At 39.2% G+C, this 107,165-nt stretch overlaps 4 protein-coding genes across 16 annotated transcripts in view; 1 reads left to right on the forward strand and 3 right to left on the reverse strand.

Moving 5' to 3' along the window:
- LOC137245054 (putative gamma-glutamylcyclotransferase CG2811) overlaps window positions 1-863 on the reverse strand; it is a 3,026-nt gene extending 2,163 nt beyond the window's left edge. For 2 of the 4 annotated variants that reach the window (XR_010951247.1, XM_067775071.1), the window contains exon 1: window positions 44-679. Coding sequence is in view for 3 of the 4 variants with exons in the window: in XM_067775071.1 (XP_067631172.1) it covers window positions 44-420 (377 nt within the window). In the remaining variant the exon portion in view is untranslated. Of the gene's footprint in view, window positions 1-43; window positions 680-735 lie in introns of those variants that run through there. The other 2 variants (XM_067775072.1, XM_067775073.1) reach the window with 2 other exon arrangements.
- A 13,624-nt stretch (window positions 864-14,487) lies between these two features.
- Window positions 14,488-46,035, reverse strand: Tina-1 (Troponin C-akin-1). The gene is made up of 3 exons (XM_067778025.1): window positions 45,706-46,035; window positions 15,137-15,447; window positions 14,488-15,056 (listed from the first exon to the last, which is right to left on the reverse strand). The coding sequence occupies exons 1-3, from the start codon at window positions 45,718-45,720 to the stop codon at window positions 14,888-14,890; spliced, it is 495 nt and encodes a 164-aa protein (XP_067634126.1). The 5' UTR covers window positions 45,721-46,035; the 3' UTR covers window positions 14,488-14,887.
- Window positions 46,036-63,879: 17,844 nt separating this feature from the next.
- Window positions 63,880-70,950, reverse strand: LOC137246094 (wnt inhibitory factor 1). Its single transcript, XM_067777188.1, has 3 exons — window positions 70,481-70,950; window positions 70,312-70,419; window positions 63,880-64,123 (listed from the first exon to the last, which is right to left on the reverse strand). The coding sequence occupies exons 1-3, from the start codon at window positions 70,948-70,950 to the stop codon at window positions 64,006-64,008; spliced, it is 696 nt and encodes a 231-aa protein (XP_067633289.1). The 3' UTR covers window positions 63,880-64,005.
- Window positions 70,951-76,821: 5,871 nt separating this feature from the next.
- LOC137245055 (LHFPL tetraspan subfamily member 2a protein) lies at window positions 76,822-105,741 on the forward strand. 10 transcript variants are annotated; one of them, XM_067775079.1, is made up of 6 exons: window positions 76,837-76,956; window positions 77,041-77,227; window positions 91,302-91,540; window positions 99,337-99,962; window positions 105,038-105,151; window positions 105,372-105,741. In XM_067775079.1, exons 4-6 carry the CDS (start codon window positions 99,467-99,469, stop codon window positions 105,512-105,514), a joined length of 753 nt encoding a protein of 250 aa, XP_067631180.1. In that variant the 5' UTR covers window positions 76,837-76,956; window positions 77,041-77,227; window positions 91,302-91,540; window positions 99,337-99,466; the 3' UTR covers window positions 105,515-105,741. The 10 variants fall into 10 exon arrangements, with proteins under 10 accessions (XP_067631177.1, XP_067631176.1, XP_067631175.1 ...); XM_067775076.1 differs by having other exon boundaries at window positions 76,822-77,256; window positions 91,290-91,540; XM_067775075.1 differs by having other exon boundaries at window positions 76,822-77,256.
- Window positions 105,742-107,165: the final 1,424 nt, after the last annotated feature.

The following is a 107,165-nucleotide window of genomic DNA, read 5'->3' on the forward strand; positions in this document are numbered from 1 at the left end:
TTAAATAAGTTAAACTAAGGGTCATACTCCTATTTTCGCTTACTCATTATCCTTATTTTTAACTTGTTGTATTTCGCGATCATAATAGTCGGGATAATCTTCGAGCACATCAAGATTGGCAAACATTTTATCATCCACCTCATACACTTCACCCCAAATGTTATGTCCAGAGCCGGGTTTGTTTAATAAAAATGGAATGTTATAACGCGTACCAATCACTAATGGAAACTTTTTTATTGTTTGAGCTTCACAGACAAATCGTGAGTGTCCATTTTCGTTGCGCGTGAGGCAGTGATGATTGGGTTCGCCTCGTTTTAGGGTACCGTAAACGAATACTTTCACAAGATTTCCAGGCAACTTTGTGGACATGACGTAGTTAATAGCAAACAAAACATAACTAAACCTAATAAAACTCTTCATTAAAATAATTGTTGCGATTTAAAAGTTTTTTTGATATATAGCAGCGGGTGATTAAGGCGGAATTTGCAGTGTCACCGGAGTTAATTAAAAGGCAACTAAATTTGGTTATCTCGCCATTAAATACTCGGTGCATTTATTGAAAAGACAATCTACATTTAAAAAGCGGCGGACACTAAAATCTCTTTAAACATTATCTTGAAAATTTAATGATCATTTCGAGAATTCCAAGGAAAAATAAATTTTCAAGAATTTGTATGGGCATTATTTGCTAAAAATGGCAGCACTGGCTGTTATAATAACACTCTTAACACTTACATATGTGCTCAAGCTAAAGTTTGACGACCAAAACAGGATCCATGTAATAAATACTGGTAATAGTCTAGTTGTTGTTGTTGTAGCAGTGCTTCGCCCCACCTAACAGCCGCGACCGGTCACAAATTGTCATCAATATCCTCTAACGGGAGTCCAAGGAAACTTGCTGTTTCAACAGGGGTGGACCATAAGGAAAGGGGTGTTAGAGGCGTTGGTTCAACATTACAATTAAAGAGATGGTTGGTGTCATGTGGGGACAAATTGCAAGCGGGGCATACATTTCGTCTGTCGGGGTTGATTCTGGATAGGTAAGAGTTTAACCTGTTACAGTATCCAGAACGAAGTTGAGCAAAAGTGACACGCGTTTCCCTGGGGAGTATGCGTTCCTCTTCCGCGAGTTTTGGATACTTTTCTTTGAGTACTGGATTCACCGGCAATTCCCGGCATAAAGGTCCGACACCTGTTTGTGGAGTTCACCAAGGACCTGCTTGTGTTTTTTCGCTTCATACGGCTCGGTTCTCAAGTGCCGTATTTCCTCAAAATGCTTACGGAGATGACTCCTTAAGCCCCTAGGCGGTGCTGGCTCATCAATCAGATGTCTGTTAGGATACTCAGGTTTCTGGGTATTCAACAGGAACTGTTTGGTCAACATCTCATTTCTCTCCCTGATGGGTTGTATTCTCGCCTCATTATGCAGATGGTGTTCTGGGGACATAAGAAGACATCCCGTGGCGATTCTGAGAGCAGTATTTTGGCAGGCCTGTAGCTTCTTCCAGTGAGTAATTTTTAGACTTGGCGACCATATGGGTGACGCGTAGCACGTAATCGGCTGGCTAATTGCTTTGTATGTAGTCATGAGCGTTTCTTTATCTTTTCCCCAAGTACTGCCAGCGAGGGATTTGAGGATTTTGTTACGGCTCTGATTTCTCGGAACAATTGCGGCTGCGTGCTCACCAAAATGTAGATCCTGATCAAACGTCACACCCAAGATTTTGGGGTGTAGGACAGTCGGTAGCGTAGTGCCATCGACGTGGATGTTCAAAATGGTCGACATTTGGGACGTCCATGTTGTAAATAAGGTCGCGGAAGATTTAGTCGGTGATAATGCCAGGTTTCGCGAGACGAAAAAACTGGAGAGATCAGGGAGGTAGCCGTTTATTCTATTGCATAGCTCATCGATCTGTGGGCCTGGGCCTGTGGCCATTATTGTGCAGTCATCGGCGTAGGAAACGATTGTGACTCCTTCCGGTGGTGAAGGTAGCTTAGATATGTAGAAATTAAACAAAAGTGGCGATAGGACACCACCCTGTGGCACCCCTTGTTTAATTCTTCTTGGTTTTGATGTTTCGTTTCTAAATTGCACCGATGTCTGCCGACCACCCAGATAATTTGCGGTCCACCTTTTAAGACATGGGGGAAGGGTAGACCCTTCCAGGTCTTGCAGTAACGAGCCATGGTTGACCGTATCAAAAGCTTTTGATAGGTCCAGCGCTACGAGTACTGTTCTATGGTGGAGGTTTTGATTTAAACCGCAATTTATCTGGGTGCTAAGGGGATTTAGCGCGGTGGTAGTGCTATGGAGTTTTCTGAAGCCATGCTGATGATAGGCTAGCTACAAATTTGCTTGGAAATAGGGGAGCAAAATGGCTTCAAGCGTCTTTGCTACTGGCGATAGGAGATATATCGGACGATACGACTCTCCTATGTTAGCTGGTTTCCCATGCTTTAGTAGCGGGACCACCTTTGGCATTTTCCATTTTTCGGGTATGACAAAGGTGGAAAGAGACAGGTTGAAGACATGCGCTAAATATTTAAAACCCTCTTTCCCCAGGCTTTTAAGCATCGGCATTGCTATGCCGTCTGGGCCCACTGCTTTGGATGGTTTAGCGTCCTCAACCTCTTTAGCGGTGATGGTGATTGGTGACGCGCTGAATTTGTGTTTATGTGCGTGTCTGTTGGCCCTCCATCTATCTTTGTCGACCGTAGAATGCATTATATATTGTCGGCAGAAAGCGCTCGCGCATTTTTTCGCATCCGACCGCACTTTATCGCCAAAGGCGATAGAAACTTTGTCTTTGTGCTTAGACGGATTCGATAGGGACTTTACGGTGGACCAAAGTTTACCCACACCGGTAGAGAGGTTACAACCTCTTAGGTGCTCCTCTCATTTCGCCCGCTTGTCTTCATCGACAAGCAATCTGATGCATTGGTTTATATCCCTTATTTTGGGATCGCCTGGATCAAGCTGTCTTATAAGGTCACGTTCTCTCGCTAAATTTGCGGCCTCCGCCGGGAAGTGGGGCCGAATTTCGGGAATTCTCCCGGCGGGAATGAAACGTGCCGAGGCGGATTCAATGACCTTGTGGAAGGAACGCCCCCCTTGGCGTGCTCAGTCGGGATAGGGATTTGTATTCGTCCCACTTTCCTTTTTTGAAGTTTTTGAAAGCGCATTTTTCTGTGACGATGAAGTCGGCGGTACGCTCGAGCAAAATAAGTATAGGTAGGTGGTCGGATGCCAATGTTACCATCGGCTGCCAGTTGACGCAGTTTACGGGGTTGCGCTCAGGATTGAGATATCTGGCGAACTGTGACAGCTTCCTGCCATACGTATGGGGGCGTCTCCGTTTATTGTGCAGAACGTCGTTTCTTCTATTTGATCCGCCAACATCTCACCCCTACTGTCCGCCCGCAAATTTGAATGACATAGATCGTGATGGGCATTGAAATCGCCTAAGATAATGCGATTGTTGCCAGTGAGTAAGGCGCTGATATTAGGGCGGTATCCACTGCGGCAGCAGGTGGCAGGAGGGATGTAGATGTTGATGATTTCTAGGTTTGCATCGCCTGACCGGACAGATAGGCCTTGACGTTCTAAGACATTGTCCCTGCGGTCGATGCCAGGATCAAATGTATAATATTGCACAGAGTGGTGTATGATAAACGCGAGGCCGCCTCCATTTCCGCTCTCGCAATTTTTTCTGTGGACATTATACCTAGAGCAGGTCTGCAATGCAGATCTCGCTGTGATTTTAGTCTCTTGAATCGCAGCAATGCGGATGTTATGCCGCTTCATGAAATCGACTATCCCCGTAATCTTTCCAGTTAGTCCATTACAGTTTAACCGCAGAATTCTGAAGTGCATAGGGGGGGACGTCGCCACTCTGGGGGTAAGTGACGGGTAACTACGCCTGGGTTGAGGAAGGCTAGGACGCAATTGCTGCCCTGGGACTGGGCGTCTTTGGGCAAGCACTGGGGTACCCGGATGATTTATGTTTGCGACCTGGCAACATAGCGCGATGAAACCCGTAGGGGGGTTGCCGTCGCGGAGACCAGAATATCTAGGAAAGTGGCACCACCCAAGGCAGGAGCTGCATTGGGCGGATGTCGCAAACATAAATATTCTATGCTGGCAAACGGTGCAAACGGAGGTAGGGACTAAGAGTCTGTTTCCCTAACCTACACGATTGCTGCCGGAAAACAATTTGTGGGAGGGCCGCAACAAATTAAATGGGGTTACACTGAAATGACAGTCCTTGGTCGGGAAAAATCACGAATCGCTCCGGTACATAGAGCGGACTGCCTTGGGAATCGCGTCTAGTAGAGGGGTCGTCTGCTAATACGCGTCCAAAAATATCGAGAAAAATGTCAAACGACGCGTCCTGACATCAATATTAACAATCCGGAATTGGAAAATAAAAATTTTAACTCGTTCAAAAGATATTGACGAAAAACCGAATAATGACCTGCGGGTCCCGCCGAAACCGGGGTGGTATCCATAGTATTTTTGGGCAGAACACCTTTCTGCGTTGGCGGCCTTCGGCCGCGCTTATAAAAAATTACCCTGGGTGGGTTCAACACCGGTTTGGAGAGCAAAACTATATCCGCGTAAAACACTATGTTACAATGGGTACTACAACATTTCAACAACCACATGAAAATCGGCAACTTCAACTGCAATTTTTACTGTCGAGATTATTCTTTTGACACCTCTTTCGATATTTTTGGACGCGTATTAGCAGTGTCATGCTGTCGTATATTAAAAAACCATCTTTATGAAAATATATTTGAAAAAATTTTCTCTCTTTTGATGCCACAAAATTTTAACTCGTTTCTATTTGTAGATTATGTAAAAATGGCTTTTGAATACGCAAAAAGTACCGGGGTACCGGGGTATCCATCTATGAACAGGACGGTTAATGATCATTTCGAAAATTCCAAGGAAAAAAAAAATTAAAAGGTTTTGTACTGGCATTATTTGCTAAAAGTGGCAGCACTGGCTAATATCATACACTCTTAACACTTATGTGCTCATGTGCTCATGTGCTCAAGCGAAAGTTTGACGACCAAATAATTTCGTACTCTTGAAAATATTAAGAGACCAGCTTAATTGCTGTCCCAAGATTTGACAACGCTGCCGCCTTTAGTAGCCAGAACTTTTGCAGCAGCCCTCAATTCCTACACCTATTTTTACTGACGAGGCCTAACTTATAACCATGTGATGCAAAAAGGGGATATTATTTCGCCCGTCCACGACTTTTTTCAAACTTGTCGAGACGCCTACCATATATTCATTGAGTACTGTAGCCTCCTTTGGAAATTAATAAGCGTTCTCCTTACCTTCTATCGCCTTATGACCGAGAACCCAATATAGATAGATGCACGGGAGTGTTATCGATGTTGATGGTCCTTTGGCGGATATGGATCTGGTACGTTCCGGTATTAAACAATACTAAGGTATAAACCCGAATATCTTGAGATGCAGGCCATCCCACCCCCTACTTCCATGGGCGTCGCCAGAGCATCCACTGCTAAATAAACAGGATTCGCCACGGGTAAGGGAGGTTGTTGACAATTGAGTTGAAGAAGCTATAAATTGCACACAGTTCGCTACACAGTTCCTTGAACCATTTCGGTATTTTAGTCGCCTCTTACGGCAGGCATATCTGCGCCAGGTATTTTCTAGGCCTAATAGGTCTAATACTTGTTTGTACCCACTGACTCTTCTGAATTAAGTTATGTGTGAGGTTATTGCCTTAATCTGGCTATCAGTTTAAATATTGGCGCGACTTCAGGATTTTGTGACCCCAGCATGTTAAGGAGATAAAATTATTCCACCGCTAGGCATGCCTGTCGTAAAAGGCGAGAAAAATCCACTGACGCTAATGTTAGAGGGTTCAAAAAAATGTTTGCCGAAAAAATTGGAGACGATTGGAAATAACGGTTTATTTAGAACAATAGCTGACCAATGCAAGAACCCAGCCCGTTGCCATTATAGTTCAGTCTGCACACGATAATATGCTGGAGTTTTGGATATGTAGGAATTTCGCAGAAGTGAGAATAAGGCATCATCCACGCTGTGGCATCCCTTCTTTAATTATCTTTCATTTGGACTTTTCATTTCTAAACTCTAAAGTCGCTTGTTTACCATTCACTTTGTTGGCGGTCTACCTCTTTAGATAAAGGGAACGATTTAAAATCTATGTCTTAAAGTGGGGTACCAAGGTTGACTTTATCAAAAGCCTTTGACAAGTAAAGAGCCACCAACACAGGCCGGTGTGGTGTGCTTCTATATAAATTTAAGGAAGCCTTCAACATGGCATTACAGTAAGGGCGTAGGGATATCGTTCGATACGCGTCTTCCTGCTTGGCTGGATTCTGAGGTTTTAGCAGCTGGTTCAGGGGTTTGTTTCAAATCTATAGGAATTGTTAAGTATGCCACACTGTTGTAACATCGACAGGGCAGTGTCACAGAGATTACTGATTTTGAGGGCTTCACTTTACGGATGGGTTTGTATACCTCTCGGACCAAGATTGTAATGGGGCAATGGAGTCAAAAGAAGAATGCTTTAGAAACGTCAGCCTAAAAAGCAAGTAATATCTTGTTATTGCGAGTTGGCCTATACCAGCAGAGAGGTTGGAGTTCTTGACATGCTCCTCCTATTTGGCTGGCTTGTGTTGGTCTACAAGACGTCTGATTTCCGAATTCAGCTTCATTATTTGGCGGTATCGCGGGTATAGTTATTGCACAACTGGGAAATTTGGCCGGATTTCCAGAATTCAGTTAGTATGAAGTGAGCCAAGGCCGAATCGATGTTCTTTCAAAACAAATGTTTCATCTGTCGAATATGCAGTAGACAAGGGCGGAGAACGGAAAATGAACGTTCCGCGTATTCTTTGAAGCCATTGTATCCTCTGTTTGATCTGCGAGGTGCTGTCATAACCTATCGACTGACAAATTGGAATGCAAGAGGTGCTGCGTTTGTGCGTTTTAGTCGCCAAGGATTATGCGATTTTCTCTTCTAAATAACGCACTTATGTCAAGGCGATATCCACTCGGACAACAGGTGAATAAGTTCTATAGATCTTTCGAAGGTCAAATAGATTGTATTGAAGCTAGACCTTGCGAAAATCTAGTGCTCGCAAAAAAAAAAACATCCATCAGGGGGTTTCTGTTAATGTCTGTTTCTGGCATCTACCATGACACGAAGTGGATTGGGCCGATGCCATAGGCGTAAATATTATGTGATTGTATGCCGTGTGAGGTGCTTGTGCCGGAAAACGAAAGAAGAGCCTGGCCAGGGCTGGTACTTCCGATACTGGCTACTATAAGTAGCCATAAGCAAGGTGCGTTGATTGGCGTGAGCAACAGTTGGTATTTTGTGTAGTCGTTTAGATCGGATCATGGAATTCGTGACTTCGATGGGGCACTTGAGCATGAACAACAAGACATACTGATAGGAATGCAACCGTTTTAAATACTTCTTTTTGTAGACCTATCAGTACCAGTATCTAAGCTACTAAGATGACGAGGAGCAGCAGGGCTGCAAGGAGCGTAGTCGGTGATGACAATTGAGCGATAAGGTACAAATTAAATAGACTTAGAAATAACAGCCCTTGATCGGGGTAAAAACTGTGAGTGACTCCGGTACATAGAACCGGCAGCCGTTGAATGTGATATACATGACTTATTGGCTGCCTAAAGGTGGTTTTATTATTCATTATTGAGACCTCGTCGAATGTGCATATCTTGCACCATAGAGGACTTTAACTAATCATGTGTGATAATAGGAGATAGCCTGGTTGATATTTTCATAATGCAACCTAGTACTACGAATCACCATATTCCCAGCGGAAAGTGAAAGCAGGCAGCATACTCGATAGGATAATGTTACGTATCGCTCAGACCTAGTTTTGCGACTGTGAAGCCCAAACCATATTCGTTGCTCACTCTGGCGTTAAAGTTCTTGGCCACAATTTTTATTTCAAGACCAGTACAAAATCCATACAACACCCATACTATACGACTCCACACCTATACTTTAGTCTCTTAATACCCATATTTTTAGAAGACATCTTTATGACGATATCTTTAGTATTTTAGTTCGAGTATCCGAACCATGACATCGCTTAGAGTTTTAGGAAGAAATCCATTGTGTTTGATTTCGCATCGTTGCTTTGAAATCACTAGGTATCTTTCACATTGTCGGTTTACCAATAATGTCTTTACTGAGCAATTTTTCCAAATAATCGAAAATCGTGGGTGGCATTTAACGAATATTTTGGTATAGTTTCCGCGTCGTATCGGGTTTTTATTGATATTACTGCAAAGAGGTTTCGGTTTCAATTTGAACCAAGGACCTTTGGTGTAGTACGCAGAGCACGCTACCACCAAACCACAATGACCGGGATTATGTTAGGGCCATTTCTAGATTGTTTCAGGAATCTGTCCAGTATCATTATGAGACTGTTTTCGAAAAATGTCGCTACTGCATCTGAATTATTGAGTTATTTTTTCGGAACTAGTTGTAGATAGCCTTCGGGATCATTTAGGAACTATTTAGGTGAGCTCAACGATACTTTACTTTTAGTATTTTCCTTATAGCGTTCCCGATATTTCAGGAACCATAATTGAATGGGTACCATATCTAAACATTACATTTGATGTCATGTTCCTGATACTCAATAGCTGTGTTTGTTTTATACGTATATACGTCTACGTTTGCGGGTAAAAAACGCTTATCCTTACTTAGATAATGTTTAGGAGGCTCATCTAGCGGCAGTGGTTAAATAACTAGCTACAGAACATGTTGTACCGAAAAGCGGAGACACACACCCCTGTCGGCCATAGTGTATAACCTATAGCAGAATCGGTTGCGGTGAATAGTGGACACACACCATTTGTAGAGGTAATACATAGAGGTAGTGTGGAAGTGAAACATAGCCACATATTTCAGGTGCATCTGAGTATTATGCGTATTGAAATTTAGGAGTACTAATTTTCTGCGCAGCAATTTCAGAAGTGTAAATAGATAAAGTTTAACGCTTAGCAGTCCATATAAAGTTTAAACGTATATGTACTAGAGGTTTACGCCGATCACTTTATCGGCGGCGGCGACGGCGTACGCCGGTGTTCTTACTTTAAAAAGCTTGATTTTTCTATTTAAAAAAAATAATATTTAGGAAAGGTTTTGTTTGTATGTATTTAAGGAAATCAACGTGTTGGCCATTTCAGAAAGATCCGGGGTTTTTCCTCAAGATCTCGCAGACCGTTCAAAAATTTTCAGGAGTAGCTCCTTGCGGAGGGATTGTCCCTCGTTCGCTTACTCCAGAGAGGCTTCGAACCTAACCCCGGTCTTTGGAATTGGTACTGCTACGTCTGCTGAAAAGAAATAGAGATACATAAAATAGTCACACTATTGTCTGTATATGGCGTTCAAAGCGTAGTTTCACCTAGAGTTCACTCCTAGTAATCGTCGCGAACACAATTTCTTTAAATCATTTGTGGCTCCTTGGCGGTCACGCACGAAGGCGACTTACGGTTGCTATTAATGGTCTATTAATACTCATGACTCTCGTTTCACAGGGCGCCCCCAGTTTTTTCGGCTGTTTTTAAGAGCTACAATTCCCGATGTGCGAACAGCAGCAATCCCGACAACCAGTAGCTACCTCGCCGTCTGAAACTCACACAATATACCAGCATAGAAGCTATAGGTCTGCGACTTCGAACTCATACCTCCGTCGACGTCACTTTCCTAGAAGCTCTAGGCGTAGCTACGAAAACTTTCCAACGGATGCTTTTGTAGAGCTATTCTTCCGAGCTAGAAGCACCTTGAAACGTTACGGAGTGACTATTCGGCTAAGGATGCTGCCCTCGTCTAAGTGGATGTCATTGCGGAATGGGTGAAAATCGTATAATCCTCGGCGCATCTACATAATTAAAATTTTACAAGGACCCTGGATAAAATTTTTAAAATGTAGACCAAAGTTTGCAGACGTTTGTGTTCACAACATTGATTTCAATAGTCTTCGTTAAATCAAAACGATATTTTAGAATGAAAGTCGACCGATTTTAAATTGAAATATGTTAACTGCTGTTTTCGGCGTAGCTTCAGTTTTCAGACTAGTTCGACTGTCCACTACGTTAGGGCAGTAGCACACACGGTCATTAGTTCGACGGTCTTGGGAAAGCTTTTACTTCACCACTTTGAGTGTTCTTGCGAAGGACAAAGCCTCACCTGGTAAATATATTTGTAAAAGGAGTCGTAACGTGTAGGTGATATTTAAACTTGGTTGATAGGCTATAATCAATGTGATTCACTCCAAGGGACTAGTTTTGGATAGGGCCGCCAACTTTAGGAAATGTCAAACCGGGAGAATTGGGTGTTGAAGGATGAAGTGTGAAATTCGAAATTTCAGACGCTTTGCATAGTTTCGAAAATAAACAACAGATGTTTGAATGTAAGCCCAATTGACCCTTCTCATACTTACATATGTATATCCTCAACTTAGGTATGAGGTAAGAATCTTTTCAAAGGGGTGCTTATGCCCCTAGAACCTACTAAAGGATTTTGCATCACTGATTTCGCTTATTCCTTCAGCCAATCGCAATATACAATTTTTTTTAAAATCGGCAATTTGGGTATTTTGCTTTTTTTTAACAACTTGAGGGCAATTTGAAAACATGTTGGCCGTGGGTCATTTTATTTGAATTCATTGTTCATTAAAAATTTTTTGAAAAAACAAAAAATATGCAAAGTGAGCATATAAATTTATTATATAACTTTTCTTTTAGTGTTTTGTTTTAATAACTTGGTACCTAGTTTCTTATAACTGAAAGTGATGCGCATCCGTCGATACCACTATCGACCATATCCGACCAATTTTCGACATGAACAATAAATGGCCTAAACAGTCTTAAACGAGAAAATATAGTAACGCGCCGGAGGCCGCCGCCGCCGCGCCGATATTTTTGACATTAGGTGGCGGCGACCGAAAAACGACCAAAATCGGAGGCGGCGGCGGCGTTTATCGGCGGCGTATATCTCTAATATGTACATATTACTTACTTAATTGGCGCTTAACCGTCTAAACGGTTATGGCCGTCCAACAAGGCGCGCCAGTCGCTCCTTCGCTCCGCCAACCGGCGCCAATTGGTCACACCAAGGGAGTTTAAATCGTTTTCCACCTGGTCCATCCAACGGAGTTGGGGCCGCCCTCTACCTCTGCTTCCATAGGCGGGTTCCGATAGAAACACTTTCTTGGCCGGAGCATCATCTTTCATTCGCGGTTTTAATTCGCTGGACTATGTTGATCTCTGCGTATAGCTCGTACAGCTCATCATTAAATCTTCTTCGGTACTCGCCATCGCCAACGCGTAGAGGTCCATAAATCTTTCGAGAAGAACTTTTCTCTCGAACACTCCCAAAGCCGCTTCATCTGCTGTTGTCATGGTCCATGCTTCTGCCCCATATAGCAGGACGGGTACGATAAGTGACTTGTAGAGTATGATTTTCGTTCGCCGAGAGAGGACTTTACTTTTCAATTGCCTACCTAGTCCAAAGTAGCATTTATTGGCAAGATTGATTCTTCGCTGGATTTCAGTGCTGATGTTGTTGCTAGTGTTGATGCTGGTTCCCAAATAAACGAAGTCTCTTACTATTTCGAAATTATGGCTGCCAACAGTAGCGTGGTTGCCAAGGCGCATATGCGCTGACTCTTTGCTCGATGACAGCAGGTACTTCGTTTTGTCCTCATTCACCATCAAACCCATCTTTACCGCTTCTTTTTCCAGCTTGGAGTAAGCAGAACTAACAGCGCGGGTGTTTAGGCCGATTATATCAATGTCATCAGCATATGCCAGTAATTGCACGCTTTTATAGTATATTGTTCCAGTGCGGTTAAGTTCTGCAGCTAGTATAATTTTCTCCAGCATCAAATTAAAGAAATCGCACGATAGGGGGTCACCCTGTCTGAAACCTCGTTTAGTTTCGAACGGCTCGGAGAGGTCTTTCCCAATTCTGACTGAGCTGATGGTGTTGCTCAACGTCATTTTGCACCGTATAAGTTTTGCGGGGAAACCAAATTCAGACATAGCGGCATATAGGCAGCTCCTTTTCGTGCTGTCGAAGGCGGCTTTAAAGTCGACGAAGAGGTGATGCGTGTCGATTCTCGTTTCACGGGTTTTTTCCAAGATTTGGCGCATTGTGAAAATCTGGTTGATGGTAGATTTACCAGGTCTGAAGCCGCACTGATAAGGTCCAATCAGCCGGTTCACGGTGGGCTTCAATCTTTCGCACAATACACTTGAAAGGACCTTATATGCGATATTAAGAAGGCTGATTCCACGATAGTTGGTGCATTTTGCAGTATCCCCCTTCTTGTGGACTGGGCAAAGAACACTTAGATTCCAACCGTCGGGCATGCTTTCGTCCGCCCATATTTTGCTAAGAAGCTGCTGCATGCGCCTTACCAACTCCTCGCCACCGTACTTGAATAACTCCGCAGGAAATCCATCAGCGCCCTCGGCCTTGTTGTTTTTCAAACTGGTTATTGCTATTCTAACTTCGTCATAGTCGTGCGGGGACATATATTCCATTATCATCGATTGCGGGATCGGGTTCTTCATCTCTGCGCGGTGAATTGCTGCCATCATTTAGGAGAGCAGAGAAAATTCCCTCCATAATCTAAGCACTCTCTGGACATCAGTTACAAGGTCGCCGTTTTCATTCCTGCAGGAGTTTGCCCCGGTCTTAAAACCTTCCGTCTGTCGCCGTATTTTTTGGCAGAAATTTCGGGCGTTTTTCCTAGTGGCTAGCAGCTCAAGCTCCTCGCACTCATGCCTTTCTGCTTCTGCTTTTTTCTCCCTGAAAAGGCGTCTCGCTTCCCTTTTCAACTCACGATAGCGTTCACACACTCCTCTTGTCGCGCTCGCTTTTAACGTAGCCCTGTAGGCAGCGTCTTTTCTTTCGGTTGCAACGCGGCATTCTTCATCATACCAGTTGTTTTTTCGTGGCCGCCGGTAACCAATTTTTTCCTCGGCGGCAGTACGAAGTGCTTTGGAGATATGCTCCCACTGCTCCTGTATTCCTTCAGGATGAGTTGTGCCCTCAGAGAGCAGGTGTGAGAGTCGAGTTGCGAAATCATTGGCAGTCTGTTGTGATTGAAGCTTTTCGACGTCTAGCTTTCCTTGTGTTTTTTGTTCCTTGTTTTTACCCGCGTTGAGGCGGGTGCGTATTTTGGCTGCAACGAGATAATGGTCCGAATCGATGTTAGGTCCTCGGATCGTGCGCACATCTAAAACACTGGAGGCATGCCGTCCGTCTATCACAACGTTATCGATCTGATTGCGAGTATTTCGATCAGGAGGCAGCCATGTAGCTTGATGTATCTTTTTATGCATGAACCTCGTGCTTGATATGACCATGTTTCGAGCACCGGCAAAGTCAATCAGCCTCAGTCCGTTAGGAGAAGTTTCATTGTGTAGGCTGAACTTTCCGACTGTAGGGCCAAAAACACCTTCTTTGCCCACCCTGGCGTTAAAGTCGCCAAGCACGACTTTTATATCATGACGGGGGCAGCGCTCGTATGTGCGTTCTAATTGTTCATAAAAAGTGTCTTTCACCTCATCGTCTTTCTCCTCTGTCGGCGCATGGGCGCATATGAATGATATATTAAAAATTTTTGCTTTTATTCGGATAGTGGCGAGACGCTCGTCCACAGGCGTGAACGCCAGCACTTGGCGACAAAGTCTCTCTCCCACCACGAATCCGACGCCGAAACTGCGCTTATTCGCATGGCCACTCCAATATATGTCACAATTTTTGATCTTCTTTCTTCCTTGCTTCGTCCAACGCATTTCTTGGATGGCGGTGATGTCAAATTTTGCTTTGACGAGGACATCAAACAGCCGGGCATCTGCACCAATCCCATTCAGGGAGCGGACGTTCCAGGTGCATGCCCTCAATTCATTGTCCTTCAAACGTTTGCCATGGTCGTCATCATGGTCGTATTTATCCGAGGCTTGTTGTTATATTTCATTGGAGTATGGTTTTACGTGGCGGGTCCCAAGCCCAGCGCACAACCCGCTCAGCGGGGCTGAAAATATTACTTGGCACGTTTATATAGCGAGCCGCTTGCTCCAAGACAGACGCCCGCTTGCAGCCGCACCTAGAGGTGTACAGACGCTGCCGATGAGATCTCCTCCGGCTAGCCCTTAAACCGATTATGTCAGAGTGGCCTAGCCAGGTTGTCGCCTTCTTACATTAGCTCACCGCTAAACGGGTGTTTAGCGGCTACCCAGAGGATACTTGGCCGCAAGCGACCGGCAGTAGTGAGCTGCTTGAACCGCATGCAAAAGAATCGCTCTGGTCATTCCCAGGTGAATGGCGGTCAGAAGCTTTCCCCACTTTCGTGGACTTCTACACACGGCCCACCCTCCAATGTGCATATATAGATGTAAAAAAAACGCAGCTAATATTTAAACAAAAAGTTTTCTTTTCATTAAAAATTTGCCTTAAATTATTTATTCGCAAAATACTTAAATTATTGTTGCATGATTACATATATGTTACATACATTATTTTACAACAATGAAAACATATTATTTGAAACAATATTATGAAAATCAGCAATCACCGTAAAAATAATTTCGCTTATAAATACTATAGTTTAGTAAGCGAATATTCATAAATTGCCCAAATAAATCTCTCTCTATCGATAAGAAGTTATTTGGCATACCAAACTCATTCCATACTTTTTCACATTATTTAAATGGAAATAACATAATTTGTGTCTAAACTCCTCTACTCCTAAGTATGTAGGTAATTAAGTAAAATTTACATTGTAAATGTACAATTATTGTTAGCGCGTACATAGATCACTGTGCTACAGAGTAGGCGAGATCTTCCTGAGGTGGATGCTTGTGTGTACGCAAATGGCGCATAACATAAGGATGGGTGGAACTATTCTCATAACTGGCGTAAAATGGGCGTGTTAGAAGATTTTCCGGGTACTCTTGCAACAAATATACCCAACAAGGAACGGTGCTGGGGATAAAAAAGAAAATAAATAAAAAAAAATTATAGTATATAAGTAAATTTATTGTAGAAAAATTTCTGCTACTTACCCTTCACCTACACCAATGTTCATATCTTGAACTTCCCGTTTAAACACATCTTGACAGTCCTCCAAGTTATCCAATGAGGAGAGCATTTTATAATCTACTTCATAAATTTCACCCAACACATAGTTGCCGAAGCCTGGTTTATTCAACAGAAATGGTATATTGTAACGTGTGGCTATCACCAGAGGTAGTTTTTCAACGGTTGTGGCGCGACACCAATACTTGGCGTAGCCATTACCCGGATTGGTGAGTATGGAATGACCAGGTTGACCGTATTTCAGGGTACCGCATACGAAGAGTTTTTGTAGTGCTTTCTGGGAAGAGAGAATAATTGTTTGATTAGTATAAGAATGTTAAAAAAACATAAATTTATAATCTTAATGTATAAAAAAACACGTGTCACACGTTTGAGGCCAATGGACTCCTATACTACTGAACCGATTTTGAATTTGTTTTGCACCCCGTGTGTAGTTTCATCTAACTTGAAACATAGGATAGGTTATATCTCAGTTTATAGTCGCAATATTAATTTATTGCAAATTTTTTTATTTGTTTATACGTTATAATAAAATGTTACGTATACGCACTGGCACTCACATTTTCAGGGGTGCGGATATACTTAAGTGTAATTGGTTGGCGTTTAATTAAACAACGTGCCTATCAATAAAAAATATTATAGCGAATGATATCAAGTATAGCACATCACCAGGCCCGCCGAGAGGGTGGGCGTTTCTGAGCGGGATTTTAGAGGTTCACGATTTAGAGGTACTATGACTTTTTTTTTTAATTCAGTAGAGTCTTTAGTTGTTCCATTTGCAAATTGTAAGCCGAATTTCAAAAGCAACGAAAATCTGCATTTTGTTTTAATATTATAGTGAAGTGTGAAAAATAAAAATCCATATATATAAAAAGAAAGGCTAAAATGTGTGTTAGTTGGTCGCCGGTGTTTGAAGAGATGCGTCGGTCGATTTTGTTCAAACTTTCACACAAGTGGCGTAAAGCTCACGCGGTGGTTACTACATAGGTTTGGTTGCGATCGAAATACAGGGTCTCGAGATATAGCCCGAAACGTGGACCCGAGTACCCCTAGAATGTGTTTATAGAATATGGATAACAAATGTAAGCTGTTGATGAGTGCTTTAGTAGAGAGTAATTTTCATACCCCTGGGCAGGCATGCTTAACCAACGAACAGATATCATTTCGTTACGATAAGTAACGCTAATAAACGAAACAAAGTCATTTCGTTTCGTTTATTAACGTTAAGAACGTTAAATTAACGAAATGATTTTGTTTCGTTTTCTGCCATATCAAAACGAAGTGAAATCGTTTATGTTGATTATTAATTTCAAACTATGCTGGCAAAGCTGATTGATGGCGGAGTCATTAAAGGTGAAAGCATTAGCCAAGCTGATTGCCACTTTTCTCATGAATTTTGACAGTACGAACATTTCTCAGAGTATTTTTGACATTACCACCAACAAATTACACAAACAAATTACATAGAGTTTGTGTGTATGTCCGCTCGCTGTTATCACCTTCCGGCTTCACCATGGCTATAGCATTGCCAGCACAATTCAAACATAAAGTATCACGTTTTTGTTAACGTTCTTAACGTTAACGAAAGCTTTTGGTTTCGGTTAAAAACGAGATACAATTTATCTTGATAATTTCTTTATCGATAATATTTCGAAGTGTTTCAACGGAAACGGTGGAAATTTTTTGATAAACGATTAGCTTAACGTTAAGGTGCATCCCTGCCCCTGGGTGACTAGGGTCTCGAGATAGAGGCCAAACGTGGGCCAGTGAATGCCTAGACAGTCTTTATACAATATGGATATCAAATGAAAGCTGTTGATGAGTGCTTTAGTACAGAGTAATATATTATCCAGACGGACTGGGACTGAGACTCGGAGTGGGACTGGGATTGGAATAAAATACATACCACCCTCTGGGACAGGCAATAAGGGATGCATAAAAATAAGAAGGAATTGATAGAAGAGAAAAGAGAGAAGGAGATTGAGAAAGAGATAGAATGAGACGAAGATGGAGATAGATGAAGCGAAAAAGACAGAGGGAGGAGTGAATAAAAGGATTAGATAAAGTGAAGAGGGGGGAGGGCAGATTCAGACGGAAAAAGCTTATTAAAATGAATGCAGATAGGCCAAATTTAGGGCAGGACAACGTCTGCGGGGTCTTCTAGTATAAAAATAAAATAAAACTAAAGTACCCGGCGGACTTTGTACTTGTCGATAGTGGGTCTGCCTACTCCTGGACAGCAAGGTGACGGCAATGACGGGCGGCAAACCTCCGTATGCGGTGCAACACCGGGGAGGACAAGTCAAGTTGACCTCCTCGAGTATGCAAGAGTTGTGCTGCGCAGCATGCAGGTTGCTGCGGCCAAACAGAAGAATGTGTCGATGGACATAAAGAACGGCATGGCACAACTTGAAGAGACACTGAGTCGCATGCGCTCTTTATTAGAGGGTAAAAGCGCAGAGTACACAGAACCGAAAGCGACTCGTGGGAACAAAAGAGCACGAACGAACTCTGGCTCGCAACAGGGGCCTCTGAGGCCAAGAAAAAGTGCGATGAGGGTTCTGCGAAGACAATCTCGGGCGAGGCCTGGACGACCGTAAGGAACCGGAAAGCCAAACCACGCCCTGAGAAAGGACAAAGACACCACCTGGGCAAGCCAAGAAGACAAAAAGAAAAGGCAATCCCAGAAACAGACGGGCCGCAACTTTCGTAGTTAGACCAGCCCAGGGAAAGAACTACGCTGAAGTCGTAGGAGCCATCCGGGGCGAATTTAAGTTTGCTCTGCTCAATCCACAAGAAAGGCTACCCCGCAAACCGCGATAATTTCCGCGGAATAAGCCTGCTTCGTATCGTTAATATATCGTACTGGTAAATTGACTATCGACCAGATCTTCACGATGCGCCAGATCCTGGAGAAGACTCACGATAATAGAATCGACACTCATTATCTTTTTGCCGACTTTAAAACAGCCTTTGACAGCGCGAAAATAATAATAATAATAATAATAATAATAATAGCCGTGTTTTTTAACACGCGCGTATACGTTTCGTTTGCGCGTGTTAAAAAACGCCTATCTTCGCTTAGATAATGCTTAGGAGACCCATCTAGCGGCTGTGGTAAAACAACTAGCTACAGCAACAGGGTGTACCGAAAAGCGGAGACGCAACGCTCTGATGGCCATAGGGTATAACATATAGCTGAATCAGTTGCGATGAATTGTGGACACACATATAATACATAGAATTAGTGTACAGGGTGAAACAAAGACACATATTTCAGTTACATCTGAGTATAATGCGTATTGAAATTTAGTAGGACAAAATTTATGCGCAGCAATTTCAGAGGTGTATTTATAGTTTGTCTCTTAGCAGTCAATATAAAGTTTAAGCGTAAACGGATATACGCGTGTTAAAAAACACGGCTAATAATAATAATAATAATAATAATAATAATAATGGTGGAGGCTGAGCTCAGGGCTCCACCGGGGTGACAAGGTGACGGATCGTGAACGGCCTCTAGTAGGTTAGCTGCGAATAACCAATAAGCAGTCCCCGACCAAGAGCGACCATAGAGGAGGGCGTGGCGCAAAAGGCCACACATGCCCAATGAATCTTGGTGGCAGGGCGAGTGGATGCCGCCCTAAAACTTCAATAAGCATCCTCAGGATCGAGCCCAGTAAGATCCTGACGGCGACAACTGGAAAATGTTGAGGAAAACATTGCTATGGGCTGGCGTGGACGGTATTCTACCATCTTAGTAGCCGAGGGTGACACCTCGTCGAAACGGCTGGTGGGCTAATATCGTCTTCGTCTCCGTCTCGTTAAAACCTTGGCAGGTCTCCAAGTACGTTCGAAGCCACGTCACCATTAAGTTGGTGGTGCAGCATCAGTTGAGATGACTCCTGACTTACGCCGGATTCTGGCTCTGAACACAGACTCTCATAAGGACCTGTGTCAACCCTCGCGTGGCCTCCCTGCACATGTAAAGATAACCACGGGAATCTAAAACGGCGACTGCACATCGGGCGGAGATAGCGGCTTGGAGCGGAGACCCAACCGAAAAGAAATGAACCAAATAATTGAAACGCGTAAAAGTAACGAGAGGTTAATGATAGCGGTGTAACCGCTTTTCAAAGGAGCAGCAAGGTGCTCCGATCGCCGGTGTTAAAAGCCGCTAGCAATGCGACAAAAGCACCAGCAGAGAAACAAGTTGGCGGGTCAGCAATGGCCAGGGATACCCCACGACGAACGCAAGGGGGGACAAAAGCCAGGGAAAACAGTAGGAAACTAGATGCCACCCCATCTACCCCTGGACAGCAAGGTGACGGCAATGACGGGCGGGAAACCTCCGTATGCGGTGCAACACCGGGGAGGACAAGTCAAGTTGACCTCCTCGAGTATGCAAGAGTTGTGCTGCGCAGCATGCAGGCTGCTGCGGCCAAACAGAAGAATGTGTCGATGGACATAAAGAACGGCATGGCACAACTTGAAGAGACACTGAGTCGCATGCGCTTTTTATTCGAGGGTAAAAGCGCAGAGTACACAGAACCGAAAGCGACTCGTGGGAACAAAAGAGCACGAACGAACTCTGGCTCGCAACCGGGGGCCTCGGAGGCCAAGAAAAAGTGCGATGAGGGTTCTGTGAAGACAATATCGGGCGAGGCCTGGACGACCGTAAGGAACCGGAAAGCTAAACCACGCCCTGAGAAAGGACAAAGGACATCACCTGGGCAAGCCAAGAAGACAAAAGAAAAGGCAAGCCCAGAAACAGACGGGACGCAACTTTCGTAGTTAGACCAGCCCAGGGAAAGAACTACGCTGAAGTCGTAGGAGCCATCCGGGGCGAGCTTCGGCCTGAAGATACAGGGACCGTCATACGCTCCGTCCGAAAAACCAAATCCGGGAGTGTACTTATCGAAACTGCACGTTGCGGCGATAAATCAGCGTTCATCCAAGCGATAGGAAGCGCTGTTGGAGAAGCGGGCGAAACCAAGCAGCTTACACGGCGAATGCGGATAGAGGTGCTGTGCATGGACTGTCAGGCAACCGCCGAAGAAGTTGCCCAGGCTGTTAGGAAAGCTGCTGGCGGGGAAATGACGGGGCAGGTCCGTGTGTCTATTTTCTCGGCAAACCAGCGTGAACAGAAGATGGCAGCCATTGAGGTGGACGAAGCTATAGGCGTCCTTTTACTAGCCAAGGGCAAGATCTGTATCGGCTGGCTGCAATGCAGGCTTAGACAGAGGGTAGACGTGCAGCGATGCTTCAGGTGTCTAGGCTACGGACACCAAAAAGCAGACTGCAAAGGCCCTGATAGAAGCAGTGCTTGCTGGAAGTGCGGACAGAGTGGCCACCAGGCCTCGACCTGCACGGAAACTCCAAAGTGCTTTTTATGCCTGTCAGAGAAGGTCGACCACCTTCCCGGGTCTGGAGCATGCAGCACCTCAGGGAGGCACTCGCTGCCGCAAAGGTCAAACAGGCGCGCAAGTGACCAGGTTCATCCAAGGCAACCTGAACCGAAGCAGGTTAGCCGATAGCCTGCTGGACCAATTGGTTCTTGAAAGCAGAGCCAGCTATGCCATCATCAGCGAACCTTATAGAGTCAGGAGTGACTGGCACGTAGACTCAACAGGTGCTGCTGCGATCTGGATCCTAGACGCTGGCGCCCACGTACGAAGCCGTGTTGTCGGAAACGGCTACGTACGCGTAACAGTGGTGCACACCACACTAGTGAGCTGCTACCTGTCCCCAAACGATCCAATTCAAGGGTTTAAAGATAAACTAGAACTACTCGAAGACGATTTGCGTGAGGAAACCGGTAACGTGGTCGTCGCTGGAGATTTCAATGCTAGGGCTGTTGAGTGGGGAATGCCCCAGACTAACTCCAGAGGAAGGCTAGTGCTAGAAATGGCTGCCCGACTCGGATTGGTCATTCTGAATACCGGCACGACCCCGACATATCGGCGACCAGGCTTTGGACACTCTATCCCTGATATTACATTAGTATCGGAAAACCTGCTGTCAAAGACGGCGGGATGGAGGGTGATGGAGGATCTCACGGGTAGTGACCATAACTACATCACCTTCCATCTTAATGACTCAGGGCAAAGTCGGACAGAGAGACCGCCCCGTATGAAAACAAAATGGGACGCCTCTAAGGTTGACGGTGCAAAGTTCTCCGCTGTTGTACAAGCGAGCGCACGACAGATAGTCGACAGTGCCGAAGCGGCGAACGCTACGGTAGAAGCCACCATGCGTTGCCTGAACAACGCATGCAAGACCTCAATGCCACGAAAAGGGCCTAGGAGAGGTAAAAAACAAGTGCACTGGTGGAGTAGCGAAATCGCCGAACTACGCAGGGTATGCCACAGAAAGCGAAGGCTGGCAACCCGCGCACGCAGCAGGCCTGACGCGCTAGAGCATGCGGAGGCATACAAAAGAGCAAAAAAGGTTCTCTGTGCCGCCATAAAGCAAAGCAAACTTGATAGCTGGAAAAAGCTTTGCAAAGAAGTTGATCGTGATCCTTGGGGACAAGGGTATAAAATAGTAATGGGGAAATTTCGCCCACCGAACCAAACGATGGATGAGGGAAAGATGCGAAGTATAGTAGATGCCCTGTTCCTCACTCGCACAAGAAGAGAGGGTGACAACGTCACCAACGAAGGCCACGACGGGCAGCCGTTTAGTGAAGGTGAGCTGAAAGCGGCCCTACACAGAATGAAGCCGGGTAAAGCGCCAGGACCGGATGGGATACCAGCTGAAGCAATAAGACTGGCTGCTAAGAGCAGTCCTGAGTTGCTGTTGCACATGTATGACAAATGCCTGGAAGCCAGGATCTTTCCTACAAGGTGGAAGACAGCGCACCTCGTGCTAATCCCAAAAGGCAAGGGAGACCCGAACTCCCCGTCGTCTTTTCGACCATTATGTATGCTCGACACGGCCGGGAAAATGATGGAAAGCCTCCTTAAACAACGGCTGATAGCAGCCATTGACGATGGAGGTGGTCTGTCCCATCGGCAGCATGGGTTCCGGAAAGGTCACTCCACAATAGATGCCATAGCCGAGGTTATAAATGCGGTAAGGAAAGCCGAAACCGCGTGCCACCAAGTTAGGCCGGTTGTCTTACTGGTCACGCTGGACGTGAAAAATGCCTTCAATTCCGTCAGGTGGGACGATATGCTCGATGCGCTGAAACACTCTTTCAAGGTACCTCCTTATCTACAAGCCATATTAGGGGACTACCTAAAAGATCGCTGGCTCACGTACGAAACAAAATAAGGTCAGAGAAAGGTGAGGATAACAGGCGGATCAGCCGAGGGATCGGTGTTAGGTCCCGACCTCTGGAATGCTTCGTATGACAGCCTCCTTCGTTTGCACATGCCAGAGAGTGCTTTTCTTGTCGCTTTCGCAGATGACGTGGTTGCCGTACGCCACACCTTTTTCGATTGCGATCACTTCGCACAGCAACGAAGAAGAGTGGAAGTAACACTAGGCGACCTATCCCCGGGCAGTGTCATCCATAAAATGACCTGCGGAAATGACAGATGGGGCATGGTCAGCAGATATGCAAGGAATATTCTCCTCGCTAAACGGCAAGATGGTTGCTTAGCCCAATAACGTGAGAGTAGCCAAAGAGCTCACGTAGCGCGCTTCCGTGCCCGAAGTTATGCTAAACGCGGTCCCAGGTGCGGAAAATGAGCGGGCCGTGGGAGGTTAAGTTTTAGTGGGTAGACCATGAAGAAAAAGAAAGGGAGTCCTACACTCGGAGAGGCTCGCTGCTACAAAGAGTAGCACCGAGGCTTAAAAACCCGGTTAGTGCATAAAGCATTTCCTTCTTCCACGTAACACAAAAAAAAAAAAAAAAAAAAAAATAATAATAATAATAATAATAATAATAATAATAGCTCCGTAAAGATTGGGAAACACCTCTCCGACTCATTCAACATCAAACGAGGCTTCAGACGAGTTGCCTTGTCGCGACTCACTTTCGTACGATTTCTTCAACATAATGGTGGAGAAGATATTTTTAGCAGCAGAAAAAAACCGTGATGGTACAATTTCTGGCGCATACTGATGATACTGATATTATAGGCCTTAAAAAACGCGTTGTGAGTTCTGCCTTCTCTGTGATAAAGAAGCAAAACAAATGGGTCTTGCGGTAAATGAGGACAAGACGATGTAGTTGCTGTCATCCAAGAAATAATCGGGACATTCGCACCTTGGCGACCACGTCACTGTTGACGGATATTAATTCGAGACTGTGAAGCATTTCTCTCTCGATGATCAATAATAAAGATTTACAAGTCGCCCATCACACTTGTCCTTATGTATTGCTCTGGGAGAGCTGGTATAGTATAGGGCTATATGAGGTATAGTGATGAGCTATATGAGCTTTACGCAGATATGATGATAATGCACCGAATGAAAACCCTTGACTAGCTCAAGAACTAGACCAAGAAAGTATTTTAGCCTGCACTGCAGTTTGGAAGCAGAGGAAGAAGAAGACCTCTACTAAGTTAGCAGAGGCAGGTGGAGGAAGACTTCACCTCCCTTCTTGCTCCCAATTGGCGTCAGTTATCGCGAATCAGGGACAACTGGAGTGACTTGTTACGAAACGGTCAAAATTGCTTAGGCGGTTAAGCGACAATTAACGAATGAACTTAAATCTAGACAAACAAATAATTCACCAAAAAATAAAAAAATTATATTGTTTTGATTTAATAATCTAAATATATACTTTTGGAGTTTTCATAAATATTAGTAGTTTCGTAAAAAATTGATTTGATATACATTTCAATTTCAACGGGATCGATAAATGTTTCACTCCATCGTCGAAACAATAATTTTCATTGGCAGGCAAGAAATAGCTTCAAGAGGACATCGTGACTCTGGTCCTATATCCCTCGAGACTCCTCCCCATAATGATGGTAACTTCAGATCTGTATTAAGATTTCGGATGAATTCAGGCGACCAAACATTGAAGCAACATTTACTTCAAACTGCCAAAACTTATCGAAATTTGCAGGCACATAATTCTTGAAAAGATTGTTGCAAAAATCAACGCAAGCGAATGCTGCACTATACTCGCAGATGGGACAACCGACATTAGTGGCGTGGAACAATACTCACTATGTTTCCGTTATACTGAAAAAATTGCAGATGGCATAATTTTGAGAGAAGATTTTCTATAGTTCATCCTGATAGAAGATTGCACTGGTAGAGGACTTGCTTCGTCATTGATAAGGAGAAGATAAATGGACTTGCCCTATTAAGTATCAATAGAAATATTGATATCACAGTGGAAGAAGTCATTGGCCGATTCGCTCAAAAACAGAGGAAAATCAATTTGTAATTTTGCTTTTTACTATTAATTATTACAACAAAAATTTCAATAAATGGATCAATGAATAAATACAAAACAATTTCCACCCAATAACATTATTCCATACAATAAGTACTAATCATCACTTAACAAAATTTGAATTTTAAATTGTGTGACCCTCCCACCTCCCCCAAATAATTATTTTTCTACGCCATTACTTTCAGCAGCAGCCGTTAGATAAATTTCTTTGAGTAGGCACTTCATTCAGCTTCAAATTGGCTGCACTTCACACCATTAAAGTTAAGCATGAAGGTGAGGTTTGAACTCTGAAAACTACGGACGGACGGACGGTCAGACGGACATGGCTAAATCAACTTAGCTCGTCCCTGATCATTATGGTATACTTATTGGTGGGTCTAACGGAAACATATATGTACATAAAAAATGATTTGGAGCCTTGAAAATGAAAAAATCGATTTTGACTAAAACAAGTCCCAAAAACCAAAAAAAATGTTGTGCCAACGTTTTTATCGCATAATTTTAAGTGGGATAGGAACTTTGAGACAAATTCGTTTTCATCGGCAACACTTTTGCACGTTTCTGAAGAAACCCTTAAAAAATGGCGAAAAAAATTTTAGCGGACAATTTTGAGTCGGACAGGGTATACATGAAAATTTTAAAATGAAAATTTTTTAAGTAGGTCATGAAAAAAACCTTAAAAATCAAAGAAAAAAGGTCAAAAAACTCAAATTTTGCAGGCTCGAAAATTATTTGTTTGGGTATGCTTAGTGGAACTTTTTTTTCCTGAGCCCAAAACCTATCGAAAAATCGATGGCGCGATATGGGTTAACTTTCGTCCATGCAAATCAACCCAGCTTACTGTGCATGCTCTTCGTTTACGCATTCTAATGACGCGCCTCCAATGTTTTGCGCATGTGCAACTCAAACAACAAAATCAAAACAAACTGTGCAGGTAAACCAGTTTATATAACAGTACAACATAAAGACATATCCTCATGTAAATACATATCGTCAGCTTAATGTGAAAATGTGCTCAGTCACTTGTTTTGAAAAAATTTATTTTAATGCAGTTTTAAAACTGAATTCAAAATACATCGATCACAAGAAAAAAATATTTTAATTTTTAATTTTTACGTGCTGTTTAATATGATGTGTAAATGTGCTAAGTCATCAACTGTTCACAAATAAAATAATTTAAAAAAAATGTTTAAGTTAAACCGTTTTATTGAAAACAATACTTACATGAAATAACACGAAAAGCTAGAAAATAATTAGGTAGGTCCTAGGTACTAGTTATAACTTAAAAATTTTTTTTTAATTATTTTATTTTCAAGTTTTTAGTCTTTATTTAATTGCCTATTATTTCTCATTCTATTTAGTTCATTTAGTGACTCATTATTACAAGGACTTTTTCCTGACAATTTGTTACAACCTAAGTCCTCAAAACATAATCCTTCCAAAGACCTTACTCGACTCTGCGCCACGTATGCTTGTCCCTCCTCCAACTCCAAAATAGTTTGATGTCACTTCTACTGGACTGTATGCAATATTTGTTCCAAATATGAGCCAAATCGGGCATCATAAGTCGCTTTTTATTCATGTATGTATTATGTGTTCCAAATATGGATCAAATCAAATCGGACCACAAATTCGAATTTAGCGAATATCTCGAACCATGCGCCACCTAGCGGCGATTTTTTTCACAGGTCGATTTCTATTCTTGCATGTATTATGTGTTCCAAATATGAGCAAAATCGGACCACAAATGCGTATTTTGCGAATATCTCGATCCTTGCGCCACCTAGCGGCGATTTTTTTCTTATTATTGCTTGTCATCGGGTTCTGAACTATATTCAAGTTTCAAGCTTGTAGCTTATCGGGAATTTACTTAAATTTCAATTACAAGATTCGTTCACAACGGCCGTGCGGCCTGCCTTTCAACTCAAGCTAATTAAACCGTTTAAAAATGTGCTAAGTCAACCAGTCAATAATATCAATCTAAATTACTAGTAATTTCTTTGTGCGCGCATTTTATTTATTTATTTAATTCATTCAGTCTAAAAGTACATGCTTTGTCGTTGTTGTTGTATTAACGATAAAGACACTTCCCGAAGGCTTTGGGGAGTGTTACCGATGTTGATGGTCCTTTGCGGGATATAGATCCGGTACGTTCCGGTAACAAAGCGCTATTAAGGTACTAGCCCGACCATCTCGGGAACGATTTATATGACCACATTAAACCTTCTAGACCATACCACGCTCCCCACCCCCTAGTTCCATCAGGAACTTGGGGTCGCCAGAGCCTCGACTGTCAATGAAACAGGATTCGCCACTGTTAGGTGAGGTTGACAATTGGGTTGGAGAAGCTTTATATTGCGCTGGCAACCCCTTGAAAGGGTTGCGAACACAACCCCTTGAAATTGGATTCGCCCAATTGATACATGCTTTTGGTGTTTGATAAATGCTTTGCGCTGACCACAATCTACTTCAATTCTTACATGTCGATAACTACATGCTTTCTTACAGACTAGTTAAAAATAGAAAACAATTCAAGCTTAAACTTATATAAGCTGGTATTAAAATTAATAACACTACTGAACCGATTTGCTAGATGTATATTCCTAGTTATAGGTTCATTCATAACATAATTCGTATTATGAGTTATTTCGATGAATAATTTATTATAACGAAGATCATGCAGTGGAATATATGGAATGAACAAATAAGATAAATCAGAGCAATTCGTGCTAAAGTCAAGCATGAGTGTGATAAAAGTTCTTCTGACATGCAAAGCCTAAAGAGCAAGCCATTTGTGCCTGCTGGTATATGATGGGAGGCCGTCTGGGCAGTGAAGCATACGTAAAGCAATTTTTGTAAAAATTGTTTGAACTTTCTCAATTTTCTAGGAGTTAGGTTAATAGAAAAGGTACCATATTATTGAGCAATATTCAAGACCACTGCTGACCAAGGATATATAATGTGCCTTCATGTCATAGGGTCCTTAAAGTCACTGGTGTTACGTCTACTGAACCCAACCATTGCCACAAATTTTGAAACAATGAAGTCAATGTGACTAGAAAAAGAAAGTTTGGAGTCAAAAATTACATCCAAGTCTTTACTCTCTTGACAACGATTAAGAGATTTAGCATTTAGTTTGTATATAAAGTATGTGGCAGTTGTATTTTTGGAATAAGACACAGCAGAGCATTTGTTTGAATTTAAAAATAAATTATTGTCTGCGCACCATTCGGCAAAGAGTCCAGATCAGAACCGTTAGAAATATTTTGACAAATAAATAGTATTTTTTGTGAAATATATAGTTTTAGTGTTATATTTCAATCATTAAAGGGGAGGGGTGATGGGGAAACATATTGAGTAAAAAGTGCTTTGTTTTGAGTGCGGAAATTGTGCTAAGTCATAAAATAGCTGCTGGGTTAGCATATATGTATTTTATTTATCTTTTTCAAAGCTTCTACACTCGAAAGTATTGCAACTAAGGTATTCTCATTCACAGTTTTGAAAAAAAGGTTATTTCAAAAATTATTCATTTTTTTCGTCTCCTGCAAAATTCGTAAAAAGTGACTTAGCACATTTTCACATTAAGCTAACGATATGTACTTATATGTAATACTACATGTATAATGAATGGAATTTATTTTCCTTTTTAAATTGCAACGAAATCTCGGAGCTGCAACAATGTTCATGTTAATCAAAATGTATGATTGTCATTTATTCAGCGCATAAACGATTATTGTGAAATAAAAAAGAAGCATACAAGAGCGGGACTGTGTTCGACCGCGCCGAAAGCCTTATACCTTTCATGAGTGTAATTGACTGATTGAATTTTTATTACGTATTTGATTTTCAATCTTTCAGAGAACATAAACCGTCATATCAGAAGAATCTGTTATTTCTAATCCTACGTAAAGCAGATCTCCTAAGTCGTATGGTATATAATATGCATAAGCATATACATATATATACGACCGATCCTGATAATTTTTTCATAAAATCGGCCGTTGTTAATGTATTTGTATCCTTACTTGACACTTCACATTTTTAGGCTGATGACATAGTGTGTGCTGTAAACAAGACTAGGCTTGAAAATTTGCATACACTGAAAAACTTTTGAAAATTTGCTATAAGAAATAATAGCTGTTTTTTTTTACATGTATATACATATGCACTTAAACTTTATATGGACTGCTAAGTGCATAATTTTATTTACGCTTGTGGAATTTTTGCGCATAAAATTAGGTCTAAGTAGTGTGTGTCTCTACTATTCTCTACCTTCAATTTTGGCATACACCATAAACGAAAAGGTTTGTGTTTCCAATATTTCTCCAAACACTACTACTATGTGTAATTGTCGATGAGCGTTTTTTTAGACGCAAATGTAGATGTATACACATTACAGCGGGTCAAATTATTTGGATGGATTTTTTTTATCAGGAGTATAGCAAAAATGTAATCTACAGATGAATCTAAGAAAAATTGCTGAAGACACCATAACTCTAAGTCCGATTTCGAGTCCCCGCCTTTTGCAAAATAAATATTTTGCCATATGAATATAGGGTTTGGCTAAAATATCTTCATAGCTTCTGATAGAATTAAGGGAAAAGATCATATTGGGCTTACTTTAAAGGTATTTTAGGTACATTTCAGAATCTGTATTAATATCTATAGTCCTTTTGAATTTTAGTAGAGATATCAGGCCTAAATTATGAGAAATTTGCCTAAAATGAACTTTTAACTACTATATTATCATTTTTAACAAATTTCTTATGGAACATTTTTTTTCTTTACAGCTAAAATAAGTTCATAGCATTTCCAACAACTTTCATTCAGACAGTTTTTCTTTTTTCGAATTCGTTTTAGTAGAATAAATTTTCAAAAAAAAACCTATATTTTCAAGTAATAAGCAAAAAAACACAACTTTTATAATTTTAATGTAATTTATTCAAAAGATTATATTTTTACCTAGAATTGAACATTTTAACGTATTTTTCAAAATTAAAGCAACTTTGTTATTATTTTTAAAAATCTTTTGTGCTCTCTATTCGTGGTTTTTCTTCACTAATTTCTGCTATAACAGCGGGGGACTCGAAATCGGACTTAGCGCTATGGTGTCTTCAGCAATTTTTCTTAGAATCATCTGTAGATTAAGTTTTTGCTATACTCCTGATAGAAAAGAAATTTGACCCGCTCTAATACACATGTAAAAAAACACGGATCTTATAGCAACGCTTCTTTCCACTCTGCTGTCAGCCCTAGCTTTAAAGAAAATTTCATTGCCTAAATACAAAAATTTCTAAAGAACGCCTTTTGCTTTTGTATGTTTGTTGCTTTTTTAATTTTGAACAGAAAAAATATAAACTGTTCAAATAGGAAAAGAAGGCAGATCATGCCAATTATAAATGGTCAAATTTCGAAAGAGGATAACTATTTTTTGAGGCTAAATTCGAAAAATTGAGTAATCACTTTTTGATTATAACTGATTCTCGTCAATCAAAAGAAAACGATTTTATAATACTCAGTTGAGCAGAGCTCACAGAGTATATTAACTTTGATTGGATAACGGTCGCTTGTACAGGTATAAAGGAATCGAGATAGATATAGACTTCCATATATCAAAATCATCAGGATCGAAAAAAAATTTGATTGAGCCATGTACGTCCGTCCGTCCGTCCGTTAACACGATAACTTGAGTAAATTTTGAGGTATCTTGATGAAATTTGGTATGTAGGTTCCTGAGCACACATCTCACATCGCTATTTAATATGAACAATATCGGACTATAACCACGCCCACTTTTTCGATATCGAAAATTTCGAAAAACGGAAAAAGTACGATAATACATTAAAGACGAATAAAGCGGTGAAACTTGGTATGTGAGTTGAACTTATGACGCAGAATAGAAAATTAGTAAAATTTTGGACAATGGGCGTGGCACCGCCCACTGTTAAAAGAAGGTAATTTAAAAATTTTGGAAGCTGTAATTTGGCAGTCGTTGAAGATATCATGATGAAATTTGGCAGGAACGTTACTCCTATTACTATATGTATGCTTAAAACAAATTAGCAAAATCGGAGAACGACCACGCCCACTTAAAAAAAAAAAAAATTTTTTAAAGTCAAATTTTAACAAAAAATTTAATATCTTTACAGTATATAAGTAAATTACATATGTCAACACTCAACTCCAGTAATGATGTGGTGCAACAAAATGCAAAAATAAAAGAAAATTTCAAAATGGGCCGGCTCCGCCCTTTTTCATTTAATTTGTCTAGGGTACTTTTAATGCCATATGTCGAACAAAAATTTACCAATCCTTGTGAAATTTGGTAGGGGCTTAGATTCTGGAACGATAACTTATTTCTGGGTCACCCTGGTCCACACATACACAACTACCACCACGCCCTTTAAAAATACTCATTAACACCTATTATTTGATACCCATATCGTACAACACATTCTAGTGTCACCCCTGGTCCACCTTTATAGCTATATCTCGAGAAGGCGTCCACCTATAGAACTAAGCCCCACGCCTTTTTAAAATACTCATTAACACCTTTCGTTTGATACCCATATTGTACAAACGCATTCTAGAGTCACCCGGGTCCACCTTTATGCCGATATCTCGAAAAGGCGACCACCTATACAACTACCACCACTCCCTTTTAAAACCTTCATTAATACCTTTAATTTGATACCCATATCGTACAACACATTCTAGTGTCACCCCTGGTCCACCTTTATAGCTATATCTCGAGAAGGCGTCCACCTATAGAACTAAGGCCCACTCCCTTTTAAAATACTCATTAATACCTTTCGTTTGATACCCATATTGTACAAACGCATTCTAGAGTCACCCGGGTCCACCTTTATGCCGATATCTCGAAAAGGCGACCACCTATACAACTACCACCACTCCCTTTTAAAACCTTCATTAATACCTTTAATTTGATACCCATATCGTACAACACATTCTAGAGTCACCCCTGGTCCACCTTTATGGCGATATCTCGAAAAGGTGTCCACCTATAGAACTAAGGCCCTCTCCCTTTTAACACCTTTCATTTGACACCCATATCGTACAAAAAAATTCTAGAGTCAACCCTGATCCACCTTTATGGCGATATCCCTAAATGGCGGCCACCTATAGAACTATGGCCCACTCCCTCTTAAAATACTCTACAATACCTTCCATTTGATACAAATGTCATACGAACACATTCCAGGGTTACCCTAGGTTCATTTTCCTACATGGTGATTTTCCCTTATTTTGTCTCCATAGCTCTCAACTGAGTATGTAATGTTCGGTTACATCCGAACTTAGCCTTCCTTACTTGTTCAATATCCAGCCACATGTAATTTATGTAAACAATTTTTGCTGCTGTTTTCTTGTTCACAGCTGTACATCGCCAACTTTGGAAGCCGTTAAACAGAAAGTTTTCTTTTTAATTTTTTCCCCCAAAATCAGCTGCTAAAGTTTCATCAGCAATGAAATTCCATTCACTTCTTGATCAACAACATAAAATGATGCATCGATAAGGTAGATAATGCCGGTTTTACTGATTTTGGAGCTAAGTATATACTCATCTGTATCTACATATACATATGTGAATACACATATACACGCAAAAAAATATATATGTTGCCAGAAAACCAGGACCAGTATTATGTCTTACGATCCGTGATCGAATACCATTTTTTAGATCACAATAGCTCCGAAATTGTGCATCGGATTAATGAAATATTTCAACTAGGAACATCGCGAACTCACTAGATCCTTAATGTAATATTAGCCGTATTTTTTTTACATCTATAGACGTTTACGCTTAAACTTTATATGGACTGCTAAGCGTCAAACTTTAAATGCACCTCTGAAATTGCTGCGTATAAAATTTATACTACTAAATTTGAAAACGCATTATACTCAGATGTAACTGAAATATGTATCTATGTTTCACCCTCTACACTAATTCTATGTATTCTATGCGTGTCCACTATTCATCGCAACTGATTCAGTTATATGTTATACATTATGGCCACCAGAGGTTTGTGTCTCCGATTTTAGGTACAGATCATTGAGAGACTTGAGAAGCAGATGCCGTGAAATTTTCGCACACGTGAAATGTAATAGGCAGATGTCGCCGCTGTTTTTCATTTAACTCATACGGCGAAAGGCTAAGCAGCGACATCTATTTTTAAAAAAGTAGGTATATTAAAGGCCGCGTTGCCAACCCAAAAAGAAGTAATTAACAAATTATATGGCTCACAAATTGAACCAGACTTCTATCTGGATTTATCTGGCTCAAATCGTTGTTGTTGCATTTACATGCAAAATTATTTATCTGGCTCAGGATTTTGCCACCGGATGATAGCTACTGTTCTGTAGCTATTTATTTAACCACTGCCTCTAGATGGGTCTGCTAAGCATTATCTAAGCGAGGATAAGCGTTTTTTTACGCGCAAACGTAAACATATATGCTTGTAAAAAAAAACACGGCTATTATTTGTGTAACAAGATGAACGGAAAGACTAGAACTGCTTCAAAGAAATGTTTGCTCCTATTTATTTCAGTTAAAAAAAAATGCATGACTGTGGAAACCCTGAAAGTTCTAGAAATGCTTTCAGTTATCAACACATTTTTAGGACTGGAGGATTCATTGTAGCAATGGTTGTTATTAACGAAATTTTTTCTTTGGCTCAACCATTCCCCTCTTACCTTTAAGGGAAAAGTGTTGATCTTTCTGCAGCAGCTTCAGCGCCTGATGATCTGGCTATTTTATTGAAAGAAATGAGGGAAAAGGCTAAGTCAAAGTTCAAAGAAATGTTTCTTGATGCTAAAGAAATATCTGAATCTATCGGAGGGAAGGTTGGAGTTCCTAGGATTGTAAGTCGTCAAAAAAACCGATAAAACTACGAAAACAGCCCAGTAGAAGAATATTTTCGCATATAAATATTCATCCCTTTCATCGATCGCTTCATATCTTCAGTGTCTTATTGATTCATCAAGCATAAAAACAAATTGTCCATTATTGAAAATGTCATTCCCGATAAATTGGTCAGAAAAGTAGGTGAAAGCGTTTCTGAAACTGTCGAAATAATAATAGATCAGTGACCAGCACTTGCTGAAACAGCGGTATCTACGGTGAAAATGAAGTCCTACTATGAAGACAACGTTAGGTTGGAGCAGAAGATCGCACAAAGACATTAATCGACGCATTGAATCCTTGTAATGAAGAACTTTTTCCACACGTTTTTAAGTTTTTGAAGATTGGAGCCACGTTAGCTGTAGCCATTGCCAGCAGTGAACGAAGTTTTTCAATTTTGAGGCGTTTGAAAAATTGGATAAGGAATTCAACCGGAGAGATAGGCTGAATGGGCTTGCCCTATTAAGTATCAATAGAAATATTGATATCAGAGTTGAAAAAGTCATTGACCGATTCGCTCAAAAATAGAGGCAAATCAATTTGCAATTTTGCTTTTTACTATTAATTATTACAACAACATTTTCAATAAATGGATCACTGAATAAATACAATACTATTTCATCCCAATAACTCCCCATAACATTATTCCATACAATAAGTACTTATCATCACTTAACAAAATTTTAATTTTAAATTTTGTGACCTTTTTAATTTTAAAATTTGTGACATTGTGTATTCAGAATTCATTCTTAATTCTCTTCGGGTGTTCACGCGCCTTGCATTTATTTATTTTTGATGTGGATATTTTCCAATATATTTACATGTATAGGTATGCATTTTAAAATCAATTTTAACAATTCCCTTTATATAACGCATTGAATATTCTAGTAAGTATACTTATCATTATAATGAGTGAAATTATTTTGCATTTGTACTTATATTTTTTTGCAATTTTACGATAGTAACCAGGATTCTACCCATATATGTGCATATGTATGTATGTATGTATATAGGTATGTATGTACAGTCGTGACACACGCTATTTGCGACAATTTTATGGCATGCAATAAATCTTAACGAAATGCATCCAATGCGTGTAACATGAGAAGAAAACAAGTAAAGGTGTCTAAGTTCGGGTGTAACCGAACATTATATACCCAGCGTGAGCTTCAATTGTACATTTCATTTCAGATAAATTACTTTTCTGCATAACACGTGGCACCGCCCGTTTAAAAAAAAAATGTTTCCCCATTTCCTCTTACAATAAAAATTGATAAGTAAAATATCATTGATTCAAATATATATGTAATAGGTACTCCTATATTGCTAATAGAAAATGCTCGCAATGTGTTTTGAATTCGAAATCAAAACAAGACAGCCTATACAATTTTTGTGATTGTAGCAGCATAAGTGTGACAAGAAAAATTTTAAATTTAGGTACATTCGATTATTGAATACAAAAACAAAAACATTTAAACAGCAATATATCGGCACTCTGATGTTGGGGAATGTACCTAGCCTTTTGTAGCAATATTGGAGTATTATATATACATATGTATTCAAAACTATTTTCTGCTCAGTTATAGCTTATTATTCTAGTCTACGACCCTTTTAAACCTTTTAAACCTTGTTTTATATCTAAGTTGCCGTGGTCTTTAACCGATCCCGTCCATTTTTACTAGAAATATTTTCTGCTATAAGGAAAATATGTGTACACGATTTCCCGAAACTCCAGAAACATAGAAAATTGCTTAGTAATAAAAGTGGCGGTGCCACGTCCATTTTTTAAAATGTTAAGTTTTTCCTATTTATTGTTATAAATCCACTTGCGAAATGAAATACCATTGATATAAAGCTCTTTTTTTACAAAGATATAGCTTATTTTATTCGTCCACGACCCTTTTAAAAATCTTTTATATAAAAGTGGGCGTGGTCCTTAACCCATTTCGTTAAATTTTCCTCAAAGCATTCCTTATAGTAAAGGCAACCTCTCTGCCGAATTTTGTTACGATAGATTTAACGATTTTTGATTTATGATTAACATTTGTAAAACTGATTTTATCACAGGTGCCACGCCCATTTAAAAAAAAATCCAAATTTTTATCAAGAGTCTCAATATCAGTCCACATTTGAAATTTCAACATTCTAGGTGTATTATTTACTAAATTATCACGTTTTTTGTGTTTTCCAAAATTGTATATATGTATATAAAAAGTGGGCGTGGTTATCATCCGATTTCGATCTATTCTGGGTCCAGATAAGCTAGTGTACCAAATTTGGTGAAGATATCCCAATATTTACTCAAGTTATCGTGCTAACGGACGGGCGGACATGGCTCAATATAATTTTTTTTCGATACTGATGATTTTGATATATGGAAGTCTATATCTATCTCGATTCCTTTATACATGTACAACCAACCATTATCCAATTAAAGTTAATATACTCTGTGTGCAAAGCACGCTGAGTATAAAAAAACACTTGCAAATTAGTTAAAGTGCACTCACGTGATTATAAACACTCTATATACAGCGGTATAAATACATCTGCATATGTACATGTACATACAAATTATGTATTCTATATAATATAAGCACTTGAATTGTCAATTTAAGTAAGAATCTTAAAACAAAAACTAAAAGCTAACTAATTTCACAACAAAGCTAAAAATAAAAAATACATACATATCGTTAGCTTAATGTGAAAATGTGCTAAGTCAACTTTTACGAATTTTACAGGAGACGAAAAAAAATGAATAACTTTTGAAATAACCTTCTTTTTTCAAAACTGTGAATGAGGATACGTTAATTGCAATGCTTTTGAGTGAAGAAGCTTCGAATAAGATAAATCAAAATCATGTCTGCTAACCCAGCAGCTATTTTATGACTTAGCACAATTTCCCCAGTCATGACAAATTTTTTTTCCTGACTTAGCACTTTTTACTCAATATGTTTTCCCATCACTCCTCACCTTTAATGATTGAAATAAAACACTAAAACTATATATTTCACAAAAAATACTATTTATTTGTCAAACTATTTCTAACGGTTCTGATCTGGACTCTTTTGCCAGATGGTGCGCAGACAATAATTTATATTTAATTCAAACAAATGCTGTGTTGTGTCTTATACCAAAAAAAAAACTGCCACATACTTTATCTACAAACTAAATACTAAATCTTTTAATCGTTGTCAAGGGAGTAAAGACTTGAGTGTAATTTTTAACTCCAAACTCTCTCTAGTACCATTGACTTCGTTGTTTCAAAATTTGTTGGAATGATTGGGTTCAGTAGACGTAACATCAGTGACTTTAAGGACCCTACGACGTTGAAGGCCCTTTATATATCCTTGGTCGGAAGTCGTCTTGAATATTACTCAATAATATGGAATCATTTCTATGAGTTCAAAAATTGTTTACGAAAATTGCTTTACGTGTGGTTCACTGGTCAGCCGGCCTCCCATCATATACCAGCAGGCACAAATTGCTTGGTCTTCAGGCTTTGCATGTCAGAAGAACTTTTATCACACTCATGCTTGACTTTAGCACGAATTGCTCTGATTTGTCTGATTTGTTCATTCCATATATTCCAATGCGTGATCTTCGGCATAATAGATTATTTATCTAAATACCTAATAAAACGAATTATGCTATGAATGAACCTATAACTAGGACTATACATACATCTAGCAAATCGATTCAATAGTGTTATTAATTTTAATAACAGCCTATATAAGTTTAAGCTTGTATTGTTTTCTATTTTTAACTAGTCTGTAAGAAAGCATGTAGTTATCGACATGTAAGAATTGAAGTAGATTGTGGTCAGCGCAAAGCATTTATCAAACACCAAAGGCATGTCTCAATTGGGCGAATCCAATTTCAAGGGGTTGTGTTCGCAACCCTTTCAAGGGGTTGCCAGCGCAATATAAAGCTTCTCTAACCCAATTGTCAACCTCGCCTACACGTGGCGAATTCTGTTTCATTGACAGCCAAGGCTCTGGCGACCCCAAGATCCTCATGGAACTAGGGGGTGGGGAGGGTGGTATGGTCTAGAAGGTTTAATGTGGTCATATAAATCGTTCCCGAGATAGTCGGACCAGTGCCTTAATAGTGCTTTGTTACCGCAACGTACCGATCTATATGCGGCAAAGGACCATCAACATCGGCCCAAAGCCTTGGGGGAGTGTCTTTATCATTAATACAACAGCAACAAAGCATGTAATTTTAGACTGTATGAATTAAATAAGTAAATAAAATGCACGCACAAAGAAATTAGTAGTAATTTAGATTGATATTATTGACTGGTTGACTTAGCACATTTTTTGTGAACAGTTGATGACTTATCACATTTACACATCATATCAAACAGCACGTAAAAATTAAAATATTTTTTTTTGTGATCGATGTATTTTGAATTCAGTTTTAAAACTGCATTAAAATACAATTTTTCAAAACAAGTGACTTAGCACATTTTCACATTAAGCTAACGATATGTAAAATATAGATTTCCAATACACAGTGTTGAATGCAAAAGAGTTTTACATTTAAAAAATTGAAGCTAAAAATATTTCCATTTCAAATGTCTTTTGCCTTTGTTAAATATTGAAATATCCCACAAAACATTTAAGATTCAATCACGTTACAGCTTCGATGTTGAGCTATTTAATATAGTTTTCAAATCTCAAGTATTGATTCTCAACTGTCCCTCAAATTCAGGGCCCGTATTGGGATATGTGTTACAACCCGTGATCGAAACTCATTTTTAAAATCACAATAGCTCTGAAATGGCGGTTTGGTTAAATGGCATATGCGAACTAGCGAAAAATAGTAGTCGTTGGTTCCATAACTTATTAAAATGTTTAGGAATAGTTTGACAGTTGCATAGTTATCGCTTGAATAAAAATTGTTTAGCGTCACTGGTAGTAACGCGTAATATGAGCCCAGAATCATAAAATTCTCAACGAAAAGTTGATAAAATATATGTAGTTCCAATATTTATTCAAATATCAATTTTAGATAAATTTTTTTTTTACATAAATCTACGTTTACATTCCACGATTTCTAGACAAATATACCTACAACACTCAGAGAACACACCACTTAAGTAACAAATTCGCTTTGTCTTTTGTTTTTGCGTATAGAAAACTTTTGTCAGTAAAATATGAAATTTTCTACGATTTCTGTGTTTTTTTTTTTGTGTCTGTATACATAAATTCTAGTCTTGGTTCTTTTACGTTTAATTCACATAATCTTATTTCGCTTTTCTTTATGAATCTTCTCAAAATTAAAGGTTGAAAAACTAATCGCTCATTTACTTCAATATTGTCATAACTCAAAAAACATGACTTTTAAGTTAATAACATATAAACGTACCCAATATCATGATCTATGTTGTATACAAAAATCTGTGTGATCCGTTAAAAATTTACCACGTGCTATAAAAATGAAAATATGCCTTTATATGCGCAACATATGGCAGTTAAAATCTTTGAATGGCTCTCCTGGAAAATTGTGTTTTTTGAGTTATGCCACTATTGAAGTAAATGAGCGAAATGGAAAATGGTGTTAAAATTCAATTAAGAAACAGTAAATTTTTCAAAGTAAGAGAAATTTTGATTGGACGTTTGTTGGGATATTGTACAGTACAGATATTTCATGTATTGGATTTTAGCTAACCGGTACGTACCACTAATTGCGCGTGTTTTCTGACTTAATTTCATCGTTCAGAAATAGATTGTATAAGGATTGTTTGATAGTAATATTTACATTTCCAACGTATTAAGATATAGGTAATTAATCTAACGTAACAATAAGCCTAATAGCGTGTGTATACCTGAAACAGCGAAGTCACGGCGTTTGACTGACTGTTACAGCAGCTTCGTCTTGTTCGTAATCATTACGAATACATAATAGTTATCAGACCTTATTAATAAACCATTAGCAACGAAAATATGAGCCAATGAACCTGTGATTGCACCAGCTGCTGCTACTTAGACGTCACGAGAATCACATATTCTTTGATTTATGTTGTCGCAGCTAATTTTTCTGTTGTGACGACAGCTGTGATTGCGATTATTGGTAAATGAGATTGTAAACACCTATTGAGATATAGCGCTTCTAACACTGGTAAATCAAAGCCACGGATGAAAATCGCTGCGATTGAGAAGTTTTTGTTACAAATCACATTCTCTCTCAAAACAATCGAGGCTATTGCTTAATGTGTATACACACATATGTATATCATTTAACGAAATTCGCAAAACCAATCTTTATCGTAATCTTTCTTTTATAAATATAATAACGATTTTCGTACAATATCTTATAACTTTAAACGAACAATTCTTGTTTGTTTGGCACAGAGATAATGTATCACGTTCTAAGAATTTCTACCTAGGTGTTGCCACTCAGAATGTTTCACAAGGTTGCCACCTGAGATATGCCGATATGGGTATCAAACGAAAAGTATTTCACTCCGCATTACAACAGGAACATTTTTGAGTAGGGTTGCCATTTAGGGTTGCCACCTATTCGAAATTAAAAAAAAATTGCATGAGATATGCCGATATGGGTATCAAACGAAAGGTATTCCACTCCGCATTACAACGGGGACATTTTTGAGTAGGGCTGCCATTTAGGGTTGCCACCTATTCGAAATTAAAAAAAAATTTCATCGGATAAGCCGTTATGGGTATCAAACGAAAGGTATTTCACTCCGCATTACAATAGGGATATTTTTGAGTTGGGTTGCCATTTGGGGTTGCCACCTATTCGAAATTTAAAAAAAATGCATAGGATATGCCGATATGGGTATCAAACGAAAAGTATTTCACTCCGCATTACAATAGGGACATTGTTGAGTAGGGTTGTCATTTAAGGTTGTCACCTAACGAAAAAAAATTGCGTGAGATATGCCGATATGGGTGTCAAACGAAGAGTGATATTTGTGAGTAGGGTTGCCATTAGGGTTGCCACATATTCGAAATTAAAAAAATGCATGACATATGCCGATATGGGTATCAAACGAAAGGTATTTCACACCGCATTACGATAGAAACATTTTTGAGTAGGGTTGCCATTTAAGGTTGCCACCTATTCGAAATTAAATCAAAAGAAACGTTGCCAGCACAACAAAACGTTGCCGAGCAAAGCTCGGTCGCCCAGGTACTGAAACATTATACAAAAAATATGAAATATTTTAACGCAAAATTAACAACTACTCCCGCATGAATTTGTATGTATATACGAACATAAATGCATGTTCAAATATCTAAAGCTTCCATTACTCAGCATAGACTTGGTTTGAATTGGCAACATAGCCTTGATTATACTCCACTTAGCACATACGATCTGCATTGTATTTGATTAAAAGAAAAACCTGAATAAACATATTTGCTCTCGAATAAATGTTCAAAGAAACATCAAAATAAAGTATAAAAGCAAAAATGGCATCCTAAAGTGCAGACGCCACTTAGAACTTACGCAGATAATCAAAAATCAACAGACTTTTAAGTCATGGGTAATCAGTTATACAATTCTCAAGTCAAGTCAAGTCTATGCTAAGTATGAGTAGCGGCCTCTTAAGGCTTGAGAAAGAGTTTATAACTTATTGCTTATTATATAACACTTTAGATAAGAAGATAAGAGCTATAAGTGATAAGAAGTACATACATATGAATATACTACAGATACTTCTGTATATATTAATTAACAAAACTGTGCACTCATTCTATCCAGGCGAATTATAATCATTTTAGTGGCGAAAAATGGACTACTTATTAAGGCTGACAACATCATACTTGGCAAGCGTGTTGCGATATTACTTTTCTTATATCTCCGAGATAAAGCCTATCTTATCCTCCAATGTGATGTATTGAGAAGGAGGAAAGCGTGCAACATCTGATGTGCTTCTGTCTGCCACTTAGTAGAAGAAGATTGGCTGCTCTCGGTCAATCCTTTTTAAAAGATCTTGTGGGAGTACGTAAGTTCGAAATAAGGGTGGTCGTTAAATTAATTGACTCCACGAAGTGGTTCTATCTGCGGTAGCTGGTACATTAAGGACAGTTACTGTTTAGGGCAGCACAATGGGCCCATTGGTTGCTTAAGTGTCGGACTTGGAATGCAACTTCTCGGCACAGTCCTTTTAACCTTATGGAAACTAAATTACTCTTCTAATTCGAGCAGTGCTACTTTTAAGGTTCCCTACAAATTGGTGGGATCAACATATTTTTGCCGACTCTGAACGACGTTTTTGTTGAGAAGCTTTACGTGTTTCCCAAGCCACTACCTAGAGGCGGCACCTGTTATAAAAACCATTTACTAAAGTATTTTCGGTATCTTTGCTGCCTGAGAACTAGTAGTGGTAGTGATAATTTGGCACATTAAAAGTAGATCAGAGTAGATTACGTCGGACTTTCTCTTCCTACGGAGCATACAGCCTCTGGTAAGTTGCTTGAACCTTTGTAAGGAACTTTTCATGGTAGAAACACAATCTGAGGGCTTTTCAACGAGCCAAGGAAGCACACTCTTTTATTTTTTCAGAAATTTTTGTTATTTTTGTTTATTTGCACATAAAATTGAACCTGGGAGCATCCATATGTTGAGAGTTCACAATTACCAACTACACTAATAGCGTTTTCTTTCTGGCAAAAGTGTTACGCTTTTTGCACGCCGTGCAAGGGTTGCAGATATATTTTGTTCTATTCTAAAAAGCAGGTAACGCCTTTAATGGGTATTTCGTTCTTTTGTGAAAATTGTTGCCTGCTCGCAACGCAAAAGCGTTACACTTTTACCCTGCATAAAATGGCGGTGTGGCAGTGCAACTCTGCTAAACTAGCTGATCGTGACAATTTATTTTCGTAACTTCACATATTTCTAGGCGAAGAAAATTGAAATGAAGGCAGCAATTGCTAATGAATTTTTATTATCATTGACAGCGCGTTTGTGAAAATCAGCTAATACACGGGGTAGCCATTTATGTTCTTTGCATGCATTATATAAATGTTCAAAATTTTTTGGGGTAGGAGTAACTCTATTAAGGCTTTACCATTTACTTAGGCAACAATTTATTTCAGGAAAGAAAACGCTATAAGTAAATGTGAATGTACTTCATAAAATAAAAATATACCGGTTTGAAACTATATCAAATGTGAAAAATTCTATTTTCATTAGGTAGAGGTCATCGCCTTGATCCCTGATGCGGAAATCATCAAATAACACGATTTAGGGGAATTTTTCCAACTCTGAACACTTTCGCTTTGGATTTGAATCTTTTTTTGGTACTTTTTAATATTTTTTTTTTTTTGGTCAGTCAGAAAAATCTGGCAGTAAACTAGTCTCTTTTCGGACCAATTTGCTGTTTCACTATTGTATTGGTACTCAGATAGGTATGTAGTAGAGGTTTACGCCGATCACCTTATCGGCGGCGGCGGCGTAGGCTCTATTATATACCGGCGGCGGCGGCGTGGGCGGCGCGCCGGCATACGCCGGTGTTCTTACTTTAAAAAGCTAAATTTTTCTATTTAAAAAAAATAATATTTAGGAAAGGTTTCGTTTGTATGTATTTAAGGAAATCAACGTGTTGGCCATTTCGGAAAGATCCGGGGTTTTTGGCTCAAGATCTCGCAGACAGTTCAAAAAATTTCAGGAGTACCTCCTTGCTGAGGGATTGTCCCTCGTTCGCTTACTCCAGAGAGGCTTCGAACCTAACCCCGGTCTTTGGAATTGGTACTGCTGCGTCTGCTGAAAAGAAATATAGATACATAAAATAGTCACACTTTTGTCTGTATATCTCGTGCAAAGCGTAGTTTCACCTAGGGTTAACTCCTAATAATCGTCGCGAACACAATTCCTTTAAATCATTTGTGGCACCTTGGCGGCCACGCACAAAAGCGACTTACGGTTGCTATTAATGGTGTTTTAATACTCATGACTCTCGTAGTACAGGGAGCCTCCAGTTGTTTCGGCTGTTTTTAAGAGCTATTCCCGATGTGCGAACAGTAGCAATCCCGACCACCAGTATCTACCACGCCTCCTGACCCTCACACCATATACCAGCACAGAAACTATAGGACTGCGACTTCGAACTCATACCTTCGTTGACGTCACTTTCCTAGAAGCTCTAGGTGTAGCTCCAAAGACTTTCCAACGGATGCTTTTGTCGCGCTATGCTGCCGAGCTACACCAGAGAAACACCTTGAAACGTTAGGGAGTGACTATTCAGCCAAAGATGCCGCCCTCGAAATCATAAGCAGTCTAAGTGGATGTCATTGCGTAATTGGTGAAAATCGTATAATCTTCGGCGCATCTACATAATTAAAATTTTAAAAGACCCTGAATAAAATTTTTAGAATGTAGACCAAAGTTTGCAGACGTTTGTGTTCACAACATTGATTTCAATAATCTTCGTTAAATCAAAACGATATTTTAGAATGAAAGTCGACCGATTTTAAGTTGAAAGATGTTAACTTCTGTTCTCCGGCCTTATGATATAAGAGCTCATTGTGGATGACCGCGTAGCTTCAGTTTTCAGACTAGTTCGACTGTCCACTACGTTAGGGTAGTAGAACACACGGTCCTTAGTTCGACTGTCTTGGGAAAGCTTTTCCTTCACCACTTTGCGTGTTCTTGCGAAGGACGAAGCCTCACCTGGTAAATATATGTGCCTACATATTCACATTCGTAAAACGAGCCGTAACGTGTAGGTGATATTAAAACTTGGTTGATAGGCTATAATCAATGTGATTCACTCCAAGGGACTAGTTTTGGATACGGCCGCCAACTTTTGGAAATGTCAACCAGGGAGACTTGGGTGTTGAAGCATGAAGTGTGAAAATCAAAATTAACATTTCAGACCCTATTGTATAGTTTCGCAAATAGACAACAGATGTTTGAATGTAAGCCCAAGTGATTTTTCAAACCCTTATACGTACATATATCCTCAACTTAAGTATGAGGTAAGAATAATTTCAAAGGGGTGTGTATGCCCCTAGAACTTACTAAAGGATTTTGCGTCACTGATTTCGCTTATTCTTTCAGCCAATCGCAATATACATTTTTTTTAATCGGCACCTTTTTTGGTTAATTTGCTTTCTTTAACAACTTGAGGACAATTTGAAAACATGTTCGCCTTGGGTCATTTTATTTGAATTCATTGTTCATTATTAATTTTTTGAAAAAAAAATATGCAAAGTGAGCTTATAAATTTATTAGATATATAACTTTTCTATTAGTGTTTTGTTTTAATAACTTGGTGAATTGGGTGATGCAAAGTCCGTGTTAAGCTGACATCGAAAGCGCCTGTTTTTTTTAAATAACTTTTGAACAGTTAGAAAGAGTTAAATTTCGCAATTAGTTTCTTATAACTGGCAGTGATGCGCATCCGTTGACACTACTTTCGACCATATCCGACCAATTTTCGACATGAACAATAAATGGCCTAAACAGCCTTAAACGAGTAGAAAATATAGACGCGCCGGACGCCGCCGCCGCGCCGATATTTTTGACATTCGGCGGCGGCGTTTATCGGCGGCGTATATCTCTAGTTTGTAAGCATAGATAAAATATTATCGTATGTTCTAAGTGCTCCTTTTTAAATCACATGGTTGTGGGTATGTAGGTACGTATGTACATGTATATACAACATACAAAGGTACTTGTCTAAGGAGGCTCGTCACTACGTCAGCACTTGAAAAAGTGTGATACAAATGGAAAAAAAATTGCGTGTGGTAACTCGTCTAAGGGCCGTTTTCTTAACTGCCCTGTAAAAATTGTTCACAAGAAATGTTTGGTAATTCTTTACGACAGCATGACATTGCTAATCAAAACACTTATGTTCACAATTTTTTTTGTGGGTACACCCACATTACAACAACCACATGAAAATCGAAAACTTCAACTGCAAATATCTCCGGACAGAGATGAAATTTTTCTTTTCCGCCTTCTGATTATTATTCTCGAGATTAATACGCGTCTCTTGACACCTCTCTCGATATTTTTTGACGCGTATTAGCAGTGTCATGCTGTCGTAAAGAATTACCAACTACTTATATTAATTTTTTTAGGGCTAAGTAGAAACCACATTTTCTTAACAGACAATCAACCATTTTGAAATTCTTTTAAAACAGACCCGTATCAATACACAAGCACATTGTATGTACATATGCATACACACAGGTCGATAAGTGTGAACACCCCTAATAAAAACACATTTTTCAGGAATCACATGTCATTTTAAACAAAAATATTTCATTCAATTTACTTACGCTGAAATTTTTCATTGTTAGTTGCTTAAGATCACGTAGAGCTCGATTTTATTGAATAAAAATTTTAAATTCAGCAAAAACTACTTGAAGTGGTTGGTCGCCTTGCGTCTGCGGTATGAAACCTTTAAATTTATGCACTTGGTGATAATTCCAACGTCAAATATTTAAAAATACCATCTGTGTCTTATTGTTGTATTGCACTAGTTTAAAATTTGTGTAGTTGTTGTTGCTCTTTATATATGAAAGAAGAAATTCCCTTTGATTTAATCCAAATACTTGCGACGAAAATCAAAAGTGTCGTAAGAGCTCCAGCGGTTATAACAAACAAAGTTGTGTATCGTTTGAGAGCGCAACTTCGACTGAATTTTTGAAAATTCATGTAGCGGCTTAAGGAGTCTTTTGCGAGCTGGGTTGGTAGATGATATATAGGTAGTGAGTGTTGTCGAAATAAATGGAAGGTGGTAAATGTTGATAACATATGTATATAAACAGATATACGTGTTTACGTATAATAGACCGATTAAAAAAAAATGGAGTCTCCACTTTTTGAAGGTAGTGGATAAAATGCAGATCAAAATAGACTCAGGTATTGGAGAAGGGTGTTTATTCGAGCTACTTATGAACACATATTCCTAACAACTCGAAAACTCAGCTTTTATCTTCCAATGGGCAATACTAGGAACAGAGGTCCTAATCCTCTGTGGGTTATTGGAGCTTAGAATAATACCGTGGTAGGTATGCCTGACGTATAATGTGACTAAAATCCAATTGCTTTTCCTGGATAGTGAGCTAGGCTTAGGCTGAAATATGTTATAAGAATATCGTCATTCGAAATTTAAACTCTTTGGATAGCTGTAAAATGACCCAGCAAATACAGGCGATAGACAAAGGAAAATATATGAAATCTTGGGAATAACAGATTAAACTACGAAGCACTGGCTTACAGGCCAACAGGCGAAACGCACACACGACTTTTCTGTGAGCATCCAGCTGTGCCAGTATCAAGCACACAACTCATGATGGGTTCGTTCTTCCTAAGCTCACATATACATTAAAATTCTTCTTAAATTACTTCAACAGATTCATTAATGAAGTTGATAATCCGATGATTTTGTGATAGTGTCTATATTATCCTCTTTAAATTGCTAACGAAAGTAAAGGCGATACCAGAATTACTTAATTTAAGGGTCCCTGTAAAACATTCCCAGATATATAAATTAAAAAAAAACTTTTGTGAGGGATAAACTTCTTTGGAATCATGCGTGAAATTTTCATTGAAATTTGATCTGACCCAAGGTGCCTCGATTGTACATTCCGCTGGTTGGGTGTAATTAAACTCTTTCCGAATTCCTATTCGAATACGAGTTGAGCATGGTTAGGTTAGGTTGAACTGGCGTGTCAAGAAAGACCTCACATAGCCTTAATGTGCCCATAATGTTACAAGAATTTGTTTGACGATCAAACAGAAGAACCCCAATCAGGTGCCAGGCCTTATGTTATAGAATAACTCCGTACTCTTAGCAAAAATGAGAAGTTTTCTAGGACTTGCCTTAATTGCTGCATTGAGATCTGTCAACTCTGCCGCCCCTAATAGCTGGAGCCTTAACCTGGCGAACGTAGGACATGAAGACAGAGCGTGCTCAACCATTTCTTCCTGCAGCTCGCACTTCCTACACCTGTTGTTACTGATGAGACCTAACTTATATGCATGTGACGCCTTAAGGCAGTGCCCAGTCAGTTTGCCCATCACGCGCCTTAAGTCTTCTCTCTTCAGAGATATGAGCCACTTTGTGAGGTTAATATCGTCGGATTTGCACATGACCTTAGAAATTTTGCAGCCCTGCGCTTTTGTCTACGCCTTTCGTGCTTCATGGATCATATGCGGCTCCTGTCTCCTTTTGATTTCTTCCAATCGGATAGTGTTACACCCCCTCCTTTGTGAACTCATCGGCCTTTTCGTTACCTTCTTTCTCAAGTTGGGCAATAATTAAAACTAAAGTTTTAAGTTTAGGAAATTACATCTTTCGAGTATAGTTTTAAATTATGACGTGAAAAGTTTTGAAAACGGAGAGACCTTTTTTTCTGGACGGTCTAATACAAAAACACACCTACAGGGGCATATATAGAAATGTTTGTATGAAAGTTGATCCAAAAATATGTTTATCGAAATGTTTTTAAGCTTCATAAGGGCAAGAGCGAACCTCATGTAGAACCGGCTCTGGTATGGCAGAATTGCACAAAAACCTCATTATTAACAACAACAAAATTGGAAACAAATTTATAAATAACAAATAAGGTAGTTTAAGTTCGGGTGTAACCGAACAATGTATACTTAGCGTGAGCTTCAATTGCACATTTCATTTCAAAAAAATTACTTTTCTACATAACACGTCGCACCGCCAAAAAAATGTCTCTCCATTTTCTCTTACAATAAAACATGATAAGTGAAATATCTTTGATTCAAAACTATCTTTTGCTAAGTTATAGCTTCTTATTCTCGTCTACGACCCTCTTAAACTTGTTTTATATCTAAGTTGCCGTGGTCTTTAACCGATCCCGTCCGGTTTTACTAGAAATATTTTCTGCTATAAGGAAAATATGTGTACCTACACAATTTCATTACGATATGTTAATTTTTCTTCGAGTTATGGCTCCCGAAACATAGAAAATTGCTTAGTCATAAAAGGGGCGTGCCACGACCATTTCTTAAAATTTTAAGTTTTTCCTATTTATTGTTATAAGTCCACTTGGGAAATGAAATACCATTGATATAAAGCTCTTTCTTGCAAAGAAAAAAGCGGGCGTGGTCCTTAACCAATTTCGTAAAATTTTCATCAAAGCATTTTTGATAGTAAAGGCAACCTCTCTGTCGAATTTTGTTACGATAGGTTTAACGATTTTTGATTTATGATTCATAATATTTGTAAAATTGATTTTGTCACAAGTGGGCGGTGCCACGCCCATTTAAAAATTTATTATTTTTTTTTTTCAAATTTTTATCAAGAGTCTCAATATCAGTCCACACGTTAAATTTCAACATTGTAGGTATATTATTTACTAAATAATCAGGTTTTTTGTGTTTTCCAAAATGTTATATATATTAAATATGGGCATGGTTATCATCCGATTTTGCTCATTTTCAATACCAATCTATTCTGGGTCCAGATAAGCTCGTGTACCAAATTTGGTGAATATATCTCGATATTTACTCAAGTTATCATGTTAACGGACAGACGGACGGACGGACGGACATGGCTCAAATCAAATTTTTTTCGATACTAATGATTTTGATATGTGGAAGTCTATATCTATCTCGATTCCTTTATACCTGTACAACCAACCATTACCCAATCAAAGTTATAATACCCTGTGTACAAGTACAGCTGGGTATAAAGCAAGAGCATCAGCAAATATACTATATATGTAAGCGCGAAAGTATAATGATAACAACAACAAATAAAAGTATGTTTCCTGATAACAACCAAGAGCAACGATTAGCCCAATAAAAATAAAAATTTAGCCGGCTAAATAGTCCATGAGGTGTTTGAATGTTTGGCTTATGATCTAAATGCACAACAGTCCTCAAACTTTTGGGTACCTTTACCCCAGTGTTTTACATAAGATTTTAAAGATCAACAAGATTGTTTCAAACCACCTCCTAGCAGTCGCAGCATTGACAGCGTAGCACTTGAAAACTGAACATACTCAATTTGTTAGAAAGTGAAACTAGAAGCCAATGCCATGCAAATCCTTAAAACATATAACCTCCTTGCCCAGCTGACCCGACCTTTCACAACCATTTATTTCATTAAGACCATGTAATAGCAGAAGTGATAGATGCAACCAAAAAGCCAAAAATTAATTTAAATAATCAGCCAGTCACGAGGAAGGATACTCTTAAGGCGCCAGCACGATCGTGGAAGGAACAGTAATATCTGCTCGTTATCTTGACAGCAGTAGACTAGTATTCAACGTACGAAATGATTCACGGCTTAAACTAAACCAGGTCATGTGCAACGTAAATGGATGTGTTGAAGACATGATCGAGTTTTCGGACTAAGTCCGCCCCCTCCGTCTGGCAACTCCCGGCCAGTGCGGCCAAGCGCAGGCAGTGCAGCTCAGCTGTGGCTTGCCAACCACCACCGCGCTCACTCTCAGTTTTTTAGTTTATCAATAACTACCAACCTTTACGCATCGTTCGTGCCCGCATCATTAGTGCAGTTTACTCGCCCACCGCCGTCGCGCAATCTTTAGCTTATTTTAAACAATAATTACATTAATTTGCATAACTTTGTTTACAGTTTAAAGTTTTGAATGGTGAATAAAACCCACATTTTAATTTAACTCCGTGCCCTTTTTTATAAACATAGGTAGTGCTGTGTTAGTATTTATACATGGTCCTTTCGCGGCCAAAGTGCACCAGCGACCAAAAATTAAAAGTTAAAGAAAAAAAATTTAATTAAAAGTTAAAACAAACAAACACAAATTTTAAATAGAAAAAATACCAAAAAACAAAGTGTTTAAGTACAAAACAATACATACACAGTGAAGGAGTGCAACAAAGAAAATTTTTTACAAAAATACGTGCATACATATGTGCGCAAAATAAATTATTAAGGTTAGGGTGGTGAGAAAAAGAAAACTTTTTTTTTCGTATTTTACAAAAAATAATTAATAGTAAAGGCAAAAGTGCAAAGAAAAAAGGTTACAAAAAAATTAAAATACATACAAATCCAACACAAAAGTGAACACAATATCTGGAAATAGAAAAGGGAAAGCCAAGAAAAACATAGGAGGGGTTGAAAAAGAAACAGTTTTGAAGAAAAAAAAAAAAGAAGCAAACAATAGGGTGGTGAACACAAAAAAATTATTTTAAAAAACAAAACACGATTAAATTTTTATTTACAAAAAAACTACGGAATAACTATTATACATTGAAATAACGTTCAAATTTACAAAAAAGCAAAGAATATTAAGAAAAAGAAAAGGTGTTGAGAAAGAAAAGTTGGGAAGAAGCGGAAACTCAACAAAAAAGAAAAGTTTGGAAAAAACAACAATTTAAGGAAAAAATTTTGAAATATTTGAAATTTGTAAAACAAAAAATATATATATACATATATAGAAATTTGAAGGAAAAAATAAAAGTGGTTAAACGATACAACAAAGACACAAACTCAAAGAATATACAACAACAACATTAACTACACAACATAAAGGAGGTACAATATTACAACACAACACATCAACCACGAGGAGCACATTACAACATTAAAACAACATCAGCATTACAACAAAGGCTAAAGGACAACACAGCATATCACAAGTCACACATAAAACCAACAAAAAATGTCAGAGTGAGTACACCGTTTACCCAATATATTCCCATATATATTCCCTCCGTCTAAAGTACGGACCCAAATTCTGTAAATCCCCAAATTTATATACCCCTCCGATCTAAAGATCCGGACCCTGGGTATATAACCCACATCAAAAAGCCTAAACGGTAAAATATTTCATTGGCTTACTCACTGTTACCAACAGGTACAGTCCCATCAAAAATCCCATATAAATTTTTCAACAAATAAATTTACATTGCCGTACCAACGGAAAATCCATTGCCCGGTTCTATATACCCGAAAAGTTCGTTGCGCTAAATATCGAGTTGATTATAAAAATATATACGTATATATGTAATATATGTATATACCCACTTAGTTCGGTAATATCATCCGAGCTACATATTTTTCCAGCGTGAAATTCACCGCTGCCCAATTTACTCTTATATACATATATTGCATAAAACATATTTTACAAAAAACCCATAGCAACAAACTTTGCCAAATTTTTGTCACTTTTCCTAAAGTTTATTTTACCGGTGCACCCAAAATTAATTTTGCATACAAACATACAATTACATTGCACATACAATTATATACCCACACGCACTTGTATATCTTTTTGCATAAGCCAAAAACCCACCCTCAACAAAGTAATTGCATGAGCATATGTAACAACATAATAGAAGGAATCAACAAAGAAGATCATCGGTTACATATTTTGCATACATTTACTTTGTCAATAGATCAAGTGCATTGGCACGGCAAACAAAAGGTTGTTGGTACACCACAGTTTGTCGGCAAATATATTTCACCCATATATATAAATACATACATACGTACTATATACCCATATTACTTGTGCTCAGACGCGCTGAGACAAGTACATATAATAAAGCAAAAAGCCGGTACACATTAGGCCGGTCTCAAAAAATAAAAAATAAAATCCCAGTGAACACAAATATTATAATATTTAAATTATTATATACCCACATTACTTGCACTCAGAAGCGCTGAGACAAGCCCGTATAACGAACCAAGCGTACATTAGGCTGGTTTCAAAAAAAAAAAAAACATTTTTTTTTTGCACTTTTGACAAAAATTTTTTTCGATTTTCACAGCTTAATAAAAGCTCCCATTTCTATTAAGAAACCAAACTAATTATAATGCCGAAATCGTCGGACGAAACCCAAAAATTGACCCCTGCAGATAAATGCCTGCAGAAATTCATATATGACGGTAACCAAGTAGAGGTTTACTGCTCAAGATGGTCACCCTCCCAAGCTACCGATTTATCAGAGTGTATGCTTAAGGTCAAATTAGAAGACCTTGATAAAATATGGGCAAAAGTGCTAGAGTCCCATCGAGAAGTAAGTTTCTCAGATAATTATACAGATGTTAGCGGCTCGGTTGAGCAAAAATTCGCTAAATGCTTGGAAACTTACCAAACATGCAAATCAGGAATTTTAGAAGCCTTACAGCTGTTTAATACTGCTAGCACCAACCAACAACAAATACCCGCCCACCCAATAAACAATTCAGACGCAAACGGTTTTTATTTAAAAGTACCACCATGCGACACCGAAGTATTTCATGGTGGATACGAAGACTGGCCATCCTTTAGAGATATGTTCACGGCAGTCTATAAAAACCACCCTAAATTATCACCCGCTCAAAAATTATACCATCTACGCCTGAAAACAAAAGGACAAGCTGGGCTTATTGTAAAACAATACCCACTGAGCAATAATAATTTCGAGCTTGCCTGGGAAGCGCTCAGATCTAGGTACGAGAACAAAAGGATACTCGTCGACAACCAACTGAAGACGCTGTTCAACCTACCCACAATATTCGCAGAAAGCGGAGAACAAATACAGAAGATGCAGACAACAATCAACAACTGCATGTCAACCCTTAACACCCAAGGAATCCCGACAACGGACTGGGACCCAATCCTCGTTTACCTCTGCTCATCCAAGCTGCCAAGTGAAAGCCTTTCACTATGGGAACAATCCCTCAGCTCCCGAAAAGAACTCCCACTTTGGGAGGATATGAATAAATTTTTTACCAGCAGATACGAGGTAGTAGAGAGAATAAGTACCTATCGACCAGGCAAGGCGAAACCCCAATTTTCGAGTTTTACACCACGAACGGTGAATCAAAACTCAACCCAATCCAACAATAATAGAACCCATGCATATCATACGGAGTTCAATAAAACGGCTTCGTGTAGACTATGCAACCAATACCACGCAGTCAAATCTTGCGTCAGGTTTAGGAATTTATCGGTATCAGACCGAATCAAATTTGTGAGAGGAAATAGTTACTGTGAAAACTGTTTATCAACGTCACACCCCAAGAACGAATGTAAAAGTAGTTTCACGTGCGTTTATTGCCAAAAACGTCATCATTCACTACTGCATTTGCAGCCCAAACCCCAACAATCACAACCAAACCCCAGAGCTCAAAATGCCCAAGCCGGCACCCCTAGGAGAACGGACGACGAGCGAGCCTCAACATCGAAAGCCGCCGCAAGAGCCACCTCCTCCCAACAGTCTCAAGACAAAAACCCGGTTTCTTCACTCTTCTCGAGTAATCATGGAACCACCCTACTACCCACAGCAATAGTATCAGTATACTTTGCTGGCGAATTTCATAAAATTCGTGCCCTAATAGACCAAGGTTCACAAAAAACCTTTGTATCATCCCGCATACAAAAGGTTCTTGGTCTACCCACAAAAGAGTCTCTCCACCAGATATCTGGAATGGGTGGAACGGTTGTGAAAAATGCCAATAAAGTCTGCCAGATAACATTCTGTTCAGCAGACTTAACCCAAATGATAGACGCACAAGCAATAATTTTGCCAAAACTAACGAAGTTCTTGCCCACAGTCAGAGTTTCAAGCATCGATCTCGAAGAACTGTCCCATTTACCGTTAGCCGATCCACAGTATTCGATACCATCGAAAATCGATGTGGTAATCGGCAGCGATATCACCCCGCAAATCCTCACCGAAGGGCTCCTACGAAATGTGAGTGGAACATTACTTGCCCAAAACACAATATTCGGATGGATATTAAGCGGCCCTGTAGCTGAAAAGGTATCAACCTTCAGCACTCATGTCACGGAATGCACCGATGACCCCATCAATCAACTTTTGAGACAATTTTGGGAACAGGAAGAAGTTCACCAAACCCAACAACGATCAGCAGATGATGAATACTGCGAAGCACTCTACCGGACAACCACAATTCGTGAGGAAGATGGACGCTACAGAGTAAAACTACCTTTCAAATCGGAATTTCCAGCCAATCTGGCACTCGGTCATTCACGACCCGCAGCACAACAGCAGTATATCAGCATCGAACGAACCCTCGAAAGAAAACCCGAATTAAGAGACAAATATTTTGAAGTCCTTAATGAATATTTAACCATGGATCACATGGAACCCGCCTCCCAACAAGAGATAATTAGAGATGGTAAATATCTATCATTTTATCTACCCCATCATGCTGTCATAAAACCCGACAGCAAAACCACAAAAGTGCGAGTCGTCTTCAACGCATCAAAAATGTCGCATTCTGGCAACTCGTTGAACGACGTGCTTCATACAGGCCCCATTCTACAAAATGACTTAATGCTCGTCATACTTAAATGGCGACTTTATAAGTTTGTTTTTAACGGCGATATTGAGAAAATGTATCGCCAAATACGCATCCATGAAGAAGATAAAGATTTTCATCGAATCGTTTTTCGAAAACACCCAACTCTGCCGATAGAAGATTTTCGACTAAAAACAGTTACCTTTGGTGTAAATTGCGCGCCATATTTGGCGATTCGGACCCTACACCAACTCGCCCACGACTGTCAAGACGAATATCCGCTCGCTAAAAATATTTTATTGAATGAAACTTATGTTGACGATATTTTGTCCGGCGGTCATAATATACAGTCCACTTTGAACTCTATGACTCAAGCTATCGAAGCCTTAAAATCGGCAGGGTTCCCTTTGAGGAAGATGTCGGCAAATCACCCTGAAATTTTAAAACCCGTTCCCGACCCTGATTTGCTAGACGTCGACTTCCTTAAATTCCATGATTCGAGTTCCACAAAAACCCTTGGAATTCAGTGGAACGCGCTAACCGACACCTTCACCTACACATATGATCCACCATCAGCAGAAAACACGACTACAAAAAGGCAGATTTTATCAGCAGTTGCAAAACTGTTTGACCCCGCAGGATGGCTTTCACCAATAATGATTCTTGCCAAAATGTTGCTGCAACAACTCTGGATGGAAGGAACGGATTGGGACGAAGACGTGAAGCCCGGAGCTCTCGAAAAATGGACCTCAATTTATGAAAATTTACCTCATATCAGAGACATTAAAATCCCTAGGTGGGTACAGTACTCCCCCGATAAACTAATCCAGCTGCATGGATTCTCAGATGCTTCAGAAAAAGCATTTTGTGCCTGTATATATTTACGAGTACAAACCCATGAAAATAGTTTTTCATCCCATTTGCTAGCTGCTAAAAGCAAAGTAGCACCCCTCCAAACCGTGAGTCTTCCACGGTTGGAACTCTGTGGAGCAGTTTTACTCTCCAAGTTAGTGAAACAGCTGCGAAGTGAGCTGAATCTACCCCAACACGAACTCATTCTCTGGTGCGATTCTGCCATCGTACTGGCCTGGTTAGAAAAACCACCCCATACCTGGAAAACGTATGTCGCCAACAGAACCTCTGAAATTCTTCAGAACGTTGACAACGCCACTTGGAGGCACGTTTCCAGTAAGGATAACCCAGCGGATTTGGGCACTCGAGGTTGCAAGCCTCAAGATTTAGTCCAATGTCCGCTATGGTGGGAAGGACCTAATTGGCTAATCAATCCATCAACTTCGTGGCCAAAGGATACACCTCACCACCCAACTCCACCCGAACAACGACATGTGGATGTATTCCACACCCTGCAGGAAGAAAATATAGACATACTCGACCGGTTTTCGTCGTTTTCTCGAGCGCTTAGAGTCGTGGCCTATATGTTGCGGTTTATCAAGAAAGCAAGGAAACTGAAAGTTCCAGCCACGCTCAACCTCACCCACGCCGAAGTGAATGATGCCAAAATAAAAATCATCATTCAAACTCAACGGAATCATTACGGAGACACGATAGAGCTGCTTCAAACGTCAGGACCCTTACCCAAAAAGAACACCCTTCTGACATTAAACCCCATGCTAGATGACTCAGGAATCATGCGAGTTTCTGGAAGATTAGCATATGCCACCTATAGCTTTAATGAGCGGCACCCAATTATCATACCCGAAAACTCTCGATTTTGTTCTCTTCTGTTAGACTTCCTCCATTCGCACCTGCTGCACGCCGACAAACAGCTGATGATCCGAATGGTACAGCAACAGTACTACATTCCACGTTTGAAGCAAAAGGTCAAAAAGCTCGTCTTCCACTGCAAAACCTGCACCATCTATAAACAGCAGATGAAAACGCAGATAATGGCAGCCTTGCCACCCGAGAGGTCAACGTATTCCCTACCCTTTCATACAACAGGAGTCGACTTTGCTGGACCATTTATGGTAAAAACTTCTCCCCTTCGCCGAGCTTCGTATGTCAAAGCTTACGTTTGTGTGTTCGTCTGTTTTTCCACAAAGGCTGTTCATTTAGAAGTGTGCTCTGATCTCACCACGAATGCCTTCAACGCAGCCTTTGCCCGATTTACTGGCCGCCGTGGCCTACCCCACCAGATATATTCTGACAACGGAAAGACGTTCGTCGGCGCACAACGCGGATTACAAAGAGAATTCACCACATTCCTCAAGGAAGTCGCTACAGACGTCGCCGAAAAGTATGCAACTCACGGATTCTCATGGAAATTCATCCCACCATACGCTCCCCACATGGGTGGTCTGTGGGAAGCGGCCGTGAAAAGCTTCAAGATACACTTTACGAAAGTAGCAGGAAACCAGAAGTTCTCCTTCGAAGAGCTTACTACCCTCTTAGTACGCATAGAGGCGGTCCTCAACTCCCGACCGCTCTCCCCTATGTCCGAAGATCCAATGGATCCCCTAGTCCTAACCCCAGGGCATTTCCTACGTGGCGCGCCGCTCTTGTCGTTACCGGAGCCAACTGCAGAGCATCTCACCTTGGTCAACAAATGGCAGAAACTGAAAGTGCTTCACCACCAATTCAGCACACGATGGAAGAACGAGTATCTCAAGGAGCTGCATAAGCGGTACAAATGGAAATGCCCTCAACGCAATATTCAAGTTGGAGATTTAGTCGTGGTAAAGGATGATTTACTACCCCCGAACGAATGGCGTTTGGGACGGGTAATCACTTTACACCCTGGATCGGATAACCATGTTCGAGTTGTGGAACTCAAAACACAAAACGGACTAATAACCCGAAATATTGCCAAACTGTGCGTGCTACCAACTGCCTAGTAATGCCAACCCTACCTCTGGTACCCTCTGTTTCATGACCCTAGCAATCTGAAAAAGATATATAAGCTACCCTCACCCATGCCTGCAAATACGAATATTTTTCTTTTCTTGTCTTTGCAGGACCCGCAGAACCACTGAGGGACCAAAGTGTCGCCTCTGTGGCCAACGACATGTGTTGAGACAGTGCCGGGCATTCTTAGCGATGAAACCCGAGGAGAGATACCAATGTGCAAAAACCCACCGGCACTGCCTCAACTGCCTCGCAATCTCACACTCCACCGGGGCGTGCGACTCCCCAAGCAGCTGCCGAAAATGCTCCCTCGGCCACCATACTTTGCTCCACCGGGCTCGACCGAACAACCATGCTGGAAGCCAGGACAACGACAGCCGACGAAGAGACAGGGCAACCCCACGAGCCCGCACGGAAAACCGCCAGAGCGCGGTACAAAACCGATCGGCTCGTCACAAAGACGACAAAATACGGGAATTAGTAGCCAAGGCACGGGCGGCCTTGGACAGGGTTGATGCCGCCCTTAACCCACCAACGCGTCGGGCGGGGGGGGGGGGGGGGGGGGGGGGGGGGGAGCATGTTGAAGACATGATCGAGTTTTCGGACTAAGTCCGCCCCCTCCGTCTGGCAACACCCGGCCAGTGCGGCCAAGCGCAGGCAGTGCAGCTCAGCTGTGGCTTGCCAACCACCACCGCGCTCACTCTCAGTTTTTTAGTTTATCAATAACTACCAACCTTTACGCATCGTTCGTGCCCGCATCATTAGTGCAGTTTACTCGCCCACCGCCGTCGCGCAATCTTTAGCTTATTTTAAACAATAATTACATTAATTTGCATAACTTTGTTTACAGTTTAAAGTTTTGAATGGTGAATAAAACCCACATTTTAATTTAACTCCGTGCCCTTTTTTATAAACATAGGTAGTGCTGTGTTAGTATTTATACAGGATGGATGATGCTGATTCTCGGCTAGTAAAAATAAAAACAGATATTTCTATCCCTTATAAAAATCGGATGTATTTGTTTTGGTCGTCGAGGGAACCATATTGAAATATCTTCTCCTTTAAAAGCGATTAGATATGTTGCTGCCATATTGTACGAGAGGAAGCCAAATAGAGAAGGAGAGGTACATGGTTCAAGCTGGTCGCATGAAATCGTTTTACGAGTGTCGGGTGCTATTTTCCGAAAACTACTTTTATTTTCTTAAAAAAGGAACATAAACATCAATAAAACTACACAAAAAATTCGTGTCATACATTTCTTGTCATCGGCGAGTTATAGCTTCTACAACCCAATTGTCAACCTCACCTACCCGTGGCGAATCCTCTTTCTTTAATAGCCGAGGCCCTGGCGACCTCATGTTCCTCATGGATCTGGAGAATAGGATGGCGTGATGGCCTTAAAGGTTTCATGTTGTCATACTAGATCGTTCCCGAGATGGTTGTGCTAGGACCTTAATGGTGCTTGTTACTGGAACGTACTGGATTTGCATCCGGCAAAAGATCATCAACATCGATAACACTCCCCAAAGACTTCGGGGAGTGTTCTTATCGCCACAGCAACAACAACATCAGTATCTTACCATCTAGAAAATGAAAGACTCTACCTAAGGGGCTTCACTGTTCGCGGTGTATGCAAGCGTTATAGTGTCGCGAAGAGTTCATAGTATCGTGTGTTTGATGAGTGAAATTCTGGCTGATACTAATAGTGCACAAAAACTCTAACAGAAAATCTTGTGAATGATGAAATGTGTGCTGCGGAAAAGATATTGGCGTCGTGATTACCGACAGAGAATGCTTAAATAAGGAGGGAACAGTTCTCATCACTGCTAAATAGCGATGGAGATGAGGAGCCCAATGCCACATGTCAATCCACTCGATTATTGAGAGGCGGAAGCCAAGAGTTGGTAAAGAACCTCAAAAACGACAAATTGATAATCACGGTTAACGTAATCCGGGAGAACCCCCAGGGCGTTCTTTGTCGACTTCAAAGCATTTTTGACTGCACGAAATCTAGTTGAGTTATCCGGTTCGTAAGGATTGGGACGGGTTTCGCCGAGCCATTGAACCAAAACGAGTTTTCAGAAAAAACGAATGTCTCTCTCGCTTAAAGACTCCTCAAATGCGTCATGCTAAGCGAGTAGGTGAAGACGGCCAGGCATAGAGGATATACCTATTAACATCCATATTCAGCTGCAGAGCAAAGGGACACATCCGTTTAGGTTTGAGTGACACGAGGAGCAATCGCTGATCACCCTTGTGGCTGTCAATTTGGCATCAGTTACGAAAACTACCAAAGTCGCCTAGACGATTGACTGCCAGTTACTTTTGATGGTTGCTCGCTAAATGGGTGATATATGGATGCAAACATGGAGGGGGCTACCAAAGAGGTCCTCAGACAATTAGACATTTTGTGGTTGATATCTTTGAAACAAAAGTCCAAGAAACGTTGCCTAGTCTAACTTCTTAAGAGCTTTTTTTAATCAAATGGAAAAAAATTTGTGCACATGCTAAACAAATGTTGTTTGGTCAGTGAGTAATTTTCAAATAAATTAATGCACGTGTAGGCGTGTAGGTCCTTTTGTCTCTACAGAACAAGACCATGTAGGAAATGCCAACAGGAAAGCGCACTATTAATTAATGAGGAAGTTGATGTCGTTGTCAGTAAAAATACTGTTGTCCATATACCTTCATATATGTACGCAGAAACAAATGGAGGCTATGCTGGTTTTGTAATTTGTGTTACTGCTCTGGCATGTAGTTGTGCAACACTAATATTCTCATAGCCTGCTTGGAAATCCATGCACGAAAAACCTTCGAAAATGTGGATTTATTTGATATCCAGGTAACAAGAAAACGCTCAAGAAACTTTTTAATTTTCCTTGTATATGCCAAACATTGACGAATTTGTGTAGCCACTTGTAGTTGCAGGAATAAGGACACTCCCCGAAGGTTTTGGGGAGTGTTATCGATGTTGATGGGCATTTGCCGGATATAGATCCAGTACGTTTCAGTAACAAGCACCACTAAGATACAAGCCAAGACATATCGTGAACGGTTAAATATGACCACATTGAACCTTCTAGGTCATCTCGCCCTCATAACCTAGTTCCATGGGGCACTCGGGGTCGCCAGAGCCTCGATTGCTACGGAAACGGGATTCGTCACGGGTAAGTGAGGTTGACAATTGTGTTAAAGAAGCTATAAATTGCACTGGAAGCCTCTTGAAAGAGTTGCGCTTGACAACCCCTTGAATCAATTTTGCATTTTAGTCCGCTCTTACGACAGGCATACCTGCCGCGGTTATGTTGTAAGGTCTTTAACCGGCTGGTGGTTAGCCACTTGCTCTTAGTCTATACTTTCCAAAAATTACTAATTCAAAGCTTGTGATGTGGTTTTGATGTCTTTACAAGTTGCAATAACTTGATCGCATTTGCAAACAAATTCCGAATATCAACGAAAAAGTTCGTGTTTCAAGTCTTTCATTTTAAATGTTAGTTTTCGCTTGGTACGTCGATATGTGGGTCAGGAAAATTGTTTTAATAAAAAAAATAAATAAATGTAAGGCGGGATAACCTCCGAATAGATTTTAGGCCGAGCTTCTCTTCCAATTTGCGTCGTGCTCCTTTTAATTTTTCCTAAAAATTGGCGGGACAGGACCTACTTGTTTTATGCCGACTCCGAACGGCATCTGCAAGGCAGATGAGTTTTCACTGAGAGCTTTTCATGGCAGAAATACACTCGGAGTGCTTGCCAAACAGTGCCGAGGGGCGACCACGCTTAGAAAAATTTTCTTCTAATTAAAAAAACTTGTTTCTAAAATTTTGATGTTGCTTTTCCCGGGGCGTAAACCCAGGATCTTCGGTGTGGCTGGCGGAGCACGCTACCATCAGGGGCCTCATTCTCTATCACGAGACAAATATTCATTTCGCCTCCCTGATATATGAATCGTTCCCGGCTTGCCTTTTCTTAAATGATGACACCATATCATTAGACAATTGCTTTCGCATTTCTTTTTGACATTACATAAGAAACGTAAGGACAGAACGAAAATGATAGAGAATACCAATACTAGACGAAATGACAAAGACACGATTCGTTCGTCGGAGCTGTCGCTCGCATCGATATTTTCTCATATTTGTGAAATATTTTAACTCGACTTACCTATTCATACCAAAAAAGGAAATGACAAGCAGCTTAACCAAATGTTTCGTTTTCGCACAATACAAATCCCGAAACCATGGAGTTCTATGACCGGGATTTCTTGACTTTTGACGCGACTGGTTACCCTAGTATTGCGTGTGATGTGCAATTGTGTGAGTATTTCATATAGCAAACTAATTGTCAAGACTCTCAAACTGTGAGTAATTTTATTATTTGGGTACGCAATGAGTGCAGGTCGGGAGTTTGAGTGCACGAAAATTGAGTCCATATTCATAATTGAGTGTGATACGAGAATGTATCTTTTATTGACTACAATAAAATTGAGGTACTATATGATGAATGAAGTTGCTTTAAAGAGCACAGTGAGTCAACTATAGTTGTGACCTGCGCATTTACGTAAAGTTTTCGTGGTTGCAGAGAGACTAATATATTATTTTGTATACTCAGCTGTGCGTAACAGAGTATATTAATTAAAGTCGCCCAACGGATGGCCGCAACGGCATGAGCGAATCGAGATAAGTAAAATGGTCTTGATTTCAAAATGTCCCCGATGAAAAAAGGAATTTACCAAAACATGTCCAATAGACTGGGTTGGTCCCCATACGAAATAAAAAAAGTTGCAAAAGTCCGTCCCAAAATTTGAAGCTTATGATGAGAGAATTTCGGAAAAAAGGATTTTTTGTAATCTTTGCAAATACAGCCGAAATCGTTATTTTGTTTTAACTTGATTATTCAGCTGCCCATTTTTAAAATTGATGTAACATTATTTTTGCTTTAAAAACCTCTATAGTTTCTTTTTATGTTCTTTTGAGCTCTGCAGTAGTTTGGATTCAAATATCTTGGTATAGTGCTCGCCTCCTAACCAAGGAAAGCTTTTTTAGTGTATTACATTTGAGGAATCAATTTTGGAGTGTTGCCGTATCCTATTAAAGCGGGAGTCATTGGTGCCGTATGTCGTATCGCTGTAGTCGTATCCCTAACGTAATCAGCTGTTTATCGTTACGACGGTAAACCAAAAACCAATTGGTTGGCTACGATACGGTTACGACCTTAGCAGCACCAATAATCGATTGCATTTATTCCCATAAGGTTGGTCGAATCAGCTGTTATAAGGTTACCGATACGGTTACCGATAAAGCATCAATGTCTTCAGCTTTAGGGTATGTACATCTACGATTTTGTCTGGAGCAAGGCGCTAGACAAAAAGAACAATCAGGGAAGACGCAAAGACTAGTATGCCTAGGAATATCAGCTGCAGTGAGCAGCGCTCCTTAGAAACGTTCATTTTCTTTTTGCATATCTGCTCATTATGGTTTTGGAAAACCTGTCAAGGGGACAATTTAGTGGTGTCAAGACTGACTCAACGTCTCACTTGGAATATATTACTGCATTTGTTGATTGCCAAGTAGAGGATATAAGCTATATTTGGAGGGAGGAAAAATATGAGGGTTTGGGAGGGACGTACAAGTGGAAGTAGACTGTAAACACAGACAACTCGAAAATGGAAAAAGAAAGTTTAAGTTACGTTGTACTCAAAGCATCGGCGGGTCATTCAGTATCCGGATTCTTACCTCTTTCATTGTTAAACAAATGGAGGGAGTAGGTTAGGTAATAAGGGAGTAGGTAGGGAGTAACTAGACTACTCCAGGACAGTAGTGAGTCCGATACCAGTGTAAAGATCTTTCCTTAGTCAGCAAAAAATTGTGCGGTTAGTCCCAAAATAGAGTGGTCTGCGATTGATCTCTTTTGTCTACGCTGGGGTATAATATATCCCTTCACGCACGCTTCCTCCAAAATTTCTTCTGCTTTCTTCACCGCTATAATTTCCGCCTGAAAGACGCTGCAGTATTCTTGCAGCCTGTAGGGTCTACTTATTTCTGCATAGACACAGTTAACAGCAGAGCTGACCCCCTTCCATTAATTTGGAACCATCCAAATACACGTGTATGGTATGTTCTGCCATTTCTGCACCCTGACACTAACCGTCAGACTTTTGCTTTATGAAAGGCTTGCATGTGACTTAATGATTAAACCCCAAGTATGAAATGAGTTTTCCATGCTCAAATGAACTTAATGAGGTTTGCATGTGGAAATTGTTCATTTTTAAGGCTGTTGTTATTAACTCAGATGCTACAAATGGACTTAGTGACTTTTGCTTGTACGCCGACGATATCTTTCTTCTGCTTGAGTTTATTTAAGATATATTTACACATAATTGATAAACGATTCTTTGAAAACGAAAGAAATATTTTTACTCTTATTTGTTACTTGTAAAAAATATTTCGTAGTAATAATTTATTAATATCATTCATACAAAAATGTATTTCTAACATTGTTATTGTTCCAAGTGTATATAGTCTGCATGACATTTTCCATCATATTCATAGTGATAATCTTCCTTTCGACAGGTGCACATATTCGGCAAATAACAAAATCCATATTGACCACAATCTCTGGAAATAGCAAGAAAACAATTTTTAAGAAACTTTGCGGAACTCTTAACTCGACACTTTGTTATTACTAACCTCGGATGGGGTGCAATAAGCGATAATCGTTAAGGTACATATTTGTACAAAAATATGTTTTTTTTTTTAATTCCTCCACCAATGGCGGTGGAAAAAGAAATTGATTTAAGTGAATGTAAAATTTAATTCAATAAAAGATAAATCGCGAGTGAAAATTCGTTTACAATCTGCCTTTGATTTTTCTTAAACAGTGCCTTTTATACAAATTTTGCTTAACGTATTTATCTATTCTATTTATATAGCAATAAAAATAGTCCGTTGGTCTTACTTCAATAACCCTGCAGTCAAAAGGCAAAGTAGTCAGCAAACATGCCAGTTCATTGACTAGAATTTTTCGGGGTTATTCATACTACTTAGTTATTATTTGAGTAGTTCATTGACAAGGTGTTTTTAAACGGTTTTATTTAGGTTGACTTGACAGGCTGCACGGCCGGCCGGCCAGCGCAAATTTTGTAATTAAAATTTAAGTAACTTCCCGATATGCTACAAGCTTGAAACTTGGAATATAGTTCAGAACCCGATGACAATGCAATAATAAGAAAAAAATCACCGCTAGGTGGCGCAAGGATCGAGATATTCACAAAAATCGTATTTGTGGTCCGATTTGGCTCATATTTGGAACACGTAATACATGCATGAATAGAAAGCGACCTATGAAAAAAATCGCCGCTAGGTGGCGAATGGATCGAGATATTCACAAAAATCGTATCTGTGGTCCGATTTGGCTCATATTTGACATACAGAAATAGAAACCGCTTTAGTAAAAAATCCACGCTAGGTGTCGCAAAAATTGAGATATTCAAAAAACTCCTACTTGTCTGTCCGATTTGGCTCTTTTAACAAATATTATATACGGTCCGGTTGACGTGACATCAAAATACTTTGGATCACATGAGTTAAAATTTTGCTAGTGAAATTTCAGTATAAAAATTCTAGTCCCGTTAGAAGAGACGTCAAAATACTTTGGAGCACATAAATTCAAATTTTGCTAGTGAAATTTCAGTTTAATAAAATAAATTAAAAAAAAATTTTAAGTCAAACGATTTTATTGAAAGCAATACCTATATTAAGTAGTAATAATACTAAAAGATAGAAAATAATTAGGTAGGTCCTAGGAACTAGTCATCACACTCCTCATCAATCTAGGGCGTTGATCAAACAATTAAATACAAGCGTTGGGCGCGTGAAATTTCTGAAAATGTGAGGCGTAGCATAACCTGATTAAGGTTCAGTTGGTCTCACTTATGACTATCAATAGAAATTTGACGCGTTCAACGCTTTTATTTAATTGTCTGATCAACGCCCTAGATTGATGAGGAGTGTGATGACTAGTACCTAGGACCTATCTAATTATTTTCTCTCTTTTAGTATTATTACTATTTAATGTAAGTATTGTTTTCAATAAAACCGTTTAACTTTTAACGTAACCTTTAACTAACGCTTTCTGTCGGCAATTCCCAATGCATACAAGGCAATGGGCAGATAGCACCCACAAATACGCGCACATAACACCTCCATGTTACTTACCTTAGCGGGTTAGGGGGTCAGAATATACCCACGGTGGTATGCCTGTCGTAAGAGGCGACTAAAATACCAGATTCAAGGGGCTGTGTAGCGCAACCCTTCAGGTTTCCAGCGCAATATATAGCTTCTCCAAACCCAATTGTCAACCTCACCTATCCGCGGCGAATCCTGTTTCACCAGCAGACGAGGCTCTGGCGACCCCAAGTTCCTCATGGAGGGAGGGAAGACTGGAAGCTTATTTTGGCCATATCTGTATCCGGCAAAGGACCATCACATCGATAACACTCCCCAAAGGCTGCGGGGAGTAACCTTATCGTTACAACAACAACAACAACAACCCCAACGTTACTTCTGCAGATTAAAAAAGCCATTAAAAGGGCGAAGCATTTTTAATCCATAGGCCCAGACGGAATAGTTGTGCCAATGATAAAACACCTTGGTCATAAGAGCATTAGCTAACTAACGCATGTTTATACCCAGCTGTACTTGTACACAGGGTATTATAACATTGACTGGATAACGGTTGGTTGTATGTATAAGGAAATGTATAAAGAAATCGAGATGGAAGAGACTTCCATATATCGAAATCAGCAGTATCGAAAAAGAATTTGATTGTCTGTCCGCCCGTCCGAATGTGCGCCCGTTAACACGATAACTTGAGCAAATATTGATATATCTTTACCAAATTTCGTATACGGGCTTATCTAGATACAAAATAGATTGGTATTGAAAAGGAGCGAAGTCGGACAGTAACAACGCCCACTTTTTCGATATCGAAAATTTTGAAAAATGGAAAAAATGAGCTAATCCAAAAACGAATGCCGCTAACATAGCTGGGTAGTAATGATTACTTTAGGTATTCAATTACCGTCAATTCCCCATTACATGTACTTGAGAAAAGTAATACATTCCTTTCCTCCACAGCAAAGAAATTGATAACATTTCAATTCTTCAAAAAAAGATACCAAAAGTAATTTGGTTGTTAAAGCTCGAGTACAAAAAAGTTTTTGTTTGTAATTGAAAACAAATACTTTGCTCAAATGTTACTTCAGCCCCAGTATTTTTGAAAGGAATTGGAAATGTAATTGGGAATTTTCGAATTACATTGCAATGAATGCCAAAATTAATAAAGAATTCACCATTCCTCAAAGGAATTGCAAAAGTAATTGAAAAATTCTTAGTGTAAAAAAAATATTAATGATTTGTTATTCATTGGTGTTTCCAAATGCCTTCAGTTAGCACTCACAAGAAAAATCTGATGAAATAATGAAAAGTCTGACCCGAAGAGTCACCCACATCAACCGGAGTAAGTTCTTTACACAGACTAACTTGTTGTTTTTCAATTACTTTCGCAACTCCTTTGCGGGAAATTCGAAAGTACTTTTTCCATTCCTTGTAATATAATTGAAAGATATTTTGATTACATTTCCCATTCCTTTCGAAACTACTGCGAAATAAATTACAATTGCGCAAAGTAGTTTTTTTTTTTTTTAATTACAAACAAACAATTTTTTGTAATTGAGCCTCAAAAAAAAAACGAAATTAATTTTGATATTTTTTTGGGGCTGTGCAGAACAGATATTGGTTACTTTTTCCAATTTTACTGTAATGGAATTGAATTTATCTAGCTCTGACCGCTAAGCTTATGAAATTCGGTAGGTGAATTGGTTTTATGACGCAAAACATAAATCTCAACAAATTTTGAAAAAGAAAATTTGGAAGTTTAACAAGCCGTAAATCAAAAGCCGTTAAAGAGATTACATTGAAATTTGGCAGAATCGGCTAAAGACCACGTCCAATTTTCCCAAAACCTTAACAAAGTTTGCAATAACTCTATGGTATTTAACAACATTTGACTGATATTTTACCTCAGTAGTGGCATGATTGAGCTAAGAGCAAAACTTAAACAAATTTTGAAAATGGGTGATGCCGATATCATCCCTTAATCCAGTAAAGAACCGTTGAAAACCCTTCTGCTTCCCTCATTTAAGGGCAAATATTCGGTTAACCAGCCATCAGCATAACTGCCGTAAAATGCATATCACTACCACCGCGCTAAACGCCATTAACATCCAGATAAATTGCGGACTAAAACACCCAAAACTCAATTACATGCTCGTGGTACTCGAGCTGTCAAAAGCTCTTGACACAGTCAACCACCGCGCACTATTCCAAGAGAGATAAGGAAACATCTCCGTAAGCGATACGGTGAGATACAGCACCTTCAACTCAGCCGGTTGATCTATTTAAACATAAGGAGGCCCTAAGTCTAATCCGCACTGAGTCGGTAAATACTTTCGCTAGGAGAACTCGCTACTATATCAATTGGTATGATATTGGTGTAAAGAATAACTAGTATGCATCTGGTATAATGTTGGCGCAGAGTCCGACTAGATGCATATACTTACTAGTATGACATCTGGTAAGATTTTGTTGTTTATAATGACTAGTTTGTCAACAGGTATTATGCTGATGCAGAGACGGGTAATTGATAATATGGAAAAAAGACAGAAATCTAACTATTTTTTTGCCAAACTAGTATTCTTCTAGTATACAACTAGTTCGTTTGACTGCAGGGAAGCTATCAATCGATGCTGATACATGTAATCTTATTATTGTTGTTGTTGCATTTCTTATTGCAAATAGCTAAATGGCCTGCCTTTAACATGTGCTGTTTGTACATTTAAGTGTACATGTGTTTTCAAGATGGTTATGGATTAGAGTATGTCTGTAAAGTAAAACTTTTTCGACTACGCTATGAATCGATGTTTTATCAGAAAACGGGATCTGAAACCGAAGTTGATAGAATAATTCTAAAAGAAGTGCCGAAATATAGCAGAAAACAGTTTTCAAATGAGCTCGAAATAGTCCAACTTAATTTTGGAAACACCACCAAAATATTTGGATATTTATAGACATTGAAAGCAGACCCATAACAATGCGTAAATAAAGCCGAAGATAATCCTAAATAAGTCCCTTATAAAGAGCGCGAAAACCCCAAACTGCTCTTGAAAGTCCAATAGATTATGATAGCTTAGAATATTCCCGCGCTAAGTAAGGCTTGCTTATGTGAAAGGCGGCTTAAACCCAAAGTATGTGCGCCAGTGGTACGCTGCGGTTGGTGTCAACATGCAAAAACACCAAAAATTAAATACCAGCTAAGAATCCTCGACTGCTATCCTTTCTTTTTGCTGTAAGTCAGGACTAATGTTTTAAGGACTACATTGTGAGAGAAGGTGACCATCTAGTTGATATCCTCGTGGAGGCATAACTTAGCGCCATTTAGAAAGCATGATGGATGGGGCGGTTAAGGCAGAATGATAACTTAAGCTACAAGGTCCAAACAGCGACTAGTCCCACAACCTTTTGACAACCAACAAGTCTAAGTGCGGTGAAAGGTACGCCGTCGAAAAACTCGCTCTTCTCTCACCTGAACCTTCGACCTGACGATGTAACCGAGCAGTAGAAGTATATTTCCAACTCACTATGTAACACCGGTACGGACAGTATAGCGAATCTGGAGAAACACTTGGTGCTATGTGGAATGCTATGATGCCTTGGAGAAAAAGGACACCACCTACGAGGCCACGCTGCATATAGAGGCAGAAGCATGTGTTGTACCGAGCCGAATGGCGTGAGTGCGAAGAGCTTAGGATGCTGGCTGATAGGAAATATGCTCGAAAATTTTATCGGAGAGCATGGCGGGTGGTGAAAGATTTGAAGCCCGGTGCAGCTTCTTGCTGTTTTGAAAATGGTGACCGACATACAGAGCATGCTTAAATAGGGAAGGTAGTTTTCATTTCTAGATAGCGCCAACCCCTGACGACGGAATATACGTACATCCGCCAGACTACGACGAAGTAGGAGTGACAATATCCCTCGGAAATTTTAACAAGGATTTGGGTAACGACGGAGTAACCGCAGTGCCGTTCAAGTATGGAGGTGAAAAGTTGGTAAAAAGTATGGCAGATACACAAGAAAGGCGATCACTTAAACTTCGGGATCAGCAAGTTTAATATCGCGTTTAAGCTTCAAATCTACCATACATTGCTCAATTCTGGAACCCAGAGTCAACGTACAGATTGGACGTTATAAGTTTGTCTTCAGGCCTGGTAAGCATACTGTCGATCAGATGTTCGCGGTACGCGAGATTGCGGAGAATATTCATGATAAGAGAATCGACCCGCACCATCATTTTCGCGTCTTAAAAGGACACGTATCGTCTGCAGCCCATCGCTGCCTTTTTCTGCGAGGGACAACATTCTTGTAAAGCGCTCTCTCCTCCGGTCAGTTCGGTCGATCACGGCTCCCAAGTGCTGAAAAATTCCCAATGCCAAATGTACTGTTAGAGGGCTCCCATACTATATCTGCTTCGTACCCTTTTCCAGACTCGTATTTCACTCACTCACCGAGCTAATTGACTTTCCTTACCTACGCTCTTTACGTTTGATTTACTATCCTTCCTCTTTTCCCTCTTTGTCTTCCATCTTGCACATTCACCAGAGACCGCACGGAACATCTTGTAGGTTTTTGCCGATTGTGCTAACTCTTCCACCATTTTGTGTAAATTCATGATAATAAATCATACTCACTGTAAGCACACTGGCGCGCATAATTGATCAAATGTTGCATTCTGGACAGCATATCCCTGTGCGCATATGCATTCACCGTTTGCCGTACATGTGCCGTATAAGCAACGTCTGAGAAAAAAAAGTTGCATGCCAAATAACATAAAAAATAGACTAGCACTCACTCACTCACCCAAAACATCGATCACTTAAAATGTGATATTCACGGCAACGACGCGCGACCGCATCAAAATAATAGCCCTTGCGGTTGCATAGACAAAGATCAGGAGCTGCACAGAAACCACCAGCACTTTGGCAACCGGGCAAGCACTCAGCAGCACACACCAATGACTCCTGCACGAATATAGCTTGATAGGAATCGGCGCAGGGACAAACGCCATCTTCAAAGCAGCGTCCATTCACACAGCGAATGGGACAACGCGAAACACAGTACCGAGTATTGACAATCAACATTTCATAATAAGAACAGGGTGGTCGCGGTGGACGCCAATGACGTGATCGTAGCGAACGTAATGGCTGGTGTGTTCCAGCTGCTCGTAGTTGAGTTGGCAGTTTGGCAAGTAGAAGGAAGCACCACAAGACTGCAACGCCTGAAGCTGCAAACGGTATGCTGAAACTGGCTGATCTTGTTATGGATAACATCCTGCCCTCTAACAAACTTGATGTGGTTGGTGGATTAAAAGTAAATTAAAGTTGTCAGAGATACGTGTTAAACAGCGATCAGTGGCAAAATGAGCAGGCGCAACCGCCCAGTGATTAAGCTTTCGTGCACAAAGGTTGTGGGTCGAATGATTGATTGCACTGATAGTGAAAGTGCTGCTGGTGATATGTAATTATCGCATATTTAATTTGTGTATTTAAGTGATTTGCGCGCATGCGCATAAGGAATTGGCTCATATTACACAATTTTCGTACATAAGTAAATACACATTTCTTCAGCTCATTTATTGAGTGGGAGCTGATTTAATTTTTGATGTATAAACATCTTTGCTCATGGCATGAGAGATTCAGAACGAAAGCGTTAGCGGTTTGTTGGCAAAGACGATTATTTATCGATTTATTTCCCAAGTGTTATTAATTTGTGCTTGATAAAAGTTATCGATTTTAAATCGAAAATTTTCGATTATTTATCGAAAAGTTCTCATATTTTATCAAAGATATAGCGATTTAATATCAAAACTCATGGATTTGTTATCAAAATTTTACCGATTTGCTACCAACAAGTTATTGATATGCCAAAAAGTTGTTAGTTATTTATCGAAAAACTATCGATTTTTTAGCGAAAATTTATAGATTGTTTATGAAAAAGTTGTTGTTTATTTCTCAAAATAATTTTGACGTTATTAAAATGTTATCAATTTGTTGTGAAAAGTTATATATAAAAAATTACCGAAAAGATATCGATTTTTTATCGAAAATTTATCGAGTGTCTATTTAAAATCTATCGACTATGTATTTATCGAAATGTTATCGATAATTTATCAAAAAGTCTTGTATTTGTTGAAATTGAAATTTCACCAATTTGTTATGGGCGTATTTAATATAGAAAAGTTAACGATTTTTTTTTCAAAATGTCTTCGATTTGATATCGAAAAAAGGCAGCCGTCGAGTACGGACAAATCGGTACCCGATGCGTTGTCGCCCTCTCTCCAAAAATTAGGACAGAGAAAAATTCATTGCCAGAAATTACAAGCTTTAAGCGCTTAATTGTTTCTATTCTAAGCGAAACCGTTAATTGTAACCAACTACAACTCTGGCACCCTGTGCTCCAATACTACTGGCATACAAACGTACAAGACCAAGAAACACCAGCGGATTATGGGGGTTAGAAAATATCCAAATTGATTCAAGGGGTTGTCAGCGCAATTTATAGCTTTTCCAGACCAATTGCCAACCTCACCCACCCGTGGCAAACCCTGTTCCTTTAATAGCCGAGACTCTGGCGACCCCAAGTTCCTCATGGATCTAGGATGCGTGAGGGCGGTATGGTCTAGAAGATTTCATGTTGTCATACTTAAACCTTCCCAAGATGGTCGGGCTAGTACCTTAACAGTGCTTGTTGCCGGGACGTACCGGATCTGCATCCGGCAAAGGGCCATCAACATCGATAACCCTCCTCAAAGCCAACCAAGAAGCACAAAAGTAATTTTTTTGATACACCAATAAGTAAAACGAAAATACAAATAAAATCACATATGCGTGAAAATAAGTAGGTACATAAATAAACTTTGAAAGAAAATGTAACAGATAACTACAAAATGTAGTAAGAAGTGATGCAATAATCAAATGTGTTAAAGTTTTATAAATACAAAGCGGAAAAATCAAAACAGAAATAAGCTTAAGATCGTACACTAACGCACAGATACATTTGTGCGAGTGATGCACAAAACTGTCAAACCGGTTCCGAGTAACCGGATACTTTAAGGAAAGGGCCGACATGAATTACATCTTGGTTTCATAGGACACCACACGTGAGCTAAGGTTCTAGGGCAATATCTTTTTTATGCCTCCTGGCAAAATGTAAAAAAGTGATCGACCCAGGATTCTGCACACATTGCCGAAGGATATTTAGTGATCAGCATAACGCTTAAAAATTAAATTAAAAAGAAAATAGACAAGCTGTTCCACCAACCATAGAATCGGTACTGAGAAAATATACATAGATATTTATATATTACCAACAAGCCAGAAAAACTAATTTCGGAAATAGTTATTCAATTGAGGAAGCCATTTTATTTAGCTATAACCTATGACGAGTAGATAACTTCATCGCTCACTCTTACTCTCCTCTCCTTTTTCCCACTTACCCTCTCTCCCTTTTGATAACGTTAACCTCGTACTTCCATATCTTCCCTTATTTCTCTATCTTCCTCTGCCACCACCAAAGTTGTTCTCTGTCTATAACATGCTTCTTACTCTTCCTCTCTCTATGAAAATCTTTCTTTCTTTTAAATTCGATAGTTCCTATGCCGGCAACTGCACGATAATAGCAAGAGGTGCTGGCCTCCCAAAAGACGATTTTGGTTCTAGGCAGGAGCCCTATTCGCATTATTCGTGAGTTTTAAGGTGTACACAAGAAATTGTGTAAACTTTGAAATTCTGATTCTGTAAAGAAAAACTGTGAACAAAAAAACTCACTGATAAAAACTTCGTGAGTTTTCTTGGCAGCCAGTGTACACTTTTATGACATTCAAAACTCATATGCATTGTTGCAGAATGACATTTTTGTTTTCATGGCGTTTGATAAATATTTTCTCACTGACATACTACTTTTACATTCAGCGCTCATTCGGCAAAACAATGTGCACAATAATTTACAGAATCGCATGAAAATTTAAAGTGTAAATTGTGTGTGCAAATGAGTTTTAAATGAGTGTACATTTTTCAGTTTTTCACAGTTAGAGAATTGACCCCCAGGTATCTCCCCTAGATTCTTCCACTCGTGCGACCTGGTACTATTACTGTTTATAACTTTGAAGAAATAGATGACGCAAATATTGGACCTTCATTCTGTCAGTCACTCAAAGATCTTAGGGATAACGTTCGATAATACTCTCACCTTCAATGCACATGACACCGAAAATGTATCTAAAGTTCAAAGCCGCAACAAAATATTCAAGTCGCTTACCGGCAGCACCTGGGAAAAAGATAAAGAAACGTTGCTAACTACGTAAACAGCAAGTGGTCGCCTAGTCAAAACTGTATGCCTGCCGAACTTTTCCACTCCGAACTGCTTGATTTAGCCGCACCTCCAAGAGGGGTAAGGGTGCAGTTCCACAAGCAATATGATTAGATCCGGCACCTGCCTTCACAGCCGTTTGAGCCAGACAAGCATAAGGATGACCTTGGCAAAAGCCACACAGAATCTCTGAACGCCTTTGCCAAGACGCGCCCGGTGAACCCCGTTATCAATATACACTATCCTACCCTTGCAGAAGAAGAAACTCCGCGAGTAACCATACTCGCCAGAACCGGTTCTTTAAATACATAGAACTGCACATCCCTTACATTTACATAGCGCGCGCATGGAAACATAAACTAAGTACTTATACAAACAATAAGCTTATCTCTGCGTTTGTGATTTGAATACTTAACCCGAAAGTCTTCGAGCTGCGTAAATAAGTCAGTGAAGATAACAATCGAATTGGGGAAGAGGGAGTATTTCAGAGAATCAATATTGTCAGGCTGCATTCTATACTAGTAAGTAAAATTTCTTGAAAGCCTTGAAGTATGACTAGAATATTCAAAGCAAAACAGAGAATAGACAAAAATAAATAAAATAAATCAGATGTAACCACAGACGCAGCCACAAAGTCGCAACCACAGAATAAATATCAAGTGCGTTTATTATAGAGAAATTATATACATTTAAGTGCGGCATGTAACTGAGGGCTAAGGCTACTAATAACTTTATTTGTATTCGCATCCGTATTAAAAATTAGCTCAAATGTCAAGGGCGCTGTTAGGTCGTACGGCAAAGGGGCTTCATCCCCAAGGAGACTTTTGTGGCTATTAAAATTTTTCACAAATCAGCATCTTTTATTTTTTCTGCAAGTTCGTTAAATTCCCCCGCCCCCTCTCCCCCCGCCCTTTGCGGCCAAGCCCTGTAAAGAATATCTCACTGTGTATTGCTACCAAGTCTTCCCCTGACTACAGCTCATATCGAAGCGATGGCTTCAAGTGGATGTGTAGCGCAATTCCCTTCAAGGGATTGCCAGCGCTATTCATATATATGTGAGGAACCCTACCCACCTGTAGCGAGTCCATTTTAATTATTCAACGGGGTTATCTCGAATCGTTCCCGAGATGGCCAGGCCAGCACCTTAATGGTATTATTTTCCAGAACATATCGGATCAATAACAGGCAAAGGATCATCAAAATCGATAAAACATCGATAAGAAGATAGTGACGCGATGGCTTACTTATAAAGCGCGATCGGCCACTTGACAGAACAAAATACTAATTTTATTAGAAAGTCGGTGCTGGGCCCTTTATATTTCTTCAGGAAATCCTTGTAGACTCTGGACAGTCCTATCAACATCGTCTTCCAGTTATATGGTGTTATGTTACAATCATAAAACTTCTGCTCCAGTACCGCAAGAAGGAGATGGTATTTAGTCACCTCATTGGAAGGTTGGGCGGTTTGGGAGCAAATGTGTAGTTTAACTGTCGGTCTGTTTCCATAATTTAGTTCAGTAATTCCAACGTAGCCTTATCTTTTGGTTTCAGAGTTCTCTCTTGCAATCTCGTCAGGAATCTGATTACATATTTCCATAAAGCTACGCGGGGCTGGAATTGTAGATTTTATAGGGTTGCCAAAAAGGCATTTAAGAGGCCGGTCTTTCTATAAAAAATGTTAGGTTGGTTACTGCGTTGATACTCTGCGACAGTCGTCTTCCCTCCACATTCCACACCGCCTACGCTCCAGTGGCCTAGTACCAACATAAGTACAAAGGCACGCCAACAAGCACATTATTCGCTAAAGATTAGGAGTCGCACTGCCATTCAAAAGTCACCCATCAAAGAAAAAAACTAAGCGTTGAGTTGGAAAAGCAAATGTGTGTGTCTGGATTTAATTATCAGAATGATGCAACCATTGTAGACTTGATGGTGCTTACGCCTCCGTATGTGGGACCGACCAAAAGAGGTACTCACAATTAAAATGAAATAAAATGTTGAATGCAATGAAGCAAATGAAAAAAATTATAATAAAAATACAAAAAAACTCAAAGTGCAATGCAAAGAATAAAGAAGAATGCATTGCCTACGAATTGTAAGCGTTGGAGTTCCCTTGCCAGGTTCAATTAAGTATATTACTTTGCGTATAACAGTGGACGTCAGCTGGTTGCAGCAACAGCGAGTTTGGGTGTGAGCGCGGGAAAATTGCCAGGGAAATGAAATCGGCGAACGATGGCGCATTTTAAGCAGCTGCTGATGGGCATCGGTGCGTGTGCATGGTTGCTACCAATCAACATTCCGCCGGCCACAGACAAGCAGACGAGCTAGTCAAGCAGCCAGCAAGGCAACTACTCAGCCGGTTGAGCTTACGAGCCACCAACATGTCATCTGCATGCTGGTATGTGCATACTTGCTTTAACGTTGGTTTTTTTTTTTTTGTGACCTACGCATTCATACTCTCCCCTAACCGCCACTCTAGCTCTGTGGCAAATCAATCGTGTGTGTAGCCAAGCTCCAAACTAGCTGCTGAGTGCGAAAGACGTGGTGTATAGCATACATGGTATGAACTGGATTTCGCTTTCGCATCGTAATTGTATACATTGCTCATTCAACAGTCGACTATGCAGTTGTTGTTGCATATTGCGGCGGTGGCGCCGTTGACGGGGTGGTTGATTGGCTGGCCGGCTGTTTGTATCTATAGCTAAGTTCTGCCATCTAAAAGTTCGCTGCCGCTCGCTGTTGCTGCCTCCACCAATGCCACACCACACACACCAGACTGCGTGCGCCACAAAAGCGCAAACAATTTCAGTTGGATTTTTCAGTCTTCACATAGCCCTCGTTGTGGCAGCAACAAAATCATTTGAAAAGCTCGTGTTCTATGTCCGATTTATATAAAAGTCGCGTCTTGTCGGTTGAGTTGAGTTCATTTGATTATTCGCGCGTTGGCGTTGCTTTTGCTTTGTTTTCCTGTATTGTTGTTTGTTCTCATTGTTAAATTATTTGTTAATTTTTTTTTTTGGAAGCTGGTTGGTGAACTAATTTTTTTGTACTAGAAGCAACAAAGACTTGCTCCAAATCGCGCGATCGCTTGCCAATGTTGATTAACGTTTCGTGAGGCATAAAGTAGAAAAAAAAATTTTGAGAAAACTGAAAACAAACAAAAAAATATTTTTGAAGGAGCAACCGGTTAACTTGACTCCTATGTGTTAATGACGAGAATTACCGAGTTTTCCAGAAAATGTAAGACAAATACCGAGTAATATCCGTTGGTAGGTTTCCTACGTATCATAAGTACGAAAAATTCTTGCAGGAATCATGGCGCAAAACCAAAACAACGTGGAGCTTAAAGTAGGGCCAAGTGCGTTTTTATGCACTTCAGAGAAAGGCAGAGACGCAAGTGCACGGTTCGATTTAGGTTTAAACCTTAGCAACATATTTATCTAGTAAACATCTTTTTTTTTGATATTTCGGAGCTTCATTGAAAGCTTGTAAGTGTTGACAGCTCCTGTGACACCCTCACAACAGAACCATTTTTGCGACAACATGAGTCAATAAATCCGCGATTTGTGTTGCTATTTATTACTTGATGTTGCAGTACTGACAAAGGCAAATGGCATTATTTCATATTTTCGCAGCTTATTGTTCCAGTGACGAGAGCTGCGATTTGGACTGTGTTTGCTTTTATTAATTAGTAAGCGTGATTGCTAATCAAACGCAGATGCCGTCACAGTCAGTCAGTCACAATATTTCAGCAATATTTGCGAACTCTGGTTTATTATTAGGGCCTTTTGAAAATTAACGTCGGAGCCGTAATAATTTCGTCGGTTGTTTGTTGAAGAATAACTGTTGTAGAAAGCCCTTAAACCCAATATCGTATCTAGTTGGATGAAGAAATGAGTTGCAAGTGTGATATAGACAACAGCTCGAAATCCCGGTATTAGGTTGTTCATACTAACAATTGGTTGGTTAGTGGGGCGAAACCGTTCAGACTCCAATTAGCACTTATACAGGGTTTTGATGTACCTTTTATGAATTATAAAAAATATTGTAAAAACTGACAAATGTTCAAAAGCCCTGGTGGGAATCCTGTCAGACTATATCCATCCAACTACAACGAGGCTCAGCGCCTCGGGGCAGCTTGAGCACAGACCATGCGGCCATAGTAGTATAGCGTCATCAATTACAGGACAGGTAGTATCCTGATTCCCTATCTGCGCTTCGAGGGGGCTCTTTAAGCCACAATGTGTTGATGGTTGGCACAAGGGTGCTCAAATGGCGGACGAGGCGATATGTGTGTAAACAGATGGTTCCAAAGTAGTGGAAGGAGTAGGCTCTGCGGTATACTGTGCTGATCCGAAAATAAACAGATCCTTCAAGCTGCCAGATCACTGTAGCGTTTTTTAAGCGGAAGTTTTAGTCGTAACCAAAGCAGTAGAAACACTGGAAAATAATAGCTTAAACTGCAGCCATGTAAACTTTTATATTGACAGCCAAGCCGCATTTAAGGCAATAATCTCGCATAGCAGAGCATCTAAAAGTAAGTTACAGTGTAAGCAATCCCTGGAAGAATCGGGACAGGGAAAAGCATACATCTGTATTCGGTCTCAGGGCATATGGGAATAGATGGGAATGAAAAAAAAAAAGCGGATGAACTGGCGAAAAAGGGCGCATCCTGTGAAGCTTTCTCCGTAGACGTCACAATTAGATTGGGCGGGATTAAGAGAAGGCGAGAGGTACATATGATCAACCAAGCGGGAAAGTCGTGGGTCCAAGCGCGAGGATGTAAAGCGTCGAAGATTGTGTGTAGGTCTTACAACCTTAGATTAAGAAAGTTGTTTCTTTCTTTAAAAAGAGAGGACTGTAGACTCATGACGGGTATTCTGACTGGGCATTGCCTTCTGGCGTCACATGCCTTAATATTACGCTTGGTCAGATGTAGGAAGTGCGGGTTGGAGGAGGAAACGATCGGGCACGTTTTGTGCTTGTGCCCTGCGCTTGCCAGGCTAAGACCCAGCTATTAGGAGTGATACAGCTGTCATATATAAAAGCAGCAAGTGGCATAGGTCCTAGAAATCTTATTGTATTTGCCAAGATGACAGAGTAATTTTATAACATTGGTCCTGGTTTTTGACAGGGTTTTCAGTTTGGCCAGTTTGAATAAACTTCTGGTAACACTACGGATTCATTCAGTCTATGTGAGGTCCTCATGGACCTGCCAGTTCAACCTAACCTAACCATACCCATCCCACTCCCTTACTTCCTGGAGCACTGGTAGGCTCTTGAAATAGCGTTTTCCAAGTAATTTTTTTCTGTTTTAGCAGTGCACTGGACGTTCGTAGAATATTGTTTTCGTACCAGGATTTCTACATGATCTCAGAAGCTGTACACAACTGCATTGCTAAGCCAGTACCGCTAGCTGCGACTTTTAATGAGTCCGAATGATGTAAGGACTCTTTGCTCCTGCGATCAGCATGTCGTTACCGGAAGTATTGGAGCATTTCGGATATATATCCATAAAAGGACTGCCAGCATGGGTAATAGTTGTTGTTACAAAAATAAGCTGGAACATTCCCCTTTCCAACATGTGCCTCTTTCCTTCAAGCATTCGGATGTATCCATGCCTCTCTCCCTAAACTACTTCTAAGTCTTATCAGTCCACTTATTTCGTTTTCTAACCACCATTTCGGTTCTTCATGGATTATATGTAATATTTTTTTTATGTTGTAAATAGCAATGATTTCAACTGTATTTTTGGTCGTTCCTCCCTTTGATTGGCAAAGTGTACTTATGTCTATATGTACATTTACTTACCAGTTTATTTGTACGCGTTTATTACTTTCCTTGTTTGACTGTCTTTCCCGTTGGTTTACTTAGTTTATTTGTTTGCTTGTTTGGTATGGTAGTCGGCAGAAGCGGCCGCACCCCAAAAATAAAGCGTAAAATTCATGTGTGGATGAATTAGGGATGCTACGAAAGTGAGTTTATCGAAATTGTAATCGGAGTCGGGTTTTCAAATTTGCTTTTTGGCAGTCTGATCCCAAAGCAGAAAGGTGTATAGGAGGCACGTATCTCCATTCTTTGGTAGTGTGCGTAACACAAGTTTTGGACGAGGGCATTTAAACAGCGCACTTAAGCTACATAAAGGTCAGTTGTGATACCACATAAAATACCGGATAACAAATGAATACGAGGCACGATATACCTCCTGAGGGATTTGGACCGAGCTTATCTTCCAATTCGCGTAATGTTTTATTAAAATTTTCGGATTTTCTGGCGACTCCGAATGGCATCTATGTATATAGCAGCTAAATTTTCCCTAAGAAGCTTTTTATGAAATAAATGCACTCGGAGTTTTCCCCAAAGGAGAGCCGAGAGGCCACCCCGCTTGGAAGAACGATTTGCAGTTGAAAAAAACTAAAGATAGTGGTGTTCCTTTTTCCGCGTGTTGAACGCAGAACCTTCAGGTAGGCAAGCACGCAACCACCACAAAACGACGGCTAAATAAGTTATAATTACCGGAAGAATCGCTATGTAACGGCGATGTGGTTTCGAATATAACTGAGCTGAATTTTTTATAAATTCTCCGGAGATTCGAGTAAACCGAAAAGGAAATACTTTCGCCTAGTTCTAACAAAAGCTGGATATCCAGATATGAAGTTCTTCTTGTTGTTGTCCCCGAAGGCCTTGGGGAGTGTTATCGATGTTGATAGTCCTATGCCGGATGCAGATCCGGTACGTTCCGGTGCCAAGCCCGACCATCTCGCGAACAATTTGTTATGACCACATGCGACCTTCTAGGCGACCCCGCCCTCCCACCCCCTAGATCCATGAAGAGCTCGGGGTCGCCAGAGCCTCGGCTGTTAATGAAACAGGATTCGCCACGGATAGGTGAGGTTGACAATTGGGTTTGGAGAAGCTATATATTGCGCTGGCAACCTGAAAGCGCTTCCGACAGGCATACCTGCCGTGGGTATATTCTAACCCCCTAACCCGCTGGGGGCCAGATATGAAGTAATGACCTCATCTTCTCATCCTGCTTATAGCTGCAGCAGGAACAGTCCTCTAGTACCACACAGACTCCCATTAAATAATGACCAAATAGAACTCCAATCGTCAACGCTAGATGAGCTTTAGTGAATCCAATGGTTTCGGAAGACCGTCAGTCATTCACTATTCCCCAGAAATATCTCACCACGGCAACTGCAAGTTCACTACAGCCCGGTGCACGCATTCCAATGGTACCAATCTGGGATATTGCTGCCATATTGTTATATATTCGGTAGGGACACCAATTAAAACCAGTCGAAATTGATATTCGAAACAGAAGTCTTAGTTGATTAGAGGTCGGAGCCTGAATCGAAGCTTCATAACATCCCTAGTTTTAACATAGGCACATTCATATATCTGCTACTCCGTTTTTTTGTTCCCCGCTGTTAGCGCTCCGCTGCGACATGAACGCAACCCACGATATTTTGCTATTTCCTTTCCTATATTCAGTTTACTATTCATTCCATGCATTAGCCCAACCACCACCCCCGCCGTCTTTTACTCTGTTTTGGGAAGTTTGGCGACCTAGAATGCCTTAACGTTCCAGCGCTAGCCATTCAAATGTGTCCGTTGGCGGCACTGAATGAATACGAAATTAAGTGTTGTTATAGCTGCATTGTTGCTAGTAGTATTGTTTTTTTTCTTTTTGTTAACCTCTGATCAAGTTTTTCTTTTCTGATTCCGTCATCTATGAAAACAGATGCGACTTTAGGATTTTTCTATCTTTATGTCAAGGCTTAAAGAATATGCCCAAAAATTTCCCGACTAACATAATTATTAATAAGAAGATCCTTCTCCAACGTTACATCATAGTACGTCAATGCAAGACTTTATAAGAGACATGCCAGCAACCCTCCTCATTGGAATAGCATCACGCCTGTCAGTCTTATTTCCTCATTTTACATATCTGCCAAAATATAATCATCTAATTATGAGCGACAGACCGATCAGGCCCTGCCACATGCCTTTGCACGGTCCACTTCATTAACACACATAAAACGCGCTCTAATAATAACAACAACGACTACTCAAATTATTATGCATCAACATTAGACGCATGTAAAACAACTGTTGATGATATAATAACTTCTGACGGCGCATTGACGCCATTGCCCCGCGCAATCTTTATATGGTGGAACCACAGCCGCCTTATGGAGCCGCTCGCCACATTAATGATGCGCTTATGTTGATGACGGTAATGCTTTTCGTAACTCTAAACAAATTAAATATTATCGAAAAAACTGAACGACAGACAAGCGATGCTGAAGCTTCAGCATCATAATCATTACATGGACGCCCATTTTTGAAAAACCAAACAAACGGCTTGATTGCAATGACGTGAGTGGATTTGTTCAAACTCATCTTGTGGGGTTCCTGTAACTATCACAAAGCCAATGCACAGTGTTTATGAAGGCAAGAATGATTGATTTCGAGCCTGCTTTATATAGAGTTTAGAGATAGTTCGTCGGCATAATCTTTCGTTTGAGATCAAGTAAAACTGGTTCTGGCACATTTTTGCAAATACTCAAGTCTTCTCCCAACTCGCTAGAGGTAAATTAATGCCTCTGTGGTGAAGTTCTGGGTGGCAGACACTTTTTTTGGGCCGGGCTGGATCGTCAAAAGCTGACTTACATCTGAAATGGACCAAAAATGGAAAAAAGAGGACCATTACAACATGCGACATTTACGCTCATGTGCTCATGTTTCGGTGTCGGATACGTGGTAGGTGCAACGAACAATGCCACCTTTAAAAGAAATGGGAAACGAATCGTATGCGAATGCTACTTGGTTTAATAAGGAAGCGAGATGATTTTTGGGAAGGAACATGAGCTACTAGTCAAAAGGAATAAACCCCAAAAATGCTACTAAAAATTCGTTGAAACACGGGAGGTTTCAAACCCGGCCCAAACTCCTGCAAGAATGAAAACCGATGTCCAGAAGACTATTGAAATGGTCGGACGAGTGCATGATTGACAAAGTTTTTCCGTCCAATCCACAAGAAAGGAAATCCTGCAAACTGCGTCTTAGTATCGCCAACTTTATACCGGCTGGTTGGACCTTATCAATTGGTCTTCAGATTTGGCAAATCCACCATCAACTAGATGTTCATTATTCCTCTAAACAGAGTTGACACACGTCAACACTTCTTCGATTAAAACTCTGCCCTCGATAGCCCAAAGGATCCGGCTATATGCCACTATGTCTGAATTTGGTTTTATAGGTTAGCAATGTAGGCAACATCCTTTATTTCCGAGGCGGCACGAAGTTCGTTATCGCACAAATTGTGTCCATCCGGACTCGCTGGTAGCCGATCTTAAGTACAGTTGATCTCTTATTTTTATCCAGGAGTCGTCCTCACACAGTTGGCTCTGGTAGAAAGACCATAAAGTTTCAATGCGTGCATCCTTACAAATCTGATGTCTGCCATTTTCTTGTAGTCTTCCCTTGTAAATGGTTAATAATATATTCATTACCAATCTCTTGACTTTAAAACATGAGCCTCCAAAAGTTGAAAGTGATTGTCCTTGCGCATATGCAATGAGAGCACAATTTTGGTATGGGATGCAGATCCCTGCTTTAAAATTTATTCCAAGGATGTGCCAATATTGTACACTGTGCGGTCAAAGAAGTTTGGATCATCGATAGCAATTGCTTTACCAGCAGCTATTTTGATGCCAGTCCATTGTACTTGGAATTCACTGCCGATGGATGCCGCGAGATGTTAGCGATGTTTACAGTTAGATAAACATACAAGCGTGCACATAAATATTTTATTAGAACAACGGCTGGTTCTGTTGCAATTTGTTTATGGCTTCCGCATTTGGAGTCATCATCATCATTATCACTTAAAACTTCAACTCCAATTCCTAGCAGTTAGCCGAAAGGGCTGAAAAAAATATGAAGAACTTAAAAAATAGATTACATACAAAAAACATGTGTAAGTATGTAACTATGCAAGTATTTATGTAAACTTAGAAGAGTTTTGTTGTTTACGCGCAGTGGGCGGAAATGCTCAGCCAGAAGCTTTTTTGTGTTACATCCATTTCCCTGCCCGCCCGCCCCCAAACGTTGCAGTGCCGGTTTTTTTTTATTAATTGTGCCGTTAATTGTTGGTTTGATGCATTGAGTGTGTCTGGAGTAAATATGAATTGAATTTGTGGTCATACCGGCTAAAAAGAAATTGTGATAAAAAAATTATTCTGTCAGCTTGTTTTGCATTTAAATTGTTTTCACGCTCCCAACACGTCAAAAGTCTTAAATCAACATAAAATATGTAGCTGCAGTCATTACCATCATTACGTTTACAACCCTCTACACACTGCCTCCACTAGCCAGCCGTTGCCCCATTGATCTATGCGCCCTTGGGGCGCCTCTATTGATGCTGCTCGTACCTACTTAAATTTGTTTTTTTTTTTAACAAATTCGAAATCATTTACAGGTCATTGTGCCGCCGACGCATTGTTTTTTAAAGTGCTTAGTATGTGTCATGCACTTAAATATAGGCATAGATTTTTAATTCGGGTGATTCCATGTTATATTGAATAATAACTCGAATAAGCTATAAAATAATGAAAAATCTGTAACAAAAAACGTGTCAATACCCTATTCGTTAGATAACTATTATTAAGACTCTAACTGAGGGCACAAGTAAGCCCGATGGGCAGAGCAGTGGAAACAACTCTAAAGCTTTTCATACGGTCTTTGAGAAAGAAATGGTTGCCGGCAGCCATGAAAAAAATTGGTTGGTAGGATGAATGAAATGTCGTGGCAACCGCAAGAAAGGACGCTTTCTACAGTACCACATGTAGATCAAATGCAACATCAAAGTGTATGAACCCTATTGAGAGCTGAAAATGAAACCGGGTAGTCTTCTGAGAAGAAAACAAGTAAGAAAGTCCAATTTCGAGTGAAACCGAACCTTAAAGCCGTACACTTTTGGTGAATAGTGTTATTAGGCTGCGCAATAGTACATTTATGGCTCTATTCTAACCGATTTTGATTATCTTCTATTGAAAGTAAAGCACTCTGTATTTACGTCCTCGCTAATGTTTTTCGTTAGACACCTATATTGCAGAAACATATTCTAGGTTCCAAATTTGGGTGAATATACCCAAGCCTAAGTGATTATCTTCACTCTGTCTATATAACTTGGCAAGTGTCTCTCCCAAATTTCAGTGTAATATCTTTAACGGCCTGTTAAACTTCGAATTTTTTTCTTCCAAATGGGAGTGGTTCTACGCCCGTATTTCAAATTTTTTTGAGATTTATGTTTAGCGTCATAAAACCAATCTGCCTACCAAATTTCATTAGCTTTGAGTTTTAGTTTTTGAATTATCTAATTTTTTCCATTTTTCTAAATTTTCGATATCGAAAAAGTGGGCGTGGTTTTCGTCCGATTTCGCTCATTTTCAATACCAATCTATTCTGGGTCAGATATTTCAATATTTGCTCAAGTTATCGTCTTAAAGGACGGACAGACGAATGGACGGACGTGGCCTAATCAAAATTTGTTCCGATACAGATGATTTCATTAAAGAGAGAGGACTGGAGACTCATGACGGGTATTCAGAGTGGTCCTGCTTTTTGTTAGTTTGATCGTTAAATAAACTTCTGTAAACACTACGGACTCATTCAGTCTATGTGAGTTCCTCATGGGCCGGGCAGTTCAACCTAATCTACTGATGATTTTGATATATGGAAGTCTATATCTGTCTCGATTCCTTTATACTTGTACAATCAACCGTTAACCAATCAAAGTTATAATACCCTGTGTACAAGTACAGCTGGGTATAGAAATAGCGACTGAAAAGTCTGACTGCGAAGAGCTCCAACTACTCGCGAATAGGAGTAACGCCCGAAAAGTTGAACAAAAAGTGGAAGGCGAACGGCCGAACACCTGCAATTATGAATGTTTTCATTATGGAAGCAAAATATCTTCTCGTAAGTGATGAATCACACTGGGAAGATGCTGAAACCGATCCTTCAACCGAAGATGATGGATTTAATATTTCCCACCCAAGTATGGCAAGGTACGAATGATAATATCCAGAATAAAAAACAATAAAGCCTTGGGCGCAAATGGATTGCCTGCGGAGCTACTCAATTACGGCGGTCGGTAAAGCGCATGCATAAACTTTAGAATGCCGAACCTGCAGGGCGCATTAATTACTACGAAATCAACCTGCTTATTATCGCGTATAGGGAACTATCTGGCGTATTGTCCGAAAGGCTGAAGCCCAAAGCCAACGAACTGAATCGACCTTATCAGTGCGGCTTCAGATCCGCTAAATGTACCATCTGCCAGATATTTAGAATACGCCAAGTCCTGGAGATGACACACAATATGGGAATCGACTCGACTTCAATCTGTTAAGTCTACAAATCTTTGATAAGACTCACCATAAGAGAATCGACACTCACCATCTTTTTTGTCGACTTGCAAAGCTTTTAACAACACGAAAAGAAGTAAATGCTGCTATATTTGAATTCAAGTTCCATACAAAGCTTGTAAGGCTTTGCCAGATGAATTTGAACCAGCTCTGTTAGGATGGCTAAGAACCTTTCGCTGCCTTTTCTGAATTGAAATTAAATTCAAAACAGTGTTCGCTCCGTGGCAGCTACGTCACTGTTGACGGATATGAATTTGAGACTGATCAGAAATTTTACCCTATAAGTCACTCATCATACCTGTACTGTTTGTATGCCTCTAAGTCATGAGCGGTGTCGAAATGATGGCTCTCTGGAAGAGTAATGTTCCCACCACGTATAGTGAAACCAGAAAAAGCTTAAGGGGTTTAATGGCTAGATCATGATATAAGAATAAAATAATATGGACCAGCTTAGAAAGTATTCTTGCCGGCTTCCGTATTGGGAATCAAAAGAAAACGAGGATCTCTATTGAGTTAGGAGGGGCAGGTGCAGAATGACTTTAGCCCTCTTGGTGCTCTGAATTGCCGGCAGCTATCGCGAAACTGGTCAAAATCGTCCAGGTGGCTAATAATGGTGTTATAAATATATGTATTAAGGGTCGCGATTGAGTATATGAAAAGCAAGCATAAGACTTAAGGCGGAAGACTTCAGACATGCCTTTGCAAACATTCTTTCTCTTAGATCTATAACAAACAAATATTTTTTAATCAATTGCTTGCATGGAGATACCCTCTTTTGTGCAGACATATAGACACGAACAGAAAAATATCATTTGTACTTTTTATCAAATTTCGTTAATCAAATTTAATTTTTTCGCATATTTTAAGAAACTACTTCGATTAGTTTTGTAACTGAAACTAAGGAAACCAGCTTAGAAACCTTTTCGAAAAAAATTCGAAAATTCGGCATAATTTTAAGAAAATGTCGATCTTATTTGGAGTTTTTTGACTTTTTATACCCGCTGTACTTGTGCACAGGGTATTATAACTTTGATTGGATAACGGTTGGTTGTACAGGTATAAAGGAATCGAGATAGATATAGACTTCCAGATATCAAAATCATCAGTATCGAAAAAATATTCGATTGAGCCATGTCCGTCCGTCTGTCCGTTAACACGATAACTTGAGTAAATATTGAGATATCTTCACCACATTTTGTACAAGTGCTTATCTTGACCCAGAATAGATTGGTATTGAAAATGCGCGAAATCGGATGATAACCACGCCCACTTTTTATATATATAACATTTTGGAAACACAAAAAACCTGATTATTTAGTAAATAATACACCTAGATTGTTGAAATGTGACGTGTAGACTGATATTAAGGCTCTTGATAAAAATTTGGAATTTTTTTTTAAATGGGCGTGGCACCGCCCCTTTTATGACTAAGCAATTTTCTATGCTTCGGGAGCCATAACTCGAAGAAAAATTAACGGAACGTAATAAAATTGGGTACGTAAATTTTCCCTATAGCAGGAAATATTTCTTGAAAAAATGGATGAGATCGGTTAAAGTCCACGCCCACTTTTATATAAATGATTTTTAAAAGGGTCGTAGACGAAAATAATAAGCTATATCTTAGCGAAAAAGAGATTTGTATAAATAGAATTTTGTTTTCTAAATTGAATTATAACATCAAATTTTTGAAAATGGGTGTGGCACCGCCTTTTTTTGTCGAAGCAATTTTCAATGTTTCGGGAGCCATAACTCGAAGAAAAATTAACATATCGTAATGAAATTCTGTACAGATATTTTCCTTATAGCAGGAAATATTTCTAGTAAAAATGGATAAGATTGGTTAAGGACCACGCCCACTTTTATATAAATGCCTTTAAAAATGGTCGTAGGCAAAAATTATAAGTTAAATCTTAGCGAAAAATAGTTTTGTACCAATCCTATTTTTATTGTTCTGTTATATCTTTATTTTAAAATAAACAGTAGGGAAATCCCCGTATCTGAAGGAAAACGTCATTATTACCCGCTCAAGATCATTGGTGTTAGTCTCTGTATCCTTTTTGCTTCTTTTAAACGAAAATTAGTTCAGAATAGAACCATATGTATATGGGGTATTCTATCCCATTTCGACCAATTTTGAACCCGCCCCTTTAGAATTGGCTGAAAGTTTTTCTTCTTTTTCTAGCTTACGAAAGACGTTTTTCAGAATTTTTTCAAATTTTTTCATCCAACTCAAAAAAGTTATGAATTTAAAAAAAACACCGTTTTTGTTTTCAAAATGCTATAACTTTTTCAAAAATTGACCGTTTGGGATCTTTTTTTTTAAATTTGTTTTTAAATGTACTTTTCGGAAGAAATACAAAAACATTTTTAAAGTTTTTTTTTTCAATTAAATAAAAAAAAAACAAATCGGCCCACTCTGGGATTAGTGGGGATGATTGCAGAATTGATTGAAGTTTTTTATGAGAAAAATGAGAAAAAATGGCGAAATTCGAAAAATCTCGAAAAACTCAAAAATTACAAAAAAAAAACTTAAAAAATTTGTTTGTATTTTTTCCGAAAGGTACATTTAAAAACAAATTAAAAAAAAAAAAAAAGATCACAAATGGTCAATTTTTGAAAAAGTTATAGCATTTTGAAAACAAAAACTGTGTTTTTTTTAAATTCATAACTTTTTTTGAGTTGGATGAAAAAATTTGAAAAAATTCTGAAAAACGTCTTTCGTAAGCTAGAAAAAGAAAAATGTTCGAAATGGGATGGAATACCCCATATGTATTATTGCGCAGCCTTGTAACACTATTAAGCACACAAAACAAACAACAACAGCATTTCAAGTGTACAGCTGGGTATGTAATGATCGGTTTCACCCGAACTTAGACTTCCTTATTTGTTTTTAAATAATCAATTTCAGTCCAACGAAGTAAAAGTTATGGGTCTCTTAATACTCGCTTTGATGTTCGACAATTATTTGCCGAGGGCTGTTTCAAATTTTCTTCCACATAAAAAAAATGTTTCACACTCTGTATGGAGGAAAATTTAAGGCCCCCCAGAAAAGAAGATCAATACGAATTTTGAGTGAGCTTAAACTTGTACTTTGTAAGATTAAAATTAAATACGCTACAAAGCTGCAAGCCCAAAAAAGTCCGAAATTTTCGTATAACTTGCCGTTTTTAGAATTTTTTTGGAGAATATTTTTTTCAGATTGGTTTGCCTTGATTCAGTTAAAAAATTAATAGAAGTTATCTCTCAAAATATCGAAAATGAAAAATAAAGAATTTTGTTGGCGAAATTTAATAAAAAATTCCACTGCTATTTTTCTGTTCGTTGCTGTATATTTGATGCATTTGGACTATTGTAGTTGAATTAACTATTGTGGTTTTTGTAAATTAGCTGCGGGATAGCCACTGAAAAATGTGGCATGAATTGAAGGTAAAGAAATTACAGAAAACACAGGAGTGCCCACTAGCCAGACCCATTCAAAGTAATGAGCTCGTAGAGTGGGGGCAGTGGAAGTAGTGAAATGTTTTACATGCACACTAAAGTTTCCAGTCGGTTTTTAAATATACATATGTACGCTTATATGTAAATTAATAGGCTAAGTCATGTTATTGACTGAAATCGGACAAATTGGTAAACGAATACTAATGCCACCACAAATAAACGGAAATTGAAAATAAACACCATTTACGAAAGCTCAATAGGAGATTTATTGCATAATGGGAATTGGAAAATGATAACGCGTATGAATGTGTGAATGATTATAAATAAAATGGCTGGGTGCAAACGAAATACCCAAAAATATAATATACCGACCAAATTCAGACCATAAATAATCTCGACTGGATACGCGTTGATTGTGACTTGGAATATCTTAGTGTTCTCAAGTGGCTTCCGTCATCGAAAAAAGATTACAAAAATTAGTTTTGATCAAGGCTCAATTTCATTAAATGTACACTTTTTATGCAATTCGAATTTCATTAGGGGTCTTAAGAACTATCTCCGCTAATCTGAAAGTCTTCACCACAAACCAAAATATCTTTCCATCAAATCTTATTACTTTAAACGAGTAAAAATTGTTTGTATATCCAAAACGATCTCGGAAACGGCTTAGCCGATTTGAATGAAATTTGGCACCTAGTAGCTATCATCCGGTGGCAGAATCCTGAGCCAGATAAATAATTTTGCATGTAAATGCAACAACAACGATTTGAGCCAGATAAATCCAGATAGAAGTCTGGTTCAATTTGTGAGCCAGATGATTTGTTAATTACTTCTTTTTAGGTTGGCAACGCGGCCTTTAATATACCTACTTTTTCAAAAATAGATGTTGCTGCTTAGCTTTTCGCCGTATGAGTTAAATGAAAAACAGCGGCGACATCTGCCTATCACATTTCACGTGTGCGAAAATTTCACGACATCTGCTTCTCAAGCCTCTCAATGATCCAGAGCATTCCCGTAAGAATTGAGCGTGAGCCGGAGCTGTAAAACTCACTGGTTGCCAATAAGGGTGTTTTCACAAGGTTGCCACCTATTTGAAATTTAAAACAAAATTACGTGAGATATGCCCATATGGGATCAAACGAAAAGTATTTCACTCCACATTTCAATAGAGAAATGTTTAAGTATGGTTGCCGCTTAGGGTTGCCCCCTCACCTAATTATATATGTATGTTTATTACTCTGTATATTCACTTTGCACAATGCCTATTTATGTATTTTCGGTAAATTGCTTCCTAGTGGGAAAGTTGAGAATTCAGGGGGTCTAATTGAGGATTATAACGCCGTCGATATTTTGGTTTTCATCTGTTTTCATTCGTGGTGTGCTATATGTGGCTTTTTCTGGAGTTAATCTACCAACTACTTTAAAAGTACTGCTTCTAGAGGAAAATCAAAAACGTTTACGGAACATGGTGTGGAAGGAAGTATTGGTATAGAAGTTTTTTTAAACACAAAACAATATGGAGAACAGTTTCTTAAAAAATAAAGTTGAAATCGAAAGTTGGACATTAACCAAAATAACTTGATTATCGATTTTATTATTTGTCATAACAAACTCTAAGACCTAGGTTGCAATTACCCGTTAAACATTTATTTTCAAGTTCTTTTAAAATAACTCAACAGTAAGTAAAAATATATGTGTAAATAATATATGTATAAAATATATGTATATAAAAAGTTGAATGTTTATAATGACGACATATAGAACAAAATATTGTAACAAATTTAGTGAAACTCTGCTTATTTTACACCTTCTGCTAACGTTCGTATCGCTAAACTGTTTAATAAATAACTCAAATATTTAATAATGCAAAATGGCCTTTATTAAATTACTTCACAATAACACTGATACTTCACAACCAATAGCTTGCTTAAATCAAACTGATTACTCAGCTTAACTCCTTTTATACCCTGTGATGTCTCGTTCGCATACTTCTAGGCGTTTCTTCTTCTGGATACTTCTACCGATGATTGTGAGTATCTCAGATATATACATGTGTTTGTGCATATCTCTCCGCTTCTTGTATGTACATATGTGTAGACATAATGATTGATTTGTTTATGTATATACAAGTGACTGCTTAGTATCGGCTTAGAGATGATAGTATGCCTTAGTGTTGCTAATATTCGTCACACTGCCCCCCATCTAAGTCTGATCGTCCCGATCAGACAAATTTCCTGGTCTAAACACTGCTAGCATCTCCAAATGAACCACCCTTCTACTTCGTGGTTTCCCAATAGTTTGTATGCCGTAGATGGTATCACTGATCCTCTTCACAACTTTGTATGAGCCTTCCCAACTGCTCCGGAATTTGGATGGAACACCTTTCCGCCGGTGAGGGTTGAATAACAGTACCAAATCTCCCTCCAAGAAACCTTCCGAATTTTTGTGCTCGTCGTACCTGTGTTTCATCTTACTACTCATCACCCTGGGCCGTTCCCTTACACTCTGTTCTTTGGCCAATGAAGAACTACTTCGCAGAGCTTGATCTTGACGGATTGATTTTGCATCATCAGGATCATCTTGATGTTTCACAACAGTAGTGCGCGCTGGCTTGAAACCACCCTTGCATTCTTTCTGGGAAATTCTTTCGTTCGTTTTACTGCATCCATTAGGGTTTGTCAATGCCAGTGTTTTTCTCGCGGGTACCTTGGGTTTTGATTTGTTTGGCCCATTCATTCCATCAACCTTTGCCCGCTTTACTTTCTTTGACTTTTGTGGTCTCTGTTGAATCTCTTCCACCAAAACTCGCTTACTGCTGAACCCTTTCTCCAAACTGAAGTTAAGTGGTATATCCTGGTTCTTATAGCGCATAATCCTTCTCTGCATGTCGATGTGTTATGTCATGGTCAACTAAGGAGTCCACTCCCAATATGACTTCATCAACGATCTCCGCCACAACGAATTTGTGTAGAATCGTGACCTTTCCAATTAAGACCTCACATACCACTTCTCCTTGGACTTGGTTATACTCGCCTGTGACCGTACGCAACCTTGCTCCAGGTAACGGTTTTACTTTCCTGTTGACCAAGTCAGATCGGATTAAGGAACGAGATGCGCCCGTATCTATAGTCAGTACACGTTCTTTGCCATCCACATTCCCTCTGACGGTAAGACTGCTAGATTTCCTTCCAATTTGAGAGATAGATATCACAGGACATTCAACAGCTGGAGCTAGCTCTCAATTTTTACATCTGGCACGCTCTTGCTTATCTCCTCCAGCTTTGCGTTTACGGCCACCCAAGTTGGAACTACCAGGACCGGTGCTGCAATGACGTGCAATGTGACCTGGGTTACCGCACTTGAAACACTTCATGACTCCGTCATTTTTCTGTTGTGATCCCTTCAGCGCCTCCAATATTGTGTTCACCCAGTCTGGCCTTTGCACTTCCACACGGCGTGCTTTGAAAACTGGCTTACACAGAAGCGACGCTGTTTCCTGAATCAGAGCATGTGATACCGTTTCTGCGAATGTAGGTTTTGGGTTTGCGTATGTCGCTCGCTTCGTTTCGACATCCCGTATTCCATTAATAAAGCTCTGGATTTTTACCCTTTCGGTGTATTCCACGGGTGCGTCCGCATTGGCTAAATGTGCCAGCCTTTCAATATCCGACGCAAACTCTTGCAATGTTTCACCAGCCACCTGGAAGCGGTTCAGTAACTCCATTTAATATATCTGTATCCTATGCTCTATTCCGTATCGTCTCTCTAGACCGCCCATCCATAATTCATTACAGTTCCGTTCGCCCTCTGGAATGGTTTGTAAGATCTCAGCTGCAGGCCCTTTCAATGCCATGAACAGTGCAGCAACTTTATCTTCCGCATTCCAGTTGTTCACTGCTGACGTCTTCTCAAATTGCAGCTTAAATACCTGGAAAGGAACAGAGCCGTTAAAAGATGGAGTTTTTACCTTCGGATTGCTTGCTGAAGCAGCTGGGCGATTTAGTTGCAGCTTCTGTATACGACCTCTCAATGTTTCAATCTCGGCATCGATTTTGTCCTCGAGTTGTACAATTTTTGTATCTTGTGCCTCCAGATTCGATGATACCCTTGTCTCCTGCACCTCCAGCTGCGAGGATATGCAAGCCTCTTGTGCTTTCAACTGTTCAGCCAACTTAGATGTCATATATGTCTTCTGTTCTTCCAGTTGAGTTTCCATCTCGGATGTAATCTGTGTCGACATTTCTGAAATGCGTGCCTCCTGTATCTCCAATTGTGATGCCATATATGTCTTCTCTTCTTCCAGTTGACATAACATTTGCGACGACATTGATGTTACCGTCGATGTTTGTGCAGATATTGCAGCCAATATCATGTTCAAGTCTGTGCTGGTAACTGTCTGCGATGTTTCGTTTTCCTCTTAAATTTTTGTTGTTGTCTCATCGCCGTCAAGCTGAAAGACATACTCTTCCACATTAATTTCTTCTGCTTCCATTGCCTCTCGTAGTCGTGCCTGAAGTTCGATTTTAATGCCGGTCCTATTCAATCCACGGCTCTCCAACTCCTTCTTCAGTTGCTGGATCTTCAATTCACTTAGCTTTGCCATGTCCTTGTTGTATTCGAAATCTTCAGAATTTATTCAACAATTCCTCTTCTGACACCAATTGAAACGAATTTAGTGAAACTCCGCTTATTTTACACCTTCTGCTAACGGTCGTATCGCTAAACTATTGAGTAAAAAACTCTAATATTCAATAATGCAAAATGGCCTTTATTAAAGTACTTCACAATAACACTGATACTTCACAACCAATAGCTTGCTTAACACAAACTGATTACTCAGCTTTAACTCTTTTATACTCTGTGATGTCTCGTTCGCATACTTCTAGGCGTTTCTTCTTCTAGAATTTACTACTTGTTTACCAGCTATAAACTCACCAGCTATAAACTACAGATGCACGTTTATAGCTTCTCATATGCGCGTGGATATGTGAGTGATACTTCTACCGATGATTGCATACTTTTGTGAGTATCTCATATATATGCATGTGTTTGAGCATATCTCTCCGCTTCTTGTATGTACTTATGTGTAGACTTAATTGCGTTCATCCGGTGGCAAAATCCTGAGCCAGATAAATAATTTTGATGGTAAATGCAACAACAACGATTTGAGCCAGATAAATCCAGATAGAAGTCTGGTTCAATTTGTGAGCCAGATAATTTGTTAATTACTTCTTTTTCGGTTGGCAACGCGGCCTTTAATAAACCTACTTTTTCAAAAATAGATGTCGCTGCTTAGCCTTTCGCAGTATGAGTTAAATGAAAAACAGCGGCGACATCTGCCTATCACATTTCACATGTGCGAAAATTTCACGACATCTGCTTTTCAAGTCTCTCAATGATCCAGAGCATTCCCGTGAGAAGTGAGCGTGAGCCGGAGCTGTAAAACTCACTGGAAGACGGCAAATGATTGATTTGTTTATGTAGATACAAGTGACTGCTTGCCTGCAAAAATCGTTGGACCATGTGGTCCACTGGAGTACTTACCATTCTACTCCACTGTAATGCAGCGATGGACCAACTCATGTTTCTACACGAACATGTTGTAAGCCGATCATTGCTCGTTTTTAACGATTGTAATCACTACACGAGGTTTATTGGACTGTGGGTACTCCATGGATTACTCTGATGTAATGCGGAGTTGGAGTATATGGTCCGGTCCTAGGACATCGCAATGTTAATTGGACCATATTTTTTGTATGAATTGTGGTTAATTTTGGAGCACTCGCTTGGTCCATAGCGAGTACTCCATACATGCATGCATGGAGTACTCGCGATTTTTGCAGGGTTAGTATCGGCGTAGAGATAATAGTATGCCTTAGTGTTGCTAATATTCGTCACAATATATTATGCTGATACTCGAAGAATACCGAGCAAAGCTCGGTCGCCCAGGTACTAAGTATAACTTATATCATACATTTGACTGAAAATGATCCAGGCGAGTATTCTAGCATTTCTTTCAAATCGTTTAATTTATTTAATAACAGTTTTAAGTATAAACCTGAAGAGCTATATTTGTGTGTAGAGCACCAAAACGTTCGTATGCAACCAATCGTTCTTATGTTATAGATCATAGCATTGGATTATAGGTTCATATTGTGCGGTTAAACAAAAGAACCCAATACCAACGAATAATGACGTCATTTTGGCGGATCATCAATATGCAGTGATTTTTTCTCTTTGTTTTATTCCGACTTTTGTAGTGTTAAATGGGTGTTGCTTAATACCTTCGTACATATCTATAGGGGTTGTTCTATGCTAATTTAACTATGGTTTGCCGAAACAGAGGTATTCTTTATACAAATTGTAACGAATTTAGTGAAATTCCGCTTATTCCAAATCTTCTGCTAACGTTCGAATCGCTAACTGTTGAATAAATAACTCCAATATTCAATAATGCAAAAATGGTCTTTATTAGACTACTTTGAATGTACTTCACAATAACTCTTGACTTCACAACCAATAGCGTGCTTAAATCAAAACTGATTACTGGCTACTCAGCTTTCGCTGCTTTTATACTCTCTGTTGCCTCGTTCACCCATTTCTCCTAAGGTCTATTAACTTCGCGAACTTCTTGCCTGGTTACCAGCCATATTTGTACATGTATATTTGTAGAGTATAGTCTCTCGCATAGCCATATGCGTGTGTATATGTGAGTACTACTTCGGCTGATGATTACATCTGTGTGTGAGTTATCTCTTCGTTGCCTTGTATGTATTTGGTAAATGATGATTAATGTGTTTTTGTAGCTTACTTTAATGTTTTTGTTGTTGTGCATTTATTTAGTGATGCTAATATTCGTCACAATATTAATCCATACTGCAGTCAGAGCGGTTAAACTAGCGGACGAACGCACCACCGCTTGGAGACTCAAAATTTATCTGACAAATATACGGCTAACGAACTCTGAAAAGGATCTTACCAAAACGAAAGGGATTCCCTAGAATTTTATTATTTTTTACAACATTTTTTCTTGCTACTTATTGTTTACCGAGCTAGTAACGGAGGTGGCCACCGTGTTATGGCGCAGGGTGAAAAAGGAGGAAGGAACATTAAAATAATTAAAAAAAAAATTTTTTCTAAACGGGGTCCTTCCTTGGCAAGGGTTTGAGAAATACTTCAAGTACATTTATATCAAGAAAATCTTTTTATCAATAATTGTTCTGCCTTTCAGATGCCTTTAGATTCGATGTAAACATGTAGGTTCAGCTAGTTTGTAGAAAAAAAGTGGAAAGTAGCACGGCACAAATTTGAAGAACAACTGGGATTAAATCTTCTCTAAAGGTTTTTCACGTTTTAGCTAAGACTGAATCACTGCCGTTCTTTTTTATGCAACGGCCAACGCTTATACGATAATGGATTGGTTGAGTAACCCATTCGTTGGAGTTTTGTCAAAGTCATCTGCTATCCAAAGGTGGGCAATAGTCCTACATTCGGGATTCAAGAGGTTGATAGCTTCAGAGCTTCCAAACCCAAATGTCAGCCTTACCTACGTGAAAGGAATCCTGTAACAAATATGAATGTTTCATACACATATTTGTCAGGCGAGTCTCTGGCGACCCCAAGCTACTCATGGAACTAGGGGGTTGTGGGAGGGATGGCCTAGAAGGTTTAGTGTGGTCATATTAATCGTTGCCGAGATGGTCTGGCTAGTACCTTAATGGTGCTTTGTTACCGGAACGTACCGGATCTTTATCCGAAAAAGGACCATCAATATCGGTAGCAATTCTCCAGGAAACCTGCAATTTCCACAGGACTGAACCAAAGATACATTGGCGTTGGTTTCACATTACAATTTAAAAGATGGTTGGTGTCATGTGGAGACACATTCCATGCAAGACATACATTGTGAATGGCGGGGTTGGTTCTAGATAAGTAAGAGTTAACTCGTTATAGTATCTAGATCGAAGTTGTGCCATAGTGATGTGCGTCTCTCTGGGAAGTCTGCTCTCCTCTACTGCGAGTTTTGTATATTGCGCTTTGAGAACGGGGTTCGCCCAGCATTTATCGGCATATGACTTTGGCGACTCTTCGTGGATGAGGCTGAGGACCAGTTTATGCTCATTTTGCATTTTTGGTGCAAGATTTCTTGCGGAGATGTTCCTTATGTCTCCTGGATGCGATGCCTCTTCAATAGATATTTTTAGTTTTGATTAAATATTTTTCTTCGAGTGTGTTTCTGCCATGAAACGCTTCTCATCCATGTTGCCTTTCGAAGTCGGCATAAAGGGATCCCAGGGGCTGTGTACCCATAACCTTTGCAAAGCGTTACCAGTACAATTTATAGCTTCTCCAACCCAGTTGTTAACCTAACCAAACCGAGACGAATCCTGTTCTGGAAGGTTCAACGTGATCTATCAAATCGTTCCCGAGATGATAGGGCATACTAGCCCTTAATGATGGTATTTTCCGGAACTTACCGGATCTAAGCCATCACTAAACATATAGGTATCGTCCTGCCAATTTCTAGAAAAAATTTAGAAACTCGGCCTAAATCCCTTCACCTTCTATTAATTCATCGTACTCACAGACGGACGGCTCAATATACAGAAGTCTATATTTTAATCGATTCATTCATACGTTTATGCCGTTACAATGTACCGTAATGCGAATAAAATAACATACTCTGTCTGCTATGCACATCTGAGTATAAAAATTTAAAAGCATCTTAAGGAACCTAATTTAAGACACATTGCAGCTTGAAATGGAATGACCCCACGTGCATGTACATTAGACTGGATCGATTTATTAACCGATATCGCGCATCGATTTTTCGATAGGATTTGGGCTCAGGAAAAAAGTTCCACTACGCATACCCAAAAAAATAATTTTCGAGCCTGCGAAAAAAAAATGGTGAAAGGGTAAATTTTTCGACCAAAACACTCCCCAAAACCCAAAAAATATTTTTTTTTTTCAAAAAACTGTTATCGCCAACGTTTTTACAACAGTTTTTTGAAAAAAAAAAAATATATTTTTTGGGTTTTGGCGAGTGTTTTGGTCGAAAAGTTGACCATTTCGCCATTTTTTTCGAAGGCTCGAAAATTATTTTTTTGGGTTTGCGTAGTGGAACTTTTTTTCCTGAGCCCAAATCCTATCGAAAAATCGATGGCGCGATATCGGTTAACTTTCGTCCATACAAATCGACCCAGGTTAATGTACGTAAACATACCGCTAAAGAATTAAATACATACATGACCACTTGATTTTTTTTTTTTAACAATTTTTCAATTAAATTTTACACACAAATTCTGTGGAATTCATATTTGGGTCACAAACTGTAGAGGATTATAAACATTCAATATAAAATTTTAGATCTTTTTCTCAAACTTTTACGTTTGGTTCTGCTCCGTTCTAGTACAGTTGAATTTATTTAATATTTAACCGAAACTTCCCATATTCTTTGCCATATCACTCCAGCGTTCAAATGCATTGAGCACGGTCAGAAGCAATCGAATACGGATCTCGTATAGCAGCAAAAGCTAAGCGGCAAACAAGATTAGGCCGATCGAAATTCAGATATACATATGTATGCACAGACTGATAGAATATGTGTTACATCATTATTACCGGTGGCAGTATTGTTTGGTTCGTATTGAGCCTAATCGCCGATATGTTAATAGCATCAGCGATAGTTACACCCAAATGGCTAATTGGACCAAATCCAACATTTATAAGTGTGGATTCAAAAGGATCAAAGCGTCTCGCTGTTTTGCATTTAGATACCCCGGAGTACATAGGAACACATAATGAGACACAAAATGTAATGCCAAAACTGTCCTTGTTGCGTTATCCGTCGGTTGGCATTTATACGCGATGCAAGGTGATGCATGGCTATGGTTATCATTGTGGCCCATTTGACTTGGATGGCTTTGCGACAGATGACAATGTTTATCCAGCTGCATGGAAGGCGACAATGTTCTTTATGTCAATGGGTTTTGCAATACATTCGATGACGGTGGCGCTAACGCTTGTGACATGTTGTCGGCAATCGGCGTTTGGCAAGAGTATACACAATATGACGGGTTGTGCGCAGGTGGTGTCAGGTGAGTCATTTTATGCAGCAATAATTGAAGTGATTGCAATTTCTATCATAGATGGGCATAATGTAAAAACGTAGAAGGGGTGAATATTTAAATTACGTGTATTGGAAGTTGATATGCATTACCAGAGCGAAAAATGTCAGAACACCGAAATCGGTTTATTTCCGAATAAAATTTGAACAAAAGATACTCAAGATACATACGTCAATATAATTTTATTGGTCACTATATGAATAACAGTAGTGCAACTTCATTTGAATTACCAGTAAAATTTTGATGCTTACTGAAAAAATTTAAGTTTAACAAGTAAGGAAGGTTAAGTTCGGGTGTAACCGAACATTACATACTCAGTTGAGAGCTATGGTGACAACATAAGGGAAAATAACCATGTAGGAAAATGAACCGAGGGAAACCCTGGAATGTGTTTGTATGACATGTGTATCAAATGAAAGGCATTAAAGAGTATTTTATGAGGGAGTGGGCCATAGTTCTATAGGTGGACGCCATTTAGGGATATGGACATAAAGGTGGATCAGGGTTGACCCTAGAATGCGTTTGTACGATATGGGTATCAAAAGAAAGATGTTAATGAGTATTTTAAAAGGGAGTAATCCTTAGTTCCATAGGTGGACGCCGTTTCGAGATATCGCCATAAAGGTGGACCAGGGGTGACCCTAGAATTTGTTTGTACAATATGGGCATCAAAAGAAAGGTGATAATGAGTATTTTAAAAGGGCGTGGACCTAAGTTCTATAGATGGACGCCTTTTCGAGATATCGCCGTAAAGATGGACCAGGGGTGACTCTAGAATGCGTTTGTACGATATGGGTATCAAATGAAAGGTGTTAATGAGTATTTTAAAAGGGAGTAATCCTTAGTTCCATAGGTGGACGCCGTTTCGAGATATCGCCATAAAGGTGGACCAGGGGTGACCCTAGAATTTGTTTGTACAATATGGGCATCAAACGAAAGGTGTTAATGAGTATTTTAAAAGGGCGTGGACCTAAGTTCTATAGATGGATGCCTTTTCGAGATATCGCCGTAAAGATGGACCAGGGGTGACTCTAGAATGCGTTTGCACAATATGGGCATCAAACGAAAGGTGTTAATGAGTATTTTAAAAGGGAGTGGGCCTTAGTTCTATAGGTGGACGCCGTTTCGAGATATCGTCATAAAGGTGGACCAGGGGTGACTCTAGAATGCGTTTGTACGATATGGGTATCAAATGAAAGGTGTTAATGAGTATTTTAAAAGGGAGTAATCCTTAGTTCCATAGGTGGACGCCGTTTCGAGATATCGCCATAAAGGTGGACCAGGGGTAACCCTAGAATTTGTTTGTACAATATGGGCATCAAACGAATGGTGTTAATGAGTATTTTAAAAGGGAGTGGGCCTTAGTTCTATAGGTGGTCGCCTTTTCGAAATATCGCCATAAATGTGGACCAGGGGTGACTCTAGAATGCGTTTGTACGATATGGATATCAAATTAAAGGTATTAATGAGTATTTTAAAAGGGAGTAATCCTTAGTTCCATAGGTGGACGCCGTTTCGAGATATCGCCATAAAGGTGGACCAGGGGTGACCCTAGAATTTGTTTGTACGATATGGGTATCAAAAGAAAGGTGTTAATGAGTATTTTAAAAGGGAGTAATCCTTAGTTCCATAGGTGGACGCCGTTTCGAGATATCGCCATAAAGGTGGACCAGTGGTGACCCTAGAATTTGTTTGTACAATATGGGTATCAAAAGAAAGGTGTTAATGAGTATTTTAAAAGGGTGTGGGGCTTAGTTCTATAGGTGGACACCTTTTCGGAATATCGCCATAAAGGTGGACCAGGGGTGACTCTAGAATGAGTTTGTACGATTTGGGTATCAAATTAAAGGTATTAATGAGAGTTTTAAAAGGGAGTGGTGGTAGTTGTATATGTGAAGGCGTTTTCCAGATATCGACCAAAATGTGGACTAGGGTGACCCAGAACATTATCGGTTGGATACCGCTAATTTATTTATATATGTAATACCTGGCAAGATTTTAAGGGTGTTTTATTTCGCCCTGCAGAACGTTTTCATTTTCTTCTACTTAATATGGTAGGTGTCACAACCATTTTATAAAGTTTTTTCTAAAGTTATATTTCGCGTCAGTAAAACAATCCAATTACCTTACCATGTTTCATCCCTTTTTTCGTATTTGGTATAGAATTATGGCATTTTTTTCATTTTTCGCAATTTTCGATATCGAAAAAGTGGGCGTGGTCATAGTCGGATTTCGTTCATTTTTCATACCAAGGTAAAGTGGGTTCAGATAAGTACGTGAACTGAGTTTAGTAAAGATATATCGATTTTTGCTCAAGTTATCGTGTTAACGGCCATGCGGAAGGACAGACGGACGACTGTGTATAAAAACTGGGCGTGGCATCAACCGATTTCGCCCATTTTCACAGAAAACAGTTAGCGCCATAAAATCTATGCCCCTACCAAATTTCAAAAGGATTGGTTAATTTTTGTTCGATTTATGGCATTAAAAGTATCCTAGACAAATTAAATGAAAAAGGGCGGAGCCACGCCCATTTTTAAATTTTCTTTTATTTTTGTATTTTGTTGCGCCATATCATTACTGGAGTTGAATCTTGACATAATTTACTTATATACTGTAAAGATATTAAATTTTTTGTTAAAATTTTACTTTAAAAAAATTTTTTTTTTAAAAGTGGGCGTGGTCCTTCTCTGATTTTGCTAATTTTTATTAAGCGAACATGCAGTAATAAGAGTAACGTTCCTGCCAAATTTCATCATGATATCTTCAACGACTGCCAAATTACAGCTTGCAAAATTTTAAATTACCTTCTTTAAAAAGTGGGCGGTGCCACGCCCATTGTCCAAAATTTTACTAATTTTATATTTTGCGTCATAAGTTCAACTCATCTACCAAGTTTCGTCGCTTTATCGGTCTTTTGTAATGAATTATCGCACTTTTTCGGTTTTTCGAAATTTTCGATATCGAAAAAGTGGGCGTGGTTATAGTCCGATATCGTTCATTTTAAATAGCGATCTGAGATGAGTGCTCAGGAACCTACATACCAAATTTCATCAAGATACCTCAAAATTTACTCAAGTTATCGTGTTAACGGACGGACGGACGGACGGACGGACATGGCTCAATCAAATTTTTTTTCGATCCTGATTATTTTGATATATGGAAGTCTATATCTATCTCGATTCCTTTATATATGTACAACCAACCGTTATCCAATCAAACTTAATATACTCTGTGAGCTCTGCTCAACTGAGTATAAAAACAAGGCATTCCGCATGCATGACCAGTAAAATTGTACTGTTTACTGTAAGAAAATTAAGTAAGAAATTATTAATAAACTGATAGCGAAAAATGTATTTTCATTACTGGTTAAAAAAAGTTTAAAAAAAAAATCACAGTAAAATAAGCAGTTATCTGAATAAAAAATTATTGTATATGATTTAGTAGTGTAGTCGTTTCAACCACCAATAAAATTTTGCTGCTTACAAGGAAAACATTTTATTTAAAATACTTTCTAAAGGTTTGCAGAATCAGTAAAGTTCAATTTCACATTCGTTGCTGGGAAGATATTACAACTGTTAAAGAGAAGTACGTAGTAAAAAATTTTATGTATTTACTGAAGAAAATCCCCTTCAGTATAAAAGAATGCGGTCACATTAAAAACTATTTTTCAGTAATCTGAATAATTTGATCATTGCAAATGAAATTGTCCTTCAGTTAAAAATGTGATGGTTAATTTTCAGTACGAAAAAAATGTTTACTGAATTTTTTCTACAGTATTTTGCCAGTAATTTCAATGTAATTCAAATTACATTATCAATAAAGAGACTTAATGCAACTGTTCAGATTTTCTAGTGACAAGTAGCTGTACTTTGTAATGCAATTGGTATTGCATTACCGATACGAATTGCTTATTGTACACTAAAAAAAATTATTCAACTTATGATATTTGTATTCTCAGTAAAATTGATTACTAACCGATAAAATTTTGGAACAAACTTCATTTGCGGGTCCAGTCGTAAAAAACAAACTAAAATATTATTACAGTTCTTTTAAGAGAAAAAATTATATTGCTTTGAAAGTTACTTTTAGAATTTCAGTCTTTAGATAATTTTGCTGAATTTTTCAGATATATAGCAAACACCGCACATTTAAATTTAAACAATCTTAATGCAACTGTTCAAATGTTTATATTTGCAAAGAAATTGTAATTGCAATGCAAATAATATTGCTTTACCAAATAAAATTTAAATTTTACTGCAAATTTTTTGAAGTAAACAAAAATATTTTACTGGTAATGAAAAGTAAAAATTTTACTGCATTTTCAAACTAGAATTTTCTTTTCTCTGCACTTCTTTCAAGTAATCAATAAAGTTTGACTGGTAATTCAACTGTTCGATTATATTGCTTTACTAAATAAATTTTTATTTTTACTGACAATTTTTTCAAGTAATCAAAAATATTTGACTGGTAATGTAAAGTAAAAATTTTAATACAAAATTTGAAATGTTTCAGTTTGCAATAAAGTTGTATTTGTAATGAAAATGATACTGCAATTTCAAACTAAAATTTTCTTTTCTCTGCACTTCTTTCAAGTAATCAATAAAGTTTGGCTGGTAATGCAACTGTTGGAATGTTTCAGTCTGCAATAAAGTTGTACTTGTAATGCAATAGAGTTTACATTTTCAAACCAAAATTTTCTTTACACAGCACATTTTCCAAATAATGAATAAAATTCTGCTGGTAATGCAAACTATCAAATCTCAACGCAGCTGTTTGAATGTTATAATTAGCAAAATAGTTTGGTAATGCAAATAGTAATGCATTATCAAACCAAAATTATGCAAGTATTATATACAATTTGAATGGTAATGCAAATTTAATTTGAGTCTTAGCAAAACGTTACTTAGTATATCGTAATTATAATTACTATCACTTGTAATGACTACATAAATTTATTGCAGTATGCCCATATATGTTTCTTGTAATGAAATTCATGTTAAATTTTGCAATACATTTTGTTTCTCTTCTCTTCTTTTTACTAGCAATCAGCATTATGTTGGCGCTTTTTCTACATCCATTAGCTTGGGGTGCGCCCAGAGTGCAGCTGTTATGTGGTGCTGATGCCGAACCATTCTATCCAGCGGGTTGCACAATCGGTAAGCAAGTATTTTGGTTTGGGCTGTCCCTATTCGGCCGAAAAGTACAGTACAAAAATTTCTGAAATTTGTTTTTGGTGTTTTTTTTTTTTTTTGTATTTATTTTTTTGTTTCATTTTTTCTCATTCTGGACAGTAAAAAAAACGTTTTCGGACGAATAGCCACATCCTTTGGTTTATTATAATATGTAGTACGAAAATATAAAATCTCAATCTTGCAGGCATTTCCTTCTATTGTGCTGTAGCTGCGGCATTACTTTGCTTTATTTGTGCTGGCATTAGTCTGAAGGCAGAATCTTCAAATATGCGCACGCGCGTTAAGCGGCGCGTGGAAGAAGGCAATCGCTTGGTGTGCATTCCGTGAGAATTTTTGAATTTTTAAATACAAAAAAAATCATAATAACGTTCGAATTTAACACATTATTGCGAATTTGAATACTATATAATATATACTAAGTAAATTTTATGTACATACATAAACTGTATCATATACACTTTGATAGTTTTGGATTAGCTTAAAAGTCTAAGTATTATAAACTGTTAGAGAATGTAATTTTGATTTTAGTATTAAAATGTTTAGTTTTATTTAAAGCTTTGTGTATAATTTTTTATATTAATACAACATATCCTTAAGATAAAATATTAGTTTTTTATATGAAGCGTAATAATGTATATAAAAGCGAAGTAATCAGCTTAATTCTAGGTAAACGCTGCCAGAGAGCTTTTCTCGTCTCCATAAAAACTATCTGTCCAATTTTAAATAATTTTTCCTGTGCGCTTTTCCTCATCTCTATACATTTTTGTATGAGGTTGAAGAAACTCTTCACGGAAAAAATGATTTAAAACTGCGTCATTTATGAAAAGATATCCTAAAAATCAATATATCTAGAAACTCCCGAGGTATATCTGATATAGTCTTGAAAAAATCCAGAAATGGTTCGGAAAACAATTTCGAAATGAAAGTGTGGCAAACAAAGTCTTGAAATGTTCGGTAGTCATAAACTGATCCGGCGATAATGCCGAAATGATGCCGATATGATCCTGAAATGAGCTCTAAATTGCCGAAATAAACTTGATAGCCATATCAAATGGCTTCGAAATCATACTTGAAACAATTTCTACATTGTCTTTGAAATATTGCGAAAACAATGGCAAGATTATTCTGAAATAGTTGCAAAAGCCATGTTGTGAAGTCAATTAATGAAGATACTCTAAAAGCAATCTGTTTTGTGATAATCGATTCAAATAGCTTAGGAATAGTGTTGAGTTTGGCTATTCCTCTATAATTCATAATACACTGTTTGCTTCCATTTTTATGCAGTGGTATAATGAATGATTCTTTCCACTTCTTGGGGAATACCCCTTGCTTCAGGGACGCATTGAACAAACAGGCTAGAGGTCGATATAAGTATCGAGCACAACCGACGGAATTTGATCCGGACCACTAGAGTAAGAAATTTTTAGATTTTCCAGATGAGTTAAAATATCATCAGTACATATATATGGCTGCCTGCGGCGGCGGCATTGGTGGTTGTGGCAGCATTAAATCCAATTTTCAACCCACCAAACTAGAAGTAAACAATAATGTATCTACCATTGGTGATAGCTTCGAAATTGTTGGTGGTGATATGGTCTTTTGTAGTACAAAATCAGATTTTGACTCCACCATAATGTCACTTAACACCACCAACACTACAACAACAGCGAATGTAACAGGAGCAACATCTAGACGTAGTGTGGGTTGTATGGATAACACACTTATGCCTGTGGCTATCGGGAGCAATAACAACAATAACAATGAGGGTGGACGTTTCAATTTGCCGCCAGTCTTAAGTGAACTGTGCACTTTTACGGAAATTCCGTTTGAAAAGTTTAGCTGTGTAACGAAAGATTGGTAAGTAATATCAAATTTAGAGTGTACCAAAATGTGACTTACAAATATGTATACATATATGGTTAATTTCGGGCGAACTCGACCATTTTTTTAAACGGTTTTATTTAGCTTGACTTGAGAG

The sequence above is a fragment of the Eurosta solidaginis genome, chromosome 3 (genome assembly GCF_040869045.1).
Source record: "Eurosta solidaginis isolate ZX-2024a chromosome 3, ASM4086904v1, whole genome shotgun sequence".
Taxonomy (NCBI): Eukaryota; Metazoa; Arthropoda; class Insecta; order Diptera; family Tephritidae; genus Eurosta; species Eurosta solidaginis.

Excerpts from the sequence above, each read along its gene's own strand:
- LOC137246094 (XM_067777188.1), bottom strand. The coding sequence starts at position 70,950 with ATGTTATCCATAACAAGATCAGCCAGTTTCAGCATACCGTTTGCAGCT. Across the intron at positions 70,420-70,480 it reads TTAAGTGATCGATGTTTTGG|ACGTTGCTTATACGGCACAT; the intron begins GTGAGTGAGTGA and ends TTTTTTTCTCAG. Across the intron at positions 64,124-70,311 it reads TGCGCGCCAGTGTGCTTACA|AGATTGTGGTCAATATGGAT; the intron begins GTGAGTATGATT and ends TGCTATTTCCAG.
- LOC137245055 (XM_067775076.1), top strand. The coding sequence starts at position 99,467 with ATGTGTTACATCATTATTACCGGTGGCAGTATTGTTTGGTTCGTATTG. Across the intron at positions 99,963-105,037 it reads TTGTGCGCAGGTGGTGTCAG|CAATCAGCATTATGTTGGCG; the intron begins GTGAGTCATTTT and ends TCTTTTTACTAG. Across the intron at positions 105,152-105,371 it reads TCCAGCGGGTTGCACAATCG|GCATTTCCTTCTATTGTGCT; the intron begins GTAAGCAAGTAT and ends TCAATCTTGCAG.
- Tina-1 (XM_067778025.1), bottom strand. Across the intron at positions 15,057-15,136 it reads AACATTGGTGTAGGTGAAGG|CACCGTTCCTTGTTGGGTAT; the intron begins GTAAGTAGCAGA and ends TTTTATCCCCAG.